This window comes from Tenrec ecaudatus, chromosome 1, assembly GCF_050624435.1.
Source record: "Tenrec ecaudatus isolate mTenEca1 chromosome 1, mTenEca1.hap1, whole genome shotgun sequence".
NCBI lineage: Eukaryota > Metazoa > Chordata > Mammalia > Afrosoricida > Tenrecidae > Tenrec > Tenrec ecaudatus.
In genome coordinates this window covers 47030887-47170782 of record NC_134530.1, presented here as the reverse complement: position 1 = coordinate 47170782, position 139896 = coordinate 47030887, and the positions used below count along the sequence as shown (strand labels likewise).

Genomic DNA, 139896 nt, shown 5'->3' with positions numbered 1-139896 from the left:
AACGGACAAGCTGTCCACTTCTGAAGAATTAGTCCACCATAATAACATCGATGGAGGAAAGCCTGCAAGAGGAAGGCCTTAGGGTTTCATTTGATTTTGGAGCATGACTCACAATGAAAAGAAAACAGCTGCAACCACCAATTAATATTTAGAACTTGGAATATACAAACTTGGAATCTAGTAAAATGTATGAACTTGGGATCTAGTAAAATTGGAAGCTATCAAAAAGGAAATGGAATGCATAACAATCAATAGGAGCTGCCATGAACTGGTGTTGAACAATTTGAATCAGCAACTCATGTGGTTGACTGTGCCTGGAATGGCAGATCCAATCAGAATGGGGATGCATTCATCCACATAGAGGACATGTAAAGGCCTAGCTGAAAGTACAATGCTGTTGGTGATAGGATTGTGTCTATTTGAATACAAGAAGATACAATCCCTACAACTGATATTCAAATTTATGCACCGACCACTGAAGCTCGTGATTCAGAAGTGGAAGAATTTGACTATCTTTAGACCAAAATTGATGAGATTAAGTTGTGTTGTTGTTGTTGTTGTTGTTGCTGTTGTTAGGTACATTGAGTCCTCTCAGACCCATAGCGACCCGCGCACAACAGAAGGAAACACGACACGATCATTCAATGTCCAGTTTTCACGAGCATGTGATGCAATGGAGAACACCATGGCTTGGGTCAAGCACACCTGCGTCCTCAAAGTAGCATCCTTTCTCTTTAATACTCGAAAGAAGTCTTGTAAAGCCGATTTATCTGATACAATATATCTTTTGCTCTCTTGACTGCTACTTCCATGAGTCTTGATTGTGGATCCAACCAAGACCAAATCCTTGACAACGTCAGCATTTTCTCCATTTATACTGAGGATGCTGGTTGGTCCACTTGTGGGGATTTTGGTCTTCCTTGCAGTGATTGGTAACGCACACTGAAGATCACAGTCCTCAATCTTCATGAAGTGCTTCAGTTCCTCTGAACTTCCAGCAAGCAAGGTTGTGTCATCTGCACATTATAAGTTAATAAGCCTTTATCCGATCCTGATAACCACATTCTTCTTCAGATAAGCCAGCTTCTCTGATTATTTACTCAGCATATAAGTACACTGAACAAAAATGGTGAGAGAATACAATCCGGACACACACTTTTCCTGATTTTAACCCATGCACTGTTCCTTTGTTCTGTTCTCACAACTGCCTCTTGACCCAGGTACAAGTGCCTCATGAACACAGTGAAGTGTTCTGGGATTCCCGGTCAAACGGCTTTGCATCGTCAATGAAGCACAAGTACACATCTTTCTGGTAGTCTCTGATTTGAGTCAAGGTCATTCTGACATCAGCAATGACATCCCTGTTCCATGTCCTCTTCTGAATCTGACCTGATCTTCTGGCAGGCAGTCTCCTGTCAATGTACTGCTGCAACCATTGAACACTGACGCCAGAAGACCCGATGAGCTACACTATGACATCAAGGACATCAGACATGGAGAAAGCAAAGGTTCTTCAAAACACAGGGAAGAAAGAAAATACCAAAGTGGATGTCGGAAAAAAGACCTTAAACTTGCTCTTAATCATAGAGTACCTAAGGGTTGCACATTGAATAGAGAAGACCCAAGAAGAATCAATGTACTTGAACGGTGGTGCTGGAGGAGAAGATCGAAGGTCCCAGGAACGGCTAAAAGGAAAAACTAATCTGCTTTGGAAGGAGTGTAGCCAGAGTGCTCCTTGGGGACAAGGAGAGCGAGACTTCTTCACGCACGCCTTAAACACCGTGCCAGGAGAGGCCAGTGCCCGGCACAGGACCTCGTGTTTGGCAGAGAGGCCGCGAAGAGCGGGAAGCCCCTCAAGGAAGCGGATGAACCCAGTGACCCTAACAATGCGCTCACTCCTAGACGCCATTGTCAGGATGGTAGGGGACTGGGCAGTGGCTCGGCCTGCCGTGCATCGGGTCACCGTGGCCCGGAACTGGCTCGATGGCACCTAAGCTAATAGGGAGAAAGGACGAAGTCAAAGAAACGACGGAAAATTTCAAAGGGCGGCTCCAGAAGACAAAGTGAGATATTTTCACGAAATGTACCAGGACCTAGAGTTAGAAAACCACAAGGAAAGAACACACTCAGCATATCTGAAACTGAAAGAACTCAAGAGAAAAAAATATCAAGCTTTGAACTGCAATTTTGAGAAAGATTCCACGGGCAAAATATTGAACGGTGTAGGAAGCGGCAAAGGAAGATGGAAATAACGCACAGCCACTCTCCCAAAAAGAACTGGTCAGCAGGCCACCCTTTAGGAGGTAGCTTATGAGCAAGGACCAATTGTGTTGGTGAAGGAGTGTGAGCTGCACTGAAGGTAATCGCCAATTATGAGGCTCGAGGAATTGAGGGAAAGCAATTGAAATGTTTCAACCACTGAAGGAGTTCTGGAAGCACTCATTCATCTATGCCAAGAAACTGGAAGACAAGCCACCTGACCAAGTGACTGAACGAGATCCACGTTTGTACTCAATTCAACAGAATGCTCAAACCGTAGACTAGTGTTATTGATATCACATGCAAGTTCATTTTCGCTGCATACTATCCAACCAAGGTGGTAGCAGTACGTTGACCAAGAGCTGTCAGGAATCCGGGCTGGATTCAGAAGAGGATGTGGAATAGAGGATCAAAGAGGATGTGGAATAGAGGAGATCATCGCTGATGTCCAACGGATCTCGGCTCAAAGCAGAAAGGTGTTTGCCTGTGTTTCATTGACTGCGCAAGGCATTTGACTGGGAGGACCTTGATAAACTCTGGATGACCTTGAGAATAAAGGGAATTTAGTTTTGCTCATGCACAATTTGTACATGGATCAAGAGGCAGTTGTGAGAACAGAACAAGGTACTACTGCATGGTCTAAAATCAAGAGAGGTGTGCATCAAAGTGTCTTATGCTGAGCAAAATAATCAGGGAACCTGGACGATAGGAATCCTGGCATCAGGACTGGAGAAAGACTTATTAAAAATCTGCAGTATATAGAGGGCACAACCTTTTGTGCTCAAAGTGAAGAGGACACTTCAAGCACTTGCTGATGAAGGTCAAAGATTGTCACCTTCAGGATGGATTACAACTCAATGTAAAGAAGACCAAAATCCACACAACTGGATATCATAATAAATGAAGAAAACCTAAAATTGTGAAGGCTTTATCCTACTTGTATCTAGAATCAATGTCCATGGAAGCCACAGTCAAGAGATCAAAGGACACATTGCACTGGGTAAATAATCTGATGCACAAGACCTTTTTAAAGTGTTGAGAAACAAGGACTACGGTCTGCCTGATCCAAGCCACGGTATTTTCAATTCCTTCATATGCGTGTGAAAGGTAGACAGTGAATAGGAAATGGCAATGAATGTACAGATGTGCTTTACACAATTGATGGATGTATGGATTGTGATATGAGTTGTATGAGTCCCCAATAAAATGATTTTAAAAAAGAATAAGAGATGGATGCATTTGAATTATGGTGCTGGCAGAGGACATTAAAGGCACCATGGACCGCCAAAGGGACAAACAGATCTGTCTTGAAGGAAGTACAATCAGAATGCTCCTCCCTCAGAAGCAAGGATGGCGAGGCTTCATCTCACATGCTTTGGACATGTTATCTGGAGAGACCCATCCCTAGAAAAAGAGACCATCAGCAGCGATTCAAATACGTGAACCAGATCCCTGCCCAAATGACTGCTTTAAGTGTAAAAGAGATTCACCAAAAGGTAGTTTGTTATTTCAGAAAGTTATTCAGAAAGTTGACGCTTAAATAAGAACAATTGAGGAGGTATCAAAACTATAAGAAATAATTTTTTTTTACATTTTATTAGGGGCTCATACAACTCTAATCACAATCCATACATATACATACATCAATTGTATAAAGCACATCTGTACAGTCTTTGCCCTAATCATTTTTTTCTCTTTTCTTCTTTTACATTTTATTAGGGACTCAAACAACTCTTACCACAATCCATACATATACATACATCAATTGTATAAAGCACATCCATACATTCCCTGCCCCAATCATTCTCAAGGCATTTGCTCTCCACTTAAGCCCCTTGCATCAGGTCCTCTTTTTTTTTCCCCCCCTCCCTCCCCTTTCCCCCCTCCCTCATATGCCCTTGGTAATTTATACCTCGTTATTTTGTCATATCTTGCCCTATCCGGAGTCTCCCTTCCCCCCTTCTCTGCTGTCCCTCTCCCAGGGAAGAGGTCACATGTGGATCCTTGTAATCAGTTCCCCCTTTCCAACCCACTCACCCTCCACTCTCCCAGCATCGTCCCTCACACCCTTGGTCCTGCAGGTATCATCCACCCTGGATTCCCTGTACCTCCAACCCTCATATGTACCAGTGTACAGCCTCTGTCCTATCCAGCCCTGCAAGGTAGAATTCGGATCATGGTAGTTGGGGGGAGGAAGCATCCAGGATCTGGGGGAAAGCTGTGTTCTTCATCGATACTACCTCACACCCTAATTAACCCATCTCCTCTCCTAAACCCCTTTATGAGGGGATCTCCATTGGCCGACACTTGGGCCTTGGGTAAGAAATAATTTTTAAATGCTAAGAAAATATTCAGTAATACCTTATTGAAACAATACACATGTTGTTTATTTCCATATTCCTTCCTGATTGACGTCCTCACTTGCAACATTCCTCACTTTTATCTGAGCATCGTTTCTACGTGCTTTATCCTCAACCATCTTTTCGCTCAAGGGGTAGGATGCCCTTCCTCTAGAGCAGCAGTTCTCAGCCTTCCTCATGCCGTGACCCTTTCATACAGTGCCTCATGTGGTAGTGACCCCCAACCATAGCACTATTGTCGTTGCTACTTCATCGCTATCATTTCGTTACTGTGATGAATCATCATGTAAATATCTGATATGCAGACTGTATTTTCATTGTTACAAATTGAACATCATTAAATCATAGTGCTGAATCACAAACACAATATCATTCTCTATAGTGAAATATTTATTTCTAATGACAAATAAATGCAATTTTGTCTTGAAGCATGGTGTAGCATGGGTAACAGTCTTCACGCCAGGTCCTCGTATGTGGGCGTATCTGCCTGTGGGCGGGCGGACCCGCCTGGAAACGGATAGAAGAATGTGTCAGTTCCTAAGACCATTGGGAATGTGTGCTTTCCGATGGTCTTAGCGACCCCTGTGAAAGGGTCGTTGGTCACGACCCACAAGTTGAGAAGCGCTGCTTTAGAGGTAGGCCAACTAGGCAACAGTCACTGACTCTGCTACACTAGAAATAGGGGAGTGCTCTTCTTGGGGCGTGTTATGTGCACCTTGAAAATCCCCTCCGGCCTTCTGCTGAACCTACCGCAGGGATGCTGACAACGTTGGTAGGCCTGTGAACACTTTCAGGATTGCAAAGTTCACTTATGCTGTCTTGTGGATGAAACGAATGAAAGTGTGTCACCCTCTGGCTGTCTGGCACGTTGTCTCTTTACGTTATCTATTGGTTTACTGAAGAAACAATGCAAGGGAACAAAAATGTGGTATTTCATCAAGAGTATAATGAGTTTTATGAAATGAATAAATACTCTAAGCATAGCTCCGTCGGATTTTTTATATCCATGGACAAAATGAACATGACTTTGGGCACTTAGACTCCACCGTTGGGCAGATGAGCATTAAAAAGGGTGAGGGATGTAAATCTGTGCCTCTGCGTCTTCTGAAGCTGCCCACCTTAGAGAGAACGCTGATTTCAAGCGCCATTTTAACAACTAGATCGCCAAACTCACCAACCAATTAAGTATTGGTTCTGCCAAACCAGTGCGAACCAACTGAAACCCTCCACGGAGCAGGTGAAGTAGAGGAGCCGGACAAAGGAGCAAGACCCTCAACCGGAAGGAGCGACACCAGGTCTGGAACAATGGGATCAATGGGCTCGGGCGCCAGGACAGCTGTGAGGATGGCGTTTGGTGCTGTTAGACATTGGGCTGCTCTGGGTTGACCAGGCTTGATGATGCCTCGCCACGACCACTGCAGCAATAAGAGATGGAAAAGCCAGCAGCTTAGAAGAAAGGCTCCCATTTACTGAGTCCTTACTACGTGCCAGGCAACAAGAACCTCTCCAAACATGTGGCTTTTCATGGGAAGATGTTCCTTCAGCAGCAAGGATCATGCTGTGTGTGTGTGTGTGTTTAAATCCTCACACACATGCACAAAATCCATTTTACAGATGAGGAAGCCAAGCCATCCGATGCCTTGAACAAGACCATGTGGCTGATTTGAACCTACAGAGCTGACTCTCTCCCTTCCCGCACCCTCACGTCACATCCCTCACTTGAGATTAGTCTCTTCCATCCAGGTGTGTTCGTCCAATTTAACAGACAGTCTCGGAGCACCTACGATGCAGCTAAGGCACTGAAGAGTCATCTCAAGTAACAAAGGCTCAGTGATCTTAAGAGCTCAGTCTTTTTAGCCATGTGTCCTCAGTGAATCGATTTACCCTCTCTGAGCCTCCTATGGAATAACAGTAATCATAATTCTTACAGCTTAGATTTGTGTTGAGGAGCCCTGGTGGCAGAGGGGTTCTGTGGTGGGCTGCTAACCAGAAAGTCAGCAGTTCAAACCCACCAGCCACTCTTTAGGAGAAAGAGGAAGTTTTCACTCCTGTGAAGAGTTAGTTTTGGAAACCTGCAGGGGAAATTCTACTCTGTGCTGTAGGTTACTATGAGGTGGCACCAGCTCAATGGCAGGGAGAGATTTGTGTGGATTGAATTAGAATGTGACCAAGAAAATCTTTTACTGAATGTGAACGCCACCCAAATGTTGCTTGGTGCAGTTCTTCTGGTTGCACGACCACATTATCTGCAGAGCAGGATTAGGAGTTATCTTGTGACGGGGGGATGGAGAAGCCTTCGCTGAGCAGGTGATGTTCTCAAAGGAAAGATTAAGAAGGAAGAGAAGCCAGGAAAGAAACTGGAGGGCACGGACTGAAGGCTTGGAAGCAGGAGAACTATGTGAGGAAATGGAAAACTATCCAGTTGAACCAGACCAGAGTTACCTCCCATGATGGGCTCAGGAATGTATTCTGATCTGGCTGTTAATAGGCCTACCATATGCAGGTAAGGACTAGTTCTATCCCATTAGATAGAAAGGGAGCCACAAAGGTAAACTTAATTTGTCAATAGCCATATTCCTGATTCAGGAAACTCAAGTTTATTCAAGGAACTTTGGTGGTACCGGGGATTAGTCATTGGGCTGCTAACCACAAGATCAGTAGTTCAAACCCACCAGCCACTCTTCAGGTAAAAAATGAGACTGCTTCCCCCCATAAAGATTTACAGTCTCTAAAACCCTATGCAGAATCATTATGAGTCCACATTGCCTGGTAGCAGTGAGTTTAGTTTGGGGTTTTGTGATGGTTAGATTTTATGACAACTTAATGTACCTGGGTGAAGGTAGGGGTGTGGTCTAACCTATCAATCAGGTTGCAACCTGATGACACCTTGGAGGTGTGGCCTTTTGTATAAGACAGACCCTGAGCAGAACTGAGCTCTCTCTTGTCCCTTCCCCTTTTCCTGGATCTGGATCTTACCTCTGGTCCATCTGTCTCCTGTTATATCGCCTGCCAATCCCAGGAGTCATCAGCAGACGCCGACCTTTGGATTTGTTTTCCGGACCTCAAATTCATTCACCTGTGCATCCACCAGCCTGTGACCCTCCTGCTTCACCTTCCTGCTTGCTGTTCACCAGCCCCTGCTGCTGCCCAAGTCAGGAGAGGCCTCCGGCTTACATCTGACCTATGGACTTGAATTGGACAGGACTTACCTCCTTCTACAACTCTGTAAGCCATTTCTTGATATAAATATCTTTCTGTATACACACATGTACCACCATCCTTGATGTTGATTATCTAGCATGTCCAATCTTACACAAGTTGATAGCTATTCTCTAGGGTCATATGAGTGGTCATTGACTTCAGGGCAGTGAGTGAGTGAGTGGTTAAAATATAATGTATACAGACCTATTTGTTAAGTTTTAAACTAGACAAAGACAAGATGAAGATAAAAACTATTCATCAAAAAAACACAAAAACTAATCACCAATATGAGACCATGATGGTGTCTAAGAATTCATAGCCACGTGGACAAATTACAAATCATGGCAACAGAGGAAATGCATCACAACTTTGTGATTGGTGGCAAATCAGTTCATCATAGTCTTAGGTAGGATTATAGAAACAGGGCCCATGATGGGAACATCTACACACTGAAGATGAGAAACGTATACAGATTGGATTGGTTCTCAGGCCTTCCAACCATCTTGAGTGTGTTGTTGAGCTGCGAGGGATCCGGGAAAGCCTGTCACTGTTATCAGAAACAGAGAGCAGCTGATTCAGGAAACTCCTAAGTTTATTCCTGCAAGTGCGTGTAGAAGGAAAACAGCCAGGTGTCTCCTCTGAGTGTCTCAGAGTTCAGGCCTGAGCCCACAAAGTACCATACAAAGGACAGGTTTGTGGCACTGATTACAGGAAGATTAGCTGGTTTGTAACAGTGTCACAAGATACATTTGATACTCTAAGAAAGCACTTTTAAAAATATAAATAAAACAAGTTTTTCAATGATCATTAAGAAATTATCTCGATCTGCATTTCTCCAGTCTAATGAGAGTACCCCCCTGAAGCTTCATGCACCTTTGTTTATCAAAGTCCGGACAATGCTTTATTTCTGGCTTATCTTAATGACCTTGTTAGCCTCATTCCTGAATGGCAACAGTCCTGATGACTACGTTTAAAAGGAATTGTTACTGCTACATTTTGGATTTTTAACAAACTAAATATTAAACTGTTATATTTCTAGTATTGATGAACAGCAAGCTAACTCTCCCACTTCCCTATGTAACTTTCCTCATTCTTCATCTAAATTATCTCATATTTTTCTAGCTGGCATGTAGATATGCTATCAGAGACAGCAATCTCCTTCAAGACAGATCTTGAAATATTCATTTTGACAACGAATGTGATGCTATTCCCCTTGAGTGGTCATTTCTAGCGCAGTAAATCAATCATGATCTTAACGACTAGGGTAAGTCAAAAAGTATTGCTATGAAGGTGCCAGTTTATTCATACGCGGGTTTATTTCCACAAACCGGGTTTTAGTAAGTCTCTGCAGTCAGTAGATGACTTCAGACTAGGTCTCTCGGTTATACACTGGTCTGAGTTGCACAATGTGTCTTCACAATAAACATCCATCCCGCAGACTGCCTCCCAAGGGATCTGCACTCTGCCATACATCATTACGGTCACTAACCTCTCTGCCATAAAGTAACAAGGTCCCTTGGGCACCAGGGGAATAGGTGGCCTGCAAGCTTTTTGACGGTTGGTGTTCCCAAAGACTACTTCTAAGACTTCCCTTTGAAGGGAGGGGAACGCTCCAAGGGACGAACCCCACGTGAAATCAAAACCAAGAGAAATCGAATCTGGAGTCCTACGCCCGTCCTGGCCACCCTCTCCATCCCCCCCCCCCCCCGAATAGTTAACAGTCTTTGGTTCTTTTTCTCTGCGTCTTCTTTATTGTTGTTGAGAATATGCACAGCAAGCTCGGCAGACCGCGCACACAGCGCAGCGACACTGAGTATGCGATGTCGCGCGCACATCCTCACCCTCCTGTGCTGAGCGGCTCCTCCCCCATGCATGTAAATCCGTGACCCCTAAGGTTCCCAGCCATTTTTTCCCGTCACGATTGTCCATTCGATCCCCGATAGATAGTTCTTTAAAAGAGGCTACCGCTCAAAGCAGACCTTCTTCACTAGCTACACGAAATGATGATTTGGTTTTAAAATTTCAGGGGCTATTTTTGGTGTGAGCTTTAAACACTATCTCAAGGCAGTAGTTTCAGGAGTTCACCCACCCCACCCCCACCCCCCGGGCTCCAGAAAGTGTAGCATCCATAAGACCATGACATTCGATGGACAGTTCCCCTCTTTTAATGGGGGTGCTTTTTGAACACTGTTGATCAGTGTTCCATTGCGGTAGCCTGGCACCAACCAGTTCTTCTAGTTTCAAGACAAATCAGGAAGCTGTTCCCAGAGGGAATTAGTCACACATTCTGTGCTCTCTTCCTCTTCCTGACTCTCCCTGTTGTTCCAGGCCAGTGACTGCACAAAAGATTTAAAGGCCCCACGCAGTACATATGTTGCAACATAAAATTTATATTTTGTTCTCCTCTATTTTCCCTTTTCCATTCAAGAAGGGCAACAAATCTGTACGGGCTGCCTCGGGGAGCATGTGAAATACAGTAAGCAGAAGGGTGCTGAAAGTTTTTTGGCTAGTCTTTTTCAAAGAAACAAAACCTGACTTCCCCTTGGAAAAAACTGAACAGCAATTCAAGCTTTGAGTTGCAATTGGAAAGATTCCATGGGCAAAATAGTGAATGATGCAGGAAGCATCAAAAGCAGAAGAAAGGGGGGCTCAGGCCAAGTGCCATAGAACACTGGGGCATTGACTCCTGGATCGTCAAGGCCCACAGCATGCTCCAAAGGCCGCACCTGAGAGATTCAATGCGGAACCTCTGCTAGGTGAATCTGACCTTACCTCTGCTAGGTGAATCTGACCTTACCTGAAGCACACTTGTAATCCAGGGATTTAAGACTGCAGATTGATGGTGTTTGAAGAAGCAGAAGACAGCTACACCAAGATTACTGAACTGTTGGTAGGCAGGCAATCATTGATGTACTACAGCAGTGCCCAATCGGCTGTATTAAGATATATATTATTCCAGCAAACCTGTGACTGACATTCTCAGTGAATATTATTGTAAAATTTCCCTGACGACCAACTCCCATTTTTTGTGTAAATAGCATCTAGCCATAAAAAGATTGAGTCTGTACAAGCGAGTAATTCAGGTATTACAATATGGAGTTAGTCTACATTGGCCCAATATCCCCCTCTCAACCGTGCTTTAAAAAATTAGTACCTGGGTCATTCAATGATGATATTAACAAAAGATCTGCATGCCCTAGGGAGATGATCAATAATACTACCATAAATTAGCAAGGAGGTCTTTGGGCAAATAAAAAAACACAGGTCCAAGAATGGGTTTTTGGCTCGCACTAAATTCTAGCTCCACTTTAAGAACAATCAGTTGTTATATCATGGCCCTGCTCGATACTCACCCTCAGGAAGGGAATGCAGAAGATATGAGTGCTATAGCAAAGTGTGGTGAAGAAATTAGGTGGGGCCTGGCTATCAGATAAACTAGCATCTGGGTCTTAAAGGCTTGTTTCCAAACAAGCAGCCATCTCAGTGAGATGTCAACTAAGTCCACATGGAAAAGGCACACCAACATCTGTGACTGAAAGATTGTGAATTATATAATCCAACGTCGAAGGAGGGAATGGTATCAGAACCTAAATTGTGAGAATTTGGTTCTTAGGAGGCTATGGATGACATTTGTGAGATCTACATAGGAAATAAGCCTCCTGTGGGTGATTTCACTCTATCCATACTACAGGGCGGAGAAGAAACTGGTTACCAAGAGAGTGCATTGGACCAATGACTTTCGGAGGTCAAAATGAACATCCCGATTTGAGCAGTTAAAACCTCGTCAGTTGATTCGCCCTCTCGTTGGGCCTGATCTGGTGTTCAACATTTTCTGTGGGGTTTTTGTTTAGTGTTGTTGGTAATATTGGAGTTTATCTCATTTGTATTTTGTCAATGGGATGACCCTCTTGACTTTTTGTTATATGTTTCTCTCTGTTTTCAGTATATGAAACCCAGGATTGATGAACTGTAGGGATGGCAAGTAGGATAAGGGTTTCTGGGGGCACAGTGGGCGGGGGGGGGGGGGAGAGCCGATGTCAAGGAGTTCAAGAAGGAAGAGAATGTGTTGAAACTGATTGTGGTCGCAACTGTACAACAACACTTGATGTGATTGAATTATGGAATAATACCTGTATCAGCTCCCAATAAAAAGGTTTTGGGAAAAAATGAAAAACAAAAAGATAATGATGATGAAAGGACTATTCAGAGCTACTGTGCCAAAAAAGAAGGGGCCAACGTTTGACCATTTCAAGAGACAGCAAATGTCAAGAACTGATGGTGCTGAAGGAAGAAATCCAAGCTGCACTGAAAGCCTCAGTGGAAAACAAGACTCCGGGAATGGACAAAAGACCAATCGAAATGTTTCAACAGCTGATGAACCACTGGAAGCTTCCATTTGTCTGTGGCGAGAAATTTAGAAGACAGCTACCTGGCTAACTCACTGGAAGAGAACTATATTTGTACCCATTCCAGAGAAAGGTGACCCAACAGAACATGAAAAGTAACGAACAGTATCATCAATATAGGCTTTCTTCTCCTGTAAAAAAAAAAGTTACAGTCTTGAAAACCCACAAAGGCAAAATAATAATCTATAAATTATCAAGGGCTCATGAGGGAGGGGGGAGCAGGGAGAGAGGGGAAAAAAGAGGACCTCATGCAAAGGGCTTAAGTGGAGGGCAAATGCTTTGAAAATGATTAGGGCAAAGAATGTACAGATGTGCTTTATACAATTGATGTATGTATATGTATGGATTGTGATAAGAGTTGTATGAGCCCCTAATAAAAAAATTAAAATAAAAAAAAGAAAACCCACAAAGGGTGATTTTACTCCGTCCTATGGGGTTGCTATCATTCAGAATCAGCTCATTGACAGTGAGGTTGGGATTCTTGAGAGTTTATCAGGAATATTACATGCAAGTAAAACTTTGCTGAAGATAACTCAAAAAATTGTTGCAGCAGTATGTTGACAAGGAGCTGCCAGAAATTCAAGCCAGATTCAGAAGAGGACATAGAATAAGGGATATCATTGCCAGCATCAGATGGATCTTGACTGAAAGCAGAAAATACCAGAAACATATTTGCTTGCATTGTACTGATTATGCAAAAGCATTTGACTATGTGGCTCATAGCAAACTATGGATACGACTGAGAAGAATGGGAATTGCAAAGCACTTCCTTGTGCTCATGTGGAACCTGTACATGCAACAAGAGACAGTTGTAGAAACAGAACAGGGAAGGTAAACAAGCAGCCATCTAGCTCAGAAGCAACAAAGCCCACATGGAAGGATCACACCAGCCTGTGTGATCACAAGGTGTCAAAGGGATCAGGTATCAGGCATCAAAGAACAAAAAGCCATATCATTGTGAATGAAAGAGAGTGTGGAGTGGAGACCTAAAGCCCATCTACAGGCAACTGGACACCCCCTTACAGAAAGATTGCAGGGAGGAGACGGGCCAGTCAGGGTGCAGTGTAGCAATGATGAAACATACAAGTTTCCTCTAGCCCCTAAATGCTTCCTCCCCCCACCAACTTGATCCCAATTCTACCTTACAAATCTGGCTAGACCAGAGGATGTACACTGGGACAGATAAGAACTGGAAACACAGGGAATCCAGGGTGGGTGATCCCTTCAGAACCAGTGGTGAGAGTGGCGATACAGGGAGGGTAGAGGGAAGTTGGGGTAAAAAGAGGGAACTGATTACAAGGATCTACATATAACCTACTCCCTGGGGGATGGACAGCAGAGAAGTGGGTAGAGAGAGACGTCGGATAGTGTAAGATATAACAAAATAATCATTTATTATCAAGGGTTCATGGGGGAGGGAGAGCGGGGAGGGAGGGGAAGAAATGAAGAGCTGATACCACGGGCTCAAGTAGAAAGCAAATGTTCTGAGAATGATGATGGCAACAAATGTACAAATGTGCTAGACACAATGGATGGATGTGTGGATTGTGATGAGTTGTATGAGCCCCCAGTAAAATGATTAAGAGGAAGAAACAGAACAAGGGGTGCTGTGTGGTTTAAAACTCAGAAAACGTGCACATCAGGATCTTAACCTTTCACCGTACTTATTCAATCTGTATGCTAAGTGAGTACCCTGGAAGATGGACCAGATGAAGAAAAAAGTGCCATCAGGATTGAAGGAAGGCTTATGAACTACTTTCCCTATGCAAACAACACAACCTTGTGTGTTGAAAGTGAGGAGGACTTGAAGCACTTGCTGACGAAGATCCATGACTGCAGCCTGCAGTATGAATGACAGCTCAAAGAAAGCCAAAATTCTTACAATTTGACCAACGGACAACATCATGACAAATGGAAGATCTACTGAAGTTGTGGAGCTTTCGTCTTGCTTGGATCTACAATCAGTGCTCATGCAAGCAGCAGTCAGCAGGTGAAACAAGTTAGTGCATCGGGCAAATACACTGCACGAGACCTCTTTAAACTGTTGAAGAGCAAGTTACCACTCGGAGGACTAAAGTGCATCTGGATATGTTCACTCCCCTCAAACGCACGTACCGTGGGCACGTTGAGGAGCCCTGGTGGTGCTGTGCTTATGCATTGGGTGGCTAGCCATCAGATCAGCAGTTCAAAACCACAAGCTGCTCCTAGGGAGAAAGATAAGGTGTTCTACTTCCATAAAGAGTAACAGTCTCAGAAACTCACAAGGTGTTTCTATCCTGTCCTACTGGGTTGCTGAGTCGGCATCAACTTGGTGGCAGTGAGTTTTGCCTTCTGGAGAGAGTTTGATACTTTATAGAGACCCCTTGGTGAAGCCATAAGCAGAACAAAGACAAGATACAACCTGCATCAACCAGAGGAGGGAAACCATAAGCATGAGGTCATAATGGTATCCAAAGCTTTCACACGGGCTATTTAAATAGGGTATGGACAACCAAAGGAGAAAGCACACTATCCCAAGTGTTGTCAAAAGATTTTTAATAAAATCCATGATCAGAGGAGGGAGTGTACTAGAGCTTAAATTCTGAGCACTAGGTTTGCAGAAAGCTTCAGTTTACATTTGGGGCCCTGAATCCATTGTGAGTCACCACATAAATTCAGCATCCACTGAGTTCTGACCGCTGGTCAGCAATTGGAAAAGCTTTGCCCTTAACACACTTAGGCAGCCCTCTTGAATATAGGCTAGAGGCCGAGAAACAGGGGAACGCTATATGAATTGGTATTTCCATATGTGGTCTATCCACACAAGTAAAATACTTCAGTAGAATGAGATACTGTGTCTTAGCTGTACAGACTGAAAAAGACTCTCTTCTTCTTTCCATGGCACTGCAGCAGCAAAGGCTTCTTGGCTAGCCCAGCTGAAGCTGAGGGACCCACCTCATGGAGAAATGCCCAGGGAACACGAACGTCTCTGCGGATGACTCGAATCTCAACTTCATGAAGAACTACATGATCCTGAATGCGCCCCAAAGAATAGTCGTCATGGTGCTATGCACCCTGCTGGGCCTGCTGTGCGCCCTGGAAAACCTCACTGTGCTCTACCTGATCCTGTCTTCCCACAGGCTCCGTAGGAAGCCCTCGTGCCTCTTCTTTGGCAGCTTGGCTGGGGCTGACTTGCTAGCGAGTGCCGTTTTTGCCTGTAGTTTTGTGAATTTCCACGTCTTCCATGGCATGGATTCCAACACGGTTTTGTTGCTGAAGATAGGCAGTGTGACCTTGGCTTTTACCGCCTCTGTGGGCAGCCTGCTACTCACCGCCATTGACCGCTACCTCTGCCTGCACTATCCCCCTGCGTACAAAATTCTACTCACCCCCAGAAGAGCACTGGGGGCCCTGGGAATCATGTGGGTCTTCTCGGCAGTGATTTCCTACCTGCCTCTCATGGGATGGACTTGCTGTCCCAGTCACTGTTCGGAGCTTTTCCCATTTGTCCCCAATAACTATCTGCTGAGCTGGCTCCTGTCTATTTTCTCCCTCTTCTCTGGCATCATCTATATCTATGGACACGTTCTCTGGAAGGCCCATCAGCATGTAGCTAGCATGGCTGAACACCAGGACCAGCAGTTTCCAGGAATGGCCCGAATAAGGCTGGACGTGAGATTGGCCAAGACCCTGGGGGTGGTGCTGGCTTTTCTGCTCATTTGCTGGTGCCCAGTCCTAGCCCTCATTGTCTACAGCCTGACCACCAAGTTAAGTGACCAGGTCAAGAAAACCTTTGCCTTCTGCTCCATTCTGTGCCTTGTCAACTCACTGGTCAACCCTGTTATCTATGCCCTGCGGAGTGGGGAAGTTCGCTCTGCCGCCCACCACTGCCTGGCCAAATGGAAGAAGCACCTACGTGGCCTTGGACCTGAGGGGAAAGATGATGCTCCGAGGTCTTCAATTGTTAAGACGGAAGCTGATGTGAAAACCACCCAGCAGGCAGATTCTGGAGGTCTGGTCAGCTCTGGCTGCTGATGACAATTCTCTCCTTGTTTTAACAGCCCGAGTCAGACGTGAGCACAAAGGTGCACCTGACCCAGTCATGGGATCTTCTCATGTGCATGTGAAATCCGGCAGTGGGTACAGGGGATGGAGAAGAATCGACCCTTGTGAATGACGGTGTGGGCAAAGAGCGTTGAGTATTCCCTGGACTGCCAGAACAAACAAATCTGTCTTGGAAGAAGCAGAGCCAGATGTCTTAGAACCAAGGACAGCAAGGCTTTATTTTCTGTACTGGAGATCTGCTGTCATGATTTCCTGGAAGGGGAGATCGCGTTTGGTAGAGAAGCGGCAGAAAAGAAGCTCAGGCGATGGACTGGCACAGTGGCCACGGCGGGCTGATTCATCTGTTTTAAAGGAAAATGATTTGCCTACATTCAAGACATCTTGTTATTAGAACAAGGGCCCTCCCTGGCACCCGGCTAATTCCCGCCCATAGTTACTGTGACCCCATAAGTCCCAACAGAATACAGAGGAGGCTGGTACTGCTTGGAACACAGAAGCTTCTGTCTTCTAAAAGCCTCGTGAAGTCCTTGCTTTGTGGAGCCAATGGAAGCAAACAGTGTCCCAAACAGAAGGTATCAACAAAGATTTCATAAGCCCTCAAATTCGTCCCAGTCTCTTCTCAATCTGGTCCTATTGGGAGAAGGGGGAAAGTCTCTTTCTGTATGCTAATCACTGGACTAGCATCCCACGGTCCATCGCTCCATCTCAGATGCGGTAAGACTATCACCCTGTGCTTTTGAAGATCCACATGTGGGGTATCCACATCTAACAAATCAGAGAGACACTGGACTCCTACCAACGGGCTTAAAGCAGCGAGATAAATTGTTGGTTTGTGGGGTGGGTGAGTGCCAAGGGCTGGGAGAGGAGGGCGGGCTAAGGAATTCCAATGTAAGCATCTGGGTCACAGAGAGAATGCAAAGAAAGATATTGAGTAATCACGTGTTCATTGTGAACGTTCTCACTATTCATCCACCCATCCATCCCTCTCACAAAGTGCTCCGTGTTCTCCACTAGGGCCTTGATGTCTACTTATAAAGGACACGGACTCGGCCCCTGCCCAATGGTGCAATAGGGCAGTGACAGAAATCAGCAGGGACATGGCATAGGGATTAGGTAGGGCATGGAACTTAAAGTGGGGAAGATCTACTATGTACTCCAGTCATAAATGATAACTGGCCTCTCTTTTTATCCTTTATTGTGTGCTAACGTCCCTATGTGGTGCAAACAGCTGCACATTCCGGCGGTTAACCTTGGGGTTAGAGATTCAAGCCCAGCCAGAAGTGCATCAGCAGGAAGGATTGGTGATGACGTTCCAAGAGAAAATGATGACAATAGCCCCTGAAAACACAATAGAGCAAATCTTAAAGCAAAAGATATCCTGAATTATTCTTACAGACAAATAATAGTTCAGCTAAACCAATTTTAAAAAAGTCTGCCTTGAGTACAGAATCAAAGTGACAATAATGACTGGAAAGATTAACTAGGAGCCTTAGAGGAAACTGAGTTGTACGTGTTAACATGGTGGAATTGGGGTATGTTTCGCTGCGGATGCTATCAACATTTTGTTTCTGTTTTGTTTTCTTTAATGAAGAGAAAAGAAAACCCAACAGAGCAAAGTCTTACTCGTGACATGCGTGGCATCGACATGAGCTGAATCAGCTCGATGGCAAGTGGGCTTCACAATAGCTTGGGATTTAGGATGGTGACACAGACATGAAGTCATTATCAGGAACACTGAGATTTTGTAAAAGCTACTGTGGCTTCTGCATATTTGATTTTTTTTTAAATGCACAGACAAACAGACGCCTAGAGTGGGAGCCAGCCCACATCAGATGGGTCCTGGGGGACAGTTGTGTAATTGAAGGGAAGAAATTAAGAGGCAGACAAAAGTTTCGGGGTGCTAATTTCCTCCATGATACCAGCAATCGGGTCCAAGTAGGAGAGTGAATGTACTCTCAACAACTTACATAGTCCTGGGGCATCCCTCTACCCTTCCTTCCACAGACACCTAACTACGTAACCAGTGGACAGTATCTTAACTCTAGAGGTCTCTGAGTTCAATGGGACGTCACCTAGCACCAGTGCTGAGGCAGGTAAGGGGCGTGACTGTCCCCTGCGCAGGGGGAGCAATTGCACCATGTCTGCTCCTAGAGGTACAGCTGCCGGCCAGGTAGCAGTCAACCCTGTGCTTGGCAGAGGTAACTTTAAGGTAGGTAGCACTGTTATGGGAGGATATTGTAGGGATGATTTTTAATTACGAGAATGTGACTGGGACTCACCTCTAACTCACAAGTGTGAAGGTCTCCCTCCACCCAGAATCCAGGCCTTCCAGGCTTCTTTACTCATGAGAATAAAGAATTTGTCCCATATACTCTCTCCCCAATCCTGTTTCCCACATCGAAGCTGACATGGTTTTTCAACTTAAGAGATGTGTACACATCTTGACCATCTTCTCAGAAGCCTATTGGGACAGAAGCTTACATGTCAACCATGCTGAGTCTCATCATCTGAAATCAATTACCTAATGAGGAAGGTCTTGGGATCTGGAAACTGCGAGAAGCAAAATCATTTGTTCAAGATCATCCTGTGAAAGAGTTCCCAAACCAGACCTGTGTGACCAAAGCCTGCCCTGGGAGTCAGTAAACCTGCAGGCTGGTGTAGTCAGCTCTGTCTGATTATTGTGTCGTGTGAAATTGATAATGGCTCTTAATAACATCAGGTGACTGCACTCTGGTCTGCATCAGTGTCTGCTATTTTATGTCCCCAAGGGCAAAGTATGCTCCATGATCATAACCTGTATCACAGACTGTGTTGTGGCAGGTCAGCTTCCCTAGGAAGTGAGTTCTGTGCTTATTTAGGTCTCTAGTACTCAGCAATGACCTGGCAGAGAATCCTAAGGGATTCTGGTCAATATCCTGGAACTGAACTCTTTCTGAAAAGCTCATTGTGGCTTGTGTTTTGGGAAATTAAATTTTACTTTAACTCTTGTGAATCAAAGAAGTGCTATCATATTTGTATGCTGTGATTCTTTAAACTTTTAGCATACCTTTCTTTAGTCCTTGGTGGGCCTTCATTTATTTTAATATGAAAGATATCCAAGTGCTTGGCACATTGGTGTTCAATGTTTGTGAGGAAAATTAGACTTTCAAAAACCGTTAACTCAAATGCTGTCATTTCCATATTTTCTACCTCTTTCTTTCTGCGTTTGATGTTCAGTATGTTTGTGAGGAAAATTAGACTTTCAAAAATCATTAAATCAAATGCTGTCATTTCCACATTTTCTCCCTCTTTCCTTCTGCGTTTACAGTCTATTTCTGCTCTAAGTGGAAAGAAGAATTTATGGAGGATGAGGAGGAAAGCAATGTGAGTGAAAAAGGGACCCTAAATATCAATGATAATTGCCCTTATTTTTAATTTTTTAACAATTGTATTGGCACTTCATCCACATCATACAATTCAATAATTCAATCAGATCAAGAAAAATTGTACAATCATCACCACAATCAATTCTAGAACATTTTTTTCTTCCTTATACTCATTGGTATTCATGTACTTTTTTAATTGTGGCAAAAATATACACAACAAAACATTCTCCAATTCAACTTCTACACGTGTATAATTCAGTGCCTTTAATTATACCCTTCGTGTTGTACAACTATTGATATCCTTTACCAGATTATTCTGCCACAATTCACATAAACTCAATGCCCCTCATGGTGGCCGTCGGTCAAGGATTGCCCTAAGTACTCACTCACCCACGGAAACAGGCACAGACTTGCTCAAAGATAACCAGTGAGACGGTATCCAGTTCCGGGGAGGGGTATGGGGCCGTTGCTTTCCTAACTTCCAGCTCTGGCACTGTGTCTCGTTTCATCTTCCTCAAAGCATGTTTGCCGCCTCAGAATAATTGCTGACTCACTGTTAGGTGCCAACGAGTCGATTCTGACCCACAGCGACCCTCTGCTCCACAGAATCAAACATGCCCGGTCCTGTGCCACCCTCCTCCTTGTTCCGGTGCTGGAGCCCATTGCTGCAGCCACTGCGTCAATCGCCGCCTTGTGGGCCTTCCTCTGTCTCTGCCCTTAGACTGTAGCAAGCATGATGTCCTTCTCCAGCGGCTGGTCTCTCCTGACAACTTATCCCAAGTCTGTAAGATGAAGTCTGATCATTGTTGCCGCCAAGGCGCACTTAGCCACACTTCTTCCAAGACAGATTGGTTTGGCATCTAATAGTCCACGATACTTTCAATATCCTTCTCCGGCACCGCAATTCAAATGCATCAAATCTTCTTTGTTCTTCCTTATTCAATGTTCGACTTTCACATGCATATGAGGTTTGAAAATAACAGGAGTTAGGTCAGGCACACTTAAGCCTTCAAAGCTCGTAACAGCTTTACTTTTCAACCCTCTAAAGAGGTCTTGTGCAGCAGATTTCCCCCCAATGCAACATTTGATCTCTTGACTGCTGCTTCCATAAGCATTGGCTAAGGATCCAAGCAAGACCATATGATTGACAACGTCAATCTTTTCTCCATTTATCATGCTGTTACCTATTGATCCAGCTGTGAGGATTGTGGTCTTCTTTACATGGAGCTGTAAGCCACACTGAAGGCGGCAATCCTTGATCTTCATCAGCAAGTATTTCAAATCCTCTTCACTTTGAGCAAGCAAGGTTGTGTCATCTGCATATTGCATATGCTTACTCGAATCACTAGAAAATGGGTCTAGGTTTATTTTCTGCACAGTATTTCAACATAATCTGAAAGAGGAAGAAACACTGAGTCGAAATTCAAAAGATAAAACAACTGTTAACGCAGAAACTAGTAGTGTGTTTCCTAATCAGTCCGAGTTGAGGAGGCTCTTGGCTCTGTTCACTGGGCTCTAAGCCTCTTTGGGAAGCAAGAGAAGCAGTGTGGACAGAGCCATAGCTTCTACAACCAAGGGTCTAAGTTCTGATCCCACTTCTGACCCAAACAAGCTGTGTGGTTGTAGACAAGGTCCTTTCCTCTCTCTGTGCCTGTTTCCTCCTCTGGAAAATGGGAGAACTAGGGACAGGAGTGGCTCTGAGGATCTCCAAAGTCCCTTCCAATTCTGACACACTGCATTTCTCTGACCAACATGTAGGACTGATTGTGCTGCATGAAACACACCACTGACTTCCACACTTCCCGCATTTGATAGGCCGCCACCTAGATGAGCATGCCTAGCCTGGCAGAATTCAGGAAGAATGGAGACCTCTGATACAGACAATGTATCAGACACTGACACTCCATGGCCAGAACTCTTGTGTCAATCAGACATTACTTTGTCTCAGAATACTGAAAGAAAGCTCAATAAATTTTGGGCAGGCAATGGTCACGCTCACTCTTCCTCTTTCAGTGCCCACATTTCTCCTTCATCTCCTAGTGACCTTGGGGAGAGAGGAGACCTGGTCCCAGTTCCTAAGGCTGTAATCTTTACGGATGTCGAATACCACATCTTTGTCCCATGGAACAGCTGGTGGGTTCTAACTGCCAACTTTTCAGTTAGCAGCTAATGGCTTAACCACCACTGTACCACAGGCTTTCTCTCATCAGGAGCCCTGCTAGTGGTGTGGGATAATGGTTGGGCTGCCAACCTCAAGGTCAGAAGTTCAAACCCCATGAACTGCTTTGAGGGAGAAATGTGAGGCTGTATGCTCCTGTCAAGACTTATAATCTTGGAAACCCACTATCGGGACTCCATGAATCGCCTCAATGACTGAGTTTAGCCACCTCACGTTTTCTCTCTCCCATCATCTATCTGAAGACTTATTTCAGCCAGGCTGTCACAATGCCCTTCCATCAGATACCCTTGCCTCCAGGCTTGGCCCCTCCATACGACACCCGCAAAGCCCCCTAAGGCTCCCAGCTGGCCCCTAAATAAAACCCGAGATCTGATTTCAGCCTGCCACGGGAAGACAGCTGCAGAAAATGGACTGCTCCCTGGTTTAATCTTTTAAAGGTTTTCATTCCTCCTTTCATTGTAAAGTTTTCTTTCGCCCACAACTCCTCACCCATGCCGTCGTAATTTCCAGTCGCCTATATATCTGCAAGTGAAGGTTGAACATGCAATAGGAAGACTGAGGAAGAACCGATGCGTTTGCATGATGGTGCTGGGGAGGACTGCCAGAAAGAACACACAAGGCTGTCTGGGAAGAAGTACCGCCAGAATGCTCCTTAGACGCATGGATGGCCAGACTTTGGTGTGCTTTGGACATGTGATCGGGAGAGACCGGTCCCTAGAAACCATAGAGAGCGCAGGAACGGACAGTGCTTCTGTCGTGTGTGGTTACGCTCGCTGTGAGTCTGAACCCGCTTGACAGCACTGTGGTTAGGGGTTCTGCTAACCTCGGGGTCAGCGGTTTGCAGCCACCGCCCGCTCCGCGGGAGGAGGAGGAAACGTTCTCCTCCCGCAGAGTCCCAGTCTTGGAACTCACAGGGGTAGTTCCACGGCGACCCTGGCCTATAGGGTGACGGCGGGGAGGACAAACATCTCCGAGGTCCGGCTCCGAACGCCGCCGCGCGAACGCCAGCGGCCGCCGCAGGGCCGCCGACCCAGCGCGGAGGAGGCGCGGTCGCCGCAGCGTCGGGTGGACCCGCCCCTTTCTTCCTTCCGACCAATTGTTAGCTAACCTGGCGCGCCCCGCCTCCCGCACCTGCGCACTAGCCGGGCCGGCAGCGGCGCGCCGCCGGGCGGCGCACTCCCGAGATGCGCCCCGGAGCGGCTGCGGCGCCGCGGCCGCTGCTGCTGCTCCTGCTGCTGCTGCTGCTGGGAGCCGCCGAGGCGCGGTCCGGAGCCCGGAAGGGCTATGGCGCGGCTGCTCGCTACACCCCGGACTGGGAGAGCCTGGACGCCCGGCCGCTGCCGGAGTGGTACGACAACGCCAAGTTCGGCGTGTTCGTGCACTGGGGCGTCTTCTCGGTGCCGGCCTGGGGCAGCGAGTGGTTCTGGTGGCACTGGAAGGGCCAGAAGACGGCCGCCTACGAGCGCTTCATGAAGGACAACTACCCGCCCGGCTTCTCCTACGCCGACTTCGCGCCGGAGTTCACCGCCCGCTTCTTCCAGCCGGACGACTGGGCCGACCTCTTCCAAGCGGCGGGGGCCAGGTGAGGCTCGCGGGACGGCGGCGGCGGCAGGTGGGGCTCAGGGGACCGGTACTCGGAGCGGAGGGCGGCGAGGCCCCGCGCGTGCCCGAGGGCCTTCGAGACCGCCTGGAGCGGCCCGGGGCCGGGGGCGGCCGCCGACCGGGTGGGCTGCAAACCGCACCCCCCGCAGCCGCTCGGCGGGAGAAAGGCGTGGCCGGCTGCCCCACTCGGATTCCACTGTCCGTGGGTCGGGTTCGCACTGGACGCGGGGGCTTGGATTTCAGGCCCGTGTCGAGGCCCGGGCCTGCGCCCGGCCTCCTGATGAATCGGGAAGCTGACGCGGCTTCTTGAGGAACAGAGGTTCCGCAGCCCCGGGAAGCCCTCGGGATCGAGCTTGCACAACCAGAGCCGGGTGATAGCTAGGGCCCCTCCCTCTCCGGCTGGCGGGACGGCAGGGCTCGCGTGGGTTCCGGCCTTCCTCACCCGGGAGCCGAGCTCGGGCAGGTGGCTTCAGCGTTGGAAATAGGAAGGAACCGTCTGGCCTCCTCTCCGCCCCAGAAAACACGCGGGAAAGCGAGAGGGGCGGGAACAGTCCCGTCGCATCCCCGCTTCTACGGTTACGCTACGGTAACGGATGGCATTGCAGGTGGTTGGCTGCAAATGAACAGAGGCTGGTAGGAAAGGCTTGAAGGACTTTAAAGGCGTTGTATTAATGGGTTGTTAAGCTGGGGAGCAGTTACCCTGCTTCAGGGAGCACTCCGCTACTAACGGATAGGTCAGTGGTGCCTTGAAGGAGGGAGAAAAGATTCAGTCTTATGCTCCCTTAAAGTTTGCCGCCTCGGAAACCCTGCCGGGCAGTTCTACTGTCCTGCAGTCGCTGAATGGACTTGATGATCCACAGTAATAACGACTAAGTTTCCAGAAGGTTCGTTTGGCAGCTGGGAGGGAAATGGGCTGTAGAAGAATAGGAAGGGAGGGAAAGAGGGTTCCCCGGCTTTGGGCTTAAAGCACCCTCCCATCCATGCTCTGGCCCCTCAGTCATCTTCAGAGTCCCAGTGAAGGTATGTATCTCTTAATTTAAGAGCAATGACTCGTGGTATTTAGTGTTTTCCCTGAATGTTTGGGAGTATAAGACTGAACCAACACAGAGGAAGTGTCCTCTGTCTTGTCTTTGTTCATTGCAGCTGAGTCAGCTCCAATTCAGCGCAACCCCTGGTGTGCAGGGAGAACTTCTCCATGGGGTTTTCAAGACTGGCCTTTGAGGAGGAGATTGACCTTTATTCAAGGGTTCCTCTGGACGGCTCAGACTGCTAACCCTTTGCCTCGTCCATGAGCCTTTCACTGTTTGCACCACTTCTCTGCCTTCCAGAAACTTTAGAAGCACACACACAAACAAAACCTGTGCTGTCAACATGATTCCCACTCTTGATGTCAACATGATTCCCACTCTTGATGTTCTTGAGGGTTTAAGAGAAATGTTCCATAGGGCTGTAATCTTGACAGAAAGAGATTGCTAGGCCTTTTCCCCATGGTACCACTGGGTTTATCTGAACCACCAGCCATTAGGTCAGTAATGGAGTGCAAGCTTCTTGAGCCACCCTGGGACCAACTTCTAGGGGTCTGCTACCCCATCCATGCATTGCCACTACACCTGCCCGAGAGTGCATCTCCGACTGCACCTCTGTGGAACACTTGGTGAGTTTGAACTGGCAGCCTTATTGTTAGCAGCCTAGCACATAATCTATTACAGCACCTTAGAAATCCTATAGTTTATAAAGCAGAAAAATGAAGAGCTGGGAGACATCCTCTGTCCAGATCCCATATATCCCGGACACAGTAACTGACCCAGAAAGAGATTGGGACCTAATGTTCCAGACTCCAAATCTCATGACACTTAAGTAAACCTAATTTCCACTACAAATTATGCAGGAGGATTGCTGTGATCAGAGGGAATGGTCCTTTGCTTGTTTCTGTAAGGCCCGTGAAGTAAGGGCTTTACATTTTTAAAGGGGTGTGTGTGTGTGTGTGTGTGTGTGTGTGTGTGTGTGTGTGTGTGTGTGTGTTTGGGAGGTACCCAAAAAACTCGAAAAAAGTTCCTCTGGGCAGAACTTTAGTAGTACACACACACCCAGGCGGCCATGAGACAACTTGCTCTTTCTCTGAGTTAGTGTACCTAGTGGTGTCCCCTGGGAAGGTTCTCTTTGGTCACAGTGAATTTTTTCATAAAGCAGTTTCACTCGAACCTCATTTTTTGTGATGGCCAATTTAAGAGAACAGTGTGCAGCTCTGAAATTTTGTTTTCTGCTCGGGAAAGTGCTGCAGAAACTGTTGTGATGTTGAACACAGCTTACAAGTACAATGCTATGCAGTGACTCAAGTGTATCAGTTTTTTTATTTTAAAAAAGGTGAAAAAACAAATCTCATTGTGGACATCCATCAACTTCCTGAACAGATGAAAATGTCAACAAAATTCACGCACTTGTATTCGAAGACCAATGACAGATCATTGACGAGATGGGGAAATTACTTGGACTATCTTGGAGCTCAGTTCGGTGAATTTTACCAGATTTGGGAACGAGAAGGGTTGCAGCGAAATTTGTGCCTTGGACTCTGACTGACCAGGGAAAAGGGCATTGAGTGGAAACTTGCCGTGCTCTTAAAGAACAGCTCCGAAGTGACCCAGACTTCTTCCCAAGGTCATTAATGGTGGCGAGACTTGGTACTAGTCTTATGACCGGAATGCAAACATCAGTCAAGCCAGTGGAAGACGCTGTCATCACCTCGCCCAGAAAAAGCTTATCAAGTGTAATCAAAGATCAAGACAATGCTCACTTGTTTTTTTGATATGAGGGAGATAATTTAATTTGGAGTTCATTCCATCAGGTTAGACTATTAATCAAGCTTTCTATTTAGGGGATTCTGAAAAGTTGTTTAACAATGTGTGACCAAAAAAGGCCTTGTGGCACTGATTTTTGTGAGTGGTTTTGCCACCACGGCAAGGTACCCGCTCATACAGTCATCTTGGTGCTTGCCTTTCTTACCCACCCCTTACTCACTTGACCTCGCTCCATGTGACTTCTTTTTGTTTCCAGGAATGATGGGGGACATGAAAGGATAGTGATTTAAAGACATAGAAGAGGTGAAGGAAAAAACAAGGGAGGTGCTATCAGCCAGCCAAACAGATGGCGTTTGAAAAATGTTTCCAGGAGCCCTGGTGGCACAGTGGTTAAACACTGGGTTGCCAACTAGAAAAATGTTTCCAAGAATGGAATTGCAGATTTGACAAATGTATTAAGTGTAGTAGAAAGTACTTTGAAGGTGATATGGTTGTTTTATACCAAAAAATTAAATACATAGCTCTAGGGGGGAAAATTCGGGTTTGGGGTTGTCCCCTTGTATACGTGTTTGTGTGTGTGCATGCCACACAGACAGATGTTGCCTCCAGTCCAAGCCACTGCTATGGAGTTGAGTCCAGCTAATGGCATCCCTGCAGGCCTGAGGGAACTGCCCTCCAGGGTTCCTGAGATTAAAACTTTACAGAAGGAGACTGCCACCTCTTTCTCCCCTGCAGTGACTGCTGGGTTCAATTCACTGCCCTTTCAGTTAATTCGCAGCCAAGCACTTTAAGTTTGCCCACTTTAGTTCTGAGATGCCTTGAGTGTGTGAAGATGGTGTGAGGATTTACAATAAAAGCTGTTGGTCAGACCACATCAACCACATGCTAGTTTTAATCATCTTTTCTCCCCAGCCCTTTTTATCCATTGCCACCTCTGTGAGAGGCAGTTCACGTAGGCTCGACAAAACAGCTTCATTGTCAGCAGGCACTATTGCCAATAGAGGGCTCTTTCTACTAAGGGCAAGTTGTGAAGAAAGCTAATCGTGTATCCTCAGAAGGGTTGGAGAATCTGCGAGCTTAGTTTCCCTTCTCCCCCCACCCCCTGGCTAGCCCCTGGAGTGGAGGGCACAGTGCTGTGGCTTCTTGCTTCCACCTATGAAGGCCAGGGCACTCGGGACTGCAGTAACTTCCTGGGTATCGCTAATGAAGTCACTCATAGGAGTGTATTTCCTGTAGCCAAGTCCTCCCACCGTGTGAGAAATTTCAGACATGCTAGGCAGAAACTTGCTCCTGGCTCCTCCTGGCACTGTCCCACTCACGTCGTTTTCATGTCCACAGGTATGTGGTCCTGACCACAAAGCACCACGAAGGCTTCACAAACTGGCCGAGCTCGGTGTCTTGGAACTGGAACTCGCAGGACGTGGGGCCCCATCGTGACTTGGTCGGGGAGCTAGGAACTGCTCTCCGGAAGAGGTGTGTTTGGAGGGTGGTTACTCCATCATCTCTGTTAATCTAGCCACCCAGTGCCCCATACCTTCTCTGGTGTATTTTCTAAGTTTCCGTTTAACAAATAATTGAGGTCACCTGAAGGGCGTCTTGCCCTTTGAATTAGCAGTGTCTGGAGCACAGTAGTTGTCACATGGTCAAGGGGACACAGCTCTTGGTCGTGTCTGGTTAGATCAGCGGTTCTCAACCTGTGGGTTGCAACCCCCTTGGAGAGTCGAACGACCCTGTCACAGGGGTCACCCGATTCATCGTAGTAGCAAAATGACAGTGATGAAGTCGCAGCAAAAATAATGTGATGGTGGGGGGGTCACCACCACATGAGGAACTGTATGAAAGGGTGGCGGCGTGAGGAAGGTGGAGAACCCCTGGGTTAGATGAAGCCTGCGCAGTACAGACAGACCGTGGAGCTCCACGTGCAGTTCGCAGAGGAGGCCCTCTACGAACCTTCCTGGCCAGGGCCTTTCTCATCCCGGGTCCTGGTGGCCAATGGAGGCCTTAGCAGACAGTACAGAGCTGTGCAGGCATCCAGGAAGACATGGTAGATCAAGTCTGTCAGCACTGCTCTCCAGTCTGTTCCAAGTTCAAATGGGAGACCCAAAAAGGTGGCTACAGCAGCAGAAAGGGAGGGAGGGAGGCCCACAGCTAAGGGTCTAACGAATGAGTCCTAATAGTTGCCATTTTATATGAAGTAACTTCCCAAAATCAAAGAGCTAGAAAGAATCAGAGCTGGACTATTCCAGCTGTCGCCTCCATTCCGGGTGTTTGCCTTCCTGGAGGAGAAGTGGGACCGCTCTGTGGAGACTGGCAGACCAGCTGTCTCTCGGTCTAAATAAAGTGTGTGTCTGGGACACAGGTAGTAGCTTCAGCCTTGTGTCTGGCGGCTTTGCAGTGTCAGAGTGCAGTGACGGTGATAAAGACCCAGTGGCCTGCAGATACTGGGTGACCATTGGAGAGACCCTGCGGATTCGTGTCACTCTCCAACATTCCGTGTCCCCCGTGCACACTTGAGGGAGGCCTTGCGCAGCAGGTGTGTCCAGTGTGGTCTGTTGGGGTTTAATTTCTGGACTGCCGCTTCCGTGAGCCTTGATTGTGGACCCAAGGAAAATGAAATCCTTGATCGCCTCGTCTTGTCTCCACGGATCGTGACTCTGTCTGCTGGCCTAGTTGTGTGATTTGGCTTTTCCTTAATGGGGCTGGAATCCACACTGCAGGCTGTCGTCGTTAGTGTTTATTGGTGTGTGCTTCAAGCTCTTGCTTTCAGCCAGCACCGCAGTGTCATCTGCATATTGAAGCTTTCCTCCCAATGACAGCTGCTTGGATTATTTGTTCAGCAGGCAGAGTGCAAAAATTGGTAAAGGATAAAGTCCTGATGCACACCTTTCCTAATTTTAAATTACACAATTCCTTTGTTCTGTTTAAATGACTGCCTCTTGGTCCACGTGCAGGTTCTGCATGAGCACAATGAAGTGTTCTGGAATTTTCATTCTTTGCAATACTACCCATAGTTTGTTCTGGTCCAAACAGGCATTGCTTTGCACAGTCAGTAAAATACAAGTAAACATCTTTCTGGTATTCTCCGCTTTCAGCCAAGGTCTAGCTGACATCGCTATGATATTGAACTTCATGAAGGTCCCTGTCTAGGTACTGTTATTACCATTTTTAATGATCTTCAGCAAAATTTTACTTGCCTATGATCCTAATGATGTTGATGTTGTTTAGTGTTGTTGAATTGGTTCCGACCCAAAGCTATGCTAAGTACAACAGAGCAAGAGAATAAGATTTTGGATATCCTTTATGCTTTTCTCTGTTTGCCTAGTTCCCTACCATATGTGCTACTTTTCATTTTAAATAATTGACAGGAAAAGGTTTTGAAAGTAGTACTCTGTCAGTTGACATCTTGGTGTTGAAATATTCATGTATAAAGAATAGCTGTATATTTTATCAAGAACACAGTGAGTGAGCAGTCTTTTTCCTGTGAATGAGCTAAGATGATTTGAGAGAATGATTTTGATCCCACCCTCTCCATGCCCTTAGATGAGTTTCAGTGAAGTGTGAAAATGCTGGAACTTAGACAAATTAATTGCTTTCCTTTGCTTCGTGTCATTTGCTGTTCTCTTTTTCTGTTTTAGGAACATCCACTACGGACTGTATCATTCGCTCTTAGAATGGTTTCATCCACTCTACCTATTTGATAAGAGCAACGGCTTCAAGACACAGTATTTTGTGAGTTCAAAAACCATGCCAGAGCTGTATGATCTCGTTATGAGGTAAGAAGCACACATTTTTGGCATATGACTTTTATCAATGCAATCAAGAGCGTCCAAAGGAGGAGTACTGTTAGATAGAGAGGTAGAGAAAACACATTAAAAATATCTGGACATCAAAATAAAAGTGGTGATTTCTCTTAAGGCAAAATACAGGTTGGTTCCCCACTATTTTGTGAAGCACAGCAGAGGTTAAGCATCGGCAGATTTACCTTTGGTTCCAGCTCCACTTACTCATGAGCACTGCCACTGACACCAAACTGTTCTCTGAGCCTCAAGTTGTCGCTCTCAATGGAAGTAACTTCAGTGTCTTCAGAGCTCTACTGTGGGAAAGAAACACGTGGGCTCAGGTGCTTCTATAGATCCGCTGAAGTAGAAGCTGGAGGTACTTGACTTCAAGAGTGCGTCTAGGGGACTATCCCAATCCTAGTCCTAGAGTTTTACTAAAAGTCCCACTGTTCTCATTGGGATTACGTGTTAGAGGAAACCAGTGTAAATATCCTGATGACAACTCTGTTTTCAAAAGGGGCATACAGAAACTGCATTTGTCATCACGCCAATTCCAAGGTGCAGGGCAGAGGAGAACTCCCCATAGGCTCCCAGGGTTGGGCATCTCTGTAGACTGCGCATCGTCTCCCAGGAACAGCTGGTGGGTGCAAGTTGCTGATCTCTCGGGCAGCAGCCAAGCGCTTCAAACACTGCACCACTAGGACTACTTTCTGAAGAAGACACAAAGTGCTATGTTTGCATTGAACCGTGGTTACGATGAGAATGTATCGGAAACTGGGTTGTTGCAGATACAATCAGGTTAAAATTTAGTGCCCTGTCACTTGACCTTCCTTATGATCCTTTTAAATTTGTTCTAGTTTTTAATATTTTCTGCTATCTTTTAATTTTTTTAATTAATCATTCTCGTGAGGGGCCTCTTAACAAATCTTATAACAGTCCATCATTCAGTTGTATTAAACACACTTGTACATATGTTATCATCAACATTTCCCAAACATTTTCTTTTTACTTGAGACCTTGGTATCACCTCTTCTTTTTTCCTCTCCCTCCCCACCTTGTGACTCCTTGATCAGTTATATATTGTTATTTCATGTCTTACACTGTCTGGTGTCTCCCTTCACCCATATTTCTGTTATTCGTCCCCCGGGGGGCCGGCAGGCTATGTGATAGGTTCCCCTTTTCTCCCCCTCCACCCCACGGCCCCACTACCTTCATGATATTGCTACTCCCACTACTGTCCCTGAGGGTCTTAACTGTCCCGAATTCCATGTGTTGAAAGCTCTTATCTGTACCAATGTGTGTACTATAGCTGGATTTGTAAGGTAGAACTGGGTCATGTTAGTGGCGGGGAGGAAGCATTCAGGAAATAGAGAAATGATGTGTGTTTTGTCAGTGCTTCTTTGGGGAGATGTCCAGTTGTCTATAGATGGGCTTTTGGTCTCCACTCCAACTCCCCTCTTTCACATCGATATAATTGTTTTGGATCTTTTGATACCTGATCCCATTGGCACCTGATGATCACACAGTCTGGTGTGCCGCTTCCATGTGAGCTTATTTGCTTCCCTGCAAGATGGCTGCTTGTTCAACCTCAAGCCTTTAAGACCCCAGATGCTATAACTTTTGGTAGCCAGGCACCATCCACTTTCTTGACCACATTTGCTAATGCATCCATTTTGTCTTCAGCGATCATATTGGGAAAGTGAATATCAAAGAGTGACAGGTTGCTAGAACAAAGTGTTCTTGTGTTTAAGGAGGCCTTAAACAGAGGGAGGCCCCAAGTCTGTTTGCTCTCTTAATACTATTCATGTAAATACTGTACATTGACATCTATCCCTTTCATTGTAAATTAATATATACACGCCTATAGTTATACCTCTATAAATAGCTTTTGCCTCCTATCTCTTTCCTCATTTCACCGTCTTCCTTTCCCACTGTCATGCTCACCCTCCATTCATTTCTCAGTAATTCCTCTTGAATGCATTGCACTTGATCAAACACCACCAGGCATTATACCCACTCCTTGCCATCAATTTTAGATCTCTTGTTGTTCCCTGAGTTTGTTGGCTCCTCCTCCCCGTCCCCTCCTCTCCCATGTCCCCCAGAACCTCCAGTCCCATTGTTTTCCTCTTGGAGCTGTTTATCCTGCCATGCAGTGAAAGAGAGGGGAAAACACAATAGTTTCCAGGTCTGTCTGCTGACCCTTACGAGTGTTTTCCAATCGGTTCTGATGAGTGCCAAGCCCTGTCCCTGAGTCAGAAGTCTGTTTCAGGACTCCTTGGGGACTTGGTTACTTTGCTGCCCCGTTGCACTTCCTTTGAGTTTCATCCCGCTGTGCGTGGGGCAGACCAGGGACTCTCTCCACACAGCGTCTCCATGCTGTCCCTGTCAGAGAATATGTGTCTCGTGGTGGGGCCGGGCCTACGGTCCTCTCTGGGCACTGGCTGCTCGACCAGGGATCTGCTCTCGTTCAGTTGAGATTTGGTCAGTTTTATTTTGTTATTCTTGTTAGTTTTCTGTCTGAAATCCAGGATAGGTACATCTTTAGAGACAGTTACTGGATTAATGGTTTCTTAGGGAAACTTAATGGCAAGGGAGCTTGGGAGTAAATGGGGGAGCTGATAACGACGAGACCAAGATTGGAGAAAGCGCTCAAGAACTGAGTGCAGGGGGCTAGTGCAGCTCTTCCTGAAGGGACTGAACTATCCGTTGTAGGATGTGTGAATTATATGCCGGTAAAACTAAATAGTGGTTCTGTTAACAAAGTGGTTTGTTTGTTCTTGTTTGCCTTTCTAGAGCTAAACAATTCTGTATTGCAGAAATCTTATGTTACTTTTAAAATGGAGGAGGAGGAGGAGGTGAAGTTTTGAATGTTTGTTGCAGTGTCAGAGCGTTGTAAATATGAAAGCTGTTTCCTTGGTGTGTATATTTTTACCACAGTAATAAAAGGAAAGAAAAACAACTGCATGAAAAAAGTATTTGTCAGAAAAACAAGTTTCTAAGGCTTGACTATGATGCCACCAGGTGGTAAAGTGTGTTCTAATCCCATGTCTTTCAGGTACAAGCCTGACCTGATTTGGTCGGATGGAGAGTGGGAATGCCCTGATACTTACTGGAACTCCACGAATTTCCTGGCTTGGCTCTACAACGACAGTCCCGTCAAGGTCGGTAGCTATCTGACTTAGTGTTCATTTTCCCGAGGTGATAAAAGACAGTACTGGGGCCGGGACCCGCAGCGACAGCAGGGACCGGACAGCCGCGAGGATGAGCAGTGTGGGCAGCACTGGCAGGCAGGCTGAACAGGTGGCAGTGGCTGCACCATAATCTTCTTCTTGTCCAACTGTGCATTAGGTGACGTTTAGAGAACAGGCTGTAGTTTTTCAGCCATTGATAGGCCTGCGATTCAACTCATCCACCACAGTCCCCTCGATGGAGCATCCCTTACTCCACGTCCTCCCTGTGTTCCCTGTTTCCATTCTTATTCCTGCTGACTTGGTCCTTGGGTCAGTGCTGCCTATAGATCCTAAATGACTCTTATTCCAACCAGCCAAAGAATTCCGTTCCCAACCTGAAGTGGGAGGGCCGAAGACTTGAGAGGTCCCCTTCACTTTAACTCGATTTTGAGAAACGAGTGTAGAGATGAGGGCTCTTCAAAAAGAGTTCTGGAAGTGAAAAGCAGGTTTGGAAAAGCTGTAATTCACCCAAATATCTAAGCATTGCTTTTCTTCTTCCCAAGCACGTAAATTCTTGTGATTGAGATGAACCCGGGGTTTGTCCCCATCCCAGTAGCAGGGCCGTCATGGTTTGTCACATGCTCCTGCTTCATCCTCTCGACACTGAAGGCAGGTATTCTTGTTTTCATTCTGCCAATTAAAAAATGGAGGGTCCTAAAAGCTAAAAGAGAAAAAGTTCAAGGAAAGTTTCTGTTAGCTTTTAATGCTGTTTTTCCACGAGCTTTTTGAAGCCCCCTTGTATTGTTAAATTTAGCTAGTAGGAATAAATAGTATGTAGAAGTTCCAAAGCACCATGTGGAAAATACAGGCAACTGTTGAGCAGGCAAACATAGAAGGGAAAACCATCCAAAACTTAGTATATAAAACACACAACAGGAAGTGATCGACTTAAAGTACGTGACCTCACCTAGTTGGTTTACTATTCGGTGTGGTTTACCTCTCAAATGGAACTTCTTTCCCTTATATTCCAAATTCGTGAAAGAATTTTGTTTATTACTCATGCTCTCCGGGTAAACATCACTATTAGCAGCACATAATAGCTGCCTATTTGTAGCTCAATCCCACCGTCCACTCTGCATGAGAAAGTGAGGCTGTCTGCTCTCATAAAGTGACACAACCTCAGAAACCAGGGGAGGTTGTAGTCTGTCGCTATGGGTCAGTGTCAGTTTGGTGACAGTGAGTTTTGAGTTTATTTACAGTTCGTATTGGCATATTTTCAAAGCATAAATATTCATCTTGACCATAGAAAAAGTGTAAAGGTTTAGAACATGTTCTAAACTTCTTGCAGATTGTAAAGATGAAAATTGAAGTCTAAAATCAATTTGGCCTGAGGTCACTTAGTGGTCTGTACCTTCTGAGAGGCTTACTGGGTAACTACTGCCAAACTCAGACAATGAAGAGGAAGGAAAAAGGGCCAGGGATCCAGGTAAAGAGCTCCAGGGCAGTGGGAGTGCAGCCCTGCAGGCAGAAGGAACAGTGCGCTGTCTGCAGTACCCACCTCCTGCCTTTGCGAGCATGCCGTGCTCTCTGGGTGGACTGCAAAAAAGGAGCCCAGGAAGTGGCTCAGCAATAGGAAAAGAGGGTGGAGGGTGGAAGCAGTGAGAGCTGGAGTCCTCAGCCCAGATCTGCACCTCTGCCTAGCTTCTCTCGGGGCTACTGTGGGCAGCCAAGGTCACACTCTACCATCTGGTCACCTTGTTAGACAAAAGGAACAGATTTCCCCTGAAATGCTCTCCCAATTGAGTACAGCTCAAAGGACACCTGTTCCACATTCCAAGGCAGATAGCAGCTGCCTGCCCTGAGGGCTTCACAGCCTGCAGCCGCTGACCTGAACCAAGCTGCAGGCCACCAAGTTAGAGGTGGCAGCAAACAGAAGTTCATGGTGTGCTTGCTTGGCCACGATGATAGGGAAGTGTGTTCCGCTGCTACCCTGTATTTACCAGCCTGTTATAAAATGTTCTCCTGCATTGAGTATTCCCATTGATAGCTTCCAGAGAGTGAGTTCTCTTAGTTCAGCTAAACATGGGGAAAGGACTACTTGATGGCTGGCTTGTCTTTGTCTACATAAAGAAAACGGGCTGCATGGTGGAGAAGTCCCCTGGGCTGGGCTCAGATACCCGCTCAGGGTCCCAGCTGTGCCCCTGCCTCGGAGGTGTGTCTCAGATGCACCCCCCTCCCGCACCCCCATTGCTTTCTACGAGCATGCAATGTCACGTATTAGCTGGCCTTTCAAACAGCCTCGCTAGTCCTGGTGCCAGGTGCCTCGCTCGAGGATTTCCCGGCCTCGGTGGTACTGTTGACGTCGTCATATGCCATCGAGATGGGGCTGACTCAGAGGTCCTTGTGCAACAACACACAACACGGCCCGGTCCTGGGTACCCTGACAGTTGGCATGTCCTCACTGACATTGGAGGCTGGGCGATTCTTTGTGTGCACGGTCGGGGAACAGTGGCGGGCACTGGAGGGCTGACACAATGTTGAGTAGCATCTTTGGTGCATATCCCTACATGCGAGCCGTGCCCACAGTTGCATCCTCCAACATTGCCAAAGGGTCCAGAAGGGGCAAGACTGCTCCCAGTTAAGAACCACTGCTTACTGAACGCTGGTGGCCTGGTGGTTCAGCAGGAGGAGGATGTGTTAAGCCCACTCTATAGCTCCGTGGAGGAAGACCTGTCATCTGTCCCCCTACAAATGACAGCCGATTCCCTGTGGGCAGTTCTGTGCCACATGGAGTCACTATGAGGCGGGATTGTCTTGACCGCCCCCAGCAGCAGCTCTCTCGGAGAAGTCTTGCCTCTGCTTCCACACAGACTTCGTTGTGTTAAACTGCTCCACCCAAGGAGGCCAGGTGGTCTCACCCCTGACATGAGCCAGTACACCTCCTTCCTTTAGGACCAGGTGATCGTCAATGACCGGTGGGGCCAAAACTGCCCCTGTCACCATGGAGGCTTCTACAACTGCCATGATAAGTACATGCCGGAGACCTTGCCCGATTACAAGTGGGAGATGTGCACCTCCATCGACAAGTCTTCCTGGGGCTATCGGCGCAACATGGTGATGGCAGGCATCGCGAGTGAACAGGAAATCCTTACGGTAGGAACCCTCTGAGTTTGAATGACTCCTCTCAAACCAGCCTTCCAACAGAGAGCAGTGGGACCTCTCTGGCTAGGCCTGCAAGTGGATAGAGCGCTCTAGGCCTCCTGAGCCTACTGGTGTAATCTGTCCTAAGGAAGCAATTCGAATGATCCAAAGAGCTATTAGTATTATCACAACTGTGTACAATAGCCACGCAAGAAAAAGGCTAGAAGGGAACATCAAAAGATAGCGGTGTGCCGCCTGGGGTACTGAATTCCTCTTTGTAAAAATAATTACTGGCTGGCACTTGGAAGCCCTGTGGCACAGAGGCTTTGGCACTGGTCTGTTCACTGAAAGGGCAGTGGTTCGAATCCACCACCATCTTGGAGGGAAAGGATGGAGGCTATGTGCTTCCGTAAAGATGCACAGCCTCAGAACCTAGGGAGCAAGGCTACCCTCTCCTTTGCTCACCGTGAGCCAGAGTGAACTGACAGCTGGGACGGGGGTTATTTGTGTAAGGTAGCGTTCATTTTATGGGGCTTCTTCAAGGTCACAGGATGTATGACATACACAAATCCCACTTTGGGAGCCCAGAAGAGTATCCCTTTCCACAGTGAGTTTTTCCAGCCAACTGCACAGCCTCAGAGTATCCCGAGAGCCGCCAGGGCAGCTGCTGAGCAGCTCTCCCTCTGCGCCCCTCTCCCCCAGATGGTCTCCTCACGGCGGCTTGCTTTTGCAGCATCCCAGAGGCCCTCTTTCCCCCACCTTGCCCAAAGCACCCTGGGAGGTACTCTCGCCTTCAACCCCAAAGGTCATCAAATAGTCGTCACCCCCTTGGAATTCAAGTTAATGAACTTCTGCATTTCCTTAAGCAGCTTTGTCCATTTTCTCCGTGAATCTGTTCTGCTTTTATAATAACAAAAGGCAAAGTGGCTCTTTTTAGAATAAAGGCAAAGGATAGTCACAGAGCAGGGATGTGTGCCCCCCGCATTGTTGCTCCTTTCTCAGTGTTGGTATGCCCTAAGCATTAGGCCAGCTCAGGCTTTCTGTTTCTGCTCTCTCTCCAGGAACTCGTGCAGGCAGTAAGCCTGGGAGGCAATTACCTTCTCAACATTGGGCCCACTAAAGATGGAATCATTGTTCCCATCTTCCAAGAGAGGCTTCTTGCTGTTGGGAAGTGGCTGAGCATCAACGGGGAGGCGATCTATGACACTAAGCCATGGAGAGTACAGTCTGACAAGAACTCCACCTCTGTCTGGTGAGTCCAGGAAGAAGACTAGCCCCTCCTCTGCTGGGACCTCTTTGGGACCACATGTTTCAAGCCAGGCTGAAGTCATCTTCATGGAACTCCACAGCTCTTCTGCCCTAGACTGTGTGCCGCAGTTGAGCCAAGTCTTATTCCACCAGGATGTCATTGACTGATGAGGGAGGCAGTGAGCTTGGTGAGAAAAGCTACAGAGTGTCAATGTACTGAAGAATGTAAGCCACCTTCTAACGTTGGCAGTGGCTAATGTACCACGCCACCCAATCAGCCCTGAGTCACAACGTGGCGCTTCAACTCTCGTTATTTATCTTGGGCCTGAGTTCCTTTAACTTCAAAGTGATACTCAGCCTCACGAGGCTGTTGCGAGCACTAAATGAGATCAAGCTTGTAAAGCGTCAGCTTGTGCCCGGCACATAATACATGGTCAGTCACGGGAAGGCTAGGGTTCTGACAAAAATGTCCTGGTCTTGTATCCGGGGCAGCACATCCATCCCTCTGTTCTGACAGAATTTCCACATAGTGATTTCCATCCTCTCAGAACCACCAAGCTGTCTTCGTTTCCTATCTTCACCCTGTTATATCCTCTACTAATTCACCTGGATTTGGAGATGAAAAGATTTTAATAATCTATTAAATGGCTTATTTGTGAAATAACTCGTTAAAGTGTAAACAATTTTAAGGAAACTTAGTAAGCCTGTTGAGAGAAGAAACGGAGGTGATCCCTAGAAAGCCTTAGAGGCTGCCTCCTTCCTCTTGACCTTAACCCACTTCTTCCAACGAGCAGAGACAGACTCAAAGGGTTGGAATTGGTAGCTAATTGAAAGGGAAATGGGTAAAACCATGTGTGAGAGTAGCAAGCCAGGTATCACTGACAACAGTGTCTCTTTTTCCCCAGGTACACCTCAAAGGGACCAGACGTTTATGCCATTTTTCTGCAGTGGCCAGATGATGGAGTCTTATACCTTGCATCCCCTAAAGCTACCTCAACTACAAAGGTAGGGAGCCCCAGTGTCCCTAAGATGTACTTTTCAAATGGAGCTGACAGCCCTTGGCTGCGTTTCCTTTCCCTGCCCAGTCTCTGCCATGTGTGTGCCCTTGGAGCCTGCTTCCCCTGGCCCAGCGTTGGTTCTCTCACTGGACTTTGTCTACCCCATTCTGTACTCACTGGGTTCCCACTGGACTTTGTCTACCATTCCCGTTTGCTTTCTGGCAGGTAGTGATGCTGGGCCTCAAAGGCGATCTGAAATGGTCCAAGGATCCAGTTCAAGGCCTCTTCATTTCTTTGCTTCAGTTGCCCCTCTCTGCCCTGCCCTTCACGTTTGCTTGGACTCTCAAGCTGACCGGAGTGGAGTAATGGTTGGAGTTCCAGTACCTGCTGATTCCTTCAGGTGAAGAATAAGCCAAAGCACACTGTTGCCGGGGGGAGGACGTGGACTAGGTTTGACAAGCTCAAGTGCCTACTCTTTCTGTAGCATCAGTTGTCACCAACTCTACCCCCCGCCCCCCGCACACTGGGGAGCCTGGAGAGAAGGGAAGATTAAGGATGCTGCTGGCCAGTTCCAGAGCAAAGCAAGAACTGAGAGTCAGCGTGTTGCCAGTGAAACTATGAAGATGATGAATGTGATTCTACCCTGTGCCTTCAAGTCTAATCAAATAAGTAAAATTTATATATCGCATCATTCTATTAAAAAGCATGTCGTAACTTTTCCCAATCTTAGTTTGGGTAGTTTATTGCTTTGTGAGTAGTTGCTGTTTTTTAGTTGGTTGGTCTTTTTGTTTTGTATTTTAAGCCTGCCAATTCTCAGTATAGAGCAAAGTTTGACTTTTTTTTTTAACTTTTTGACTGCCAAGTCAAATTAATAGGGCTTTCTGTTTCTTTTTTTTATTTGATAGATGTATTTTACAATCTTTTCCCAACGCTTAAAGCAGGGGTCCTCAAACTACAGCCTGTGGGGCACATGCAGCCCACCAAGGACATTTATCTAGCCCGCCGAGTATTTTGCCCCGTATTGTTTTTTTACTTCAAAATAAGATATGTACAGTGTGCATAGGAATCTCCTCATCGCTTTTTTTAAAACTATAGTCAGGCCCTCCATCGGGTCTGAGGGACAGTGAACTGGCCCCCTGTTTAAAAAATTTGAGGACCCCTGGCTTAAAGGAGCATGTTTTTATCAAGCACATTTTGAAAATTTATAAATCTCATACTCAATGAACAATGTCATTGATACTAAAAGTGCACAGGGGGCTTCAGAGAGTTTGTGGGAAAGTGGAATTGAAAGACAGTGTAATGAGATTCCCCCATGGGTTTTTTGGAGCCCGCCTGCCTCCTGCCCCCTTAATGAGCCTACAAATAATTAAAGGATGATAACAAAAACTTAGGAGGGGACATGTTTGGCAATTTACAAATCTAAGTAACTCAGTGACGCCTCAAAGGAGAACGTAGAACAGACTTAGAATGGCAACAGAACGTCTGTGCATTGAAATGTGTGGCAGCTAACTCATAAAAAGTCACTTAAGGGAAAATATGCAGCTGTTAGTCCTTACATTACAAAGAAGAAAAGCTACATATCATTAAGACTGAAATTAGGAAAGAGAGCCCTAATCCAAAGATAGGAGTAATACAATTAAAAGCAGTCACAGTGATGATGATTAGAGCCAAGAATTGGTTGAAATTCCTACACAATAGAGCAAAGGCCTCCGTGTCAGGACTGAAAGGGAGGCTTGCTGGAACACAGCCAAGACTGCAGGAGCCTCGGGAGCCCTGGTGGCCTAGTGGGCAGTGCTCTGCGGGGGAAAGCAGGACCGCCCACTTCTATAAAGATGACACGCTGGAGAACCCTCTGAGAACAGGCGGCTGATTTTGCACTAGTAACATGCACAAGAGCGAATACATTCCTGCAACAGGGCATTGAGAGCCACAGGAAATAGAGACCGGAAGTCCTTTCACACAAAACAATCAGCAGTACACAAATTTCGTGGGTGAATGGAGTATTGCAGTTTTAAGAGCTCTTCAAAAACCCAGAAGAGGATACTTTCTCAGCTCCCTTTGTAGTTCTGCACAACTAATAAAAAAAATTTTTTTAAGTAGGGGCAAACCCGCTCATGGACTTAAAATCGAAGCAAACTGAATCCAGGCAGTATTCATTAAAACAAATCATGCCAAAATGGATTATAGTTCAGAAACTCAAGGTCAATCAGAAAATCTATCAATTCATATAAAGAATTCAGATATTCTCAATCTTAGAAAAGTCTTAATAAAGTACAAAATGCATTTATGATAGAAACATGCAGAGTACAACTCAAATTGTTAGGTGGCCAGACGGATGGGGGTTGTCCCTCCCGTGCCTGCACAGGCACCCATAGAGGAGGTTTGGAAGGAATCAGGCGAGCGTCAGACACCTATGAGGAGGACCGTTTAACTGGGCATGCTCCAATACCCCCCCACACCAGGTGGGTGTTACACATGGGTGGCCCAAACTATGCCTGGTAGGCTTAATTCAGCCAATGGGATCAACCAATCTCTTTAACCACACCTAGCCAAAGGTTTGACATTTCCTGGCAGCAGATGTTCACTCCTATCTTTTAACCCTGCTCCTGTGCCCACTCGGCCACTCAGTTCACACAAGATAGGCACGCAGCTCCACGAGGTTGCCCGTGTTCACCTGTGAGCCCCAACACGGCTTGTGCATGGTGTGACACGTCCCTGAAATTGTGTGTACTCTTGAGAGTAAAACTTGAAACCTCCCGTCCTTCATAACTCACTTGGATCACAAACTAGACTTTGGCTGAAGTCTTTCTCATGCAAAGCCAAGAACCGAGGTATTACCCCCTCGAGAAACCTAACAAAATGAGGTACCTATTAGCAATTTATAGTAAGCATTAATTATACTTAAAGGCATGATGTCGGCAGCAAGCAAGCCTTTCCAGTGTTGTTACAGGTCTAGTCCACCAGAGGCACCTCAGATGAGACAGGCTGGTTGATCTGCTGCTCCAGAATTCACCATTGGAAACCCTATGGAGTTGCTATCAGTTGGAATCAACTTCACAGCAGCCAGTTTGGATTTTTGTAATCCAAGGAGTTAAAACAAGTACAAGAAATAAGGAATATAAAGATCAATAAAAGTAGGGGGAGGAGTCAAGGTGGTGTCCAGGTAGAATCACCCACCTGGTGCTCCTGTTAGATCAGAAAATGCAGAGGTGAGAAGGCCAATATTGGGAGGCTGGGTGCTAAACATAGATTGAGTATACTAGGCTCTGGTTCAGACCACCCCCTGCAGTTTTCACCAACGGAGTGAGTATAAAGAACTCACGGACACGTTCTCAGGTCACTGTCTGCACCCGGGCTCCACTCATCCCTCACCAGAGCCAGCGGGACTGCAGGTGCCACCCCTGCCTGCACAATGTATGAAACGTGCAGCGTGCAGTCCTTCCCCAGGCTGCTGTCTAAAGGTGGTCATAATCCCAGGTTCGCAGAGCCTCTGCGAAGTCCCCATTCGACCTCACACTGGAGTTCCCCTCTGTACTGTCCGCCCGCTCTTGCATTCTCAGCCTTTGCACCCTCCCTCCCCAGCCAGGGACGGAGTGACTACATCAGCAATCCCTTTCCCTCCCCCCAGTCCTGTGCCTGCCAGCGTGGATAACGATAATTAGTCACTAATCTGCAGCAACTGAGGAGCCCCTGGAATATGTACACATGACATGGCTATGCAGGAGTGCAGCCGGGGTAGAATTCAGATCCAGTTGGCCCCCAAACCACTTGGTTAATCTGGTCCCCCTTCCCTGGGGGAAATGCAGCACAGCCTCAATACCAGGGCATGCCACAAGCCCATTATAAAAAGCAAAAAAAAAACCAAAAACCAAACTGGCCCACCAAGCCCCAAGGACAATACTGCTGCTCAGAGCAGCCAGTGCACAGGATCATAGGGCCAGCCCCACCACGAGACACGTCACTCACTGACCCAAAGTGCTATGAAGGACACACTAGACAGCGTGGGAACCGTGCCCAATCTGAACCACCACACCAGGGCAAACACGGGGTGCAACAGCAGCAAGGGGAGCAGGGCAACGAAGTCACCTCAGCACAGTGGGTACAGAAGAAAAGCCACGTGTCTCACACTTGACAAGCTGAGGTACAGGCATTCAGGCGGGGACAGACCAAACCCAAGGATATACATGTCATTCCAATACAGCGGGGGGGGGGGGCGGCAAAAAGGAGACAATGGCACTGGGGGAATAGGGCACTAATCCACCCAGGGGAGAGTATTGTTTGTCTCCACAGAAATGGGAGTGTGAGCGCTGACCCCACCACGGCATGCCAGACCTTGAGAGTAACGCACCCACTTGGAGCAACTGAACAGAGAGGGCCACAGGGCCGGTCCCAGTCAGAGCCAAACACACACACCACCAACACCCCCTCTAGAAGTATGAGCTACAGAGGACAACACTAAACCTACAGGTTGGGGAGAGGGCCTGGCCTGTCATGCCCACACAGAAGCAAACCAAGAAGGATAAAGAAAGAATGAGGAACTAGACCACAAACGGACACACCAAGCCCTGAGGATGACGTCCTTGCCCAGCAGCTAAGGCACAGAGAAGACTGTAGGTCCGACAGCAGCTTGAGACATGATGTCCCCTCACTGGGGCTTCTTGAGACAGAGGACAATACTGGGGACACAGCGGGGAGGGAGTGTGTCCAGTCCACCCCGCAGTGGGCGAACCAAGAAGTGAACATAACAGATCAGCAATGGGAGCAAAGCCAAAGACCCCCCCCCCCGAGAAGCCCCCAAAGTAGACCAGGCTAGCAGGGGCAGGCCCTGGAACCTCCCAGGACCAGTGGGGAGATAAGCATAAAGGTCAGCAGGCAGACCTGGAATTATGTATGCTGTTTAGGTGGTGGGATTTTGGGGGGATGGGGAGTTACCAGTTTTTTCCTTTTTATTCTTCTGAGGTATTTTCTCTTTATTCAATCTTTTTTGTTTTGTCCCTTATTGTTTTGCCTAAAAATTTAAGATAGGCATGGGAAGCAAGCCTGAGGAGAAAGCAACAAGGCCAAGGAGGGACCTGGGGGGAGGAGGAAGCGGGGTAAAGGGGCAGTGAGCAAAGAACACCATAGACAGGGAATTAACATCAACAGTGAGGACGTAGGGATCCTGGTGCTGTTGGAGCATCAGCAATCTCGCTGAGAGGAATTACTAAGAGGCAGAAGAAGGATGAACCTTATGGTGGGACAGGAGGAAGGAAACTGGAAAGATCTAGGAAGCAAAGCTACAGACGAGGTATAAACATAGCTGTGCACTTAAGTAAATATATTCATAAAATAGAGGTATTGGCCTATGTACATATATGGAAATACATTGAGGAAGTGAACGGATTTTTGGCCTCTGTTCAAGCTCTCCCTCAACACAAGAACACTTTGTTCTAACAACCTGGCATTCTGTTATGCTCACCTTCCTGACGAGATCAGTGAAGACAAAAGGGTGCCTAAGCAAATGTGAAGAAAGCTGATAGGGCCCAACTATCAAAAGAGATAGTGTCTGGGGTCTTAAAGGCTTGAAATTAAACAAGTGGCCATCTAGCTGAGAAGCAACAAGCCCACATGGAAGAAGCACACCAGCCTGTGGGATCATGAGGGGTCAATGGAATCAGGTAACAGGCACGAGAAGACCCAAAACAAACACCAAAAAAAAACATGGTTGAGAATGAGGGGGTTTGGAGCAGAAACTCAGAACCCATCTGTAGACAATAGGACCATCCCTCACTGATAGTTATGTAGTCTAGTGTCAATTTAAGACTTGAGGGGATTGAGAGTGGAGTGGAGGGGTGGAGTCTAGTCTGTCAATCAGGTTATAGCCAATGAGGCCTCTGTGTGGGCATGGCCTTCCCCTGAGGATTATAGGGATTCCTGTATTTCCTCCTTGGAGGCGGGAGTCTCTCGCTCTCTCCCCCTCCCCCTCTCTGAGAGACACTCTACTGACAAGACACATGGCACTACACTGATAGACCCCATGCCCTGGGAACTGGAGGAGTCATGTGACGACCCCTACCAGCGCTGAGATGCTTCTACCGCCACTGGATCCACAAGACTTCCCACCCACTGGCCTGTGATCTTCCTGCGTTCAGCGTCATTGCATGTGTGTCCTGAGTGTTGGATTTATGGACTTGATCTGAACTTGCCTGGAATGTTTTCTCAATATTCAATTGCTCTTGTATATAAAGCTCTTTCCTATACACATGAGTGTTTATGAATTTGTTTCTCTAGCCTACCCAGACTAACACACTCACAGAAGAGTCAGAGGAAGGGATTAGTCAACCAGAGCACAAAATAGCACTGATGAAACACACAGTATACCTCTGGTTGAGGCTTCCTCACACCCCCACCCCCCTATCATGAACCCAGTTCTGCCTTTCAGTTCTCACTAGACAAGAGCATGTGCACTAATACAGATAAGAGTTCACAACACACAATCCAGGTCAGGTAAACCCCTCAGGAACGAAATGGGAGTAGCGATACCAGGAGGGTAAAGGGAAGGTGGGGGGAGGAAGGGGGAACTGATCTCATTGATGCAAAATCTACCCCAAGTGGATGAATGACAGAAACATGGGTGAAGGGAGACAACAGTCTGTGTAAGATATGAAAATATTTTATCAAGGGGTCACAGGGTGGGAAGCACGGAAGGGAGGGGAAAAGCTGATACCAAGGGCTCAAATAGAAAGTAAATGTTTAGAAAATGACAATGGCAAGACATGTACAAATGTTCTTGATACAATTGATGTAGGATTGTTATAAGAGCTGTGAGACTCCAATAAAATGATTTAAAAAACACAAAACTTAAACCTGATAGTCATTGTTCTTTAATGATGTGATTGCCCACCTAGGAAACTTCAAAGAATATACAAGTGGATTGTCCAGATTGAAGATACTTTTGCAAGTTGTTGGCTTGCAATAAAGCAATTCATCTGCAAAAACATCCACTTTTCTTCCCTCCAAAAACTTACACTTACCGCCAAAAGAGACAAGATATCTAAAAAATGGCAAAAGTAGTGAGATACCCAACCATTGCAGTTTCACCAAGCTTAGGTTTCTATCTGCTGTCCCCACTGCCAGGTGATGCCAACATGACAAGAGGGTGCTGGGCAGGTCTCAGAACTCAGGTCCAGTTTGTCCTCCGACTTCCTGGACAGTATGGGATGTTTCCAGTAACACTGTGAGGAGGGAATCTGCTTAAGCAGCATTAATTCAGAATAGTTTGTAATTGAGAGTCAAACCTAACATTCCAAATTGGGACCCAGGGTGTGTTCCTAGTTCGTTAGTTGTTCTGTCTTTTAAGCCACGGAATGCCAAGTAATTCCGCGTGAAGCCCCAGGCCAGCATGAATGGTTTGTGAGAAGATGAAATGATCAGCATTCCGGAAAACTAAAGCCCAAATTGGGACTCCGGTCTGTCTTCTAGATTGCATCTAGATTTTGACTCAATCTGTACATGTTGAGGGCTTGATTCCTGGTGTTTCCCTTGGAGACTGCATCTAATTCCTTACAAAATCAAGGGCACAGGGTATAATTTCTTCTCTTCATGCGCATGACAGGATGGTTTGTTTCAGAGACAGATCAATGGAACACCTTAAAAGAGAAGCCCAAGGGGCGTCTCCAACTGTTAAGCTTTCCAGAAGGTACCTACTATCTCCAGAAACCTGCACTGAGTGAGTCCCTTCTGGAGATGGCGAAGAGTAAACAGAACTCCTGACAAGGCTGTGGGATCCAGCCCACATCCGGATGGGTCCTAAGGCACGGTTGTGTAATTGAAGGGAAGAAATTAAGAGGCAGACAAGTTTGGGGGTGCTCACCTCTTCCATGCTAGCCACATATGTAACAAAGCAGGCAGCACCTTAACCCTAGAGGTCCCTGAGCGCATTGGAGGAGTGACCTAGCCCTAGTGCTGGGGCAGGTAAGGGGCGTGACTGTCCCCTGCGCAGGGGGAGCAATTGCACCATGTCTGCTCCTAGAGGTACAGCTGCCGGCCAGGTAGCAGTCAGCCCTGTGCTTGGCAGAGGTAACTTTAAGGTAGGTAGCACTGTTATGGGAGGCTATGGTGGAGATTCATCCTAATTTTGAGAATGTGGTTGCGACTCATCTCTAACTCACAAGTGAGAAGGCCTCCCTCCACCCAGAACCCTGGCCGACCAGCCTTCTTAATTATGAAAATCAAAAATTCATCCGCATATGCTCTCTTCCCAGTCCTCAGTTTCCCACGCCAGGTTTGTTTTCACTGCTATTACATGTCTCCAACCACTTGACATTGGATGGTTTGCAGGGGCAGTACTGAGGCCTATGAAAGCCAAGTCTCAGCTCGTTAGCTGAGGACCTTGGGATACCACCTGCCTCCATGTACACAATGAGGTCCCAAGCTGACAAATTATTTTTGCACATTCTTATTTGAGGAAGCTGCAAACAGTGATTACTAAAATTTGGGAAAAGACTAGGAATTTCCCAGCCAGGGTTCCAAAGGGAGTCAGTCCTACCACCGCAGCTGCCTGAGGGCAGGGGAAGCAGTTGAAGAGACCTTGTCCACGTCTCCAACTCTGTATATGCCACTCTGTTGGTTAATAAGTCTGGAGAGCCGATCTCAAGCAGATGGAAAAGTGGGACTGGGTCTCTATTTTTAACAGCTCTGAGATGTAACACAAATATAATTCACCCATTTGAAGTGTGCAATTCAATGGTTTCTATTATATTCAGTTGTCCAATCAGCACCACATTTTAAAAAAGATAATTTGATTAGGTAGGGGCTCTTACAGCTCTTATAAAGCACCAAAATTTTTTTAAAATCTTTTTATTGGGGCTCATAAGGCTCTTATCACAATCTGTACATACATCAATTGAGCAAAGCACCTTTATACATTCGTTGCACTCGTCATTCTCATAATTCACCTTCCACTTGGGTTCCTGGAATCAGCTCGGTTTCCCTTTTTTTCCCCCTTCCCCCGCCCTCCCCGATCCCACCCCTGGTCCCTTGATAGTTTATAAATAATTATTATATCTTATCTTACACTCCCCAGCGTCTCCCCTCACCCGCCTCCCCATTGCCCATCTCCTAGAGAGGAGGTTACACATAGATCTCCGAGATTGGTTCTCCCTTCCTACACCCCCTTCCCTCCTGGTGTCGCCACTCCTACCGCTGGTGTTGAGGGGTTCGTCTGTCCTAGATTCCCTGTGTTTCCAGATCCCTACTGCACCACTGTACATCCTCTGGTATAACCAGGTCTGCAAGATAGAATTGGGGTCATGATAATTGGGAGGGGAGGAAGCGTTCAGGAACTAGAGGAAGATTTTTAGTTTCATTGTTGCTACACTGAACCCTGAGTGACTCATCTCCTCCCCACTACGCCTCTGGAAGGGATGTCCAGCTGTCTACAGATGGGCATTGGGTCCCCATCATGTACTCCCCCTCTTTCACGGTGATGTGATTCTCACCACCACCCCACCTTTGTTGTTTGAGACCTGGTCTCCTCTGCCCTTCACGATCACCTATGTTGGTGTGCTGCTTCTGTGTGGGCTTGGTTGCTTCTGGGCTAGATGGCTGCTTGTTTGCTTTCAAGCCTTAAGTCCCCAGATGCTATATATTTCAGTAGCCGGGCACCATCAGTCTTCTTCACCACACTTGCTTATGCACACTTTCATCTTCAGCGATTATGTGAGGAAGGTGATCACACAATGATTGTTTTTGTTCCTTGGTGTCTGCTACTTGGTCCATTCAACACCTTGTATTCGCTTAGGCCGTGTGCTTCTTCTCTGTGGGCTTTGTTGCTTCTGAGCTAGATGGCCGCTTGTTTGCCTTCAAGCCTTTAAGACCCCAGACGCTATATCTTTTTGATAGCCGGGCACCATCAGCTTTCTTCACCACGTTTGCTTACACACACGTCTGTCTTCAGTGATCATGTCGGGAAGGTGGGTATCCTGCAATGACTGTTTAGCAGGGCGAGGTGCTATTGTATTGGGGGATTAAAAGCACCACAATTTTTAAAAATCATTTTATTGGGGACTCATACAACTCATCACAATCCATACATACCTCAATAGTGTCAAGCACATTTGTACATTCGTTGCCTTTATCATTTTCAAAACATTTGCTCTCCACTTAAGCACTTGGCATCAGCTCCTCATTTTTCCCCTTCCTCCCCGCTCCCCACTCCCTCATGGACCCTTGATAATTTATAAATTATTGTTATTTTGTCAAATACTGTCCAACGTCTCCCTTCATCCACTTTTCTGTTGTCCGTCCCTGAAGGGATCATCCGTCCTGGATTCCCTGGGTTCCTGGTTCCTATCTGTGCCAGTGTACATCCTCTGGTCTAGCCAGATTTGTAAGGTAGAATTGGGGTCATGATAGTGGGTGGGAGGAATTCCATATCCTTTAGAACACACCGCCAGTATCCCTCCAACACCCCCCTCCCCAGGGGAAACACTAGTCTACTCCCAGTCTCTATCATTTTGCCTATTCTAGACATTTCATGTAAATGACACCATGTGATGTGTGGTCTTCTGATGTCTATAGATAAGAATATTAAGCTGTGAAGGCTACAATTCCATCATTTTTTTTTCTTATTCATGCCCCTTTTTTGGTGATCAACTTAGTCAAAAATCAGCCAGTTTTATTAGTCTCAAAAACTAATTTTCTGTGTTTATTTTTGTTGAAATAATTGGATTGTCTGCTCTGTTGTGCTGTCCTGTTTCATTCATATCTGTCATTTTTTTTCCATTTTTTAGGGGTTTCTGTTGTGGTTTTTTTCCCTCACACTTTGAGTTAGAAACTTCGTTAATCAATTTTCAGCTCCCCTTTCCAAAAAAAGGTATACTCTACAGAATTAGGCTAACAGAAAAAGTATGCCTGCCATCGAGTCAATTCTGACTCACAGTGACCCTAGAGGACAGGGTAGAACTGCCCTGTGGGTTTCTAAGACTGTCACTCTACATGAGTAGAAAGACTTTGTCTTTCAACCAAGCAGAAAGTATAGAGTGCCCATATTCCTTCCTCCCCCGGCACATTTTCTCCTATTTTTAATATCTTGCTTTCCTGTGGTAAATGTTTTATAACCGATAAACCAATAATATTACATGATTATTAACTAAAGCCAAGTTTTCACTGGGACCCACTCTTTGTGTTTTACGGCCCTATAGCTTGGGATAAATACATAATGCTTACCATTATGGAATCATATAGAATAGTTTTACTGCCTTTGAAATGCCTTGCGTTCCACCTGTCCATTGTTTCTGCTCCACCCCCACGCCCACCCCCGCCCCGATCTCCTGAAACCACTAATGTTTTCACAGTCTCTGTAGTTTTCCCTTTTCCATAATGTCCTAAAATTGGTACGTAAGAGCACGCATTCGTGATGGATGGGCTTCAGTGGAGCTTCCAGATTGGGACAGTGCCTATAAACTGGCCTGCGAACTGCAAGGTCAGCAGTTCAAAACTACCAGCTGCTCCTCAGGAGAAAAACGAGGCTTTGACTCCTGTAAACAGCCTCAGAAACCCACAGAGGCAGTTCTTCCCTGACCTGTAGGACTACTATGAGTTGCCCTTGGCTTGCAGGTGGTGAGTGAGGAATAAGAACCTGGTACCGCCTAAAAATGTGGACAGCGAGGGCACAACAAGACAAGGCTGATGTACAAGCAGTAGTCGTTGGCAGGAACCATCGAATCCGCTCTGACCCACAGTGAGCCCACGCACAGTGAGCAAAACCCTGGTCCGTCCTGCAAGAAGTGCTGGAAAATGAGCCCCTCCTCTGGAAGGCCCTCTGACTACGGCTGCGGGCAGGCGCCTCTGACTACGGCAGCCGCCCGTGACACATTTGGAGGGAGTTGTCAGGCGCTTCGTCTGCTGACGTGACATGACTCAAACTAAGGAAACACGGCTGCAAAGATCTGTCGGCATCAGAACTTGAAATTCCGCAAACAGGTCGTTGTCAGGGTCCCTGGTGTCAGCTCTGACTCACAGCAACCTGTGCACCACAAGGAAAGGCCGGTCCTGTGTCATCCTCACAGGTTGCTGTGTGCGCGCCCACTGTTGAACCCTGTCTAACACACACGGTTACACAATCTTTTCAGAACCCCTAAACAGAAAGCTTGATTAACAGTCTGACCTGGTGGAACAAACTCCAAATGCATCTCTGTCTGTCTGGGAGAAAAGTCTGTCATCAGGTGACATTTTACCTTTCTTGAAACAAGAAAAGCACTTGTATGCTTTTCCCCACAGTACTGCCCTTGTAAGCTATGTTCAACATCTCAACAGTTTCTGTGGCATTTTTTTCTGAACAGGAAACAAAATTTCACAGTCATTTGCTGTTCTCTTACATCCGTCATCACAAAAAACGAGGCTACACCAAAACCTCACTGTGACCAGAACGAACCTTTCCAGCCACTGGGCGCACGAACTCCGAGCGAGCTGTTAGGTGCTCGTCTAGAGGGGAAATGCGGACTATGAAAGCTCAGCCCAGTGGAGCCATTTTCCGTTGTTGTTGCTTTTATTTAATATTCTTTGTGTTTAATATTTCAGTATTAATTGTAATTAATTATTTAATATTTCCTGTTCTTTGCCAACACTGTAATTCAAACGCATCAATTCTTCTCTGTTGCTTCTTTGATTGTCCGGTCTCTAAGGCCTCCATCAGTGATAGGGTTATAGCCATACATCTACTGAAAAGACCAGTTACTATGACTATTATGTAAATATATACACCAACCACCACAGAGACGAAAAAAAATTGAGATTCTTTCCCAACTTGTGCAGCCCAAAATTGATGAAGCGTGTAATGCACATGTGTTGATGATTACTGGTAATGAGAATACCAACATTGGAAACAAGGATCAGCAATTAGAAAATAAAGCGTCCATGATAGAAACAAAGCCAGAGTTGGAAGGAAAGATTCTACAAGACCAGTAACTTACTCATTTTCCACTAGCATGCATAGCGACTGTGCACACCTCACCAGATGCGATACATTAGAACCAACTGATGCCATTGTGGAAGCATTGGACACTCAGTGTCACCAGCAGCATTGTAGGACGTCCATGAGAACGAAATTACCACCTTGAGTGTACCCCACCTGACTTTAGAGACCAAGAACAGATCGAACACTGATGACCAAAGGCCAGGTGGTTTGTGGGATGAATGCAGGGCATCATACAGGAGGAAAGCAAAGGTCATTAGAAAACCAGGGAAGAAAGAAAAGGCCCAAATGGATGGATGTCAGAAGAGACTCTGAAACTTGTTCTTGAACATAAAGTAGCCACGGCAAATGAAAGAAATGACGAAGTAAAAGTTGAACAGAAGTTTTCAAAGACCAGCTCAAGAGGACAATGAAATTGTGCAAAAGACCCGGAGTTTAAACGGCGAGTAAACCCAAAAGGGAAGCGCAGGCCTGGCACTTCTCAATCTGAAAGAACTAAAGGAAACAAACCAGGCTTCAAGTTGTCATACTGAGAGACGCTACAGACGGAATAGTGAATGACGCAGGAGGAGGCACGCAGGCTTGCCTAAAGCAGGGTAAAAACCTCTCAGCTTGCCCAAACGGCTTCACGAACAATTAAAAATTAAGAGTAAAGCTCGGTAAGTAGAGCTAATACAACAAAATCAGAAAGCCAGGGAGAGTTGCATGGAACCATCCTGAAGTTTGCTGACTACTACAGTCCTGACAGACTCAAGCACGGCATCTAGCCTGCATTAGCAACAGCAACCTACCTTTTCTAGTACATTATTTTATATTATTTATAGAGTCCAGAAGAATGCAGAGGAAAGAGAAATAGTGGCAGCATGCAGTTACAAGAAAGGCCTGGCCTGGAGTCAGGCGGGGGCTGGAGTGACCACCATATGTGGTCTTAGGAATGGTGTTCAACTTCTGTAGAGCTTCAGCTTCCCCATTTCTAAAATGCAAAGTGGAGTTTGTATCGGTCTTGTGTGATAACTTATGTGAAGCACCTATAACTCATGACTGAAATATAAAAGATGCTCAATGTTACTATTAGAGTCTCAGTGAGAGCAGGTTACAGTGCAAACCAAGACAACACCTTGGTTAAAATAAGACCTCAATTATGGGTGACCCTGGGTAGAGCTTTGGCGCACTTGCTCATACTATTTGGAATTGGAGACACCAGCGACCAACTAGTTAAAATCTCTGTACTGAAGACACTTACCTTAGTTAGGTTTGTAAATAATTTACATGTGCAATTTGCCAATGAGCAGACAGGGAACCAAGTGAAGGGTCATCTATGACACATGTGGAGTTTGGAAACTCGCAAGGCAGGGCTTTGCTTGAAACTCATTAATTCCTTTTTAAAATAAACAAACACCATGCTAACACCTTTGGACCACATTCTAGTTACAGGGTTAGAATCCTGTGAGACTTTCTGGCCATGGAAGTCTAAGAGAACACTGAACATGTCGTCTCCTTAGCTGTTACAGCCTGACCTAGGAGGCAGGACCAATCCTCAAGCTCCCCTGAGAATAACAGAGTCAGTGCACTGACCAGTCAGCTAACCATACCTTCGGCACAAAGAGTGTGTACAAAATGCAAGTTTAATCCAGTCTCCCTGCTTGCTAGCTGCCACAGAGTCAGTTTCGGGGCGTAACGGGGCTCCCATGCACAGGGAAGGAAACCCTTCTCTGCTTAAAACCCTTCCAAAGCACTGCTCTTGGAGCTGTTCTTGATGCGTTCTCCAAAGCCCTGCGGTAAGGACCCCGGCAACCTGGCCTTTCCAATTCCATTTTAGGTCGCCTGTTTACTCCCTCCTGCTCCCCAGTCATTCTGGCCGCCTTCACATTTTACTAAAACCAAGTTTATGCAAACATTTCTGATCGCAACCCACAGTAAGAAAGGTATCTTCCATTGCAATCTGACTGACCTTTGTAACAAATGAACATTTTACCAAACAGCTCCACTACTCACACGTTTTCTAGTTTTGGAGGTAAAAAGAGAGAGCAGTTGGCATGTATCCCCTTAATTTCCTTACTTCAAAACTCGCTGCAGCTACCATTCCCTCAGTCTGCAAAGGTTTTTTGCATATTTTTTACCTGGATTGAGTTTACTACTTTAACAAATTCAGACATTTGATGCCAAAGAAGGCATCGATTTGGTTTCATACCTTCTTTGGCGGCGTCAATTGTCCGAATTTTAATACTAAAGATCCTGATGAATTTGAGTTCATACATGCAAAGAATTCCGAACAGCGCAAAGCAAACAGGAAGTGTTGCTTCTTGGCGGCAACGTTGTAATTATGTAACTACTTTTCCGGATTACGGTCTGTTTTCTCCGACTATAAATTCATGCAAGAAGAGACTCTAATACGTGTTCACCTTTATCTTCCACACACACACACAAAGAGATGCTCATAAATAATAAGTAAGGTATGTCACAATCTTCAGGTCAGCTAAGGTTAGGCCAATCCCAAAGGGACAGAAGCTGGAGGCGGAGCCTGCGCGAACGTCATCGCCGCCCTCCCGGAAGCCCCGCCCCTGGCGCCGCTGGGCGGGCCCTCGGCGGTCACGTGGGGCTCGGCGGGCGGTCTGCGGGGCGGGCAGGGCCAAGATGGCGGCCGTGAGGAAGGCGGTGCCGCTGCGACTGGTGGGCTTGGCGTCCCTCCGGGCCGTAAGTGCCTCGCCCGCCGAGGGGCGGCTCGCAGCCCCCGTGTGACGGTCGCAGTGCGAGGGGCGGCCCGTGGCGGCTGCGTCCCCGAAGCCAGAATCGTGAGGGCCTGGGGAAACTGAGGAGCAGAGGGACACCGGCCGGGGAGGGGGCGCCTTGCCGGGCTCTTGGAGCCCTGCGACGCGAACCCAGGCATTCCGGCGGCGACGCAGGCGCCTTTCCTGGGACTGAGCCTCCGACCTCAGAGCGTGTTGTGGGAAATCTGTGCTGCCGCGGGGTCGCCCGCCGGCTCGTCGCTGGGGGGGCTCTCGGGACGCGGCCTCGGCGTACCGAGTAGGGTAGGCCGAGTGGGGCCAGCGGGGTCCCTTCCCTGGAGTTGTGCTGTAGGCGCGTTCGACCCCGATGTTTACCCATTCCTCCGTGCCCGGCGAGGGGCGGAGCGCGGGGGAGACCTCGTTGTGTAAGGGTTGGCAGAGTGGTGGTGGGTAGAATTCAAGCTACAGTGTCACAGGATTCTGCCATGCTCTCGGTCGCGTGACATGGTTGTTTTTCTCCTAAAACCTCAGGTTTTAGAAATGGGTAACATCGCATTAATCTCAGCATTGTTAGGGAACTTGAAGCGTAGGAGTTTCGAAGGCTGTGAGATTCAGTCGGACCTCATGGCCCCCACACCCCCAAAGTGACTATTCAGTAAGGCGGTTTGATCACAAAAAATAAAGTAGAAGAAATAAGGTGGAGGTAAAGCATTGGGCCTTGTCTGGCTAGGAGCGATCCATGCATGGGGATATTGTGACCTTGGATAGGAAGGAGAGTTGTGTGCAGAGGGGACAACACTGTTTCACCAGTGCTCTCTTCTCAGAAAACCAGCCCTCCCATCTCCACTCAGAAAATGAAGGCAGGGCAGTAGTGGTTCGCCGCTAGAATTCACTTTGGACATGTCCGGAGAGACCAGTCTCTGGAAGAGGATCTCCTGCATGGTAAAGGAGAGGGACAGTGAACAAGGGGGCCCTCAAGGAGATGAACTGATAGAGCGGCTGCAGCAATGGCCTCAGGCCGAGGAACAGTTGTGAGGATGGTGCAGGACCAGTGTTTCATTCTTCTGGTCATAAGGTTGCTGTGCATCAAAACCGACTCAATGGTACCGAACAACATGTGGCAGTCTCAGGTGTGATTCACAACCAGCGCACCACTTTCCATCATCCGTCAGAGGAGGCTGGTGTTCTCTGTGACCCAGTGTCAGCAGGCTGACAGACTAAGATTGTCGGAAGAAAGTCCTGGCAATCTACAGCTGAAAGACTTCACCCCATGGAAATCCTGGGGATCACAGTGATCCCTAGTGGTGGTTGTGCACAAGTCTCCATGAGTCAGCCTGGTAATTCAGGACTACTAACAGCAACAAAGGGAAGGTGGTCGTTCCCACTTGAAGAGTTAAGATAATCAGGTGAGATGGTGGTGACTATCAATGTACTTTGAAGACAATGGTGTAATGAAATGGATGGTCTTCCATGAGGTTACTACATAACTGCTAGGAGAACCAGGTGTGAGTTCAAGTCCTAGCTCCCTCACTTGCTAGCTGTGATTTTGAGTAATCTTGTTTGAGGCCTGTTCCTTGTGTTGAACTAGGATACTAATGGTCTCTACAGTAAGGTGGTGGTCAGGAATAAATGAGGCACTGATGCCCGGCACTTCGTGCCGGGCTTCAGTCCATACAAACCCTGATTGGTGAGTCGGAGCCCTGGGCCAGAGTGCTTGCACCTGAGGCAGCTAACCTCAGGGTCAGCCTTTCGCAGCCACCAGCCACTCTGCGGGAGAATGATGAGACTTTACTCCCATAAAAGTTAGTCTTGGAAAGCCGCAGGGGCAGTTCCCTCTGCCCTGCAGGGTTACTGTGAGTCAGACTGGATGGCAGCGAGTTTGATTTTGAGAGTTGTCAGGGACGTTGGTAACACCATAGCACAGAGGACTGGCATGGGACCTGTGTGGGTAGAAGGGATCATTTCTGAGCAAAATTGTACAGAGGGAAGGAACTGGGGTGGTTTATAGAACAAAAGATTTGGGTGAAGACTAGGGAGCTAGAAGCTGGCAAAGAGGCAGCATGGCCCAGGAGTCAGGAGCGTCCAGAGCCACACTGCCAAGTTCAGATTCTGGCTCAGGGCCTTGCTAGCACCTGTGACCTTAGGAAAGCCATTTAATACTACAAAATAGAAGTCACATTACACTAGGGATTACAGTAGTTCTTAGCTCAAATTTGTCAAGAGATTGGTATGGGTTAATTTGTCCAAGGCTTGTATAAATGCCTGGTATCTAATAAATGTGAGTCAACATCTTTATTGTGATGGACCATTCCTGGAAAGGAAGTGGAAATGAATTCTCATCTAATAAAGAACTTGGAGCTGCTTTTCTCTTTCTTAGTTCCATTCAACAGACATTTGCCTAGCTCCTAGGGGCCCCAGAGCCTTGGAGACATGGCAATAAATAAAGCAACATCCCTGACCTCATGAAGCTTATATTCCCCTGCAATAATTCTCGGGTCATGCACCAGCAATCCTTGATCTTCCTTAGCAAATGAAGGTTCAGGGACTGCAGCCTTCAGTATGGATTATAACTCAGTGTAAAGAAAACAAAATCCTCACAAGACCAATAGGATCAATAGGAAAGACGGAATTTGTGAAGATTTCATCTTGCTTGCATCCGTAAGCAATGCTCATGGAAGCAGTAGTAGAGATCTAACAAAGAAGAAAGTACCTAGACTGCCAAAAGAACAAACAAATCTGTCTTGAAAGAAGTACAGCCAGCATGCTCCTACAGGCACGCATGGTGAAGTTTCATCTCATGCACTCTGGGCATGCAGAAGAGACCAGTCTCTGGAGAGAAGGCCATCATGCTTGGTGAAGTAGAGGAGCAGAAAACGAGGGGTCCCCTTTTTCAATCCCTCAGCAAGCTGGAGTACCACGGCGACTGCAGCAGTGGGCTCAGCCATGGTGCAGGACTGGGCAGTGTTTCATGCATTGTACAGAGCCGCTGTGAGTCGTTGCTGACTTGCCGGTACCCAACAACCATGTACCAGCAGAGGCTGGGCATTTCCTGTTGGCAGGAGATTCACATTGCATGGATCTTCCCAGTTCACCTGGTAACTTCATAAATCCAGTGCCCCTTCATCTTAGACTCGAGAGAGTTTTTTGCTGGCTAAAACCAAGGGCAGTTGAAGTGAGTTGTTTAAGTTCCAACTGATTGATTAAAAACCAACCCAGCTGCCATCAGTTCAATTCCATCTTATGGAACCGTAGTGTGTCAGAGCGGAACTGTACTCTGAGGATTTCCAGTGATGGAGCTTTCTAAATGGCAGCACCAGGCCTTTCTTCTGAGGCCTTCTAGTGGCAGTGAACAGCCATACTTCCATCCGAGTCATCGGCAGACTGCTGTTGAGGGCTTGGGGTCCTAGCAGATGGCAGTGTCCCTCTCCCCGTGCCTCGGTGCGGTGTTCACCCGCTAAATCGGTGAGGTTGATTTGAAGAGTTCCAGCATTAAAGCAGTGCAAAGGGGGAAGAAGGGCTCGTGTTACTCTGCGGGAAGGAGAGGGAGGTCTGGAGCAGACGAGGCAACCCGCAGCTTTTTTCCTTTAACCAGCTGCCTGTCACCTTGTTAGCAACCAGCCAAAGTTTATAACCTAACCGTCTCCCCCACACACGAAGTCCAGGATGCACCGTGCCACCGCACACCCGATGAATGCCCTCCTCTGGGCCAGCTCGGCCTCAATGCATGTTGTATTTGTGGTTTCAATCATTTCTGCACGATGCCTACTTTGTCGGGCGCTCAGTGCCAAACACAGGGATACTTTGGAAAGAGACCTACCGGAGGAAGCACCGAGTGGGCAGTATGTGCAGTGCTCCGAAGGAAATGGGTGTAGTCCCAAATAGGCAGGGAATGATCCAGCAGGAGCTGCTTCACCTGCGTCAGCAGGGCTGGCAGAGACTTAAATCCTGCTGAGCCTTCCAGGCCGTGGTGACTGCGGGGAGGGTAGGAGTCAGGTGTGTCCCAGCGTAAGCAGCAGAATGCCCCGGGGGTGGGGGAGATGGCAAGGTGGGGTCCTTAATGAAATGGGAAGGATGGAGTCAGCCAGGGACAGCTGACTCCTCCAGCAGTGGGTTATAGAAGGAACAGCTGAACTGAGAACATAATTCCCTGGTTCATCGCAGCGGTTCTCAAGCTGTGGGCGGCGACCCTTTCTGGGTTGAATGACCCTCTCACAGTAGTCGCCCAATTCATCACAGTAGCAAAATGACAGTGATGAAGTAGCAATGAAAATAGTGTGATGGTTGGGGTCACCACATGAGGAACTGTATTAAAGGGTTGCAACATGAGGAAGGTTGAGAACCACTGTCCTCCAGTGAAATAGGCTTTTTGTTTTTAATTCTAAAACAGACCACGGGGGACTGAAGCAGGGGAGAAATAGCGCTTCTTACCTCTGTGGAAGTGAAAAGCCAGTTTTAGGGGTTGCTCTGCCTGGGCAAGTTTGACAACCTCTTCTTGTTTCCTCTTGTCCACCGAAGGTGAGCACCTCCACTATGGGCGCTCTGCCAAAGCAGGTGAAAATTGTGGAAGTTGGTCCGCGGGACGGATTACAGAACGAAAAGGTAAAGGTGGAAGGAGCCCATCTGAGGGTCCATGTGGGTGCAGCAGGGCCCGCCAGAGCTGCTCAGACATGCACACTACTTTGGAAGAACGGGACAGCGTCAGGGAGACCCCATGGCAGATGACCAAAGATGACCACACAGCAAGGGTCATCCGTGTGGCCATCTCAAAGCCCAGCACGTGAGGAGGCCGCAGAACCAGCCCTCTCTTGCCACCTCGTCCCCAGGGAGGTGGTGGTAATTTGGAAACGAGTCCATAGGGTCTCGGTGAGGGAGAGGAAGAACCCACAGGCTGAGCGTGGGAAGACAGTCCAGAAATGGGGAAGACTTGATTCTGCGGGGTGCCGCTCCACAGCATGTTGCTCCTGGTTTGCTAATGGTGGGCCATGCATGAGCACAGTGAAGGACCAGGCTGTGTGGCCGGAATACGTGGTGTCCATGTAAATGAGAACTCCTTTTACGTCAGAGCTGCCTCACAAAATCCGATCGGCAGTACTCAAAGACCAACTTCGTGCTGCGTGATGGGCAGGACTTGCATGAGACTGGCAGTGCTGTTCTGAAGCCAAGGGCCAGTGAGGCGCTTGCCCTTGGGAAGCACGGTCACGTGGCGTGTGGGGGGAGGTCAGATGCTCACAGGCATCCTCCCTGGCGATCAGTTGCCAGACTGCAGTGGGCCCCACTCCCTGCTGTTAAGGACAATGGATGCCTGCAGTCATCTATTTGGTTCCTGTAGGTGGGATTTACACCCTACTGATAATGGTTCCTATGGAGGTCCAGAGAACAAGTCAAGCAAGGTTAAGCTGCCATCCTAAATCTAGGATCCGTCTTTCTTGTCGCATGTATATCCCCAATCCCTCCTCTTCCTATGTCCCTAGACCACCCCCTCTCATTACTGTATTACCTATAGGACAACCCCTTCCTGTGACGTATGTCCTCACCTGTAATTAGGGGGCTTGCAGGTCCCCAGAGAATATAAAAAGCCGACTCACTCACTCACTGTCTCACTGTCTCACTCACTCACTCACTGTCTCACTGTCTCACTCACTCACTCACTCACTCACTCACTCACTGTCTCACTCACTGTCTCACACACTCACTGTCTCAAAAAAAAAAAAAGAATATAAAAAGCCTGGGCTAGCATTAAAGATCTCTCTCTCCACATGGACCATCAGGTGGGGCTGAGGTGAGCATGCTACCATGAATCGTGTCTGACTCCCTCTTCTATCTCTCATGCTCTCTATAACTTTACTATGATCTTTACTTATTACCGCTGTACAATTGCACCTACCGGACCCATAATGATATGTTAGGGGTGGACTTCCCCTGACAGTGGCGTCCGGGCTGGGAGTGACCATCCTGAGGCCATCTTCCCCCAGCTTTGCTGACCGTCTTTTTTCGAATTTTTCTTCCTCCGTTATAGAACATCGTCCCTACACCAGTGAAAGTCAAACTGATCCACATGCTTTCTGAAGCAGGACTCCCTGTCATAGAAGCTACCAGCTTCGTGTCTCCCAAGTGGGTTCCACAGGTGAGCCCCAGCCCACAATGCATTGTTTCTCAGGGGAGGGGATGGCGAGTTTGCATTTGCCTTAAAGTGACCGGGCTCCTTCGGGCACAGTGAAAGGCTCTGACTTGGAGGCCTAGACTCAAACTTGGCTCTGCAAGACCCGGGAGCCGTAGTTGCCCTTCCTGGGGTGGAAATAACCTTCTGCCTCTCCTGGCTCTGAAAGTCTAGCATCAGTGTGGCTGCTCCTGCTTCCTGCATTGGGAAGGGGGCTGAGGACTGCTGCCCAGAGCAGCTCCAGTAGGGAGGGAAGATCCAGCTAAAAGAATGTGGACGCAGAGGGAGGACTCCTGTAAGCTGTTTCTGCATTTTTATACAGGGAAGTACTAGCTGAACCCCCCCCCCCCCCGCCACACACACACACAAGTAACATTTTAGTAAAAGTATTATTTGTTGGATTTGGGGTTTGTTGGGTTTGGGGTCTGTCTTTTGCAACACTCCCAAGTAAAGCCCTCCCTTGTGTGTGTGTGTGTGCGCGCGCGCACACACACACACACACACACACACACATAGATGTTAGATGACACAGAGCAGTGAGCCCAGCGCCTAGCTCAGACAACGTGTTTAGTAAATGGCAACTATTACTCTTCTTGCCTGTGTGACCCAGGGAGAAACTGGGGGCATCACCAACACGAGGCCCCTCTGGCCGCAGGGCAGGGAAACAAGCAGTTATAGCCTGGGGGAGGCAGCTGTGCAGAGGGAGCCGGTCACTCCATGAGAGCAGTTGGTGACGGGGAGGTTTTCTCCACCCAAGCTCTCTGACCGCCCTTGGTAATGACTCGGCACTATCTCTCTTGGCTCCCAGATGGCGGACCATGCCGAAGTCTTGAAGAGCATCCAGAGATTTCCCGGCATCAGCTACCCAGTCCTGACCCCAAACCTCAGAGGCTTTCAGACAGCGGTGAGCGGACTGCCTGGCAGGGGAGGGGCTGCTGGAATGCGCTTGATTGCGTTTGGGTCCTTGCCTTGGTGCTGGGCTCTGTTGCCTCTCCTGAGATGTCTGAACAGTTGTCTTCAAGGATGGAGCACCATGAGGTCGACTCTGCTACGTCCTGAAGCAAGTTGCTCCAACCTTCCGTAGTTTGTAAAACAGGACCGATACTTGCACTGACTGTTGTGCCTTATTGCCATCAAGTCCGCTCTGACGCACAGCAGCCCCACAGGGCAGAGAGCTCACGTCCCTGTGGGTTTCCCGCACTGTTAAGTCTTTACGGGAGCAGAAAGCCCCAGCTTCCTCCCAGAGTGGCTGGTGGTTTCAAACTGCTGACCTTGAGATTAGCAGCCCCACTCACACCCCCTGGAGAAGGTGGAATACACGCACACTGCTTAGCAAGACCCTGGGGTCTGTGAATGCTTCATCGGCGTTAGCTTTCGTTTCCAGTGGCCACTTCCTCGTTGGGAACGGTAACCACGCTCTCAGCAAGAATTCCAACAGTCCATGCAGCTTCCTCTCGCGTTCACAGTGGCAATGCTGCTTCTGCGTGTAGGAAAAGGCTTCTTCCAAGAGTGGTTTTCCGGGTGGTGACGGCAGTGGTGGTTTCCTTGGGGGAAAGGCACAGGGCATGCTGCCCGGCAGTGCCAGTGTCTGATGAGGCAAACACTGACAGGCATTCCCCTGGCTGTTGGCAGGTTGCTTCTGGAGCCCGGGAAGTGTCCATCTTTGGAGCGGCCTCAGAGCTCTTCACTAAGAAGAACATCAACTGCTCCATCGAAGAGAGTTTTCAGCACTTTGACAGTATCTTAAAGGCAGCTCAGGCAGACGGTATTCTCGTGCGGGGGTGAGTCAGACCACTGAGACTGCACGTCTTCTCGAAACCCTTCTGAATGAGGCTAGGTTCTCACTCAAGTGGCTCTCCCGCATACACACTCCGTCTTGTGTCAGGGAAGCCCAAGCGCCACACCTAGATGCCTTTTTGTAAATGTGCTCAGAAGAAGGACTAGCCGGTGCTGTCTCTGACGCCTGCGTTTTGGCGCCCTCATTAGGGGGGGTGTAGGAAGAACCTAACAGGCAGGCCAGGATGTGGGGCTTGTGAGATCAGTGTGGCCTCGGCTTCACCACCCCTCCTCCCTTGCTCCTGAGGGCTGCCTTAGCCCTTTACGTTGCCAGTATCACTTGTGTGATAGCACAGCAGTCCAGTGAGAAAGAGGCTCCCTCCACTTTACAGATGAAAAAACGGCGGCTCATTGAGCATGAATAACCCAAGACCACATAACTACCTTACTGTCCAAATCATAGCGAGTGATCATTCCGAAGTACACATCTGATCACAGCTCTCCCTGGTTCAAAATGTTCCCCAGCAGGCTTCTCCACGTGACTTGCAAGACCCTGTGAAATTCTGCCCCAGCCACTCTGCATCCCCATTGCTCACCGAACCCCACTGGCCACTGCTTGCCCTGCACACTGCCCTCCAATGCAAGTCGCCTTTGTTTCAGTTGGGCACAAGCTGTCTTGCCTTTGGACCTTATGTTTGGACTCAGGCATTCTTCCTTCCTCTTCTCACCCTTCAGGTCCTTGGTGGAAGCTGCGCCCCCAGCAGCTCTCGCTGTCCTTGATTGGTGTTAGCATGCTTCCTCTGGAGCCCCACAGCCTGTGGACAACCTCCACAATAGCTCTTAGCTGCCTGTTAATCCCTTCTCGCTCCTGAGGGTGGCTTGTGCCTCTCTCGGGCCCTGGTGTGCTCCTTGGCCCATCAGTTCAGGGAAACGAAGACTGTGCACTGGGGAGCCAGGCAGATCCACTGCCCAGGCTGTGCAGTGTTCTCCGTCGTTTTCTTGCTCAGCAACGTTTGAAGGCTAAGTGGGAGAATTCAAGTGGAAAAGTACCTTTACCATGCTTCTTTAATATGCAACCCATCCCTGGAGAAAAGGGCATCACGCTTGGTAAAACAGAGGGTCAGCAAAAAAGAGATAGATTGGCATTGTGAGCCAAGGGCCAGGCAGTGTTCCATTCTGTTGAACGTAGGTCACCGTGAGCCAACTCGGCACCTAACAACAAAGCATATGGAATTCTTTGCTAGACGCTGAAGGGCTTTAAAGGGGTGGGACGACAGGAAGGGTGGAAATAGAAGCTGTCTGCGTCTAAACTGATTGCCATCGCCTGCAGTGCCCCATGACCAGGGCTCGCCCACCTTTCTACCCCCGTCTCATTCCCTGACCCTTGCTGTTGTTCTTAATAGTTCTGTTATTTGTTCCATGTCTTGAACATCCCTAGCCCTTTTCCTTCTCAGGGCTGTATACCTGCTCCTCCCAGCCTGGAATGCACTCCCTACAGCTCTCCTCTCAGCCCCTTCATTGCTTCCTGGACCATCTAGCTACCACGGGACCATCTAACTCTTCTGGTTGTTCCAGGTTCGCTCAGCAAAAGGCATCGTTGTTCCAGGTTCACTCAGGTTCACTCAGCAAAAGGCATTGGTGAACAGTAGGCTCCAAGAGCTGATGGGTCCTAGTTGAGAAGTTTCAGCAAACAGATGCAACGCTGGAAGTGCTCACTGGTCAATACCAAGGAGTTTGCAACAGAGTTACCAGGCCTCCTGACTGGAAGGAGATCCGTATCCCTGCCTATTCCAAAGAAAGGCAATCAGATTGCAGAAGTTATCAAACACTGTTATTAATTTCACATGCTAGCATAATTTTGCTAAAGATGATTAAAAAATGATAGCAGCCATACATCAACAGAAAACTACCAGAAGTTCAAGACGAATCCTGGAGAGGACATGGAATAAGGGGTATCGTTGCTGATATCAGATGGAACTTGGCTTAAAACAAAGAATACCAGAAAGATGTTTCCCTGTGTTTTGTTGGCTAGGCAAAGGCATTGGACCGTGTGGATCATAGTAAGTCATGGGTAACATTATGAAGACTGGGAATTCCAGAACACTTAACTCTGCCAGACCTGTACATGGCTTAAGAGGCATTTGATGAAACAGAACAAGGGACTACTACCTGTTTTAAAATCAAAAAGTGTTGTCTTTTTTATTTACCTTACTTATTCCATCCGTGTGGTGAACAGATAATCTAAACTAATCTATGAAGAAAGATCAAAGGAAGACTCAATGCGCCACAATATCCAGACAACACCACCTCCTTGCTTGTTGACAGTGAAGAAGAATCTAGCACTTCCCGATGAAGGTAACTGACTAAAGTGTGGGTTGGACCTGAGCACAGAGAAGATAAAAATCCTTACCAGTGGACCTGAAAACAGCATCATGGGAAATGGTACCGTTGTTTAAGTTGTCAAGGGCGTCACTCGGGTCAGCATTCAGTGCCCACAGAGGCAGCGGTCACGAGGTCACATGGAGGGGACTGCAGTGAGTGAGGTGAAGCAAATGTATGTGAATTGTTCAATGTAAAACTAATGATCAGCGCTATATACCTTCACCCAATTCACAATTAAAAGCTTGAGGGGGAAAAAAAAGACTGATATATTAGGCAGACCTTGCAGAAGACCTCTTAAAGCGTGGAAAAGCCAGGCGTTACTATAATGACCTAGGCAATGACCTTGGCCCCGGGTTTGACCTCCTGTGGCTATCTGAGGAGAAGAGGGATCCAGCTCCACCCCGGCCCAAAGCCAACTGCCACCAGGCAGCGCTCCGCTCCGACATACGTCCACTCTCTGCTCTTGTCACCCGATTCTGACGCCAGCTGCTTCTCCCCCAGCACGCACTTCTCCACTGGGTTCGCTGATTGCTTGTAAAGGCCCCACAGAACTTACCGATAATCTTCAAGATGTGGCATTTATTAGGGACGTGAAGAGATTACAAGATGCTAAGGAAACCGTTTTTTTTCAGCAGCGCCTTTTCTCAGCCATGCTGGTGACCATGTCTCTGGTTCTTGGCCTGTCAGCCACATGGTCCCTTAGCTTCGGCTTCATTCCTTGCGCTAGAAAGCCTGCCTGTCGTCTGTCTCGTGGTCTTGACACTGCCTCTGCCCGCTTTGTCTCACGGTTTCGGTACTGGGGCTTCTGCCGCCTCTGCCAGCTTCCGGCAAGGATCTCACGTGTGCTCGGCTGGTGGCTCCTCTTCCTTGATGGTCTCGGATTTCCTGTTCCTGTGTCTGAGACGGCTTACTCTTCTACCCAGCAGAATGGCAGAACTGACATGGATAGAAGAACCATCCCCGTGTGGTACTTTCATTTCACCACCTTGACTAAGCCGCTCCGGCCCAAGCCATGACAGCGTCAGTTGCGCCGTGCAGTGAAGAGGGCGGCTCGGAGACTGTGAACGGTGGGATGAGAGAAAATAATGGAAAGAGCACGGACCGCCAGGAGAATGGACACATCGGAAGGAGTAGAGCCAAAAGCTCCTTGGACGCGAGGCCAGTGAGATTCCGCGGCACTTGCTTCAGACATGTCTTCAGGAGAAAGACGTCGTGCATGAGAAGAAAATCAACCAACAAGAGGAAGTCAGACGAATGAGATGGAAGGACACAGCGGCGACAATAGGCACCAAGAGAGTACTGACCAGGGGTGCAGGACCAGGCGACATGTGTCCTGCTCTGTATAAGGTTGCAGAGAGTTGGAGCCAGTCAAGGGCACCTTACAGCAGGAGCCGTTCCTGTCACATCTCCCTACTTTCCTTAGAAGCACATCACACTCCAAATTTATCTCATTCTTTCCATTGTGGAACCCTGGTGGTGTAGTGGGCTACGCATTGGGCTGCTAACCACAAGGTCAGTAGTTCAAAACCACCAGCTGCTCTGCAGGAGACAGACAAGATTTTCTCCTCCAGTGAAGGGTTACAGCCTAGGAAACCCAAACAGGCAGTTCTACTTGGTCCTAGCGGATTGCTGTGAGTCAGAATTGACTCGATGGCAGTGAGTTTGGTGGATTTGGGCTGTTAGTTATCTCTCTCTCTAGAAGGATTGTGACCTTGTCAGTGTGCCTGCTGTGCAGTGCCGGCTCCTGCCACATAGTGGGCAACTCTGTATATGGACAAGTGAATGAGTGGAGCCTCTGACAGGCAACCCATTGCACTGAGCTAAGTCTTTGGCCCTCGGCCTGGTCTAGCCTACTAGTGGCTCCGCACCTACCCAGCTCCGCTTCCTGACTTGGGTCTCCTCCAGTCTGGAGCCTCTGTGCATGCCTGCATGGGTCTCCCTTACCCCCGCTCAGTTCACCCTGGGCTCATGTTGCCCTATCTACTTGCTCCTTGTCTTGTCTTTGACTTGTACTGTGGATCCTTGGCTAACTAAGCTCTTGCACTTCCTAAATGACTGCTCTGTTACCCTACTCCCTTCTCTGCCACGACTCTGCTGCCACCTCATGGTGCTAAGCATCACCCCTGCGTCTGGCCTCACCTCTGCATAGCCTTTCAGCCCCACTCTCCATTGTGCCCAGCCGCAGGCAGACCAAACATCCCCCTAGTCTCGGCCCTGCTGGCCAGAGCGCTCAGGAACGTTGACTGCAGTCCTCCCTGTCTCCCGCAGGTACGTCTCCTGCGTGCTTGGATGCCCCTACGAAGGGAAGATCTCCCCCGCTAAAGTAGCTGAGGTGTGTTTCTGTTGGGGCTGAGGTTGGGGCTGACTGCCTGGTCCCGAGGGTAGAGTCCTCTGGCAGCCCTGCCTGGCGGCTCACTGTGCCCATCACTCATTGCCCAGCTTTGTTAGGCCCCCTGTGGGCACGGCCCTGAGCTTGCTCCTTGGAAGCTGCCTCCAGGCCAGCCTGTGGTCTCTGAAGGCCATCCTCTCCCGCAGAGGCAAACCCCAATCCTGCTTCTGGCTATGGCCGCTCAGCAGGCAGGCTGGGTGCAGACCTCAGAAGAGGGCGTCCTGCCGTTCCCAGTGGGTGATGCCATGCCCTGACCACCCTCACTGCCCTTGGAACAGGAACTGAGTCCACACTGACTGCGGGAAACCCCAGAGTTGCTCTCGCAGCCACCTGCAAACTGGACAGTCCCCGTCCATTGCCCAGTCCAGGCAACTTAGGCAAAATGCCTGGACCCGGCCAACTTTTGTCTATCTCCAGAGCCCACTGGCTCTTCCCACAAGGACGGGAAAGGGAACCACGGTACTCCTGTACCCCAAGTGCTGACCACATAGCGCCCAGTCCTCGCTGCCCTAGCCCTACCAGGGGTCATCACCATTTTCTGGAAGTTCAGAAAGCTTAAGTCCTTGGCATGAGGCCCCACAACTGTCAGCAGCATTGCTGAGCATGGCTCTGGGCCCACTTATCTGAGAGGCCTGCACCCTCCGGCCTTGTTCCCTCTTGCCTCCTGGCAGGACAGGTCGCCTACTCCTACACTGCCCGAGTGGGAGCGTGCTGGGGCACTGCCCCTGCCTCCCTCTGCCATATCCAGCAGCCGGGCAGAGGGTGGGGCCCACACCACTCCATCAGTCGTGGTGATGTTGTGGGGGTGGGTGCCGATGGGACTTGTAAAGTGTAAGTAGTTTGGGACCTCTGTTAAGACCAGCTACCTCAGGGTAAAGGTGGGGGGAAGGGGGAGCCAATCGCAATGATGGATAATGCGCCCCCCCCCCCCAGTGTGAGAAGCATGGGTGAAGGGAGACAGCGGACAGTGGTGTAAGATATGAAAGTAATAATGATAATGTATAATCTATCAAGGGCTCTTAAGGGTGAAAGGGTGGGGGAGGAAGGAAAAAAGGAGGAGGTGATACCAAGGGCTCAAGTAGAAAGAAAATATTTTGAAAAGGATGATGGCAGCATATGTACAAAGGTGCTGGACACAATGCATGGATGGATTGTGATAAGAGATGTAAGAGCCCCAATAAAACGATCTTTGAAAAACGCCAGCTACCTAGTAAGCTCCACCCATGAAGCTGTAGGTTTTCCTACCGAGATTATTGGTCCTGGGGCGGCACAAGTGGTCTGAGGCCGAGGTCCAATCTAAAGGCTGGGTGCAGACTCACCCCTGATGCTGGGGCAGGAAGCCCTGGAAATCTGCTTATGTACCAGGGGTGTCCAAGAAAATCCAGTGGAGCCCTTCTCCAACACGGGTCCTTGGGAGTCAGCCAGCCCAACAGCACTGGTGTGGGTGGGCCTTCATGAAAGGAGCCGTTTGCCTGGCTCCGGTCCCCTGGGCAGGACAGCGTGTGGAGGACTGGGTCTGAGAGAGACAAGCAGTGGGGAGCTGCAGGGGTTGGCGCCACGGGCCCTGTGCTGGGCGGCCCTGCCTCATCCCGGCTCAGCCCTCCACTGTGTGCTCAGTGGAAGGGGGTGGTACTAGATTGTTTTCAAGGACCCGAGGCGGAAGGCGGACAGGAGCTGAGCGCCTCAGATCCTAGACCCAGGACTCTGTGCCGGCCCCTGAGCTCCTGGGCCTCCACTGCCTGCTTGCCTCCCTAGGTCGCCAAGAAGATGTACTCAATGGGCTGCTATGAGATATCCCTGGGGGACACTATCGGGGTGGGTACCCCAGGGGCCATGAAGGACATGCTTTCTGCTGTCATGCAAGAGATTCCTGTGGCTGCCCTGGCTGTCCACTGCCATGACACCTACGGACAGGCCCTGGCTAACACCTTGGTGGCCCTGCAGGTAAGCAGTGTCCTGGGAGCAGAGGGGGACATGCCCGCTCTTCCCAGGGTAGGGGTGGGAGCAGAATGGCTTGGCTTCATTTATCTTTTCAGCAAACACTTGGGCACAGATGTGTGACCCTGCCCTAAAAGTGCCCACATTGGTCTGCTGGCCCTGTGCATCATGACAAATGCCAGGAAGAGGAGGGGCAGGGGGCTGGGGATGCCAAGAGGGCCCATCCCAGCTGGGAGATCAAGGAGAGTCTGCCAGGAGAAGTGAGGAGGGAAAGAACCCTGTGAGCAGACATCGGGCTTGGGGGGCGTGGGACGAGGAGAGGTGGCTGCTGTGGGCATGGCCTCACTGAGCAGGTGAGGAAACAGCGAGTACAAAGCCCCTGAGGTGGGGGGTGCTTGCTGTGAGCAATGAGCCGCAAGAAGGTGGCGTCAAGGGAAAGGCGGAAGAAGGCCGTTGAACAGTCGGGCCCTAGGAGGACTGGGGTGCTTGCTGGGAGCTGGGAGCTAACAGGCTGGCGCCGAGCAGGGAGGCCAAGCTCTGATGTTTCATGTTGAGAGACTCCCTCTGGTCCCTGTGGGCAGCAGACTGGGAGGGTGGGTGGGAGCAGAGGTGGGTGTCATCTGGCGAAAGGAGTGGGGGAGCCTGCGGCAGGGCGATCAGCAGCTTATATTGATGGGCGAGCAGTCTGCTGGGCATTACCCCAAGGCTGCAGGGCAGACACTGGCTGTCAGCATCTTGGTTTCAGGGAGGATCTAACTGGGTTGGGTGTAAGCATCTGGTACCTTCACCACATAGCAGGTTCTGGAAGTGTGGCTGGGAAGCCCGCTGAGGGGCGAGCTGTGAGGGCTCGGAGTGTTAGACATTGTGGGGATGGGGGAGGCTCAAGAGAGGGGCCGCCTGCTGCTGATAGGTCCAAGGAGGATGGACATTTGACCTTGGGATTTAGCTCGATGGAGGCGGTTCTGGGATCAAAAACACGTTTGCAGTGGTTCCACTGGTACTGGGAGGTAGAGCAAAGCCGTGGAGGCTGCCGGGATATGGCTTCCAGGGAGAGCCGGGAGGGACGGGAGCCCACCCAGCCTGCTGGTGCCAGGCGGTAACTGCTGTAGTAGTTGACCAGGGAGGCCTTGTCCTCAGCTAGTGAGCAGAGTGGGCCTCGGACAGGAGGGGAGGTGCCCGCCAGCCTAGGCTGAGGGTCCCCCTGCACCTGTCGCTGGCTGCAGGCGGGTGGAGGGCGTGGTGGGAGCCAGTGCGGACATCATTTCTCCTACGCACTGAGAGTGAGGCTTGGGGGAGGCTAGGAAAGGGGAAAGGGGGCAACACTTGGGACAAAGGTAAATGTTGCCCACCAGTGAAATCTCGGAGGTTGGGGAGGTTGGCGGCAGGAAGGGACCTCCCTGAGGAGGTGGCGTTTGGGCCAAAGCCTAAAGGGGTGCAGGAGAGCCACTGCAGGCAGCAGAGAAGACCCTCATGGTCCCAGGGACTACCTGCTCTCTCCATGGGATTTCGCTGCAGCCAACCAAGGCAGAGGCATGGCTGCCCATCTAGGATTTCAGGCAGCAGACAATTGGGTGGTTTGTGAGAACCAGCTTTGCAGGCCCAGCTCCCGCCAGACAGCCCTGTTTCCCCATCTTATGCTTTCAGATGGGAGTCAGTGTCGTGGACTCTTCTGTAGCAGGACTTGGAGGCTGTCCCTATGCGCGGGGGGCATCTGGAAACTTGGCCACAGAGGACCTGGTCTACATGCTGGCAGGCCTGGGCATTCACACGGTAAGCAAGCCTGCCCTCTGGTGGCAACAGCCCCAAAGCGAGCGCTCCAGAGGTGGGGTAAGGTAGGTTTGGTCGGGGAGTGGGCCAAGAGGAGAGGAGTCCTGTGGTGGAGTGGTTATGAGTTGAGCTGCGATTTGCCAGGTCAGCAGTTTGAAACTACCAGCCAACTCTGCTGGAGGAAGCTGGGGCTTTCTACTCCCGAACACAAACAGTTACAGTCTCGGAAACCCTTCCCTGTAGGGTCGCTATGAGTTGACATTGACTCGATGGCAGTGAGCTTGTTGGTTTGTTTATACCAGGGCATGGTCCATAAGCCCTGAGAGGTCAGCTCATGCCCTGGAGTGAGCCGCTTCCCTCGGGCCAGTTTCTTGTGGAAGGAGTGCAGCAACAGCAGTGAGAGCGGGGAAGATCTGGGCTATGTTTAAAACCTCACTCTGCCACTCGAAGGCTCATGGCCTGAGACATTACTGCCCCTCTCTGAGCCTGGGGTATGGGAGGAGTGGGGCTCCTGTGAGGAAATCGAGGCTCTGAGTGGAGCGCATCCGTAAACATGAGCGAGTGTTAGAAACAGGTGTTCGGCGTCCTGCCTCCGCTCGCAGTCCATACTGCACCACGCAGTGGGTGAGCCCGGGCGCTGGGCTCCACGCTAGTGCTAGAGATGGAGTTCTGCTGGGTTCCCGCCAGCTTCGCTGCCTCCAGGGCAGAGGGGCGTCGGACCGGTGCTGGCCTCGTGCCACTGACAGAGGATGAGGACATCATGCCTCTCACCTTAACGTTTTCAGTGCCTCCTTTGGCTGTGCAGTCAGATGTATGCCTGGGTGCGGTGTGGGGGCATGCCATGACTTACTCCTCCCTCTAACTTGTTTCTCAAGGGTGTGAACCTCCAGAAGCTCCTAGAAGCTGGCACCTTCATCTGTCAGGCCTTGAACAGAAAAACCAGCTCCAAAGTGGCCCAGGCCACCTGTAAACTCTGAGCTCTCTGCCTCCTGACGTTCCGGGGACGATACAAATGAATCATGGATGGGGATATGGAAATGGAAGGGAGCAGGCACCTCGCAGTAAAACAGGAGGGTCGAGGGAGCTGCTGGACCCTCACGCCCTGAGTGAGAGGCTGTGGCGGCTGCACATCGCCCTTCACGGTGGACCTAGGAGTTGGATGTGGAAGTGTTGCTGAGGACACTGGGAAGCCCACTTCCTGGTCCTGGGCTGGCCTAGAGTGCCCTCTCTGGGTGACATCTGCTAGTCACTGCCTGCCTCTCCACAGCTCACCAGCACTGACCCTGGGGCCACTGCTCCCTGACGTCTCAGAGCAAAGGACCGAGGGGTGGCCAGCTGCCAACTAGAGCACCACTGGAGTTCTCTCCACTCTGTGATTTCTGAAAACACTTCTGTAATTAAAGGTTTAATGGTACCAAACTATGGCAGTTTGTGTGTGTGTGTGTGTGTGTGTGTGTGTGTGTGTACACGTACACGTGGGGAGACCTGGGGAATAAACCATCTTTACAGCGTGCGCTCTGGCAGGGAAATGCAGCCCTGAGTCGGTTATCATCCCCCGGTTTCTGCCTTGAGTGCACTCTGCCAACTGGGCTCCCACATGAACTTGGGTGTCACTCAGGAGACTGGTGGCAGCACTGGTGGTCAGAACACCCCCAAGAGATTTGGGAGGTCCCCCCCACTAAGCCAGGGCGCTCGCACCAGCTCCTGTGGCCTGCAGCTGCTCTTGGGGGCCTTGGCCCTGGGAGGCCTGGCTTGCTAGCAGGAGCTCTCACTCTGCACCTCAGGCTCTGAGATCAGGCATTTTTTTCTGGATTCAGATGGAGAAGGGTCCTCCAGGCTGGGGCCTGACAGCACAGGATGCATTTACTCTGCTCTTTTACCTGGTTCCCCAGCCCCTCCTTTCTTTGAACAGGGAAACCTCATTGCAGACAGGGAGCAAGCCTTCCCGGCAGTTGGAGGCCCATACTCCCTGGAAGGGCTGAGAGCACGAGGTGTGTCCCACAACTGGGCTTGCAAACTTCACCCGGGACCAGCAGCTCCTGGGTAGTGGGAGAGCGACCCACTTCAATCACCCATTTTGCCTCTGTTCCACTCAGTCCCATATTTCATGAAAGACTTAATTTAAGGAGTGGGTTTGGTGAATATAAAGTTCAAAACTGCTGGTTCGCCTAGAGACAGGCCAGTCAGCCTCACTCTCTACCCTGTACCTCTAGAGCTGGGCAGTAAGTTGGAGGGTCGGGCTAGCTGTCCATTCGTACTCCCTCCTGCCTGTAGGGCTCAAAGAGTGCTTGGTTCCAGAGGGGAGCTGGATCAGTGCGCCCCGTTTCCACCCCTCCAATCATTGACTGATGGGATGGTTGTAACCACGCCTTTCCCCTGCTTACAGGAAGATGGACCCGCGTAGTGAGACTTCATCTGTGCGAATGTGCCAGGCCACCTCCATAGGAACGGTTGCAATGCAGCCCCCCAAGATGCAACTACTGGTGTCTCCCATCAGTGATGAAAAAGTCCAAAGGTCACAGCCTCCACTACCCAGAACTAGTGGGTGTCTGGCTACCATCACTGACCGCTCCGATTAGGATCAGAATAGAAGGTCCGAGAGCGGGTTGGGAAGGGAAAAAAGAGCTGATACCAAGGGCTCAATAGAAGGTAAATGTCTAAAAAAGAATGAAGGCAACATGTACAAACATGCCTGATGCAATCGATGTGTGGATTATAACGAGTTGCATGTAAGAGTCCCCAATAAAATGATCTTTTAACAAAATGTTTCTTAAAGAATAGAAGATCCGAGACAGCAGGAGAAAAATGTCTAACGAAAGTTTAAATCATCCAAGAGCCGACTTGCTGAGGCTCGGGGACGCCGTGGGCCGGAACCTCAGAGGCCAGGAGAGTGAATGAAGATCAGTGAAGCAAACTGGACCGCAAGCCCGCGCCGCAGACAGAGCGGCCGGCGGGCGGAGAGCGGTCACCCTGGTGGGAGGGAGGGCAGCCCGTGTCGGCGGAGACGAGTGGACAGCAACTGCTGCACATAGCTGACCTCGGAAACCCCGAGCCACCCACCCACTCTCCCGCGCGAACTGCAGCGCCTTTTGTCCTCCCGGTTTCCCGTAGTAGCAACACCCCTTAGACACGTCGCCTCGGGGGCGTGGGAAGGGGCGGGGCGTGGAAGGGGCGGGCCCTGGGTGGGCCCTGGCTTCTTAAAGGAGCCACGGCGCGGGCCGAGGGAAGCAGCGCCGCGGCCGCCCGCGCTGCCCTCGGATCCCGAGCAGGTCTGGGACCCCGGCTGAGGGTAGGTGGGCTGGAGAGCGGGCAGGTGGCGCGCGGGGCGTCCTGGGGGTCGGGGCAGAGGCAGGCGCGGGCGGACGGGCGGGGACGGGCCCGCCCCTCTGCTCCCTGGTCCCCGCCGCCTGGCCGGGCGGCCCGGTTCATTCATTCTCGCCCGGAGGACTCCGGGATTGGTGCCGCAGCCGGACTGCCAGCCCAGAGGTCAGCTACGCCCGCGAGCGTTCACAGCACGCTCGGAGTACCTGAGGCGACAACCGCTGGCCGCCCGCAGGTGAGACTGCCTGCAGTCCACCCCTTGGCGACCACTTTCCAGGCTCCGAGCAGTGGGTGGCGCTCGGGGGTGGTGGGGTGGCTGCAGCGTCCAGGGCAGTGGAGCAGAGGCCAGCGAAAGAGCGGGGAGGGCGAAGTGCTTGAGGACAGAAGCCGGGCTGGATTTTAACGTAGTTAAAACGAGCCGTTTAACCTCAGGCGAGTTACCTCGCTTCTCTGACCCTCAATCGCCTGCTTTAGAAAGTGTCAGTAACCACACTTGCCTCCCCGGGATGTGGAGGCACAAATGCAGAAACGCCCGGAGGGAGAGGGCTGGCCGAGCCGAGCAGCGATTGTGGCCACCTGGGTGGAGGAAGGCATGAAAGGCCCCAGTGTGTGGGGCTTCCTCCTCCCTCCCGCTCTGCCCGCAGTTTGCTCAGGGTGGAGGTGCGCACCTGGTACTGTGGCGGCAGCAAAGGCCACGTCTACAGACGGCCCCGTTCTGCCCAGACTTGGGCGGTGGGCGGGCTTCCTGGCTCTGTGCCTGGAGTGACCCAGCCCGGCCCGCTCAGCCATGGCATAAGCAAAGGAGATGAGCCAGCCGGGCTGCCTGGGGTGGAGTCCACTCCAGACTGGGGCACTGCTCACAGAGAACCAACAGTGTAGTTCCTGCTTCCTCCTAGCTGACCCTTGAGGGAGGAGACCGGGGCTGCCTGGAGTGGGGGCTATGGTTAGTCAGAGCCCAGACACCCTTTGCCCAGAGGGATGGCAGAGGGACTAGGGAAGGTGTTTGGGCCCCTGCCCTTTGGCTCCTGGACTTCAGTCCTGCTGCCCATTTCCTTGACCCAGGTTTCTCCAGCCTCCCAGCGCCCTGGGAAGAGCCTATCTTCCCAGTCCTGGGCCACAAGAGCTGACCCCCACATGTCAGTCCCTCACCTGGACCATATGGTAGGCCTTTAAATCACGGCAGTTAACCCTGACACCACCAAAGAAGAGTGTACAGTTAGTAGCTGTACCTTATAAAGTGAGAAACTAAGGCCCAAAGAGTCTAAGACAGTGGTTCTCAACCTTCCTAATGCCCACGACCCTTTCATACAGTTCCTCATGTGGTGGTGACGCCCCCCCCCCAACCATAAAATTATTTTCGTTGCTACTGCATCACTGTCATTTTGCTACTGTTATGAATTGGGTGACCCCTGTGAAAGGGTGGTTCGACCCCCAAAGGGGTCGCGACCCACAGGTTGAGAACCGCTGGTCTAAGTGATCGGTCCTAGCCTAAGGCCAGAAAGTGATGGTGCCAACCTCATGCCAGGGCTAACTCCCAGTCATTCTTTAAGACACTGCCACCTCCCTCTAAGGTGAACAAGCTCACTGGGGCCAGTGGATGGGCTCACTCACTCCTGAGACTCTGTCCTGGCCAGGTACAATGGCAGAGAAGGTACTGGTCACAGGTGGCGCTGGCTACATCGGCAGCCACACTGTGCTGGAGCTGCTTGAGGCGGGCTACTCAGCTGTGGTCATCGACAACTTCCACAATGCCATCCGTGGTGAGTGGGCAGCTGGGGGTTCCAGCTAGGCCACAGAGGGGCGGGGTTTGTCTAGCTAATCTCTTGGCCACATGGGCCTCCAAACCCCCTGATGTTCATGTTACCAACCAGGAGAGGGCACCATGCCCGAGAGCCTCCAGCGGGTGCAGGAGCTGACGGGCTGTTCTGTGGAGTTCGAGGAAATGGACATCTTGGACCAAGAGGGCCTTCAGCGTCTCTTCAAGAAGGTGTGGTTTCCCTCAGCAGGCAGGGGACACTTGCCCAGGGCAGCCCCTGACCCCACCTCTGCCCCCACAGCACAGCTTTGTGGCCGTCATCCACTTCGCGGGGCTGAAGGCAGTGGGCGAGTCAGTGCAGAAACCTCTGGATTACTACCGCGTCAACCTGACAGGGACCATCCAGCTTCTGGAGGTGAGACCGAGGTCCGAGAGACAGACACTAGGGGACCCTGTCTGAATCGGGTCAGTGGCTAGTCCCAGTGGACCCTTAAACCCTGAACAGTTGCACTTCCAACAGTGGGTATCCATAGTGACCCAATGGGACCCAGGAGAACTGTCCCCAAGGGTTTCCAAAGCTGTCATCTTGTCTGAAGTAGGCTACCTCCTCTTCCCCCCTGGACTGGCTGGCGGGTTCAGGCCACCCTTTCAGGTAGCCAACACCTGCTTGTGCTTAGCCACCAGGGGTCCTGGGTGGGTAAGGCAGGCTGCTGACACTCCACACTCCCCACTCCCCGGCAGATGATGAGGACCCACGGGGTGAAGAACCTGGTGTTCAGCAGCTCGGCCACCGTGTATGGGACGCCCCAGTACCTGCCCTTGGACGAGGCCCACCCCACCGGGGGCTGCACCAACCCCTACGGCAAGTCCAAGTTCTTCATCGAGGAGATGGTCCAGGACCTCTGCCGTGCAGATGCGGTAAGGACTGCTCCTCGCCCCACCTCCACCCCCAGGCTGAAGAGGGACTGTGGGCCCCATGGAGAAGGAAGTGTCCTTCAAGTGTGGTGGCTTGCCCGAGGTCACAACGATAGGAGCAGGGCCCTGCCCCTGGGCATTGCAGAGGTGGGGGCACTGGGTTCAGCAGGGACTTGCTGACCACCCACCGTCTCCCCTGTGTGCCCACAGGCCTGGAATGCAGTGTTGCTGCGCTACTTCAACCCCACGGGGGCCCACGCCTCAGGCCGTATCGGCGAGGATCCCCAGGGCATCCCAAACAACCTCATGCCTTACGTCTCCCAGGTTGTAGGGCAGGGACTGAGAGCGGGTGACCCCAGGTTTGGGTTGGGATGCAGCTCGTGCCTGGAGCCTGGGAGGAGCTGCCCTGATCGCCACCATCCACCCCCCAGGTGGCGATCGGGCGCCGGGAGGCCCTGAATGTCTTTGGCAATGACTATGACACAGAGGATGGCACCGGTGAGCCCAGGGCCCCAGAGCCCGGAGGGGAGACTGGGGCAGACAGAGGTTGAACTGAACCCCTCTGACCCCACCTCCTCTCTGCAGGTGTCCGGGACTACATCCATGTTGTGGACCTGGCCAAGGGCCACATTGCAGCCTTGAGGAAGCTGAAGGAGAAGTGCGGCTGCCGGGTAGGGAGAGAGGAGGGAGGGAGGGAGGGAGGGAGAGGGAGGCCCAGGCCTGGGCAGAGGGGACCTTCCACAAACCCTGGCCTCTGCTCTGGGACAGATTTACAACCTGGGCACCGGCACAGGCTATTCGGTGCTGCAGATGGTCCACGCCATGGAGCAGGCCTCAGGGAAGAAGGTAGGCCCCCGACGCTCAGTAAGCGCCACGTGCCTTGTGAGCAAGACCCTGCCCAGGGCTGACACCCTGGTGTCCCGCTGCAGATCCCCTACAAAGTGGTGGCGCGGCGGGAAGGGGACGTGGCCGCCTGCTATGCCAACCCGAACCTGGCGCGAGAGGAGCTGGGCTGGACAGCAGCCTTAGGGCTGGACAGGATGTGTGAGTACTGCCCAGGCCTGCCCCCCAGAGCTCAGAAGGGGCCCCTCAGCTCCTGGGTGTGCCCGCCTGCCCTCCTGGGCCCTGACTGCATGCTCCTCTACTGCAGGCGAGGATCTGTGGCGCTGGCAGAAGCAGAACCCTTCAGGCTTCGGCACACAGGCCTGAGGCCCCTCCTGTCAGGACCAGAAAGACAGAACAGCTTGCTCTCCAGCATTCCTCCGATGGAGCCTAGGGGCCTGGAGCCTCTGGGCAAAATCAAGGCCTCCCTACCTCAAGCTCCAGCTTGGCCACTTAGCTCAAGTCTAAGGCCAAGGGCTCCACTGCCCAGGAGCCACAGCCATGAGGGGATTTCCTGAGCCGCTGCTGTCTCCTGTCTAATCATCTCTTAACCATTTAAATGTCCACCGTGTCCAGAACCCAGTAGGGACCAAGTGAGGGAGGCAGGGACCCTCCGTTCCAGGCACCCAGGTCTACTGCTATGAAGTGCTTCCCCAACATTTCAAATAAAAGGTTTTCTTACACTGCGCAGGTTCGCCCCACAGTTGTTTGTTCTCACCCTTGACGGAACCAGCCAGGCCCAGGTTGAGGAAGCAATTTCTTTAATTTTTATCGGAATCTGGGACACAACAAGAAAAACACCCAAAACCACATAGAGACAGAAGACAGACAACTATTCCCCCACGGCCTCCTTGGCCGAAGAACGGGGACAGAGTGTGGGTGCTGCAGCTGGGGGAGACCTCGAGCCTCCGGCCAGCCCAGCAGGCTCCAGGCCTGCAGGAAGGAGATGACACACGGGGGAGGTGGGCCCAGCCCGACGTGGGCGAGCAGGGGACGTCACCCCCTGACCAACACTCCTGCCAGGCTGCGGCAGGTGGCCCACAGCAGCCGGGGGTGGGCCCTGGGCACATTCATGATTCAGAAGCAGCTGGAGAGGAGGCAGGAGACATGATTATCTGGACAGAGTTCTTGGGGGGTCAGTAGGTAGGGGCCCAGGAGGGCCCCGTGGGCCAAACCCTGAGGTCACAGGAGGGGGGCCAAAGCGGGGCTAGTGAGTGAGGTCCTGAGTGAGTGGGTCAGCAGCTGGGCACCTTCCTCCCGCTGCGTACAGCCCCTCCAATACTGCTGCTGGGTGGCCGCCTCCAGGGAACGAGGAAAGGGAAGCAGCTCTCTGCCTGCGCCGGGGGAGGGGGAGCTAAGGGCAAGCTGGGCAGGCCTTGGCCTGTCTGCCCCAAGGCCTGTGGGAGAGAACAGGTGGAGGAAGTGGGGGTGGGGGCTCGACCGGCTCAGATCTGAGATGGTGCCGCGAGTGCTGGGTCCCTCACAAGCTGGGGCCAACGCCTGTTAGACAGGAGGCAGCAACTTCTCCAGAAACTCCTTCACAGCGGCCATCTCCTGGGGGAGGGAAGGGCAGGAGTGAGGGCTCCCAGCGGGGAGAGAGCAGAAGGGCAGGGCTGGCGGTGGGTGCGCCTTCAATGCTGACCTGCGGGCAGGAGCTATGCATAACTCCCGGGTACGTCTTGAACTGGACCCTGGCAGGTGTGACGACGGAGCGGAGCTTTTCAGCCGTCAGGGCCCCAAACCGGACAGGCACCATGGGGTCCAGCTCCCCGTGGCATTGAAGGATGGCCAGGTCCCTGGCACTGCCATTGGCTGCCTGTGGGCCGAACAAGACTCAGGGCAAAGCCCAGCCCGGAGCCTGGCAGGGCAGGAGCGAGGTCTGTGAGGACACTCACCTGGGGGAAGGCCCGGTGCAGCGGCAGCCAACAGCTCAGTGCCACGATGCCAGCCAGAGGGTGGGGGCAGGTGAGGGCGGTGTAGAGGGACAGGGCCCCACCCTGGAGAGAAGGAGGGGTCATGAGAGGACCGATCAGCTCCCTCCCCCCCCCCCCACCTGCCCCTTCACGCTCCTCTTCTCACCTGTGAGAAGCCTCCCAGGACGATGCGGTTGGCAGGGATCCCGTTCTTCACCTCGTGCTCAATCAGGGCCTTGACTTGGGGGAAGGGAGCATGACTGGGTAGAGGAAAGGACCCGGGAAGGGGCCCCAACAGGTCCTGACCCCTGCTTTCTGGGGGAGGGGGCTTACTGTTCTCTGCTGCCTTCTTGATGCCAGCCTCGTCCTCTGGGGCATCTGGGCTCAGCCCCATCAGGTCGAACCTGGGGGAGCAGAGGCATTGGCAGCCACTGGAGGCTCTGACCAGCCCCTTGGCATCTCCCTCGGCTCATGCCTCCTCCTCCCTCCCCACGCTCACCAGGAAGGCATGACCATCTTCATGTTGAGTGTCACAGGGATCCGAGGCCTGGGAGGGACAGCAAGGAGGACCTGTGCTTAGGAGGGAGGAGGAAGCCACAGCAGAGCCTAGGAGGGAGCAGAGCCACCCCTGGGGGCCCCTCCCAGCAGGCAGAGCCTGTGTTTAAGGTGTTGCCAGGCAACCAGCCACGTGGGGCAGGAAGTGGCAGTTGGGGCAGTGGTGACGATGAAGAAGCAGCACCCAACACCGGGGTGTCGGGTCCAGGCCGCGAGTGAGTACTTGGGGGACGGGGCACTGGAGGTCCTGCTTCAAGGAGATCTCAGTGCTGGGAGGCCTGTGCTGGGGCTGGGGCTGGGTTGAGACCCCTCCTGGGCGCACTCCAGGCGCCAAGGCTGAAGGAGCCCTTCCGCCTGCCTTGGGTCCAACCCAGGACATAGCTGATAATCTGCAAACCACAAGCCCACCCCCAGCTGGTCACCATCCTCAGCCCCTCCCTTGCTGGGGAGACACTCACGCATGGGGACAGATGTACTTGACGTGAGGAAGCCGGATGGAAGAGAGGGCGTCAGCCCAGCTGTGCCTGAAGGAGGGAGGAGGGAGGAGGAAGAGGCCCCCTGTTGGGCGGAAGGGAGGGTGGCAGGTTCCCCCTCCCCCCAAGGCACAGCCCCTCCCAGCTCACTCACCCGGTGTCTCCGAGTCCATGTAAGAAAATAACCTGGAAAAAGGCGGAGAAACGGGGAGCTGAGAGGGAGGGCCACCAGCAGGCTGCTATCATTCCCCCTCCAGAACCTTCCACTTCTGGCCCCCTGCCCCATCCCAAGGGACCTGGGGAGAACTGAGGGAACAGCCCAACAGGTTGTTCAGCCTGAGCCTCCAGGACTGGAGCGGCTTCCTTTACACCATAGCCACCCCCATGTTCCCCAGAGTCCCAGAGGCAACCCCCAGGTGAGGGTCATGTTCCCCAGAGCCCCCGAGGCAGCCCTGAGGTGAGGGCTGCAGGGATCTAGTCCCCTTTGGGCCCATGGCCCTGGGTGGAAGGAGCTTACCGCGGCCGTTTCCCGCTCAGCTCCAGACACGGTGGCAGCGTCAGTGAGCAGGGGCACAGACATGGTGTTGCCACACATACACCACAGGCTCCACGGCTGGGGCCTGCGCACGTGAGGTGGGATGGGGGAACAGGGTAGCTGAGAGACTCCTAGACTGAACACGGCATTCAATCTGAGACTTGCCCTCACCCCCGGCCCAGGCTGTTATTCGGGACCCAAAGAAGGAGCAGGCAAGAGGTCGAGGGGGGCAGCAAGTCTGCCTCTGCTCCCAGTCACCTGGTAGCCCCAAACTCCTAGTTCTGGCGGACTTGAACTTGCTGGAGTGGGGCAGAGGCAGGGCTCTGGGGCTGTGAGGCAGGGGCTGGGGTTGAGGGGGAGCAAGGTATGCCCCCTTCCCCAGCTACTCTTCAGGGGGCAACTGCCTCCTCCCTGCTCCCCAGTCACCCCCTTCCCTGGAGCCCTCAACCTCCCCACCGCCAAGTCCCTCTGGGAAGTGAAGGGGAGAAAAACACCAAGGAACTAAGTTGCTGTCCGCCCCCTCCCCGAATCTCCCCTTCCCTCCTCCCCACCAGCACGCATATTCTCCAGCCCCCCTCCTGCCCATACAGCCCTCCCAGAACCCCAAGGGGCTGCCCCTGTCCTCAGAAGGCATATGGACTCCCTTCCGCCACCCACTCCCCAGCTGGCACTCAGCCTTCCTGAAGGGGCTACCTGCTGCCCACAGACTCCACTGGGCTCCGGGCCGGACCGCGCTCTGGGGCTCCCGAACACACAAAAGAATGTCAGGCCCGCTGGCTCCTCCCCGTGCAAAGCATCCTCCAAACTGGCCCGGAAGCTTCGTCTACTTGCCCTTAAGTGCCCACCCTTCCCAGTAACGCCCACCCCTAGCCACTCCCCCCACCCACCCGCCCGCCCAGTGCACCTCCTCAGGGCGAGATCTGTCACCTGTGACCCTGGCGGGTCCCTCTTCTCAGAGGGGAGGGGCCTCTTTCTAAACCGGATTCCCTTCCTCAGCCACGGTGGGGGCTCGCAGCGCACGCTCCGGGCCGGCGTCTCCTCCCCACCGTACCAACTTCAGCCCGACCCGGGGTCTCCGGACCCCTGAATGCCCAAAGGCCACCCTCTCCCACGGGGACATTTTCGGTCCTGACCGGGCACCGCTCCTGCCCACAAAGGCGCGCCTTCGCTCTTGGAGCCTGGAGGCCCCCCGCCCCACAGTGGGATGTTCCGCTTCCGACCTGGGAGTCCCTTTCATCACACCCAGACACCCTCTTTCCTGGCTCCTGCTTGCCTCCGACGCCCCCAGACTGCAGAGCGCCTCTCCCAACCCCACTGCCCGCCCCCTTTGACCCGTGCACGCCGCCGCTCTGCGGGCCCCGGGGTCGCGGCCGGTACCTGCACTCCGCGGGCGTCTCGAGACCTCTCGGCGAGTCTCCTCTTTCTTTCGCAGACACACTCTTCCCTCGGCCGCCCCCGCCGGAACTTCCGTTTGGGTCCCGGGAACGAAGCCATCGCACTGCCGGAAGTCGCCTGGACAGCAGTACGGAATCCGGAAGTGGGGAGCAGGGGTTCGCCAGCTAGAAGCTGCCATATTGGATGCATCCGATGGGACCCCTCCTGTTAACCAAGCCACGGAATCCTGGAGAAAGGCAGTCCTCACACTATTAACATAGCCCCTTCCCATCTCCTTGGGACACATTTATGCACGGCTTTGAGGGTCCCAACACCGCTTTCCTTGCCCTTTAAGAATTCCCGCATCATGGATGTGGAATCACATCCTCTGAACTGAACACATCCTCAGATAGCATCTTAGTTTCTGGTCTGAAACATGAGGGAAGCAGGGCTCACGGAGGGCATCTTACTGTAATATGACCTGTCCCCCGGCTATCAACGGCATAACCCCCTGCCTACTTCACAGCTGGGCTGTGCGGCTCACATGCTTCCCACACGGTCAAATCAGTCGTTCCTGCCGGCTCCGCGAAGGTCCCTGGGAGAGTCCCGCACCCCACGCTCCAGCGTGCCAGGTCAGCTCAACAGCATGTTCACGGTGGTGTCCTGGTGCAACCATCAGCCACAAACAGTGCACAAAATACTATCCTCAATGAGTCCGTTGATAAGATCGAAAAGGATTTCGCTCGGTCACCATCGAGTCACCGTTGTGGGGACACGCCACGTCCGTCCGGGAGCTTGTGGGGCTCCGCAAACAGGCGATGCGGCACGTTTGTCCCTCGGCAGCGTTTTTGACAGGAGAAAGGTGGGGAAAGAGTACTAGCTCTAAGTTCGCATAGCTTTTCCCAGGGGTCAGAGCCTTAAACACCAGGATCCCAAGCAGGGCTGGGGCTTCAAAGCGAAATTAGGAATGGAAGGAACATATTTGCTCCTACTTCCTGCTGGACCAGCTTCTGAGAAAATGAAAAGCTGATTCATCACCTGAGACACTGTGAGTTATTAAGCAAGTTCTTCAGCATGAATCTTCTAATTCGGTCACCGAGACTATCCATGGCTACTGCTTTAATTAGTGGAATGAAAGTTGGACTAGTCTTCTAAACTGAGAATTTAAAATGGCACTCATACAGGCAGACCTGAGATATTGGGGGCTTGTTCCAGAGCACAACAGTGAATCACATCAACTTCATGGTTTCCCAGTGTACATGAACATTTCCACTACCCTGAATAAACTCAAAAACCAAACTCACTGCTATCAAGTCAACACAGATTCATGGAGACTCAAGGAGAGAACTGCCTGAGTGTAACTTTATGGAGTAGAAAGCTCCATCTTTCTCCTGCAGAGCTGCTGGTAGTTTCTAACTGCTGACCTTGTGAATCACAGTCCAAATGAGCAATAGCATTATAAAATTATAGTTCCAAAAATTGTCAGTGTGACAGACGTGAAGTGAGGGCATGGTGTTGGGCAATGGCATCAATAGGCTTGCTGGAGGCCGTTGCCACATGCCATCAATTTATAAAAAGCCAATTATCAGAGCAGCACAAAGAAACGAGAGTGCCTGTATTTCTAACTATCCTTCCCCAGTCCCTCACCCCAATTAAAACGTCTCTTATTTCTAAAATGACTCAGCTGAAACAAAGGTGGGGGCTAAAAAGGCCTTCAAGAAGTGTGTGTGTATCTGGGTTGACCTCTGGCCGCACTCTCGGAATGGTGAGGCTTGGTGGCGGCAGGTTTCTGCTAGGACCGCCTGGCAGAGCAGCAAGCGTAGCCTAACTGTGGACCAGGCCCTGAGGGATCTCACAAGACTCAGACACACTGCTGTTCAACTCCCTTCTTCACCTGCTTGTTTTCTGCAGTACTGATCATCTCAAAACTTTTAGATCCATAAATGCTCCCGTACTGCTGGCTGCGCAAACAAATTCATTTCCTTCAGCATGCTCAGTCCCAGGTCTCTGGTGCACTTTCAGAACACATACCCTGCTCACTTACTTCCTCACCCTCATTTCGTACCTCCTTCTTGCCATAGCTAATGTTCCTTTCTTGAGAAAGGGAACAGGCTCTTTAGTCCATCTTCCTCTTGACAAAACTGGAATGTAAGCGTGTTGCTAGCCAACTGGACAGAATGAAGCTTGACCCTTCCTGGAGAAGCCAATGTCGTCTTGACGTAACTGTAGTCTAACAGCAAAAGGTTCTTTCAGGGTTTGCTATAGTTCCCAGGAAAAAGTTTAATCAGTACTACCATGAACTCAAAAGAAAACATAGGCATGAAGTATGGCAAGGATTTATTAAGCTTATCAATCACAGTGAGTAAAAAGCCATGAACAGAAGCAGTCCCAAGAGCTCCAAATTCGGGCCCTGGGCTTAAAACACTAAGGAGAAGTTCATGAACATTAAGGATCTTCCAAGTGGGAATCTTACCAACGTCCCAATTTCACCTCCACAAACATGGAAACGACGCTCAGGTTCTCCCAGACTGTTAAAAAAGGCAGTGGCGGAAGAGAGCCCAAGGTCTTAAGGATCACCAGGAGAGTCCCACCTTGAGTCACCCTGGGACACTTGAGCACGACAGAAAACTCCAAGCTGGGCAACTTGGCAAGAATGCTGACGTGACAGGGAGGGGACAAGCAGGGACAAGCATCTCTGGAGGCCCTGCAGGTGGTTACTACAGACACAGCCCAGAGGCTTCACAAAGGCTCCTGCAGCCCAAGAACCCTTTCCCTTAGAGAAGAAAAGCAGCTCACGTACAATTCCTGCCACGAAGCAACAAGACACTTGGGACCCCATGGCACATTCAGACTGGCAAAGTAGTCACTTCCTGGGATGCTGGAACAGCCCAAGACCTACTTTGTGCAGTGCCCTAGGGCACCAGGATTGTCTCTTGGCACCCACACAACCCCCCAGTGGTGCAGTTGCTCCTGTAGGCCAGGTGTCTACAGCAAGGCCAAACGACACAGCTTAGGCAGGGAGGTGGCAGCCATCTCTCTTGGGAGCCCAGCACACTTTCCTTCCCAGTAGGTAGTCGTGCTCTCTTCACAGGCACAGAGCCTACGTGGGAGCCGTGGCCAGCTCTTAGGAAATGAAGTGAGTCTGTGGGGTAATCTGATGGATTTTGTGGTCAGAGGGGTTGGCTGATGCTTCATAATTGCAAATGGTCACTTCATGTCGGTGAAGCTGCAAGAAAATCACGAAGCTGGGTTAGTTGGACATCGAAGTCTGGTGCTTTCCCTTGATTCATGGCCTTTGGCGAAGGTCATGTGCAAAGCAGGGTGCTTTCCATTACTATCCATTGAAATAGTCCTGGCTCAGGTTCATTTCCAGCCGTTATCAACCAGTCTATCTTCTCTTCTGATACTAGATTATAAATGATTCATCCTGTGACATATTGTTTTATATGGCTCCCTCTACTACCATCGCAGCACTGTGAGAACAAGGTCTTGTTTATCAACTAGCTCTGGTGTCTGCAATAAGGGAGCATATTTTAAAAACAGTGAATGAAGAAATTTTAAAGTGAAGAACTGAATTATTGATAATATTTCAGTTCCCTTAAAAAGTCTTATGGCCTATAATGAAAGAGGAACCACTTACAATGAATAACAACAAAACCACCAGACTGAGTAGCTGACATCTCCTTTGTTCATTTTCCTTCTCTTAGAGCTCCTCCCGCCTTACATCTACCAGCCCAACCTACCTCAGTCCATTCTCCTCTCAGGCCAATATAAAAGATTTTGGTGGCATCTGCTCCAAAGTTTTTTGAAATATGGATAGAGAGATGGTAGACATTTGAAAAACGAGAAATTCTAGAATGTGAAAAGAGGGAGAGGGTCCCGTTAGAGCCTGCAGCCCCCCACCACCACATCCCAAACGACTCCCGCCCCACCGCCTGGAGGAACCCAGGACCGGGGACCTGAGGACCCCGGGAGCAACTGCTCCCTCTCCTCCAGACAACCACCCCATCCCAGGAAGATTTACCGAGCAGCTAACTCTGAGCCAGATACCGGCCACAGCAGAAGGAATAAAAACATGAATCACTACAGTTCTTGCCTTCATGAAGCAGGAACGAGAATTGCCATTTGGTTTACTCTGGATCTCACCCTCAGGTAAAAAAGAGAACTCATGAAGAACCAAGAAAGGTGAGCCCATGACATTTTGCTTGCCATCAACAATTCAAACTCACCAGCCACTCGGAAGGAGAAAGCTGTAGCAGTCTGCTTCTGTAAAGACTCAAAACCCCTTGGGGAAATTTCCTAAGGGGAAATTCTACTCTGTCCTCTAGGGTCACTGTACATTGGAATCCTCGCACAAGCAACAAGTCTGACATTTTTTTCTTTTGTTGTGGGGTGGCGGGGGAAGCCCACTATGCAAAGAGGAACTCTGAAACCTCTCCTCAGACTACCCTAGGAATTCACTTAGAAATGCCAACTGCTTGCATGTTAAAATCTGTGGCTTACACTGAATTTTTGCCAAGAAGTGACCAAGCCCAGGAACAAGCCACCTTCATGGTCTTAACTCATGTTTGATGCATGGAGCAGGAGACCAGGCACAAAGAAATGCCCAGCCCTGTAGATGCTGGCTGCAAACGAGGGAGCCCCTGTGCTTCTTCCCGGGACGCCAGAGTGGAAGCCAGGCCCAGTGCTTACTTTGTAGCATACTCCAATTCTCCCGTAACATCCCGGTTCAGACTAAAGGTCTGGTCTGGCTCCCTGTCCGTATCACCAAAGGACATCTGTGGAATGTTTTTATACCTGAGAAAGGAACGGGAAGCAAAGGTCAAGACACACACATTATCACCGTTCTCCCGTTTCTAGACGACCCTGACTCTTGGACTTCTTTTGGTTCTATCAAAAGGAGATCAAATTTGGGGGTGTGGGGTGGGGTGTGTGTGTGTGTGTGTGTGTGTGTGTGTGTGTAGAGCTTTGTAAATGGTATTTTATTGGCATTTACACACAAATCTCTTACACCCAACAAGCAAAGTGCTGGGAAGTGCAACCTCACTCCTGTCCTAAGTGGACTCTGAGTGGCTGACAGTCACATGAGAAGCAATATACAGAGACAGACGGCTCAAACTAGATCACGTGTGGCAAATGCCTGGAGAAAGTCCCCAGCCCTGCACATTCACCGAGGCTGGTGGTGCTGCATACAACAGCTCACTCATGGGAAAAACACACACTTTGCCAGGAACATATTAAACACTGCTGACAGATAAGATCAGGTACTCAATATTCAAGTATTTTTTGTGTCCAAAAATTCCCTATAAACTCAGTCAACTGACAGTTTAAAAAAGCAACAGTTTGGGGATGTCAGTTTTGAAAAGAACATAAAAGGATGAAAACTTGCAAAAGGCTTTGGAAAGTCAAGATAAAATTTCTGGTAAGCTAAGTGGAGAGCAAATGTTTTGAGAATGATGAGAGCAATGAATATACAAATGTGCTTTACACATCGATGCATGTATGGATTGTGATAAGAGTTGTATGAGCCCCTAATACAACGATTCAAAAAAAAGTCAATAAAGCATTAGAACAAAACAACAACAACAAAAAATTGCTGGTGAGGAAGATTTTCCCAAAAGGGGGTGGGGGAATCTAAGAAAACAACTGTCTTCCGGTAACACACAAATTCTAAAGGACTGAGCCACTGTGTCCACCACCTATCCCTAGGGCTTATTAACACACCCACACGGGGAGGGCCCAGGTATTAGCTGCAGCAATATGCATGTAATTTAAATAAGCCAATGTTTGCTTCAAAGTGTTTCCAAGACTGATGCAAAGCACAATGATCATATTAATGGTGAGCATTTACGAGCGGCATGAGAGGTAGCACAGCCCTGTAGTTACGAGGGGCGTCTCCGGGGCTGACCTCCCTGGGTTGAATGCCTGCCTGGCTCAGTCACTTAGCAGCTCTGTGCCTTTGGCAAGTGATTTAACCTGTCTCAGTTTCCTCATGTGAATAATTGGAATAGTGACAAAATAAAAGCCAAAGTATCAACTTACCCCCTACAATAGATGTGGAAATTAAAATGAATAATTTCTAAGAGACACTTTTTTTGTTTGTTTTACTGTGGGAAATGTCAAACATACAAGTCAAGATACTATGATCTCTAATTACTTAACACCCAGGTCCAATAATTAGCACTAACCCAGTTTTGCCTATCATCCTGACGTTGCTTTGACTTAGTTTTGAGACAGATCCGACAGCTTCTCACTTCTTCCATAAGTATTTTAGTACATATCTCTGAAAAAGCTAAGAAATTGTTTTCCCCACCCCCAACCACTGAAAAAAGGGCAAAACCCTATGGTATCATTTTGCATTCATTAACAATTCCTTACTATCAATTAATATCTAGTCTATGTTTACATGTCTCTGATTTAAGAGTCTCCATTTAACTTCTCTGGTGTTTCAATGACATGTCGCAGTGTAACTGGCAAAGGTTTTCCCTTTTATTAAAGGAACACTTAATAATAGTGCATCTGACAATCAATAATGATAATCTTAGAGTCAATGAAGCATAATACATGTAAAGTGCTTAGAACAGACGGTTATGTATGTATTTGCATCTGCCTGCCCCAAATTGGGCAGTCTAGGTTCTCTACAGGTTACATCTCATTTAATTCTCTCTTTGGTCTTATGAGTTCAGTACCACCAGAAAGATGAGGTGTTTCTCTCCCATAACGAGGTGCAGTCTCGGAAACACACAGGGGCAGCTCTGCCCTGTCCTACAGGGTCTCTAGGAGTCCGCATCAACGAGCTGGCAGTGAGAGTTGAGTCGCCACTGCTATTCTCACTTTACATAGGAGAAGAGCAAGGCAGAGAGAGGAGAGAAACATCCCAAGATCACTCGGCTAGAAGGCAGTACAGCCAGAATGTGCCCAGTCTATTCCCGAGCCTGTATTTTCAGTGGTTTAAACCACACTCTTAGCCACAACACACTACAAATGTTTAGTCTTCTAAAGCCAATTCATCCCAAAGGCTAATCAGTCTCCAAAAATCATCTCTGGATCACACTATCTTCTTAACATAGTGAAGTATGTGGATGATTTGCTTTCAAGGTCATGTCTTTAACATCCAAATACAGTGCTACTTTTCTTTCTTAAATTTCTCTACAACCACTTGTAACTGCCCATTTTCTCAGATAAAATCTCTTATGTACAGTTCTTTTTTAAATACGAGCTTTTTGAAACCCATATTGCCAACCTCACAGCTCTCCGCAAGACACTACTTCATGCTCACCATCTGACATTTGTGCCTCGGGCACTTCCCCGCCCCCCAAGAAAGCCTACATGCAGTAAGGTTAACTGTCCCAAACAGGGAGGTATCTCTGGCAGCAACAGAAGCAGTGTTACAAGAGGCGCACCGAGCTTAGTTAACTGAACAAACTCACTGCCCACTCCTAGGGACTTTATGGGATGGGGCAGAACTGCCCCTGGGAGTTTCTCAGACCGCAACTCTTTGGAACTTAACCTCCATGACACCAGGGCTCCTTGTTCACTAAAAGGCCATGTAACATGCGGACGAATAAATCCCATATGGACAAAACACATTCAAGGATGACTGCTGAAGGAAGTGGGGGATATTTTGAAGCTAACCTCAAAAACAATCTATAAAGATCACTTGAGAATTGCAACTGAGTTATTGAAAACATGGCTAAGTCGCCACCAATTGGCATTTGTAGGATATTCTCCAAACGGTGCTGCAAAGAGCCCTCTGGAGACAAGCCGCTGGTCCCAGAGATACTTGATTTTAAACAGCCTTTAATTTGGGAAGAGATAAATGTATGGAGACACAGAATAAGACTAGGAAGTTTTCAAATAGATTACAAAAAAAAATAGAACGTTTAACCTGGTGAAAAGAACAATGATACTGTGGAAGAAAGTGGTACCAGGAAGAGAGAGAGAACTTCTTGAGGTTCTCAGCCCTGGCCACTTACAGGCGCATCTCAGAAGGGTGCGAGTCATCATCCTCTCCCATTATAATGATGCCTTTGAGCTTGACATTGCCGGTAAATCTGCCAGGAATACAAGAGAGACAGTTGTCGACCTGGATTTGAATCCCTCCTTATTTGTGTGACCCTTGGCAAGACCCTCCCCCTTTTGGGACTTCAGTTTACTTCTTGGTCGGATTTGTACTAGATCATTTCCAAGGCCCATCTCCCGCTGGAGTGCTACAACTCTGAAGAAATTTACCTCGGCTTCTCCGTTAATCCTTCAATAAATACACCTGTTTCCAATCTGCAACACACACCTCCTCCAACCCACCAGACCACAGGTCGTGAAACCGATGCGTGTACTAGATTCAACCAACCAATTCATCCAACTGACAAGGCAACTGGGACAGCCTGTGTCGCCTGGGGCAGGCACCGTGGGGATACTTACGGAATATTAAAGAGCAGCTCTTCGTCTCCGTCACTTTCAACATACTGGAAGGGATGGGAAGTGGGGAGGAGAAAGCAACACGTATTTGCTGAGAGCCTACAGTGCCTGGCAGCCTCCAGCCTGCTCTGTGACTGGGGTGCAGCGCAAAACGTCACCCGTGCTCGGTTTGCCTTCTGGACAACCCAGGCACGAACTTCCACCGTCCACAAGCTTCCGGACTTGTGCGTCGATATCGTGCCTGGGTGCTTTGTAGGGGTGTGGGGAGCGTCCACCGCTTTCAAAGGGGCCCCCCAAGTGTGCTTCAAACACGACAACGCCCTGGCTCTTCCCGGTCTGGGCGCCAACAGGTGATAAAATCAGGCCGCCATGGGGGCCCGAGAGCAGACGGCGGTTTCTCCTCCGTCCGTCCTCCGGCCGCGGCGCCCCTTGGCTACTCTGGGCCTTGGTTTCCCTGGCTGCACAATGGGGAGACGCGAGGCTGCTGGCCCGCCGGAGGGCTGGCAGGGCAGGGGCACGGGAAGGCGCCTGGGCAGCCAGGCTGTCGCTAAGTGGAAGAGCAGGGAGGAGGCTGGTAGAGAAGACCCGCGGCCGGGGCCCCGCGCTGCCTGCGCCTCTCCCGCCTGCCCGCCCGCCCGCCCGGGCCCCGTCAGGCCCACCTTGGAGCGGTCGGCCCGCTCCTCCCAGGGCTTGAAGACCCCGCGGCCGCTGCCCTCGCGGCTCTCGTTGAGGCACTGCAGCCGCTCCAGGTCGATGCGCAGGTACAGGCCGTAGGCCAGGCCGCGCTGCTCGGGCGGCTCCTCCCGCTCGGCAGCGCAGCGGCAGCCGCCCCCGCCGTGGCTGTGGCCGTGCGACATGGCGACGCCACCCGCTCGTGTCCCCTCAGCCCTACCGCGGCCGAGCCTCGCTCGCTGCCCGCCGGCCGCCAAGCGCGCCGCGTCCGCCGCGTCGTAAAAGGCGCGCCCGCGCGGCGCATGCGCGGAGGGAAGAGGGCGGGGCTCGAGCGGGCTGGGCTCGCGGAGCCGCTTACGCGGTGTCCGAGGACGGACGTGGTCGCTTTAAAGCCTGGAAACGGGAGCGGTGACTGCCCAGCTTCTCAAGCTGGACGGAAGGGAAGGGCAGGGAGCTGTTAAGCTGGCGTTCCGAGTAAGCGCAGGGCTGGGAGTCGAGCGTTCCACTGAGGTCTGCTGCTTTTGCCACCACGTCCCTTCGGCGGCTGGTGGAGGAGAGGGGGCGGGATGCTACGGACCCTCAGAGTGGAAGCGCACCCTCCTCGTGCCTGCCAAGTGCACCCTGGGGCGCTGAGCGCGCCCAGACGCCCGTTCGCCACTGTCCTGAGAGCAGACGTACAGGTCGGGAGCCCGGGCCGGATCGGAAGACAAGTCATTTCCCCATTCTGAGGCTCTGCTTCCTCAGCTGAGAAAGGCAGCCGCGATCACTGCTGGTTCCTTGGATTGCAGTTTTAAATTAAATCCTGTATGACAAAAACTCAGCCCAGTCAGGACCTGACAGAAGAAATCGACTTTGGCGATTGCAATAATTTTAGAAGTGGTCTTGGTTCAAATTCAAGCATTCCCACTTCCAATCTGAGTGGCCCTGTGAGTCTGTTTTCCACCTGTGATGTGAAAAGACTGAAGGACCATTCAGCCCCCACCTCTGGAATGGTTCAGAGCAGACCCCCTCCCCCCCACAATGGCTGATTTATAGGATGGCCACTTGAATTTAAAAAATAAAATGGAGTTGCAAAATATATATTGAAATTCTCAATTTATGGGACGTTTCAGTTTTGAGTGCCATGTAGTAAAATGTTTTCATATTTGTGGGCTGTCGGCAAAGAAGTGGGGGAAAGCCACTGTTTAAAGTCAAAATGATTTTGTAGAAAACTTGCATGCTCTCTGCATGGGAGAAAGAGGCCCCGGGTGGTGTGAGCAGTTCTCAATCGGCCGCTAACCCAAAGGCTGGCAGTTTGAATCCACCCAGTGGGTGACGCTCTGGGAAATGCTGGTGATGTCCTAACTGAGCGATCACAGCCAAGAGACCCCTATGGAACAGTTCTCTCTGCAGCAGTGGCACTGCCCTCAGTCAGAAATGACCCAAGGCCTTGGGTTTGGCTTTGGGGGTTTTATTTTGGATGGGAGGAGAAAACGAAGAGAATTCAGAGACTTATGGGAAACTATCCCTGCTCCTTACAGGACGTATGTTACACACACACTCTTGGGAGTGTCCAGACAAAATGGGTACATTCCATCTAAACCAAAATACCCACATGTTCAAGTCTCATTGAGAAATATCGTATTACCCTTGTTCAAGTCTTTGTGAAATAGGCAAGCTTATACCAGGCCCAAAATAGTTCAATGCTATTATGGATTAGGAGCCCTGGTGACATAGTGGTTACAATTGGGCTGCTAAGCACAAGGTCAACAGTTCAAAACCACTAGCTGCTCCAAGGAGAAAGGGTTTTCTACTCCTGTGAAGAGTTACAGTCTGGGGTGGGGGGAGGGGGGAGAAGAGTTACAGTCTCAGAAACTTACAGAGGCAGTTCTATCCTGTCTTTACAGGGTCTTTGTGAGTCAGCATCAACTCCATTGCAGTGGGCTTATTGTTGGTGTTTTTATTATGGATTATTTATGTGTCCAGGTAAGAGGCCTGGCCCCCAGCAAAATGGGCCAGTAATTCAGTAAATGGCTGTTCAGTGGAGTGATACACCCAAAAGCCTTGACTTTGGAAAGGCCGAGTCACTACAGGACCAACACAGGCCTGACTCAGGACACCCATGGCTCTTCTCCCTGTCACCAGGTAAGGGAATTTGGGGATACAAAGAGCAGGGAGTCGTGACGATAGTCCTTTCCCATCCTACACCCTCTTAGAAGAGATCCAAAACCATGAGCCGAACCTTCCAGCTCGCTGTGAAGGTTATTTACCTGGGTAGCAGAATAGAACACACTTTATCTAATAGTTCATTAGGTTCATTGCTAACTATTTCAGTGAGCTTCCATTTGTACTCTTGTCCTGATCCCATAAATATTAAGGTGGGAAACACACATAGAATGCGAATAAAAAGCATTCTGATTGCATAGGGTTTATTATGCAGGTAATAAGAGATAAGACAAGCGTTTGGTACCACTGGCTCATAAGTGGAAAGGGTACTCACTGCCATCAAGTTGAATGGGACTCAGAGAGATACTGTAGGACAGAATAGAAGTGCTCCTATGGGTTTCTGAGACTGTCACTCTCTAAAGGAGTAGAAAACCTGATCTTTCTCCTTCTCAGCAGGTGGTCGGTCCAAACTGCTGACTTTGCTGTTAAACAGCCCAACAGGTAGGTAACCACTACACCACCAGGACTCCCAGGAAAAGGTTAAACATCAGTAACAGGAACAAAACTCACTGCCATCGAGCCAGTTCCGAGGCACAGCGACCCTATTGGACAGAGTAGCATTGCCCCTATGAATTTCTGAGACTGTAACTTTACTGGAGTGGAGAGCCCCAGAAAGCCCATCTTTCTTTCTCAAACAGGAAACTGATAAGGAGCAAGACTGTCCGCTCAGCATCCCCCTCTGGCTGGATGTGAAACTGCAGCTGCTAAGGAGGTTGATTTGAAAGATCACCTGGGTTATAGGATGATTTAGCTGTGATCTGGGGATTATCCGTGAACCTGGTCCCTTCTCTGAGTTTCTTAGGTCTGGGGGCAAATGGGATTTCTCTTGGGTTTCTAGGACGGCCTTGGGGCAAAGAGGTAAAGCTTCCCCATTTTCTCCTCCCATCTCTGGCTCCACCTGCAAGCATTCCTGTAGCTCCAGGACTGCTACATTTGTAACCATCTTCCTTTCTCTTCTGCCTACCTCACTGCTGCTGCTGCTGCTGTTAGGTGCCATCCAGTCGGCTCCGACACCTGGCAACCCTGTGCACGACAGAACTGAACCCTGCCTGGTCCTGCGCCATCCTCACCATTGTTCCCTTGCTTGAGACCATGGTTGCAGCCACGGTGTCCGGCCTTCCTCCCCTCCACTGCCCTCTACCTGACCAAACACCATCTCCTGCTCCCGGACTGGTCTCTCCTGACAAAGTGTCCCTGTCCTTGCCTCTGTCCTTACTTCTTCCAACACAGCTAGATTTGAACTTTCTCATGCCTATGAGGCATTGGAAAATACTTCGGCTGGGGTCAGGCACACCTTAGCGTTCAAAGTCACATCTTTGCTTTCCAGTACTCTAAAAAGGTCTTGTCCAGCAGATTCACCTAATGCAACAAGCGTATCTTTGGATCTCTAGACTGCTGCTCCCATGAGCCTTGATTGTGGATCCAAACAAGACAGCCAGGCTGAGAGAAATAAACTGCTTTCTACCTACCTTTGAATTCTCCCTCATGGTAAAAGAATAGTGTCGTCATCATCAACAGCAGCTGGTGGTTTCGAACTGCTAGCCGTGTGGTTAGCAGCCGATGTGTAATAAGAGAATAGAATCACAAGAGTGGTTCACAACCACATAACTTGCAACGTGTCAAGTGCTGTCCTGAGGCTTTGCTTCTGTTATTTTTCATAATCGCAGGTATGCTAGTATTACCCTCACATTATAGCTAAGAAAAACAGGGCCCAGAGAGGTTAAGTAACTTGCTCAAGGTCACCCAGCTGATAAGAGTAGTGGATCGAGGCCTTAAGCCCCAGAGGCCACTCCTAACTGCACTGTTTCAAGTATTCGCCATATGCTGGGAGCCCTGAAGACATGGAGTGAGCGTTGAACTGCTAACCGGAAGGTGGGCAGTTTAAACCCACCACTTGCTGTGCAGATGAAGATAAGGCTGTGTGCTCCCGTCAAGATTCATAGCCTCAAAAACTATGTTGGGATGCCGAGAGTCAGAGTGACTCGATGGCAGTGACTTACTGTCAGCGGAACTGAGACCAAGGCCCATGCACGTGTGTCAAGACGTGCATTCACTACTCGCGGCCCTTTCCTGCTGATTTGTAACCCGTTTCTCAACAGTGGTGGTCACTCCCACCCGCTCAGCCACAGCCCACACGGTTTCCCATGACAGAGCCCCTCCCTTGTCTTATACTGATGTATCAGGAGCTTTTAAACTGATCAATAGGACTGCAATCTAGCCAACCTGAAACTCCACCCTGGTGGCCACGCACACATAACCTTCTACATCTCAGCTTGTCTTGTCCTTGGACCCAAGCCCCTCTGTGGCCCTGCATCATGGAGAATTGTCCTTTTTTCCTCTGGGTCCTATGAGGAAGCCTTCCTGTTTGTTTTCAGACCAGCCTCCGTGGGCTTCCTCTGGCCGCACCTGGAAGACTGCCCAAGACACACACAGACCAACTCTGGTCAAACTCAAGCCACTCAGAGGCTCGTGAGCACTGGCTTACCAGCTGTTACTTTTGGACACAACGTTTTCCTCAGTGCCTCCGTTGTAACAATAACAACCTTTAACTAAGGCCCGCTCTGCGCAGGGCACTTCACCTGTTACCCATCGTCATCAGAGCTGAGCTTTCTGCAGACCAGGCACTGCTCTCAGCACTGTGTTTTAATTCGTAAAATCCAACAGCTCTACAGAGTTCATTGTTTTCCTGATTTTTGGAGGATTGAGACACCGGAGGCTGGATAGCTTGCAAGGACACGGAGGGAGGTCTGGGATTCAAAGCCAGCTGCAACTCCACAGCCCATGCACGGCGCCGCCTTCGGCCTACTTTGTGGATTACCAGGGAGCCTTTGGAATCGTGCGTGCTGGTGCGCGTCTCTGCTCATACGCCCTAGATGTGGCCAGTGAAAAGTGGTGGGAGGGAAGGTTACCGTCCTGGACAGAGCTTAGGGGCCAGTGCACTACTCTCCACCTGCACCGGGCAGCCTGGATCCCTGAGGGAGAATGGCATGAAGCAGAGCCCCCATCTGCATATCCCCCCCCCCCATGGGCAGGCAGTGTAAGCAGTAAACCTTTGTTGTTTTGAGCCACTGGGAACTGGGGGTCGCTGCTGCAACGTAACTGGCCTGGGATTTCTCAGCCCAGCACTCTTCACATTGGGGCCTGGGAGTTCTTTGTTGTAGGCTAGTCTGCACATTGTGGAATGTCTAGCAGCAAACCTTGCATTTACCGACTAGCTGCCAGGAGTCACCCCCGCTACCATCAGCTGTGACACCCAAAAATGTCTCCAGATATGGCACAAAGTCCCGAGAACTAGCACCCGAGCCAAGGGATTAATCTCGAATCGGATTATCCTGTCCATCCTGAACAAAGCCCTCTCAGCCCTGACACGTGTGTGCTTCCATGTGCTGTTGGCGGGTTCTGAGTGGTGCGTTTAGGATGGGGGCACACAGTTTGATCCGGTCTCAAGCTGCATGTTGGACCAGCTCCAAGAGCATCTTCCCTGTGCTCTGCTTGGGAGCAGGTTCAATGGCACCGGGGCTAGCAGATCGTGGATGCTTGGAAGACCTGTCCTCTGAACCCACCTGGGGCCTGGAGCCTTCTGTTTTGTTGTTGTTTTTAAATCATTTCATTAGGGGCTCATACAACTCTTATCACAATCCATACATCCATCCATTGCGTCAAGCACATTTGTACATTTGTTGCCATCATCATTCTCAAAACATTTCCTTTCTACTTGAGCTCTTGGTATCAGCTCATTTTTTCCTCTCCCACCATAGCCACCTCCCACACAAACCTTGATAATTTATAATTATTATTTTGGCATGTCTTATACTATCCAACATCTCCACCCACTTTTCTGTTGTCTGCCCCCCAGGGAGGGGGTTATATGTAGATCCTTGTGATCCATTCCCCATTTTTACCCCACCTTCCCTCTACCCTCCCCATATCTCCACTCTCACCACTGGTCCTGAGGGATCATCTGTCCTGGATTCCCTGTGTTTCCAGTTCCTATCTGTACCAGTGTACATCCTCTGGTCTAGCTGGATTTGTAAGGTAGAATTGGGATCATGATAGTGGGGAGCGGTGAGGGGAAGGGGAAGCATTAATGAACTAGAGAAAAGTTTCATCGGTGCTGTACTGCATCCTGCCTGGTTCGTCTCCTCCCTGTGACCCTCCTGTAAGGGGATGTCCAGTTGCCTGCAAATGTGTCTTGGGTCCCCAATTTGCACTCCCCCTCATTCACAATGATATGATTTTTTGTTCTTGATATCTGATACCTGATCCCTTTGACACCTTGTTATCACACGGCTGGTGTGCTTCTTCCATGTGGGCTTTGTTGCTTCTGAGCTAGATGGCCGCTTGTTTATCTTCAAGCCTTTAAGAACCCAGATGCTGTATCTTTTGATAGCTGGGCACCATCAGTTTTCTTCATCACATTTGCTTATCCACCCACTTTGTCTTTAGTGATTGTGCGGGGAAGGTGAGCATCACAGAATGCCAGTTTTAATAGAACAAAGTGTTCTTGCATTGAGGGAGGACTTGCGTAGCAGCCCAATGTCCATCAGCTACCTTAACATAAAACCTATAAATATATGCACATAGATCTAATATATGCACATCATAAATACATTTACATATGCACATGCCTGTATTTAGACCTCTGTAAGTGCCCTTTGCCTCCTAGTTCTTTCTTCTACTTCCTTTTACTTTCCTCTTGTCCCACCATCATGTTCAGCTTTCATTTGGGTTTCAGTAATTCCTCTCGGTTACATTGCACTTGATCAAGCCCCACCAGGCCTCTTACACCCTCTTTGGCATAGATTTTGGATCACTTGTTGTTCCCTTGTCCCTGGGTTTGTTACTACCACTTCCTTTCCTCCACCTCGCCCTCTCCCATGTCCCCTCAGTACCATCGGTCCTGATGGTTGTTTTCTCCTCCAGATTATCTCGCCTAGTTTATCTAGATAGACCTACAGAGATAATATGCACAAAAACAAGAGAGCAAAATAAAGCAACAAAAGAAAATAAAACAAAAAAGCCCAATGACCAAAAAAAAAAAGCCTGTAAATAGTTCAAAACGTCTGTTTATTGACCTTTAGGAGTGTTTTCTGGTCAAGTCTGATGGGGTGCCATGATCTTGCCCCAAAGTCTATTTTTGGTATTCCCTTGGGACTTCTTTGCTCTGCTCCCCTTGCTGTTCCGTTGCACGCCCTTAGTATTTTGCCTCGGTGTGGTGAGGTCAGATTTGGCCCAGTTCCCACACTGTGTCTCCAGTGTTGTCTCCTGTAGGGCTATGGGTCAGTGAGGGATGTCGTGTCTCGTAATGGGGTGGGCCCTATGGTCCTCTCTGTGCATTGGCTGCTCTGAGCAGGGATATTGTCCTCAAGGCTTGGTGGGCCAGGGTGTACAGGACTGGAGCCTTCTGATGGGGAGGCTCTAGAACCCCTTCCTCTATTTCCTTGATGGTAACTAGTCCATTTAGATTGACCATCTCTGTGCGGTCAGTTTTGAAAAACTGTGTTTCTAGAAAAGTATCCAAAAGGTTTTCCATAGATGCTCTAGGGCTACGGCACAGGGTTTCGAAAACTAGGGGAATTTTAACTCGATGTGGCTGTATCCAGCCTTGCCTGCTACCTGCCACCTGGAAACAGCCTCAGTCTCCTGGCCCCATCCCTCCCCAGTGTCTGGGGGGCCATGAGTCCTGGTGGGTGGGTTTATGATAAAAAGAAACCTGGTCGCTGGCCTTTTCGGTGGTTGCAGGGCTGCCCAGGTGAGGGAGCTGAAAGAGTAAGGCAGAAGTCAAGAATCCGAAGAATTATATTAGCCTTGACAAGAGCGCTCTTGTGGAGTCATGGTTACAGTTTGGGCTGTGACGGGCAGGTCTATTCTGGCCTGTAGCATCACTTGCCTCGGTGGCAGAGAGGGAGCAGGAAGGACCCCTGGCGGTGGAGTACTGTAAGGCAGCAAGGTCAGCAGTGGAACCCGCCAGCCTCTTCCAAGGAAGATGGCGTGCCTGCCCCTGTAGAGTTAAGGTCCGGCAGCCCGAGGGAGCAGCAGTTCTGCTCTGCCCTAGAGGTCAGTATGAGTTGGAATTGGGTTTGGGGGCTAAAATAGAAGTTATCAGAAAGGACATGCTGATCTCAAAATAGCCCTTAGCTTGAATGTCCATCAGCAGGAAACTTTTCTCTTGCTCCAAATTTAAAGGAAACGAGGAAGGGCACTACTCCTCCTCTCACTGAATCCTTACAATAATTTCTGGAGACGCTGTTATCCTACTTTATAGACGAGCCAACAAGCTCAGAGAGGTGTCCCACCGTGAGCACAGGAGCCAGGATTTGAGCTTTCATACACAAGCTTGTGCTTGGCTTTCCCTCCCTCCTCACCAAAACTCCCGCTGCCATCGAGCCGTCTCCAGCCCACAGTGACCCTGTGAAGGGTGTCCAAGGCTCCATCAGTCTTTCCAGGAGCCGCCAACCTTGACTTTCTCCTTCTGTGTGTTGGTGGGTTTGAACTGCAGACCTTGTGGTTAGCAGCCAAGGCTTACCTGACAGTGTCACCAGAGCACTTTTCCCCAGTAGGAATTCTCGCACCAGCCTGCTCATCAAACTCACAGAGGCATAGAAAAGTCTAGGCTGCCCAATTAACCAGAATCTCTACACTGAGGCAGAAAGCTGGACCTTACACAATGTTTGTGCAGTTGATTGCTGTCTCCCAGTGGGCAGGGGCCCTGGCCATCTTGTTCAGATATTCTTACTTAAATATTAGCTAAGACCCCATCATACCCAATGTAGGAGAGGCTTCACAAAATTCATGGGAAAACAGAGCTAAAGGATAATGGAATTTCCCCACCAATATTGAAGCCCGCTCATAGAAGCTCCCAGCCCAGAAGCATGGCCTGGCTGTGAAGAGAAATTACCGTTTGTGGTGACTTCTCGGGAGTGGGAATCATTTTCAATTATCAGTGTACATCTGAGAAAGTCTTTTTTTTTTTTTTAAATAAGCAGGTAAAAGCATACTCCTGGTCTATGCTTAAGAAACACAAGTGATGCTAGGTAGCACACAGACCAGCTCCGAAGGCGTTGGCTCAGGGATTTTTCTGCATGGCTCTCTACCCATGGATGTTGGCTCTGCTTCCTTCTGGAAGGAAGCCCCACGTAGGGATGCGTGTGAACAGGTTAATGTGACTGAGGGCATGTAGTCTGAGGACAGGCCGACACAGTGCTATCTCATCGTCTGTTTCACGGGGCCAGTATTACTGACCTTGCAGGACCCTTGAGATGACCAAGGCAGTGGCGCATGCACAGCCCATGGGCACCTGTAGTCAATCCAGACCGCAAGTTACTCCACATGCCAGGGTCCGAGCCAGGTGTGTTGAGGGACCGAGGGCTGAACTGCACTCTGGGTAATGCCCCCCACCAGGTGTACATCCCGGGAGTTAGGTCGAACCACAGCAGTTCCTGCCAGTGAGCAGACTCTGCAGAGAATCAGGAAGAATCTGCCCAGACCAAACAAGCAGGTCCTCGTTAGTTTCACAGGGCAGCTGTAAGGGACCTTGGTGGAGAAACGGTTAAGCCTCTGACTGCGAACTAGAAGGTTTGCAGTTCAAATACACCAGCTGCTCCGCTGGAGAAAGATGGACTCTTGTGAAAGTTGATGGCTTTGGAAACTCTATGGGGCCATTTTACTCTGTTCTACACTACAGTCCCCTGCGTAGAGACCAACGCCATGGTAACACGATGCCAGACTGGATCACACTGGATGTTTGGCCAAACAAAAAGAACCTTACGGACCTGGAGGTTGAGTCTGGACTCGGTGTCAGCAGGAGCAGGGCCGGAGCCCAGTTCTCTCTAACCTCAGCTTCTGGTGGCCCCAGACATGCCGGGACATGGTAACTCCTTCCTCCCAGGGCTGTCTTCTGTCTGTCACTCCTCTTTTTGGACAGCACTCCAATTGGATTAGGACCCACCCCACTCCAGCATGACCTCACCCTCAAACAAGGTCACATTCACAGTTACTAGGGGATGGAGCTTCCACATGTATTTGGGGTGTGGGGTGTGGGATTTGAAATTCAATCCATTATAGCAGCGTTTCCCCCCAGTAGGTGGCATTGCCTCCGGGTGGTGGTGGAATGATCTGCAAAAACAGATCCCTACACTTGATCCTGGTTTGTGAGCTGGAGTACAAAAGGTTTTCATGGGGGGGGGGGCAGGGACGGGGATACGGGGGGCTATGGGAGCTAAGAATTTCTTTCCTGAAGACGGTGCCTGGTCCTCACGCTCCTGCTCTCGGGCTTAGCCGCTGGGGAACTGTGTGAGCAGCTTGCGTGCTCAGACACAAGACAGAAGAAAGGGAGATGACAGCACGTGGCTTTGTTGCTTTTTTATTTAGACATGGAATTTTCCTTCCTTTTTCATATAACTTATCTAATTAAAATATTTATCTTGGTAGTTACCACAAAAAAGTAACATAGAAAATCGTATTTACATTTTGGAACCAAAATACAAATGAAGAGCAGGTGCCGCCTCGCTCCTTCCCTTCTGGTTCCAGGGAAGAGTGTGCTGCAGACAGCAGTTCATTACACCAAGGACCGCAAGGGCTCGTCTGTCGTTGGGTGACTGGATGTCTGTAGTGTATCACAGGAGCACGGGGTGGGGCTGGGGGCGGGGACTGCACACGTTTTCACACGCTCCGTGTGCTGTCAGTGACACTGATAGCAGGATGAAGACACAGGAGGGGCGTGAAAAGCGTGGGGGGAAACCCCATTCTCTCCAGTCCACTTGTCCAGGAACTTTTACATCCTTTCTCCCCTCCCTGCCCAGAAGTTCCTAACAAAAGACATTACTCACACCCAACTGAACCAAGGTCACGGACAGTGGCTTCCAATGACAAAGGCGGGAACACAGCTGAGACACAGCTTCATGGTGGGGGGTGGGGGCGGGCACCTAGAGGGGGTTACTCTAGACATCTGTCAGGTGTTTGCACCCGACCCAAATTTGCATTTGGCTTCAGATAAGAGGCTTCCTATTATCAGATTTGGGAGGCAGGGCGTGGGGCAAGCGAGGTAATGGTAGGACAAGTGATTAGGAGAAACAGTGCTTTACCCAATTAAAAAAGGCAGCGAATGAAAACACAGAGGGCGCTGCAGCAGCGGCACCGGCACCAGCACATGGTGCATCCGGCCCCTAAGGAGCACTGGGCCCCAGCCCCGAGAGGCCCTGGGCTGCTCTGAACCTGCCAGGCTAACTTCGCCAAGGCCTCCAGGATGTTTAACAATGGCAGGTCTGTCCTCTGGGCTTCCGGAAAGCTCTGAAACAAACAGCACTTACTCCAGCCTGGCTTACATCCAGGTGGATTCCTATTAGATTCATGTTCAAGGGCCGAGGGGGCTTCAGCACCGCCCTCCTCATCCCACTCTGGCTCCTCATCAATGTCCTCCTATGTGGTGGCCTGGCCTTTCACTGGCCCTGAGGCCATAGCTCAGCCACGACTCCTGAGCACCCAAGGGCAGCAGGAGTGCCAGCAGTCTAACTGATGTGCTCTTCCAACCACATGATCTTACCTTCTCTAAAAATGCAAAACCAAACCAATGTCTTACACAGCAGTCCAACTTCTACAACCAGCAGCCCTGCTACAGATAGTTCACAAGGAACAAGAGATTAAAGTGCTGGCTTTTCAGACTCACAGTCTTTTCTAGGGCCACAGAAGCCCTGCCACGTAAGTCTCTGGGGACCCCTACTCCCACCCCTCGCTCATGGAGAAGTGGAGGAATAGGGAAGGGGGAAAGGAAAAAAACAAACCACTAACATGTTGAAGCAAAAACTGGAAGAATTCTAGACTGTGCAAACAGGTTTCTCTCCGCTCCTTGTCCTCCAGTGAGCCTCACAACAAAACCGCCAACAGAGGGCGCTGGCAAACCAGGACGGCAGCGAGACAGGACCTTTGCCAGGACCCGGGCAGGTGGAAGAATCAGAAAGAGGAGGGGAGGGCTGCCTGGGGACTCTGGGCAACACTGAGGAGCCCCCTTGTCCAGGGCCCCCCACGCAGGCTCCAGGAGGCCAGCTGCACCCAGGCCCAGAGCCCACTGTGGAGAGCTGAGCCCTGAGCCTCCATGGGAGAATGGCTTTCACCAGGCGTTTGCCCTACACTGAATACAGGACTTGGAAAGGGAAAGGCTAAGTGTGTGGTAGAGGGGGGGAAAAAAGGGTGGGTAATATAAATACAATCTGGGAGCAATATTTATTAATTAAAACTATGTCTTATACTTTACAAAGAGGCTAGTTAACAACAAAAGTATAATTGACCTTAAAATCCTCAGTGTGTCTGAGGCTTCACATCATCTTCAGAATTCTGAAGTGTCCCCAGGCAGGAAGGCAGTGGCCGGGCCAGGCAGGGAGGCAGTGGCCGGGCCAGGCAGGGAGGCAGTGGCCGGGCCAGGCAGGGTCTCAGGCAGAACACCTGAAAACTGCAGGAGCCGAGACCGACAGGTTGCAGAGAATGAACGAACACTCCGGTCTCTTTGAGAAGAAGTTCTGTTCTCTGGGTTCTGCAGCCTTTGTCTTCCTCCCTCATCCCCCTAAAGCCCGTCTCCCAGGGCAAGTCTTCAGTTTATCGCCGGGAGAATCTGTTCTTGAAAGCTTTAATCGTCTTGGCCATCATCGGGGCAATTTCTGTGGAGTGGGAAACGGCAGCCGTTGTTACAGGGTCGCAGGCCACGGTGTACACTCTGGGGCCATCTGCTAGCAGTCGGGAGACCGAAAGGGCAAGCAGCACATAGAGAACTCTGGGAGTACCTGCAGAGCCAGTCCACCCACCGGCACTGAGCGGCAGCCAGCTCAGGCAGCTGGCCCCTGGTTAGACTGTAAGAGGCAGAACTGGAAGTCCATCTCTGCCAGGCTCCACCAGTCAGTGGGCCAAAATTTAACTTGGCCATATGACTAACCAAACCGGGGTCTAGGCCAGGCAGCAACAGGGGTATGGTGAGCTAAAAGCCCACCCAGCCAGAGGAAGGAGAATGCGTTCACCTGAGTCACTGCTTCACCTGACCACAGTGAAAGCTTAGGCCAGGACCTCACTCTCCCTCAAGCCCCTACAGTGGATATATGTGCATCATTTTCCTTAAATGAGGGCATCCTCTTGGGATACTGGTGGCTGTCTAACGTCCCAAAATTAACACAGACCCAGCTACCCATTAAAAGTACCAACATGGCAGATGGCGCTGGAGGGCTGTACAACCTCATGAAGACAGACAACTACGAGTGAGCTGGTCGGAGGAACTCTGGCTCCAGGCCACCGCTTGTGGACATAGGCTTCTCGCAAGTGAAAGCAGCTGTGTGCCGGGCTTGGCTGTACCCAAGTGATGTCTTTACTCGGGGGCCCTGCTGTGATGGGCCCAAAGCGGGGGCCCGGGGGCCAACAGCCGGATCTGCTTTCTGCACCCCACGTTACTTACTCTTCACAGACGGTTTTCTGGGATCGTAGGAAACAGAGCTGCTGGCCACTGGCACGAAGTGGGCACTACTGGTGCTAGGGCCGTCACAGGCCGATTCCTCAGTGGACGGGGTATAGCTGTTGCCACTGCTGCTGCTGCTGTTGAAACGATCCAGGCTGCTTCCGGTGAGGGCCGGTGCTGGCTTGATCCTGCAACACAGGCCGGCCACGCTCTTTCTTGACAGCTCGGTGAGCACTCAGAGACGAGATGACCGTACGGGCCTCTCACTCAGGACGAGCCACCAGCTCAGAGCTGCTAGCCCGTCACTGTTTGGGTGTGAAATCTATACTTTGAAACTCTAATGCTGCTTAGATGCAATAATTTAGTCATCACTGAGTGGTTTTTTGTTACTTAAATGGGAAAAGGGGGAACTTAAGGAAATAATACTTCCCCAGCCCTTGCCCCAAGACAGGTCCTGTTCTGTCATCACCCCCACCCGAGGGCCAGGGATGCGGATCCAGCCCACTGAAGTGGGAGGCACTGGGGCGCAGGGAGGTAACAGGCTAAGCTGACCCAGGCCTGTCTCCGGAGTCCACCCTCTGCAGGCCCTCCCCTCCCTATGCAGGCCTGGGGGTAAGTGTTCCTGGGACCAACTTCTCTGGCTCCCTTCCTTGAGCACGCAAAAACCGCCTGGGCGCAGGCTCTTACTTCACTTTCTCGGGGACAGCCGCTCCTCCAGTCCCAAACTTCTCCTGCCGCCTTCGCACATCACGAGGCGGCTTGGCGACGGAGTTGACAAAGGCCATCTTTGCCTGTCGGCCTGCGGAGGAACACAGGTGAGCACCTGCCTTCTGGAGCAGGGGTGGCAGGCAGGCACTCACTTGGCGAGCCCGCTACCCGCCTTCTACCTTTGGGCTTATTGGCATGCGCAGAGCGGATATTCTTCGTCAGTAATTGGAGCCGCTGCTCTCGGGCATCCTGAAGCCTCAGGTACATCTCCCGCCATGACTCATACTCTTCCGGTCTTTCATCCTTAAAGTCTCGGTGACAATGAATTTTCCATAATTGATCGGTATCTTCAATTAATACCTAAAACCAGAACCGGGATACCACGTATACATATTTATATACGCGCACACACACAACAAACAATTCTTTCCTAGTTTATAATCACCTACAGGTGACTGGTTTTCTAGTTAATTTTTTGGTCCTCATGCTAGTATCGAATTTAAACAAACTATACTATGTTTAGTATAGTGAGGTGGTAGGGGGTAGAGTCACTGAATTAAAAAACAAAACAAAAATCCACTCGGTGGAAGGCACTGGGAGCGGGGAGAGGGTGAATGCCCAGTAAATGATGGTTGAAGATACACAGGGAGGGTCTCTCTGCTTTGGGGCAGTGCCTTAAGAAGGAGAGGTCTCTCTGAGTTAGAGGGTGAACGCAATCCCAGGAGTACACCCGGCGTTACGACAAAACCTTCTGGACAGATCTCGCTGTTACCAGGTGGCCCTTGGCCAGCCTGAGCTCTCTCAGTCACCAGACACTTGCCGGTCAGCATGAAGCACCCCGGCTCTGTGTCCCAGGTGCACTGCGGCCGGGGTTCTCGCTTGCCTTTGTGAGGGGCAATCTCAAGGGAAACAATTTTCAATCCTGGAATCCCACCATGATTCTAGCCCAAGAGGAGCAGCTGCTAGAAGCGTGTTGAAAGCCACAGAGGCACACTGAAAATGCTCAGCTGGGTGAGCTGACCACCACTGGGTGAAGCTCCCCTTCAGCTGGGTCAGACACAGAATCAAGCCAGAAGCCTGCCCTCTTCCCCACCCGCCCCAGGATGCTCACGTGATTGCACTCCTCGATGCGGTACAACTGATCCGGTGTGCACCGCTCCAGGACGGGCTCCAGGATAGAGTAGGGGACACCGCCCACCTCAAAGATGGCTGCAGAGAATCAGAGGTACATGTTGGAAGGGCGGCCCAGTCACGCAGCGAGCATGCACACGAGGGTGAGAGCAATGGGGGCAACTCACAGTCGATGTTGTTCTTCAGGATGCGGATGCACTGCTGCTGCAAGGTCATCATTTTGGGGAGGTAGGCGCACTTGGAGCCAGAATACACCTGCATCTTAGAATTCATCCTGCGCCCGGTGAATCCGGCTTCTTCCTCTTCCTGGGGCGACGAGAGCACTGCAGAGCCGGGGCAGCAGGGCAGGCCAGGGTGACTAAGGGAGGCCAGCTTGTCTCACCGCCCTCCCCAGCTCCCACTAGCAAAGGTGAACTGCACTGTCGCCAGGTTCTCAGGTAGTTTCCCAGAGTCCATGCAAAGTGACCAAAGTGTCTCCATCTATTCTCCACTCAAAAAAAAACCCCACCCCCCCACCCTGCTTTCTTCACAGACAGTGTTTCAGAGCCTGTTCCACGTCAGTGCACACGGACCAGCCACTGTGCGTCATCTGCAGCTGCCAGGACCCCGCTGTAACGGGGACTGGTCGTTTACGTAACTGCTAGTCTCTAGCTAACACACAGGTGCTCCGACTTCTTTATAAAAACTGGACAAGTTTTACAAGATAAAAGGCACCTGTACTGTGTACAGAACAAAAGGCTGAGAATGACTGAGAGTCATCATTGACACCTGGGGCCAAGGCCTGTGCCAGCCTCGTCACTTCATCCACAGAGCCGCCCCCAGAGTGTCCTTATCACTCCCACTCTACAGACCACAAAACTGCTGCTGAACAAATGAAGACAGAACCCAAGCTCCTGGCACTTACACGAAGGGGCTTCAAAACATTCGTGGAAAAAAATGCAATTAAGAGCGCACAGAATCTTATTGTTTTTTAAAATTAGGTCAGTTTGGACCTGAACTCACCACTATGGCTCAATTCTCAGCCAAGCAGGAGCCCAGTCCTTACGGGGAACGGTAACACGGGGAGTCAGGCACACCACAGAATGCGAGCAACCATGGAGGCCCAAGGGCAGCGCTTAGCCAGGGACAAAGTCCATAAGGCTTAGGGAGGAAGGGGGATGGTACATTGTGGAGATGAAATCAGTAACATGAAACAAAATGTGTGAGCTGTTGAATAGAAAACGGATGTGCTCTGTATACATTCACCACACTAAAAAGTTAAATGGGATGTTGTGAAGCCTCCACGCAGAAGCCATGGCTGGTTGGAACCTAATCCTTCTGGCCCAATGGTCACTCTTAATAAACCCGCCCACATCTGGTGCTGCCGTGACTTATGCTTGTAAAGTCGTTTCCCATTTCCAAAAGGCTGGAGAACAGTTACCTTTCCGCTTTGGTTGCAGGGAGGACATATACTCAAGGGAAGGAAGAGGGCGGTAATTGGCTTGTATCATGGGCAGCGGCAGGTCTGGCAACACTGGCACTACATCGCTGAAGACCTGCAGAGAGGAGCAGCAGTGAGGGCAGCCGCCCAGGGAAAGCAGCGTGTCCCCAGAGCCATTCCCGGCAGACCGAGGCGGAGGGCTGCCAATCAGGAAATACAGACAGACGGACCCATCAAATGGGGTCCCTGAGCAAAGCCATCACTCGGCAGGGAGTGAGGCCTGAGAAAGAGGAAGACAAACCAACACCCACCAGGGCATGGACAGCAAGGCCCACAAAACCGGTGCCCAGTCTGCAGGACCCAGTGATCCCGGTTACCTTGGTGGGGTCGGCTCCGGGCGGCTGCACCTTATCAGATCGATGTTCCTTCGCTTTCGATGATTTCAGAACCGAGTCCAAGCTTTTACTCGAGCTCTTTGAGTCGCTTTTTTTCAGCACTTTGCCTCTGAGCGTGGGGGCCGAGGGCTTCACGACCTTCTTCTTTTTCTTGCGCGGCTGGTCATAGCTGAGGTACGACTCAAAAGACATGGTTGGCTGCTCAAATTCATCCTCCATGTCTGCCTCCTCCACTCTGGGGAGGGCGCCCCCCGACTTCCTGTCCTGAGGAGCAGGTTTTGGCTTCCCTTCCTGAGTCTTTAGATTGTTAGAAACCTTCTCTTTCACTTTGTCCACACTGTCCAAGCCCTGCTTAGCTTTGTCGGGCTTGCTCCGCTCCGAGTCTTTGTGCTTTGGCTTTTTAAGGTGGTTGTCGGCGGCCACCTCCAAGGGGGGGGAGGGCTTCTTCTTGCTGCTGCCACCCTCTCTGTCCTTCTCCCTCCTGGCACCACTCGACAGCGGTTTCTCCCGCAGGCCGTCGCCCGGAAGCAGCCTCCTGTTCTCCTCTTTGGACCCGGCCTTGTGCGACTTCTCTCTGCGGAGCCCCGGGGCCTTCTCGTCTCCCTTGGCGTCCACCGCGCGTTTCTCCTTGTGGGAGGGCTTGTGCTCCTTGCTTTGGCTCACCGTCCCTTGACCGAGGGGCTCGCCCATGGACCGTTCTTGACTGACCCCCAGTCTGTCCTCAAAGGCGTGACCGTGGCCTTTCCCCGACTTCTGGTGTGCAGCTGTGGGCTCGGCGTCCTCCTCCGGGGATCTATATGGGTCCACACACATCTGGGGAGGACTGGCAGGAGCGGGAGGGGACTGCACATGGCCATAATCGGAAGATTCGTGGTCTGACGAATAAGCCGGTGAGACTTGGTGGCACCTCTTTCTCTCATCTTGCCGCTCGTGACTGTGAGAGACTTTGTGCGGTCTCTCCAGTTCTGAGAGTTTTTTGTGTTTTTTCGGTCTGTGCTCAGGGCTGAAGGACCGGCTACCAGAGGCTTTCCAGTTCTCCTGGAAGTCCGTCTCCACCTCCTCCTTGTGCAGGGCATCCCGGGGGCGCTTCCGGGAATTACTCTTCTCAAAGTCCTGTTCTTCAGGCTCTGTGCTCCTAAAAGAGGGGAACAAATAAAGCAACAGAAAAGTGAGTGTGGCTCTCAGTGGTTCCCTGGTTTGGGGTGAAGATCACAGAAGAGAATCTGACAAAAGAGCTGTCCAGATGCAGACTAAGGAATGGTGCTGCTCAAAAAAGCATCCAAGAAGTAATCAGAATGTCTGCTTCCGACTCTTCTCAACAGCTCTGTGGGCTCAAAGGAGCCACCACTCGGGACGGCAGGGTGGAAGCGGATATTAACAAGGGAGGAACAACTTGGAAAAGGGCAGAAACAAGTTGCATAACTTGGAGAATGTGATCAAAGTCACTGAGCTGTACATGTAGAAATTGCTGGATTTGTGTTTTGTGACATACATATTTTCAACATTAAAACGCTCTCTCCCTCCAGCCATTGCACTGCTCTTGCCCTGCCTGGCGGCAAAGAGAAGAGATGACACTTGAAGACACATGGGGACAGCCCAGTCATGCGCACTGCCGTCAACATCCTGGGCCCAGGAAGCCTGCAAGGGGCCCAGCCCACCAGCAATTGCTCTAAAGGAATCCCAGTGGAAGGCCACATGGACAGTTCCATAAAGGGAACAATAACACTAGTGGGGTACACACATCTGAGAATAACCAACCACTTGTCATCCAGGGGGCTGCATTCGTCCACAGACAAAGTTCAGAGGGGTTAGAAGAGAAGAAAGGAGATGGGAAACACACAGGGAGGTAGGAGGATGGGTGGCATTATGCTGAGGCGATCGCAATGAAAGAGAGGAAACAAAATGTGTACGAATTATGAATGTAAAGCTTATCATCTGCTCTGTAACCTCCCCTGAATTCACAAAAAGTTAAACACCTAAAAAACACTGGGAGGTGTTCAGATTGTGAAACTCGATTCCATAAATGGAAAATGACAAATGTGACCACAGTGAAGAAAGCTGATGGTGCCCGGCTATCAAAAGATATAGCATCTGGGGTCATAAAGGCTTGAAGGTGAACAAGCGGCCATCTAGCTCTGAAGCAACAAAGCCCACATGGAAGAAGGGAGGGTGGGGTGGTAAGTGGGGACCGATTACAAGGATTTCCCTGGGGAACAGACAACAGAAAAATGGGTGAAGGGATACATCTGACAGTGAAAGATATGACAAAATAATAATTTATAAATTATCAAGGGTTCATGAGAAGGGGGAACAGGGAGGGAGGGGGAAAATGAGGAGCTGGTGCCAGGGGCTTAAGTGGAGAGCAAATGTTTTGAGACTGACGAGGGCAATGAATGCACAAATGTGCTTTACACAATGGATGTGTGTGTGGATTGTGATAATAAGAGTTGTATGAACCCCTAATAAAATGATGTTTTTTAAAAAAAATGTGACCACACACTCAAATTCTCACTGCTGGCAAGTGGCTTCCAACTCACGGGGACCCTATAGAACCCTACAGGGCAGACTAGAACCACCTGTGGGTTCTGAGACTGTAAAGCTTTAGGTGAGTAGAAAGCCTCCACTTACTCCCAAAGAGCGACTGGTGGTTTAGAACTGCTGACTTTGCATTTAGCAGCCAATGAGTGACTACCACACCACAAAGCACCACATAGGAGACACACAAAAAATACATAACTATCTTGTGGATATAAAAACCCTGAAAGATTTATTTGAGTGTGTGGAGGGGGGGAGATGAGGGGGATGACCCCCAACAAGAGATATGTTTAATTTATTTCATAAAAAGAGGTATCAAGTTTTCGTTTGTCTACAGCTACATAAAAATGCCTTTTAACAAATGAAGAAAACCAAGCACTCAAGGGAAAATATAGGTCCGAAGGACTAACTAAAAAATTAAAACAAAAACCACTCAGCCATTGAGTCGATTCCAACTCGCAGCGACCCTACAGGACAGGGCAGAGCTGCCCGTCACTCTCTGGGAAATAAAGTGCTGCCTTTCTCCCAAAGGTCCTCCGCACCCCACGAGTGTGTCTCCACTAGAAGGGACCTGGACACCACCACCCACTGCACTAATCAAAACCATAATGGAAAATCCTACACAGAGAGAAAGGAGAAACGAAGAACAAAATTCAAGAATCACCAAAGCAGCCAGACTTATCCCAGTCTGCTAGAGACAGCGACACTCTTACGACTCAGGCCATTCGACACACACTCAAGGGTCCCCTTCCAGCCAAACAACAGACAGCCTTAGGAAGTGAATGGTAGCACGGGGGCACACTAGGAGGCCAAAGGGCCACATATGCCCAGAAAACAAAGCTCAGAGGGCAGGCAGGAGCAGGAAAGGGCAACAGGTGGAAACAGGTGCTGTTACATTGTGGAGGTTGCAATCCACATCAGGAAACAAAAAGCATGTGAATTGCTGAAAGGGAAACCAATTGGTTCTGTCAACTCTCACCCAAGCCACAGTACAAAGTTAATTTGAAAAAGCCATTGAAAAAGAGGTTACAAAGAGATCAAAATGTAAGCACCGTATATACTCGTGTATACGCCGTGTTTTCAGCACATTTTTAATGCAGTTTTTGTGGTAAAATTAGGTGTCTCGGCTGGTAGGCGGGTTGGCTTATACTTGAGTATACACGGGAATACTTCTCTTTGGATGGTAGTTACAAGAGGCTTTTAATCTTATTTTTCTATATTGTGCAACATTATTCAGTAACAAGAATTACCGTATATACTCGAATATTAGCTGACCCAAATATAAGCCGAGGTACCTAATTATTACCTGGGAAACCAGAAAAACCGATTGACTTGAGTATAAGCCTTGAGTATAAGTGGAAAATGCAGAAACTATTGGTGTTTCAATAATCAAAACAAATGAAAATAAAATTACTAAAATTTTACATATCAGTGGGGTAATATATTTAAATATTTATTTTAAATAAAAGAACAAGTCATTTAACATTAGTAAACCAGCACAGTAAGTGGAACAGGTTCAACAAAAACAATAAGGTATCAACAATGATACCTTAAGAGTACTATTCCCTGAGCTCAATCAGCAACCAAGCTAAAATGTCAACAGTTAAAATCCTTCAAAACTGGATTCCTCATCATCATCTGTATCCCAATGCAGAGCTTCAGCTGGTGTGAGGTCATCATAGACGCTGTCCTCACTGAGATCGCCGTCATCGCCATCATTGCTGTCATTTTCATACAAAGTGCAGTCTTCACTGCCATTCATAGCATTACGAACACTACATTTCTGGAAGGCACGTCACACCCCGTCTTCATGAGATTTCCTCCTTCTGTTAGTTGGGCTTGACCAGATGGCATCCATTCATGCCACATCCTTCATACACGGTCTTTAAAAGGCTTATTCAAAGATACACGTCATAGGACGGCTCTGATGGGTTAGATGTGAGCAAACAAACATTCAAAGCCCTGCAATCACACGCGAGATAAAGGGCGCTTGTCCCGTTACCTCTGGGGCGGGGGGTGGTGGGGGAGGGAGACAGCGAGATGTTACACTTTGCTGGGGTACCACTGACCTGTGTATAAGCCGAACCCCAGTTTTTTGGCACATTTATTTTGTGCTGAAAAACTCGGCTTATACACAAATATATACCGTAATTGTATAACTGAGGCAAAATAGGTATGTTAAAAAAGAATGCAGAAAAGAAATAATAAAGGAAAGCTTTTCGGGATGTAAGTCCTTCCATATGGCAGGCTTAACCATGAGGTGGAGCAAACCAAGGCTGTTCTTACCGTTCCACAGGGACCAGCTTCTTCCACTGGGCCACCAGGTCTCGGGCAAAGCTTCCGACATGCTCATGTTTTCGCAAGCTATTTACTGTTTTCCCAACTCCAGTCTCCTAGAAATTTGAGGGGGAAAATCATGAAGAGGGTTGTAGAACAAAGTTAACACATTTCTAAAGTAACATATCATAAGAGCCCCTGCTGTGATGGAGTCACAAGGTTGGTGGTGTTGTGTGCCTTTGAGTAGAAGTGGCCTCAACAGGGTCCCCAAGGTGACAGACTTCACAGAAGCAGACCGCCACATCTTTCTTCCAGTTGGTGGGTTTGGACGGCAGACCTTTCTGTTAGCAGCCAAGCACTAACCACTGCACCCTTCAACAAACAATACCTCCCCTGGAAAACAGAGTTCGCAAGTCTCAAGACAAAATAGTTTATATCTTTGCCTCAAACTTCCAAAGACACATTGTAACAAAATGTACCCTATTCAAAGGAGGAAGACATTAAAACGTTTTTAACAATAATAAGATGAGAGGGATACAGTCAGTCAGACAGAGAGAAAGAGGGCAGCTGCCAGGTACTGAGCGAACAAGAGTTGTCCATCAGCACCCAAGGCCGCCCTTCGAATGACTGTTGCGGGAGTCAGCCTGCCCATTTTACAAAGAAGCAACAGCTTAACGTCAGAGCTGGGATTTGAACCAGTACTGGTTCTGTCCAAAGTGCATACTCTTTTTATTAATTTACATGTTCCTAAGACAAAAATCCACAGACTGTCAATTAGCCACTTGAACTATCCTTAAGTGTACCATTTAGTAGTTTTCAGAACACTCACAATACTGTGTAACCACCATTGCTATCTAATTCTAGAACATTCCTACCATCCCCTGCCACCCACTCATCTACTCTTTGCCTACGGATTCCGCGATCCTGCGCATTTCATAAAATTTTTAAAAATCCCGCATGGAGCCCTTTGTCCCTGGCTGCTTTCGCTCCAGAGCCAGTGGCAGCCCTCATCAGTCTACGCTTTCCCCATGCGAAAGGGATCGGAAATAGCTTGGTAACATGAAAAGTTATTTAGCTCTTACCGCAAGAATATCGACTGTAATGGGCAAAGTGGAGAGTTTCTTCAAATATTTCAATAGCTGCAAAGAGAAGAAAATTATTTCAGTCATTGAAACAGAATAACATCTTCAGTTGAATATTCATTCCAGGTTAAGTCTTTGATAATGAGCATCATCACTACCCTTATTTAACAAGTATGAAAACAGGCTCAACAGGTTAAATCACATGTCCCCACTTTGGGGCCCATGTCCCCAAAAGGCACAGGGCTCATCAGGCTGTCTTACAGCCTTACTCCACATCGAGAAAGCAGACTGAGAATCAGAACCCAGCAATGCTGACAGGGCTATCAACAGCGGGCAGGCGGTCGCTGTACCCCGATCTTGTGAGGGCATCTATGACAAAGGCTCTGAGAATTACCCTCGGGGCTGGCGCCCAGGAAAGTAAAATGGGAAGAGGGCTGGACAGGATGACCTGCTGTGTTAAGAAGTGGAAAGCCCCCCTCATTCACCATATGATTCCACCACCACCACCACCCCCTGAACCCCCTCCACCTTTGGTGCTTGAAACTTGGTCTGCTCGGCCCTTCATGATCACACAGGCTGGTGTGCTGCTTCCATGTGGGCTTTGTTGCTTCTGGGCTAGATGGCCGCTTGTCTACTTTCAAGCCTTTAAGACCCCAGATGTTATATCTCTCGATAGCCAGGTACCATCAGCTTTCTTTGCCACATTTACTTATGCACACATTCTTCTTCAGTGTTTATGTGGGGAAGGTGATCACACAATGATGGTTTTTGTTCTTTGGTGACTGCTACCTGATCCCTTCAACACCTCATGATGGGGACCCAATGCCCATCTGTAGACGGCTGGACACCCCTTGCAGAGGGGTAGTGGGGAGGAGATGAGTCACTCAGTGTTCAGTGTAGCAATAATGAAACCACAACCTTCCTCTAGTTCTTAAATGCTTCCTTTGGGTGGGTGAAGGGCAGTGTAAGATAAGACAAAATAATAATTTATAAATTATCAAGGGTTCATGAGGGAGGGGGAAGCGGGGAGGGTGGAAGAGGAGAAAAAGGAAAATAAGGAGCTGATTCCAGGAACCCAAGCAGAAAGCGCATTTTGAGAATGATGAGGGCAATGAATGTATAAGTGTGCTTTACACAATTGATGTATGTGTGGATTGTGGTTAAGAGTTGTATGAACCCCAATAAAATGATTTTTTTAAAAACCCATACAACTCTCTAGTTCTTAAATGCTTCCTCCACCCCCACTATCATGATCCCAATTCTACCTTACAAATCTGGCTAAATCAGAGGATGTACAGTGGTGCAGATAGGAACTGGAAATATAGGGAATCCAGGACAGATGATCCCTTCAGGACCAGTGGTGAGAGTGGTGAGAGTGAAGGGAAGGTGGGGTAGAAAGGGGAAACCAATTATAAGGATCTACATATAACCCTCTCCCTAGGGGACGGACAACAGAAAATGGGTGAAGGGAGGTGTCGGACAGTGTAAGATATGACAAAACAGTAATAATTTATAAATTATCAAGGGTTCATGAGGGAGTGGGGAGTGGGGATGGAGGGGGGAAATGAGGAGCTGATACCAAGGGTTCAAGTAGAAAGAACATGTTTTGAGAATGATGATGACAACAAATGTACAAATGTGCTTGACACAATGAATGTATGTATGGATTGTGATAAGAGTTGTATGAGCCCCAATAAAATGATTAAAAAAAAAAAAAGACACCTGAGGGGGAAAAAAAAAGTAGGAAGCCAAGCGCACATCAGGGCGCCAGAATCAGAGCTTTGCTGTTAACGACAAACATACAGGGTCTGGGCAGGTTACAGAGCGATCAGGGTCTGGCCACATTTCCTTTCCCTGGCCCCCAAAGTAGGTCATAATTGGTGGAACAAAGCTGCTAAGATGGCCCTCAGGAGCAAGATCCGGGCCTCACAGTATGGCTGCCACCCCCTCCTCCAGGGGCGACCTCGCAGGGTCCACCATTCCCCACGCCTCAGTGGGCTCCCATGAGAACAGGGATTGGGTCTCGTCTTGGTTTCACTGGCTGTGCGGAGTCACTGTGACAGGACGGAGTGCTGTCAACTCTCAATCACGTCATGCCTCAACCGATGGCTCTTTCAGCGTCTCCCTGGATCTTCCAGTGACTATAAGGGGTCTCAAGCTGGCCTGGAACACTGGAACTGATTATGGAATTTTCCCACACACTTTTTGAGTCTTCCTCCTATTGCTCAGCCAACTTCTACCTGGCTCCGTTTCTACTAAGCCACGACTGGCTACGGCTTTCTTTGGCACATGTTTTTCCATGTGGACCAGCAAGAAGGCTGCAGAGTCCGCTTAATGCAAAATGAAGACGTGTAACTACGTTTGCCCTTGCCTACCAGGTAACAAGAGCTATTCTTTTTTCCCAAGGGTTGCCCAGGCTAGAGTTGGTTTGCCATATTGCTAGGTTAGAGAGCCTCCTTTTCTAGTCATTCTGCTTTAATAATTACTTTACACGGTTGCTGAGCAGGGCAATAGGATGGCAAGCGGCAATCCTGTTTGCCTAGGAATGAGCAGGAAGGCAGGTGGTGTACACTCAGGCAGGCACTCTGACTGTGGCGCACCAACGCGTGGGTGTGGCTGTGGTAGAGCTGGACTCCCACAGTGGCCAGAGTGCTGTGTCACTGGAAAAACTGTTGATGTCATTGATGCCATCGCCTGATACCCCAGGAGGATGACTGACAATGGTTTTCTACTTTGTTTCTTTGGGTTTTCGTTTTCCTGTCTTTTGTTTGCTGGTTAGCTTGTTGCTATTGTTGTTGTGGTTGGTCTTATGGGGTTTTGTTTTCATCATTATACGACTACCAAATTAAACCTGAGTCATGCATAACTCAGATGAATTCTGGGCTCCCACTCAACTCTAGCCCCACCCCAAGAAGAGTTAGTTAGTTCTGATAACATGGCCCTCCTCCATACTGCCTTCATGAAATTATTGCTGAAGGGTGCTACAGCAAAACGTGGTGAAGAAAGCGGAAGGTGTCCGGCTATCAACAGAAATAGTGTCTGGAGTCTTAATGGCTAGTATTCAAACAAGCAGCCATCTAAGTGAGGAGTCAACTAAGTCTACATGTAAAAAGCACACCAGCTTGTGTGATCCAAAGATGACAATAATAAAATCCAAATATGAGAAAGGGAAAAGTAGCAGAGCTTACATTGTGAACACCCAATTTGTAGAAGGTATGGAGGCCAGTGGGAGCCCAAAATCCATCTGCAGAGTTTCTCCACTAGGATGAAGCCACTGGTAGATGCCCTCTAGCCATAGGCAAGGGTCTCAAACAGCTTTATTATCAGACAGAGATCATTGCAAACATGATTATGCTGGATTAAACTTCATACTTAGTCAGTTGACCTCCCTTCCCTCTTGACCCAACCTGAATTTGTTCTAGGCTCAAGCATTCCTTGCTTGTTCCATGATAAAAAATTTTTTCTCTGGAGGGCGGAGGGAGCATAGTGATGGCATATATACAACTCATTTAAAAAGTGAGTTAACCCTGGAAATGTATGATATGTGAATACTATATCCAGAAAACCATGGAAAAACCGAGAAGAAAACAAACTTGGACCAATGGTTACCATAGGTGAGGGGGAAAGAGTGGTTGTGTAGGATGCGTTGAGTTATGTCAATGTGGTGAAAGAATTTGGGAAAGCCTATCAATAATGGCTGTACAACACGAAGAGTATAATCAATGGCACTGAATTATACACGTAGAAGTTGTGGGATTGAAAAAAAAAAGGCAAGTGTTACAACCAATTAAAGATGATCTTCTACTTTCAACTTGATTACCACCATCATATAACTCAGGATAACTTTTATGTGATTTATGCCATCCAAACTATGGGCACAAAAATTAATGTTAATTAGTACTTAGATTCACTGAAAAGATTTTTTAAAAAGATTTTAAAAACTGGGTGTTTCCCCCAAAATGCCATTCCCCAGGAAGGGGCAGGTTAAAAACATTTCCCTCCATTGATTGTGTCAGCTACTACGATAAATGCTTTTACTCATTACTTTGTTTCTTCCTTAACTACCACCCTGACAGAGCTAGCCATCTCTGCCCCTGCCCCCAGCTTTTTTTTTTTTTTTTACAGATATTGAAACCAAGCCAAGTGAGGTTAGGTACCTTGCCTATTAAGCAAGTTAGCGAAGTGCATCTACCAAGACACGTACGCGTATCACAGTGCGATACTTAGGAAGTGAGAGCAGAACATGGAGACGCAGCTCCTTGGTCTCTAACACTCTGAGAACAAAACTGCACTAGCACTTGATCAGTATTCCACCGTCCAATGGGTTAGAGTCCACATATTAAGGGCGGCCACCAAGGGGACAAAGTCCAAGGCCCTGACAAACCAAAATATAGGATGAGGCAGATGTTTATCACCAACCAGAGGTTGCCTTTCTGTTTCACTTCAGGTCTGTAGAGAGTGGTTGAAAAGCACACAGAACTAAAACTCAAAGTTTTCAAAGTGATTTGGTCAAAGCAAAAGAGAAAAAAGACTTCTAAACACCTCCAAGAAAGAACAGAGTGATAACACAGTAGTAGTGCCGTGAGCCACTTCAGGCAAATCTATCCGTTTCAAACCAAAGGCACACCTGCAGAACCTGGTAAGCACTGATAACAGAGTTGAGAATCGTCAAACACTGGCACAGCACAAGCTTAGGAATCACGGTTGGCCTTCACTCAGACTTTCACCTGGAAGAGAAGAGCTGTCCGTAATATCGGTCCCTAGCTGGCTACCTGCTGTCAGATTGTGGTCTCTGTAGTTGTAGTATTCAAAATATACCATCAGACAAGTCATCACCAGGAGCGCTGATTCTCACCTCACCGGGCCTACACAGTAGGAACAGAAACCAAGTGGCCTTGGGCAGCCTCATACCTTCTTCCCAAGTAAGCTTAGATCACAGACAGACTGTGATTGATTGATCGTGCCCCAGAAATAGGTGTCAACGTGGCGACACCATGATTCTGAGTCTTATGTGATCATCCTCCATTCTGTGAGCTGATGTAATTATCCTCAGGGTTGTAAATCCTAGCTCCTCTGTGATCTTCTGAGACAAGGTTAGAGGCAGGACCGAATGTACAGGATTGGCTGTATCTTCCGTCTATCTCTTTTGAAAGACAAGAGCAAGTCAAGCGACAAGAGCAGAGTTCACAGGGCCCTGACTACCACCAAGAAAGACGAGCTACGACACCGAGAGTCCCAGGAACCACCGGCTCACAGATATGGAGGGAGACTAGGATCTCCCTCCAGAGTAAGAGAGAGCCCTGCCTGAGAGCCAATGCTATGAATGTGGACGTCTGAGGCTAGATTTCTGTTTGGGAAAGCCGTCCACTTGTGTGAAGGCAGACCTAGAGTACAAAGGTGGACTTAAAATGAAAAGTGAGTTACAGTTAAATGCCAGTGTTTAATACCAGAAAACCTATAAAGCAGAATCAACCCTTGGGCTAATAATGGTTTGAAATGAAATTTGGTTGCAAACTCAATACTGCCATATAATCATCCTGCAATTTCAAGAACCACCTGTGGGAGCTTGTAGCATTAACTGAAGGGTGAGGGGAAGGCAGCCAATGTGCCAGCTTGCAGTTTTCCCTCTGCAGTTAGCACCCACTTCTGAATGCCAACTCCTAAGGCCTCTGGTACACACCATCTCCCTAATGCTCACTTCACAAAGCCAAGCCAGCAAACCTGGGTGCTTTTCACCTAGGAAGAGAAACTCCAAAGGCTCTCAAAACCACTAAACTCAAGAAGGCTGGGAAACCAAAGGGACGGCTTGCTCCTTTGATCTCTCACACTCAGCTCACTAGAAAAGCAAACTCAAAGCTTAAGGACTGGTGGCAGCACAAGGAGGGGTGCTTCAGAAAACAAAAGCCCCAACTCACTGCTGACTCAAAACGCCCAGTTAGGACCCAGCACAACTGCCCCTGGGGGCTTCCGAGGCTGTAACTCTTCGTGGTAGCCGAAAGCCCTGTCTCGTTCCCGAGGAGAAGCTGGTGGTTTCGAAGTGCTGACTTGGCGATCGATCGCAGCCCCATGTGTAACCACTCTGCCACCGGGGCTCCTCATAGGTGCTACAGAAACCATTTTGTAAACTCTGATGGTAATGAAGTCCAAGTGGGGGTGACATAATACTGCTTTGTGGTTTTAATGTCAGTCATAAACCTTACAGTGTTCAAACAAACTAGTGGTCAGAAATCAGGGCCATTTATTAGAGGTCCACAAAGGGTAACTGTAAAAGGAAACTTGCAACTATGCCTGACCACTAGATCCGCAAGCTGCAGTCGCAAACACAACACCAGACACTGGGTGGCATTTAAGTTTGCATAGATTTAAAACTAAAATGGCCTCCTAGGAAAGTGGACGGAGATAAAAAGTGACCTGCGGCTTGCGAAGCTATTGGCGGCCTTTGGAAAGGGAGAGAACCTCTCCCTCGGGTGAGGCCCCAGGGACCCAGCCAGGGGCTCCGTCCAGCCTGACACAGCTCCCCGGCGCAGTCCCGAGAAGCCCGGCAGCAGCGGAGACCGCCCGACAACCTCTCCCTCCGACCGGCCGGTGGACGGGAGCCCCATCGCTCCGATGCTTCAAGTCAGTGGCCTCCCTCTCTTACTTCCTCTTTGAACGGGGCTCGGAGATACCTCTCTCAGACACAGATCCACCCTAGCGAGAGCGCTTGCCAACAAACTCTCCCACCAGACAATCAGACGTACGCGCACCCGGACCACGAGAAAGGAGGGGAGCAGAAACGAGCGAGAATGTTACTAGCTCGGCACCAGTCCAAATAGTTACAGCCTTTCCCTCCGGGCCAGAAGGAAACGTAGCCGCAACTTCGAACCTCCGAACCTTTTAGAACCTTCCCTTGCCAATTCCCACCCGAGCGTGTGCGGGCGAAGCGAGATCCGAGAGGGGTTCCCTGAGAAAGTGACCAAGGAAAAGCCATGACCACGTCTCTTAGGGACGCTGGACCACACGGCCGCCGACGGACCGGCGTCGGAAGGTGCCGGGCGCCCCGGGACCTTGGGCCGGCGGGGAGGCCCGAGAGCGGCGGGGGTCCCCCCGGGCGGCGCTCGCGACGGAAACAGCTGGCTCGGCCGGAGGAGCGGGGCCGGCGGGGCACCCGGGGTGCCCCTCGTCGTCCCGGCTGCCGAGCGGCTGCCCGGCCCCGCGGCCCCGCGTGCGGAGCCTCCCCAGCGGGCCGCGAACCTGCCGAGCCCGGGCCGCGAGCCCGGCGGGCCTGGCCCGGGGTCCCAGCCGCCGGCCCCAGCGGGCGAGATCGTCCCCCCGGGGACCCCGAGGGGCCCGCGACCGTTAGGGGGCCCGCGCCGGCCAACGCCCGCCCGGCCCCGCGCAGCCCACCACTCACCTTCTTGGGGTCCGGGTTCCCGGCCAGGCGCGCCTGTAGCTTCTCCACAACTTGGAGCGCCGACTCCGCCGCCATCGCTGTCACTGGCGCGGCCTCCTCGCCGGAACTGGGCTCGCGTCGCGTCTGCGGCCCGCGACTCCGCCCTCCGTGCATCCCCGGCGGAGACGGAAGCGCCACTGGCCCCTTCCGGGCCTCGGCGGGGCGGGACCTCGGGCTCCGCCCCCAGACTCCGCCCCCAGGCCGGGCGGGACCCGGCGCGGGCCGCATGGGCGGGGGCTGCGAGGGCCGAGCTGGGGCCGCTGGGTGCCAGTCCCAGCCCTGCGCCCCGCGCCCTGCCCAGCGGGTACCCCGCGACGGTGGCCACCCCGCCGGAGCACCGCGTCCTGGAGCTGGGCTGCCCTTCCTTCCGCGGGGTGCACCGTCCCCATGTACAGATGGGGAAACTGAGCATCAGCGCGAAGAGAGCCACTGGCGTGCGACCCGGTGACAGCAGCGGGTTGTAACTAGCTTCGAAGTCCGGAGCCCCGGGGGCGCAAGGCTGTGGCACTGGCTGCTAACCGGAAGCAGCGCGGTCGGAACCCACAGCCTTTTGGGCAGGCCCTGTGCCCTCCTGGGTAGAGATGAGCACTCCCGGCGCCTCTGGGCGCCCGCGGGGGTCCCTGCGGGTGGAGTCCAGCCGCACAGTGCCTGCCGGGCTCGGGCCGGGTGAGGACTTGACGCCCAGTGGAAAGGGGTGATCTGAGGTCAAACCGCTTAGCCCCATGGGGCACTAAGAGCCCGTCTATCTCATTTGACTATTACTCTCTAGACTAGTCAAAAGCGCAACTAGTTTGAACCTACAACGTGGTTATTAATTTCAGTCAAACCTAGGAGAGCCGGCACGGCCTTGTTTTTCCGGGTCCCTCGAGTTTCCTGCCTTGAAGGGGTGTCTTGCCAATTTCCTATAGTTTCTTTTCGTGGAAAAGACTCCTTTTTTCTTTGCCAGGTTTCCTCCTGACCCTGGTTGGCTTTCTCAGGGAACCACCCCCCTGTCCCAGGTTTCAGCATAATCTCAAAACCCCTGGCTTGACCTCTCGCTCCAATCAGAGAAGCCCAGGGGTTTCTCTTCCAAGGTCTAACTCGGGGAAATAAACGTAATAATACTTTTTCAAAAGTGAATTCATTAAGTAAAGGGGCTGGGAAGCTCTCCGTACCCGAGGCCTGGGCTTGGTGACCCTCCCCCAGGTGCCTAGGCAAAAACAAACGGACTCACTGCCATCGAGGTGATGGCCAATCCAAGTGACCCTATAGGATAGGGTAGATCTGCCCCTCTGTTTCCAGGAATAAAAAGCTCCCCCACCCCACCCCGCGGAGCACCGGTGGTTTTGAACTGCTGACCATGCAGATGGCAATCCAGCACCCTTGGACGCCCGGGGCGCAGGTCCCTTGGGTAGCCAAACCTAACGTTCAGGTTGTGAAGTGGTCGGCTTACTGTCATTGCCTGTTGTTTGCCAGGCCCAGTGGACTGGTCCGTCTGGCTTTGAATCTCTGCAGTCCTGCGCCACAGCGCAGAGCTGGGGAGCTCCAAACCGTTCATGGAAAATTGCATTCTTGTTTAATTCCATTTTTCCAGGAACCTCTTGAAGTCCCTTCTATAGTCAGCACTGGGCTTTAAAAGTCCATACAGGAACCCTGGTGGTGTAGTGGGCTTTGCACTGGGGTGCTAACCACGGGTCCGGGTTTCGAATCTACCAGCCGGGATAAAGATAAGACTGTCTACACCTGAAATGATTCAAATGATTCAAAGAAAATGTTCTACAATGGATTGTGGCAATGACTGTACAACTCTTTCTAATAGGATTGAACTATTGAGTTGTATGATGTGTGGATTATATGCCAATAAAACGGTTTAACAGAAAATAAAGTCTTGGAAGCCCAAAGGGACAGTACTACCCTGTCTTATAGGGTCACTATGAATTGGAATCAACTCGGTGGCAGTTATTTTTTTGTTTGTTTTGATTTTTTTTTAAAACTTTTAGTTTGATATAAAATTCACGACTGTCCATTTGGTAAGACACTGAACGGAGCATGTGGAGCCTGGAGGCCTGGTCTCAGCTCGACCGGCCCCGACACTACCCCATCCGCGCTGCCAGCACCTAGTCCTCGTGATCCCTTCAGAGCCGTCCATTTTGAAAGCATCGGCAGCTTGGCATACAGGCTGGTCCTCGGGGCAGAATTGCTGATTAACTGTCCTGGCATGGTCTCAGGGCACAGACATATGCCCGGGAAGCGCCACAGCAACGTGCGAGTGCATGCGGCCAACATCCCAGCCCGCTTCCACTCGAATGTGTGGGTACTTCTCTGGTAAGCAGTTAACTGTGTGCCGATCTCTGATCCCTTTCGTCACACAGGTGTTCAACACGGAAATGAGTTCCAAAGGTCACAGGCGGCTTTGCCCATCTTGGACCAGTGCAGGGAGCGCAGTGGAGACAGTCCGGGCAGGGGTGTTGAAAAGAAAGTTATCATCGAATTGAAACACAACCCAAAGCATTACCTGAAAGCCTTGAGATGGGAGGAAGGCAGCGGAGGGTCCCTCGCTTTTTTACCAGCATCATCCCCATGAGATGACTAATGAATCCTTCCCACCCTGCCCAGAAGTCACAGTTAATGCTGTAAATAAAACCCAGAGCCCACTGCCATCAAAGGGTTCCTAACTCACAATGGCCCTGCAGGACAGAACAGGACTGCACCTTAGAGTTTCTGAGACAACGCTGGAGCAGACGTCACTGCTTTCTTCATTGGGACTGAGGAGTTTGGACTGCCAAGCTTGTGATTGGCAGCCCAAATGCTTAATCCCCTGCACCGCCAGCGTGCTCTGTTTAAGGTGGCACTGAGGGAGAAAGGTGGGTAGGGAGGCTTTTATCTTGCTTTTACTTAAAACAAAAACATTTACAGCCAGTGCAAGGTACACTGTAACAAAGATGTTGCATTCTGGAAACGCAACCTGAACTCCAATTCCCAGCCTACCTTTGCCAGCTGGGACTGACTCCGGGTCAAATTACATCTACCTGCTACAATCGTTAACTCCTACAGTATCAGTTTCCTGCAAGGTGTGTTACTATACAAGTATTTTTGTTAAATAACTAGCATGTAGAAGGTTTGGGGTTTTTTAGGCATCAGTTATTAGGGACCATTTAGTGCCTTGGTACAGAGAGCTTTATGTTGAGCTGGAAACAGGATATAAAATCCTCCATCTGGCCAGTTGTGTGGCTCCCCGTGGGCTCGTCTTTCTGAATTGACTACATTCATCTTTCTTTCTCATCCTTCAAACATGCTCAGTTGGTTATTTCCTTAGAGCGGGCCTCTCCTGGGGCTTCCCAGTCTCTTCATCTTCCTCAAGTACGGTCATGCGAGTGGAGACTGACAGCATCAGGGAGTAGCAGCTGAGCTTCACAGTCCACACCTGGCACAGGATGCTCCATTTAACGTCTCACTGATGCTGTCAGGGTACCTGTCAGGCTTAGAAGCGCTCAGAGGGCCTTTGTCTATACCCTTCACGGAAGGGATTCTTGAGGATTAGTATCTACCAGCTACCATATAAATGTTAAAGTAACAGATATACTTTGACGCTTAACTTACATATACACACTGAGTTTATATACATAAAGACTCCAAGTTCACTTCAATTTTGCTTTTCCTCTTTTTTATAACCACTTAGACCAGTGGTTCTCAATCTTCCTCATGCCTCGATTCTTTAATACAGTTCCTCGTGTTGTGGTGACCCCATCAGCTATAAAATTATTCTTGTTGCTGCTTCATCACTGTCATTTTGCTACTGTGATGAATCAGGTGATTCCTGTGAAAGGGCCATTCAACCCCCAATGGGGTCGAGACCCACAGGTTGAGAATCGCTGAAGTCTTAAGACCAATGTTTAGATCCGAGGGGTAAGGCATCTGGAAGTTTGATTTATTTTTGTTTGTTTTTAAAACTGTGAACCTTTATTCTCATATTGTCCTACGATTCACCTATCATACAATTCAATCCCATCAAGAAGAGTTGTACATTTACTGTGGTCTTTAAATAAGCCTCTTGTATATAGTTACACAGCCAATCTCTGCTAATGAAACCAGTGCTGTTATCCCATTAACCCCTGCGTGAATGCGGTCCTCGTTCTTTCTGTCCCCCTTACATCCTTCCTCGCTCCCCTTCTGATTTCCTGTCTGTTCCTCTCCCTGCCCCCTTACCTGGCCCTGGCCTCCTAGTAGTCTTCAAAGTCTTATTTTTGGTGTAAAAACCACGTTTCTTTTTCTTCGCTTTTCCTTATCATGAGTCATTTTGGTTTATGTTTTTATGCTCTCTCTCTCTCCACTCTGTAAACTCCATGAAGTGTCATGGTGGCTCAAATACTGCTTGGTACATAGTAGGCATTAAATGGCATGAAAAATCTATCTCGTGGCGTTGTTATGATGTTTAAATGAGATTATGTAGGAAAACATCTAGTAAAGAACTATCTGTAGATAATATTCCTACAACCCTACAAGATATTCTTATTCTCATTCAACAGACGAGGAAACAGATGTTTTGGAAACTTAAGTGACCCCATGCCCTCAGTCCCAGCATGGAGACTGTGGCTGTGGCCTTTGCTGAGAATGCTCTGAGAATGAAACTATTTAGGAAAAGTGTGAGAGAACGATAGCTGGTCTGAAACGGATAGGGCTAGACACAGAGAGTCACAGATTGTCACTGAGTGGATCACCTACTTTAAATGAAGTTGCACAATTGATTGGGTTGCTTGATGAACTCACCCAGATTGTCTGCAGAAGTCTGTTTTATATACCCTGTAAAACTGAATGTCCACAGATTGCAAATTCTCAAAAGGATTCATACCTCTCTCCCTCTTTTTAAAAGATGATTTTTAAAAATTCCTGTGTTAAGTAGAAACAATAAAGAAAGCAGCATACGGAAGGAGGTGGGGAGGTACTGATGTGGACTCAGTGTCTTCTGGGTGGCCCAGCTCTGTGCTACCTGTGTGTTTGCATGATTGTGCGCACTTGCGTGCGCACGCTACCTTTACAAACATCCTCTCTCCACCTTCTAACAATCTTGGAAGCTTTTTTTTTGAAGGACTCAGTCTTTATTGGGCTCAGACCCGGAGTCCATGGGTCTTTAGAACCTCTGTGTACTTGTTGATCTTTGTCTCCAAGTTCTTCTCCACCGGTTTCTGCAGCCCGTGGAGGCACTTTTGAAAAGCAGTTTTGTTGGCACTTCATCCACATAACATACAACTCAGTAGTTCGATCATATCCAGAAGAGTTGGACAATCTTGCCACAATCAATTTTGGAACATTTTTTTCCTGTATTCATTGTTATTAGCTTCCTATTTCTTCCCAACATCCCCAGTAAGACCGCCAAGAAACCATGAATTCAGTTACTACCTATAGATTTACCTCTCCTGGATTTCATACACAGAAAAAACACACACACACACACACACACACAAGAAAAAAACCCCAAAACTCAAAAAACTCCAAACTAACACAATAACAAAATAAAACAGAGAAGAAACCTCAATTGAAAATGAAGTAGAATGGGGAAGGGAGAGGGAAAAATGAGGAGGTGATACCAAGGGCTCAAGTAGAAAGAAAATGCTTTGAAAATGATGATGGCAGCAAATGTACAAATGTGCTGACACAATGGATGAATGTATGGATTGTGATGGAGATGTAAGAGCCCTCCATAAAAGTCTTTAACATAAATAAATAAACATTAAAAAAAAGAAAATGAAGTAGAAAATGTTCAAAGCTAGAAGAACTCTAAAATGGGTCAAAAGGGAGATCAAAAGGCCAAGTGTTAAATTTGAACCAAAATAATACATCGCCACTGTGCCAAAAAGAACTAGTCGACATTCCACCGTTTCAGGAAGAGCATATTAGCCAAATGGTGCCAAAGGAAGAAGCTCAAGCCGCACTGAATGTATTAGTAAAAAAACAGGGCTTCAGGAATTGAAGGGATAAACTGAAATGTTTCCACAAGCTGCTGAAGCACTGGAAGCACCCACTTGTCTCTGCCAGGGAGTTAGGAACATAGCAACCTGGCCAGCCGACTGGAAGAGATCCCTAATTGTGCCCGTTCCAAATACAGGTGACCCAACAGCTCAAATTACAGAACAAGATCATGGACGGCACGTGCAAGCAGAGTTTGCTGAAAGCCCACCAACGACGGCTGCAGCAGCACATAGACGGGGGTCTGCCAGGGGCTCAGGTCCGATTCTGAAGAGGATTTGGAAGAAAGGCTATCATTGCTGATGTCAGATGGATCTTGGCTGTGTGGGGGGAGGTCAGATGCTTACAGACATCCTCCCTGAAGGCAGTCGCTGCCAGACTGCTGTCTCACCTCACCACAAGGGTGGGCCTGCTCCCTACTGCTGGTGACAACGAACTATTTCTCCCTGAAGCTTGCAACCATGAGCTTGGTTCCTATAGGTGGGGTTTACACCCTACTGCTAATGGTTCTTATGGAGATCCAGCTGCCATCCTGACTCTAGGATACGCCCATCTTGCCACATGTGAACCCCCAATCCCTCTCTTCCTATTGCGCAGATCCCCCTAGATAACCTCCTTCTACTACTGTACTACCTATAACACAACCCCTTCCTGTGATGTATGTCTTCATCTGTAATTGGGGGCTTGCATGTCCCCAAAGAATATAAAAGCCTGGGTTAGCATTAAAGATGCTCTCTCTCTCTCCACGTGGACCACCAAGCGGGGCTGAGGTGAGCATGCTACTATGAAATGTGTCTGACTCCATTTATTTCAGTATTTCTCTTCTATCTCTCATGCTCTCTATAACTTTACTATGATCTTTACTTATTATTGCTGTGCAATTGCACCTACCGGACCCGTGATGACGTTTTAGGGGCGGGCTTCCCCTGGCAGGCTGGAAGCAAAGAATCCCAGAAGGATGCTTACTTGTGCTTTATTGACTCTGCCAAGGCATTCGACTGTGCGGCCCATGGCGAACTGGATAGTCTTGAGAAGAATGGAAGTTCCAGAACCCTTCATCATGCTCATGCATGCCCCGTAAGTGGATCGAGAGGCAGTCGTGTGAACCGAACACGGGAAGACCGCACGGTTGAGAATCAGGAAAGGTGCGCATCAAGGTTGTATCCTCTCACCCTACTTATTCCGTCTGTGTGCTGAGCAAATCATCAGAGAAGCCGGTTTCCATGAAGAAATGTGGCGTCGGGATTGAAGGAAGGCTTACCAACAACTTGCAATATGCAGGTGAGGAAACCTTGCTGGTTGAAAGCAAGGAGAACTTGAAGCACTTGCGGAAGACGATCAAGGACTGCAGGCTTCAGTTTGGATTACAACTCAATGTAAAGGAGACCCAAAGCCCCACAACTGGACGAATATGTAGCATCATGACAAATGGAGAAAAGGTTGAAGTTGTCAAGGATTGTATCTGACTTGGATCCACAGTCAGTGCTCCTGGAAGCAGCAGCCAAGAGATCAAAAGACACATTGCATTGGCAGCTCTCCCACACAAGGCCTCTTTAGACCATTGACCAACAAGGATGTAACTTTGAGTTCTAAGGTGGACATGGCCAAAGCCATGGTATTTCCAGTTGCCTCATATGTGTATGAAAGTGAGAAATTGATCAAGGAAACTGTAAAAGAATCGATACATTTCCACATGGGAGGGTGCTCCTCCTCGTTTTCCTGCCAATAGAATGTGCTTGTCTTTTCTGAGACCTGTGTGCTCCCCTTCCCCCATCTTGACTTGAATTTCCAATAAGGTTCGAGTATCACTCTGATAGGCTTGTCTGTTGATTTGAGGTGACCTTAGCACAGTGTTTTATGGCAGCAACTGAATGTTCATCTCCTGCTCCCCTGATCTTGAACTACTGACCCCAGCTGAGGTGAGGTGTCCTGTGTCAATGTGGTCTTCAAGATGTACATGAAGAGCGGGTGATGTGTGGTTCACAGACACTAGGCAGGTTTGCCAGTCTGGGTTAGCAGATGGCGTGACCTGGGAGCAGAAGCCGGCCTTCGTCTTGGTGTTTATACTGAAAGCGGTGGGCTCCTACAATATTTGTCCTTTTGTGATTTGCTAACTTCACCCACATAATGGTTGCTAGGTCCCTCCATGTCACAGGATGTTTCATATTTTCATCACTGTTTTTTAGGAATGGATAGTATTCAATTGTGTGTATGTAACAGAGATTTTTCGTTTTGTTTTGTTTTTAAACTATTCTACCCATGAGAATTTGGGCTGTTTCAGCTTTTTGATCATGTGAATTGTGTGCAGTGAACAGGGGAGAGCGTATGTCTGTCCCTGTTCTCTCTCTGACTTCATTGGTGTAGGGGCCCGGCAAAGGTATTGCTTCGCTGGGTCATATGGCATTTCTATTGCCAGTTGTTTTAAATATCGTCATATCGCTTTCCACAATGGTTGTGCATATTTACAAACTGTGGTAGGTAGAGGATTTTATGTCCATGAGACACTCCTGGCTAAGGGTGTGTGGTAGTTACATAATTTCATGTCAACTTGATAAATCGAGTGTAGGGATGGTCTAGCCTACCAATCAGGTCACAGCCTGATAATATCTATTTGTGACTGTGGCATTCCCATCAGGAGTGTCCTGGGGACCTCCCCTCACCGTCTCTCTGCCTTTACCTTCCTGTTGAAAAGCCACCCTGGGGGCTGCCAGAGCTCTGTGATGCTTCCACCGCCATTAGATCCACAAGGCTTTGCACCCACCGGCCTGTGATCTTCCTGAATTCTGTCTGCATCATTGCACGTGGTTGCATGAGTCTGAAGAGGTACTTACAGACTAGTATCAGACTTACGGACTAGGATTGGATTTACGGGCTTGATCTGGACTGGGCTGGGCTGTATAATTACTTCTTAATATAAAGTTATCTCTTACACATATATGTGTGTCGCTGGATTTGTTTCTCTAGTCAACCCGGCCTAGCAACAGGGTATATTCAAACCTATCAATCAGGTCATAGCCTGGTGCTGTCTCCTTGTGGGTGTGGGTGTGGCCTACCTTGCCCTTTCCTCTCTCCCCTTTCACTTTCCTGTTTGCTGGCCACCCGGGGAGCTGCCAGAGCCCTGCCATGTGTCCACCCACCCTGGATCCACAGGACTCTGTGCACCACCAGCCGGTGATCTTCCTGTATTCCATGTGGCTTCCATCATTGCATGTGGCTGCCTGAGTCTGAAGAGAGACTTACAGATTAGTATCACTGCGCCATTAGGGCTCCTGACACATTGTCCAGGCCGTCCGTCAATACTTCCTGAATCCTTAAAGAATGAAGGCCTTTGATTCTTTCTTCAACCCCCCACCCCTCACGATGCTTTATTTAGTCATCAGCCAGTCACTCTCCGTCGAGGTGAAGTTCGGTTTCTATGTGCACTCTCCACTCTCACAGCAGTCACACCCTCGTGGCAACATCTGAAGGTGCTTTGATCTGGGCCATCCACGCTGCCTGGCTGACCTTGGTGGCCACTGCCCTCCGCGAACCTCTGGTTTGTTGGTCTCAGTGGCATTTCTGCCTCTTGGTGAACTTGACAGCGTCTTGACTTCTTCTCTGCGTCCACTGTGGTCTTTTTTGTCACTTTGTCATCCCTTAAGCGCAGTACTTTCCTGATGCCACATCCTCTTTTGGGAAGCCTCCTCTGTCCTTATGGTTTCTACCACCTCCTATAGTCTGATGAGCCCCAGACCTATAGGTCTAGATCCCACTTTGCGTTGGCTTGATTGGAGTTTGGAATCTATCTAAACTAGAGAGCTATTTCCAACTGGCTGCCCCTCGGCCCCTCTGACTCAACAGGTTCAAGAGGGAACTTGTCATCTTCTTAAACTGGAAGCTGTTGAGACAGAGATGACTAATCGACACTCCTGCCTCCCGGGACTCTGTCACCCCCTCCACAAGGGAGGGCAGGAATGAGGGCTTTGCTGCGGCTGCAAAGTAGACATGACAGAATGGCTGCCTCCTTAATGCCTCCACTGGAGTGGAGGGCACACTCCAGCCACCCGCCCTCTGTACCCAGTGCCTCTGCTCCAACCTCCCACCCATCTGCTTGTCGAGACACCACCAAACCCACCCCAACCTCACTGCCGCCAAGCCAATTCTGACTCAGGATGACCCTGTAGGACAGGGTAGAACTTGCTCCGTGGGTTTCTAAGACCGCAGCTCTTTTTTCTATTCCTTTTTAATTATTATTAATTGGGAGTTAATACATTCCATAGTTCAGTCGTGTCAAGCAGTAATGCACAATTGTTACCACAATCCGTTTGATGCCCCTGCTCCAAAGTCTAACCCGACAAACAAATCCCATGAGGTGTATGTGAGCAGCTACTCTTGTTGTTTGGGGAATACACCGGTGTTAGGCCGGGTTGACCAGAGAAACAAATCCGGAGACACTCCATCCATGTGTAAGAGAGAGCTTTACATCAAGAAGTAATTATGTATCGATGAAACACCCCAGCCCAGTCCAACTCAAGTCCACAAGTCCAAAACTAGTCCCTAAGTCCTGTAGGAGTCCATAAATCCCTCTGCAGACTCACAGCCACAAGCAAGGATGTAAAATGCAGGAAGATCACCGACTGGGGGTGCGGAGTGTTGTGACTCCGATGGCGGCGGACCCATCTCCAGGGCACTGTCAGGTCTCGGAGCGACTTGATGGCAGGAAGGTGAAGGCAGAGAGAGGACGTTCCCAGGATCCACCCCCAAGGAGGCACCATCAGACTGGGACCTGATTGACAGGCCAGACACCACCCATATCTGCTTATGAGTGCCATGTTGGCACCCCAAACCCTAACTGTCACCATAGCTATCACACGGCTTTGGGCCATGCAACTTTTACCAGGTGTACAACTCATTGACAGCAATTACAATAACTGGCAATCCAATCCTACCCCTACGAGATGTATTCCTTCATTGTTAACCGGCCTCCCCCTCTCCTTTTGTTCCACTCCTGGCAACCACAAATACATGATGGTCCCTAGACAGTTGCTATTTCTTGTCTTTTCATACAAAAGAGCTTGTGCCACATCTGTCCCCTTGTGATGGACTGAGTTTGTTCAGCAACATGCCTTCGAGCAGCCAGAGGAGTTGGTTTCTGGAAATGTACCGAAAGACAGTTCATCCTCCTTTGCTGGAGTTACCAGAGAGACCACGTAAGAGACGATGGCTCCTTCTGCTGCCCCCTCGTCACACATTCCTTCCACGTGACCACTCTGAGATCCACGGTGGCAACCACCTATCGAAGAGGCCATCTGCGGACTGTGTGCAGGTCTCCTTCCTCGCCTCCTAGGAAACATCATTTCTCTGTGGCTTTACAGCTCACTGCGACATCATCAATACCAAGCATGCAACAGTGGGCTTTCTGCCGTGAGTGAAAGGAAGCGTTATTCCCCGGCTTGTCGGAGGTTTGTCTCTTGCTGATCTGTGCTGATCTAACCTTTTGTACTCGTCCGACCTTAAGGCCATCGACCACTGTGGGTTTCAAACACACTCAACTCAGCTCGCTGCCACCAGGTCCACTGCAATGTGCATCCCTGAGGGAGAGTCGATCTGCCCTGTGGGTTTCTGAGACTGGACAGTCACAGGAGCAGGAGCCTCATCTTTTTCTCCGTGGAGCAGCCGGTGAGTTTGAACTGCTGACTTTGCTGTTCGTGGCCCATTGCACAACCCATGGCATCATGAACGTGGACTTCTTGGACTGACTGTTGGTGCATCTACAGAAAGAAAGAAATATGAGCCAAGAAAACAGCTTAATTTTTCTAGAAGATCCCCTTTGGAAAGACTTATCATCAACTGAGAATGTTCATTTGAAGCCCTGGGGTTGGGGCAGTGACATATCTATAGTCCCAGGTGTGCAGAATTATGGGAGAGAATGTTGATTTCTAAACAGCAGAGTGCACTTTTAAAAATCATTATTTGATTTTTGGAAATGAAGGCCTTTGGTCCTCTTTTTTTTCTTGTTCCTTTTCCCAAAGCAACAATATCTCCACTGAACTCTCTGCACCTCACCCCCACTCCTCCCTCAGTTATTCTGAAGTGTGTCCTTGACTTAAACGGAGGGGAAAAATCCCTCAGGGCATAGGCAGGGTTGCCATGTGATTTTAGGCTCAATGTAAGATTCTGTAAAATGAAGAGATGTATATCTTATTATATTTTATTCTTGTCAGGTGTGCAAGTACGGTTTCCAACCATGTCTTTTCACTTCTTTGGGAGTCTTTTTTGAGCTATAATGATTCATTAATCCACTTGTCTGTCGGTGGTGGCTTGGGTGCTGCTGTGGTGTTTCAGCCACAGTAAGATCACCCCAAGTGGACGGGTTTCAGCGGAGCTGCCAGACAACTCAGAAGCTGTCCATGAGAGAGGAACTGACCACTGAAGACCTAAGGTCTAGCATGGAAGCACCGTCCTCTATTGAAGGCCTAGTGAATGTGGCTGAGGAACCGCGGGGCCCCTTCAAAGGAAGGTGTGATGTGATTCACATCACATGACGTGTGCTCACATAGTGCTGTGAATGGAGCAGAGACAGTGGGGGGTCAAACTTTCCGGACCTTCATTTTGCTGATGGGGCACAACTCACAATGAGAAGAAACAGCCACACAAATGTACTAATAATCGGTACATGGAATGTACGAAGTATGAATCTAGGAGAATTGAAAATCACAAATGAAATGGAACACATAAAGAGCAATAGGTTAGGTGTTAGTGAGCTAAAGCGGGCTGTTACTGGCCATTTTGAATCAGAATATCATATGGTTTACTAGGCTGGAATGACAGATTCAAAAGGAATGACATCACACTCATAGTGAAAAGTGATATTTCAAGACCTGTCTTGAGGTATAATGTTCTCAATGATAGGATTCTATTTATACAAATACAAGAAAATCCAATCAATGTAACTGTTATTCAAATTTATTCACCAACCACTCATTCCTTTTTTGTTTTTTTCATTCCTTTTTTCAACAACACAAACAGCAATTCTGCACATGGACTGCTCCACATGAAATACACAGAAATCAAACTGAGGTGAACGGATACTTTTAAAGAGTAGCTTGAGAAGGTAAAGTAAAATATTATAATGAAGCATGCAAAGATCTAGAGTTATAAAACCAAAAAGCAAAAACACACTCAGCATATCTTAAACTGAAAGAATTCAGGAAAAGAATTCCAGCCTTGATTCACCATATTGAAAGATTCTATGGACAAAATATCGAATGATATAGGAAACATCAAAGGAAGATATAAATAAACCAGTCATAAGGAGCTACATACAACTTCCTCCCTGGGGACAGACAACAGGGAAGTGGGTGAAGGGAGACATCAGACGGTATAAGATATGACAAAATAATAATTTATAAACTTTCAAGGGTTCATGAGGAAGGGGGGATGGGGAGGGAGGTGGAAAAATGAAGAGCTGATATACCAAGGGCTTAAGTAGAAAGCGAATGTTTTGAGAATGATGAGGGCAACAAATGTACAAATGTGCTTGACATACAATAGATATATGTATGGATTATGATAAGAGTTGTATGAGCCCCAATAAAATGCTTTTTTTAAAGATGTAAAGAGTTATTGTACCCAAAAGAACTGGTCGACATTCCACCATTTAATGAGGTAACATATGAACAAGAACCAATGGTGTTGAAGGAAGAAGTTCAAGCTGCACTGAAAGCATTAGCCAAAAACAAGGCTCCAGGAATTGATAGACTACCAACTGAAATGTTTCAACAAATTGAAGAAGCACTTTTTGCTAGGAAATAGGAAGACAGCTATTTGGCCAGCTGACCGGAAAAGATCCATATTTGTACCCATTCCAAACAAAGGTGACCCAACAGAATGCTCAAGTTATAGAACAATATCACTGATATCACATGGAAGTAAAATATTGTTGAAGATTATCCAACCATGGTTTCAGCTGTGCATTGAAAGGGAGCTGCCAGAAGTTCAGGCCAAATTCAGAAGAGGAGATGGAATAAGGGATATTGTAGCTGATGCCATATGGATCTTGGCTGAAAGCAAAGAATAGCAAACATTTATTTACTTGTTTTGTTGACTATGCCAAGGAATTCCACCGTGTGGATCATAAAAAATTGTCATAAGTCTTATGAAGAATGAGAACCCCAAAACACTTTATTGAGCTCAAGCTGAACTTGTACATGGATCAAGAGGCAGATGTCACAATCTGGCTGATAGTGAGGAGGGCTTGAAGCACATGCAACCTTCAGTATGGATTACAACTCAGTGTAAAACTCCTAACTAGACCAATGAGTAACATCATGATAAACGGAGAAAAGACTGAAGTCAAGAATTGCATCTTAAAAAAAAAAAAGAATTTCATCTTGCTTGGGTCCACAATCAAGGCTCATGGAAGCAACAGTCAAGAGCTCAAAGGATGTGTTGCATTGGGCAAATCTGCTGCACAAAACCTCTTGAAAGTGTTGAAAAGCAAGGATGTTACTCTGAAGACTAAGGGGTGTCTGCAGCAAGCCATGGTATTTTCAGTCGCCTCATCTGCAAGTGGAAGTGGGACAGTGAATAAGGAAGACAGAAGTAAAAATGATGCATCTGAATTATGATGCTGACAAAGAATACGGAAAGGGCCATGGGCTACCAAAAGAACCAACAAAGCTGTCTTGCGCGAAGTACAGCCAGAATGCTCCAGCAGGATGGTGAGACTTGGTCTCACATAATTTGGGTAAGTTGTCAGGAGAGACTAATCCCTGTGGAAGGACGTCATGCTTAGTAAAATCGTGGGGCAGTGAACCAAAGGAAAACCCTGAAGGAGATGGACTGGCACAATGGCTGCAACAATGGGCTCAAACCCAGGAAGAACTGTGAGGAGGGCCCGGGACTGGGGCAATGTGGTGCTCGGTTGAACACGGGGTTGCTGGGTTGGGCCAACAACAGTCCCGAGGCTGTATCCTGTAGTCATTTCTTACTGATGTCAGAGATTCTGAATCTTCATCTCAATCGCTTTAGCTGTCAGTTTATCTGGGTTTCATCTCAATGCGTCCATATACGGAGCCCTGGTGGCATAGTGGTTATGCGTTGGGCTGCTAACCTGAATGTCAGCAGTTCGAAACCACCAGCTGTTCTTCGGGAGAAAGACAAAGAGTTCTACTACAGCAAAGAGAGAGGGATTGGGGACCAGTATAGGCTAACTACCTATCACAATATCCGAAGTATTTACTTGTATAGAATAAATCCTTAAGTGGCTGGACGCTATTTCCAAAAACAATAGGAGTTGGTTGTCGGGCAAAACTTACAATAATATTCACTGACAATGTCAATCAACATGTCTACTGGAATAATATATATATCTTAATAGAGCAAACAGGACATCAATGTACTAAGTCAGTGCTTGTCTGCCTCCGGACAGTTCAATCCTCTTGGTGTAGCCTTCTTCTGCTTCTACAAACACCATGAATTTTCAGTCTTAGGTCCTTAGGTTGCAGGTGTGTCCAGTTCACCCCATTGGTCCCCCTAGTATGGCCTTTGGAGCATGCTGTGGGCCTTGAAGATCCAGGATTCAATGCCCCAGTGTTCTATGGCACTTAGCCGGGGTCCCCAGGGTGTGTCCAGAAACTCAGGCACTGTGGCTTATTAGGTGAATATTACCAGGGATACACCCCTCTGAAGGTTTTAAAAAGTATTGTTAGTCATTTTCCCCCTCTTGGAGGTTGGTCCTCCCTGCTTTTCTACCAAGAGACATGCACTTGTCTTCTCCCAGACATGTCTGTGCCCTTTACCCTCTCCTGACCTGACTTTCCCACGAGTGTCCTTGCTCCTTCTGATGGGGATGTCTGTCTGTCCAGGAGGGCCTTGTCACGATGAACAGTTTCTTCTTTCTGGCGCTCATTGCTATTAGCTGCCAATTCCCCAGCCTCCCCTGCCACGCCCTCAAGGAGCCATTAATCCAGAACTGTCTCTAGAGATTTACCTACCCTAGATTTCATATACAGAAAAACATACAACAACAATAACAAAGTAAATCAGAGGAAAATGTCAATGAAAAAAGTGAACAATAGTGAAAGTTAGACCAAGTGTTGCTTCAGAAGGGAGATCCAGTGACAAGATGTTAAATGTTAACCTAACGACATCTGCAATAATTCACCTTCTAAATGCACTCTGCATGAGAGCAAAGCAACTCACATCCTTGTTCTATAGGTTCATTATGAATTGAAAGCAACTCACTGGCAGTAGGTTTGGTTTGGTGTTTGATTGAGCATCTTTTCCTGTGTTTGCTGGCCATTTGTATGTCTTCTTTCATAAAATGTCCATTCCAGTTCTTTTACCATTTTATGTGTGCGTTGTTGTCTTGTTATTGTTATGTTGCTGAAGTATTATATATATGATTAACACATTGATATATGATTAATTTTAATATATAAATTAAATTTTAATATAAATTACTTTTAATCATATATATATGACTAGTTTTTAAAGTACTGAAACAAAATCACAGAAACCTTTATTAAACAAAAATATGGAATTTGGAGTTATTATTTCTCAACATATCCTTATCTAGGTCTTCACGCTTCTGAAGGTGGTGTTCGTGTCACTCTAATCCTTCCTTGCCAACACTTGTCTGTCTGTCATACTGTGCTGGCTGTGTGATGCTGGAAGCTACGTCACTGGCATTTTAAATGCCAGCAGGATCACCCACAGAGAACAGGTTACAGGAGAGTTTCCAGACCGAGAAGGGACAACAGAGAAGGGCTTGGTTCCCCCTTCAAAGGAAGTAGCCACTGAAAGCCGTATGCATAACTTTGAAACATTGTTCGAGACTGAAGGCCTAATGAATGGAAGCAGAATATTATCCAAGACAGTGCTGGGGGATGGACCCCTTGGGGCCCAAGGGTACTAAAAATGAGACCGAGGAGGGGCAGAAATCCTGGAGTGGAGTCGACTCTGGTGACTGGAGTGGGGTGAAATCTGTGGGGGTGGAGCCTTGGGGGTCTGAATTTACTGATGGAGGAGAAACAGTTGCCAAAATCTGTGGCTGATTGGAACTTGAAATATATGATGCATGAATCTAGGAAAATCTGAAATAATAAAAAATGAATTGGAATGCATAAAGATTGATATCCTAGGCATTAGTGGGTTGAAATGGACTGGGATTGGCTATTTTGAATTAGAAAACCGTATGCTTTACTACGCCAGAAATCAATCAAGAGAAACGGCATGGGATGCATTGTCAAAAAGGACACTGCTAAGTCAATCATGAAGTACAACGTCGTTTGTGATAGGATGATATCTATCCCCCTTGAAGGAAATACCATCAACACACTATTATTCAAATGTGTACACCAACCACAAACACGGTGATGAAGAAGTTGAAGAGTTCTCCCCGTGACTTCAGTCAGAAATTGATCAAACATGTAATCAAGATGTATTGATAATGATTGGTGATTGGAATGCAAAAGTTAGAAACAAAGAGGAAGGAACAGCAGTCGGAAAATATGGACTTGAAGAAAGAAATGAAGTTGGAGATCCTACGAGAGAAATTTGCAAAACCAATGACTTAGTCATAACAAATACCTTTTGTCAACCACACAAAATGTGACTATTCACATGAGCTTCTCCAGATGGAATACACAGAAATCAAATTGATTACATCTGTGGGAAGAGATGCTGGAGAAGTGGTGAACATTGATTGAATAAAGACGAGTGACGAAGAATGCTAGCCCAATTAAAGAACAGAAAACAGCAAATGCTGGAAAGGAGGTGGAGAGACCGGAACTCGTATACCCCGCTGGGGGACTGGTAAATATATACAGCCACTGTGGAAAATGATACGGTGATGCTTCAAGCAACTAGGAATTGAAATCCCATATGATCCAGCAATGCCAC

At 49.4% G+C, this 139896-nt stretch overlaps 7 protein-coding genes across 13 annotated transcripts; 4 read left to right on the top strand and 3 right to left on the bottom strand.

The window, feature by feature from the left end:
- The first annotated feature begins 15163 nt into the window (after positions 1–15163).
- Positions 15164–16240, top strand: CNR2 (cannabinoid receptor 2). Its single transcript, XM_075563646.1, has one exon. The coding sequence runs from the start codon at positions 15164–15166 to the stop codon at positions 16238–16240; it is 1077 nt and encodes a 358-aa protein (XP_075419761.1).
- Positions 16241–22983: 6743 nt separating this feature from the next.
- On the top strand, positions 22984–39265 carry FUCA1 (alpha-L-fucosidase 1). Its single transcript, XM_075552425.1, has 8 exons — positions 22984–23396; positions 27550–27684; positions 29847–29984; positions 33046–33151; positions 36113–36313; positions 37363–37553; positions 38455–38554; positions 38773–39265. Exons 1-8 carry the CDS (start codon positions 22999–23001, stop codon positions 38911–38913), a joined length of 1410 nt encoding a protein of 469 aa, XP_075408540.1. The 5' UTR covers positions 22984–22998; the 3' UTR covers positions 38914–39265.
- A 14791-nt stretch (positions 39266–54056) lies between these two features.
- HMGCL (3-hydroxy-3-methylglutaryl-CoA lyase) lies at positions 54057–72056 on the top strand. 4 transcript variants are annotated; one of them, XM_075552383.1, is made up of 9 exons: positions 54057–54196; positions 58744–58827; positions 60245–60352; positions 61194–61289; positions 62018–62166; positions 66812–66875; positions 68688–68876; positions 70515–70640; positions 71513–72056. In XM_075552383.1, exons 1-9 carry the CDS (start codon positions 54137–54139, stop codon positions 71612–71614), a joined length of 978 nt encoding a protein of 325 aa, XP_075408498.1. In that variant the 5' UTR covers positions 54057–54136; the 3' UTR covers positions 71615–72056. The 4 variants fall into 4 exon arrangements, with proteins under 4 accessions (XP_075408498.1, XP_075408525.1, XP_075408517.1 ...); XM_075552402.1 differs by lacking the exon at positions 54057–54196 and adding an exon at positions 54249–54294; XM_075552392.1 differs by lacking the exon at positions 54057–54196 and adding an exon at positions 54326–55634.
- A 1767-nt stretch (positions 72057–73823) lies between these two features.
- On the top strand, positions 73824–78205 carry GALE (UDP-galactose-4-epimerase). Of its 3 annotated transcripts, XM_075552352.1 has the most exons (12): positions 73824–73926; positions 74105–74193; positions 75593–75718; positions 75830–75945; positions 76016–76129; positions 76456–76632; positions 76840–76953; positions 77061–77127; positions 77215–77300; positions 77398–77475; positions 77559–77673; positions 77780–78205. In XM_075552352.1, exons 3-12 carry the CDS (start codon positions 75598–75600, stop codon positions 77836–77838), a joined length of 1047 nt encoding a protein of 348 aa, XP_075408467.1. In that variant the 5' UTR covers positions 73824–73926; positions 74105–74193; positions 75593–75597; the 3' UTR covers positions 77839–78205. The 3 variants fall into 3 exon arrangements, with proteins under 3 accessions (XP_075408467.1, XP_075408485.1, XP_075408476.1); XM_075552370.1 differs by lacking the exon at positions 74105–74193 and having other exon boundaries at positions 73832–73926; XM_075552361.1 differs by lacking the exon at positions 73824–73926 and having other exon boundaries at positions 73971–74193.
- A 50-nt stretch (positions 78206–78255) lies between these two features.
- Positions 78256–82456, bottom strand: LYPLA2 (lysophospholipase 2). Of its 2 annotated transcripts, none has more exons than XM_075552329.1 (10): positions 82365–82456; positions 80970–81072; positions 80607–80638; positions 80438–80503; positions 79924–79971; positions 79758–79828; positions 79591–79664; positions 79407–79508; positions 79154–79327; positions 78256–79065 (listed from the first exon to the last, which is right to left on the bottom strand). In XM_075552329.1, the coding sequence occupies exons 2-10, from the start codon at positions 81045–81047 to the stop codon at positions 79015–79017; spliced, it is 696 nt and encodes a 231-aa protein (XP_075408444.1). In that variant the 5' UTR covers positions 81048–81072; positions 82365–82456; the 3' UTR covers positions 78256–79014. The 2 variants fall into 2 exon arrangements, with proteins under 2 accessions (XP_075408444.1, XP_075408454.1); XM_075552339.1 differs by lacking the exon at positions 82365–82456 and adding an exon at positions 81681–81800.
- A 2225-nt stretch (positions 82457–84681) lies between these two features.
- PITHD1 (PITH domain containing 1) lies at positions 84682–91712 on the bottom strand. The gene is made up of 6 exons (XM_075552317.1): positions 91439–91712; positions 90783–90826; positions 90338–90415; positions 87054–87158; positions 86105–86213; positions 84682–85587 (listed from the first exon to the last, which is right to left on the bottom strand). The coding sequence occupies exons 1-6, from the start codon at positions 91634–91636 to the stop codon at positions 85486–85488; spliced, it is 636 nt and encodes a 211-aa protein (XP_075408432.1). The 5' UTR covers positions 91637–91712; the 3' UTR covers positions 84682–85485.
- A 10554-nt stretch (positions 91713–102266) lies between these two features.
- ELOA (elongin A) lies at positions 102267–122186 on the bottom strand. Its single transcript, XM_075552307.1, has 11 exons — positions 122029–122186; positions 114636–114692; positions 113563–113669; positions 108724–109876; positions 108347–108461; positions 107094–107249; positions 106907–107004; positions 105975–106155; positions 105775–105886; positions 105088–105275; positions 102267–104305 (listed from the first exon to the last, which is right to left on the bottom strand). The coding sequence occupies exons 1-11, from the start codon at positions 122179–122181 to the stop codon at positions 104244–104246; spliced, it is 2382 nt and encodes a 793-aa protein (XP_075408422.1). The 5' UTR covers positions 122182–122186; the 3' UTR covers positions 102267–104243.
- Positions 122187–139896: the final 17710 nt, after the last annotated feature.

Coding starts and splice junctions, on each gene's coding strand:
- CNR2 (XM_075563646.1), top strand. CDS start 15,164: ATGGAGAAATGCCCAGGGAACACGAACGTCTCTGCGGATGACTCGAAT.
- FUCA1 (XM_075552425.1), top strand. CDS start 22,999: ATGCGCCCCGGAGCGGCTGCGGCGCCGCGGCCGCTGCTGCTGCTCCTG. Junction 33,152..36,112: donor ACAACGACAGTCCCGTCAAG/GTCGGTAGCTAT, acceptor TCCTTCCTTTAG/GACCAGGTGATCGTCAATGA. Junction 37,554..38,454: donor AAGAACTCCACCTCTGTCTG/GTGAGTCCAGGA, acceptor CTTTTTCCCCAG/GTACACCTCAAAGGGACCAG.
- HMGCL (XM_075552383.1), top strand. CDS start 54,137: ATGGCGGCCGTGAGGAAGGCGGTGCCGCTGCGACTGGTGGGCTTGGCG. Junction 62,167..66,811: donor GACGGTATTCTCGTGCGGGG/GTGAGTCAGACC, acceptor TGTCTCCCGCAG/GTACGTCTCCTGCGTGCTTG. Junction 68,877..70,514: donor ACACCTTGGTGGCCCTGCAG/GTAAGCAGTGTC, acceptor TTATGCTTTCAG/ATGGGAGTCAGTGTCGTGGA.
- GALE (XM_075552352.1), top strand. CDS start 75,598: ATGGCAGAGAAGGTACTGGTCACAGGTGGCGCTGGCTACATCGGCAGC. Junction 77,301..77,397: donor AGGAGAAGTGCGGCTGCCGG/GTAGGGAGAGAG, acceptor GCTCTGGGACAG/ATTTACAACCTGGGCACCGG. Junction 77,476..77,558: donor AGCAGGCCTCAGGGAAGAAG/GTAGGCCCCCGA, acceptor GTCCCGCTGCAG/ATCCCCTACAAAGTGGTGGC.
- LYPLA2 (XM_075552329.1), bottom strand. CDS start 81,047: ATGTGTGGCAACACCATGTCTGTGCCCCTGCTCACTGACGCTGCCACC. Junction 79,328..79,406: donor TGCACCGGGCCTTCCCCCAG/GTGAGTGTCCTC, acceptor TTCGGCCCACAG/GCAGCCAATGGCAGTGCCAG. Junction 79,066..79,153: donor TGCATAGCTCCTGCCCGCAG/GTCAGCATTGAA, acceptor TCCCTCCCCCAG/GAGATGGCCGCTGTGAAGGA.
- PITHD1 (XM_075552317.1), bottom strand. CDS start 91,636: ATGTCGCACGGCCACAGCCACGGCGGGGGCGGCTGCCGCTGCGCTGCC. Junction 87,159..90,337: donor CACCCTTCTGAGATGCGCCT/GTAAGTGGCCAG, acceptor TTCCTTTCTCAG/GTATAAAAACATTCCACAGA. Junction 86,214..87,053: donor GAATTGGAGTATGCTACAAA/GTAAGCACTGGG, acceptor TTCACATTCTAG/AATTTCTCGTTTTTCAAATG.
- ELOA (XM_075552307.1), bottom strand. CDS start 122,181: ATGCACGGAGGGCGGAGTCGCGGGCCGCAGACGCGACGCGAGCCCAGT. Junction 108,462..108,723: donor CCGGAGCCGACCCCACCAAG/GTAACCGGGATC, acceptor TCCTCTCTGCAG/GTCTTCAGCGATGTAGTGCC. Junction 107,250..108,346: donor CCTGCAACCAAAGCGGAAAG/GTAACTGTTCTC, acceptor CCGGCTCTGCAG/TGCTCTCGTCGCCCCAGGAA.